The sequence below is a fragment of the Anolis carolinensis genome, chromosome 1 (genome assembly GCF_035594765.1).
Source record: "Anolis carolinensis isolate JA03-04 chromosome 1, rAnoCar3.1.pri, whole genome shotgun sequence".
In the NCBI taxonomy this organism is placed as follows: Eukaryota; Metazoa; Chordata; class Lepidosauria; order Squamata; family Dactyloidae; genus Anolis; species Anolis carolinensis.
The window spans coordinates 99,784,019-99,896,151 of record NC_085841.1 but is presented as its reverse complement, the minus strand read 5'-3'; the positions used below and the strand labels follow the sequence as shown (position 1 = coordinate 99,896,151).

General features: G+C 40.7%; 3 protein-coding genes and 1 long non-coding RNA gene across 8 annotated transcripts; 3 read left to right on the top strand and 1 right to left on the bottom strand.

Annotated features, from left to right (window-relative positions):
* Window positions 1–14,011: 14,011 nt before the first annotated feature.
* Window positions 14,012–37,002, top strand: amd1 (adenosylmethionine decarboxylase 1). Of its 2 annotated transcripts, XR_010002321.1 has the most exons (10): window positions 14,012–14,566; window positions 22,492–22,578; window positions 27,332–27,458; window positions 28,151–28,253; window positions 29,363–29,405; window positions 29,500–29,644; window positions 31,890–31,982; window positions 32,073–32,228; window positions 33,798–33,884; window positions 35,024–35,161. XR_010002321.1 is itself a non-coding variant. In XM_003215648.4 (9 exons), exons 1-9 carry the CDS (start codon window positions 14,430–14,432, stop codon window positions 35,156–35,158), a joined length of 1,026 nt encoding a protein of 341 aa, XP_003215696.2. In that variant the 5' UTR covers window positions 14,013–14,429; the 3' UTR covers window positions 35,159–37,002. The 2 variants fall into 2 exon arrangements, 1 of the variants encoding a protein (XP_003215696.2); XM_003215648.4 differs by lacking the exon at window positions 33,798–33,884 and having other exon boundaries at window positions 14,013–14,566; window positions 35,024–37,002.
* On the bottom strand, window positions 35,089–50,720 carry LOC134295691 (uncharacterized). Of its 2 annotated transcripts, none has more exons than XR_010002322.1 (3): window positions 48,779–50,720; window positions 45,221–45,366; window positions 35,089–39,074 (listed from the first exon to the last, which is right to left on the bottom strand). It is a non-coding gene; the product is annotated as an uncharacterized LOC134295691 (long non-coding RNA). The 2 variants fall into 2 exon arrangements; XR_010002323.1 differs by having other exon boundaries at window positions 35,089–39,063.
* Window positions 50,680–61,528, top strand: gtf3c6 (general transcription factor IIIC subunit 6). 2 transcript variants are annotated; one of them, XM_008121104.3, is made up of 6 exons: window positions 50,680–50,837; window positions 56,361–56,441; window positions 57,313–57,376; window positions 57,689–57,733; window positions 57,967–58,077; window positions 59,240–61,528. In XM_008121104.3, exons 1-6 carry the CDS (start codon window positions 50,784–50,786, stop codon window positions 59,539–59,541), a joined length of 657 nt encoding a protein of 218 aa, XP_008119311.1. In that variant the 5' UTR covers window positions 50,680–50,783; the 3' UTR covers window positions 59,542–61,528. The 2 variants fall into 2 exon arrangements, with proteins under 2 accessions (XP_008119311.1, XP_003215668.1); XM_003215620.4 differs by having other exon boundaries at window positions 57,964–58,077.
* Window positions 61,529–73,254: 11,726 nt separating this feature from the next.
* rpf2 (ribosome production factor 2 homolog) lies at window positions 73,255–97,289 on the top strand. Of its 2 annotated transcripts, XM_003215621.4 has the most exons (10): window positions 73,259–73,506; window positions 75,228–75,360; window positions 78,529–78,566; window positions 81,908–81,947; window positions 83,785–83,866; window positions 85,257–85,333; window positions 86,921–87,020; window positions 92,830–92,932; window positions 93,442–93,586; window positions 96,535–97,289. In XM_003215621.4, exons 1-10 carry the CDS (start codon window positions 73,484–73,486, stop codon window positions 96,721–96,723), a joined length of 930 nt encoding a protein of 309 aa, XP_003215669.1. In that variant the 5' UTR covers window positions 73,259–73,483; the 3' UTR covers window positions 96,724–97,289. The 2 variants fall into 2 exon arrangements, with proteins under 2 accessions (XP_008119321.1, XP_003215669.1); XM_008121114.3 differs by lacking the exon at window positions 75,228–75,360 and having other exon boundaries at window positions 73,255–73,506.
* The last annotated feature ends 14,844 nt before the right edge of the window (window positions 97,290–112,133 follow it).

The following is a 112,133-nucleotide window of genomic DNA, read 5'->3' as shown; positions in this document are numbered from 1 at the left end:
ATAAAAACAATTATTGCTCTCCCTCTAATTAGGACTTTATTTTTCTTTTCTTTTTGTTGTATCAACCTAGAGGCATGGATGATGGGTTGTGTTGTCAAATTTCGAGGTTGGGGGGCCTGTAGTTTTGTTGTTTTGTGGGTCGCCGTGATGCCATCGCTCATTTATATAGATAGATAGATAGATAGATAGATAGATAGATAGATAGTTATAAGTAACTAGCTGTGCCCGGCCACGCGTTGCTGTGGCTTAAGTGGAATAGCCGTGAATAGCCTTGTAGCCTCAAAGCCTGGCTGTTTCTTCCTAAGGGAATCCTAGTTTGTTGAGCTAGAATGAATAGTGGCAGGTATGCATGTTGTTATTAGACACTTTGATTAGCATGTAATGGCCTTGCAGGTTCTAAGCCTGGCTGCCTCCTCCCTTGGAGAATCCTTTGTTTGGAGGTCTTAGCTGGCCCTGATTGAAGCCCCTCCCTTCCTGTCCAGGAAGTTGAAGAAGGACCAGCAGAAGACAGGGCTCAGTGGAAGGCTTGTCTGCCAGGCTGCTGTAATCAATAACAATGATATTCAGTAATAATATGAAGGATGTGGGTAGACTACAATTCCTCAAAAATGTTGGGTCAATCCCCCTAAATCCCCCCCCCCCCAATATTCATAGTTGGCCATGTTTGGTCTGTGTTTCAACTTATAGGTGAACTGTAACTCCCAGTGTTAAAGGTCAAGGTCCACCTATGACCACCATTATTCCCAGTTGGCCATGTTAATTGTTTGTGGTAAGTTTGGTCCAAATGGGCTCAGTGTTCTCTGAATACAGGTGAACTATTACTCCTGGATGTCGAGGTCAATCACCCCCAAACGCCACCAGTATGTAAATTTGGCCATGTTGGGTCTTTGTTGCAAGTGAGTTCCATATCCACAATTGGTGCGGTTCAGAGTGCTCTTTGATTGCTGGTGAACTATAAATCTCAGTCCCTTAAACTCCTATAAATCATGGTGAATTGTCCCCAGACCTCTCTCTGTTAGTTAGGAGGAGGTAGGAGCGAGGAAGGGTGGAAGAGAGGGGTGTGTCAAAGCCACTCCACCATGATGACTGCCTAAATGCCTGAGGTGGTTTAAAGTCATGCCGCCATTACATGGACCATGTCTTTTATGGCCAAGTTTCGTGGGTTTGGGGTGTGTAGTTTCACTGTTTTGATTAAAGTAGAAATGGTCAGAACATTTTTATATATATAGATACTAATTTTATTCTTATATCCCGCCCCATCTCTCCGAAGGGACTCAGGGCGGCTTACATGAGGACCGAGCCCAGTAATGTACCAATAAAATAAATCAACTTAAAATACATGTCAATTATAATGAATTAATACATTAAAACATATAAAATATATTATACTAGCTGTGCCCGGCCACGCGTTGCTGTGGCGAAGAATGGTGGTATGGGAAATAAAGTATTGAGGAATTGGTGGTAGTTAAGGTAAAGGGTAAACGTTTTCCCCTGACGTTAAGCCCAGTCATGTCTGATTCTGGGGGTTGGTGCTCATCTCCATTTCTAAGCCGAAGAGCCGGCGTTGTTCGTAGACTCCTCCAAGGTCATGTGGGATGACTGCATGGAGCGGCGTTACCTTCCTAATTCAACATCAAATTAGGTAATCGTTATACAAATTAAGCACCAAAACATCATATTATACAACAAATTTGACAGAAAAAGTAGTTCCATGCACAGTAATGCTATGTAGTATTTACAGTAGAGTCTCACTTATCCAACACTCGCTTATCCAACGTTCTGGATTATCCAACGCATTTTTGTAGTCAATGCTTTCAATATATCGTGATATTTTGGTGCTAAATTCATAAATACAGTAATTACTATATAGCATTACTGTGTACTGAACTACTTTTTCTGACAAATTTGTTGTCTTAACATGATGTTTTGGTGCTTAATTTGTAAAATCATAACTTAATTTGATGTTTAATAGGGTTATCCTTAATTCCTCATTATCCAACATATTCGCTTATCCAACGTTCTGCCGGCCCGTTTATGTTGGATAAGTGAGACTCTACTGTACTGTATTTACAAATTATCACTAAAATATCACAATGAATTTAAAACACTGACTACAAAAACATTGATTATGAAAAGGCAGACTGCGTTGGATAATCCATAACATTGTATAAGCGAATGTTGGATAAGTGAGATTCTCCTTTAATATGAAATAATTACTGGGATAGAATAATGCAGAACAATATAATCTCTAAAACCAGGACAGTAAATAAACGGGAATTCCAGACAGGAAACAATCAGGGCCAGCTAACACCTCCCAACAAAGTATTCCCATCATCAAAGTCTGGCAAATCCTCTGTTTTCTCAGGGCCACAGACAGTAGAAGCACATAAAATATCGCAAACAATACCACTCTGAAAACAAGGGAATTCCAGACAGGAAACAATCAGGGCCAGCTAACACCTCCCAACAAAAAATTCACTCAGGGAGGAAACAGCCAGGCTTTAAAGCTGCAAGGCCATTACATCCTAATCATTTTTCCTAATTGCAGCATTCATACTTGCCTCCAACAAACAAAAAAAACCAATCAGAAATATTGTATATTCACAACCTTTAGGAAATAATATCCCCTGATGCCGCAGCGTGTTAAAGCGCTGAGCTGCTGAACTTCTGGACCAAAAGGCCACAGGTTTGAATTGGGGGAGCGGAGAGAGCCCCCACTGTTAGCCCCAGCTTCTGCCAACCCAGAAGTTCGAAAACATGCAAATGTGAGTGCATCAATAGGTACTGCTCTGGCGGGAAGGTAACGCCGCTCCATGCAGTCATCCCACATGACTTTGGAGGAGTCTACGGACAACGCCGGCTCTTCGGCTTAGAAATGGAGATGAGCACCAACCTCCAGAGTCAGACAAGACTGGACTTAATGTCTGGGGAAAACCTTTACCCTTGACCTTAACTACCACCAATTCCTCAATACTTTATTTCCCATACCACCAGACTTCGCCACAGCAACGCGTGGCCGGGCACAGCTAGTAATCTTATATTATCTGCTTTGAACTGGATTATCTTGACTCCACACTGCCTTATAATCCACTTCAGTGTGCATTTTATACAGCTGTGAAGAAGGGGCCTCATATAATACAGTTCTGAGCAGATAATATAAGATTAGAAATATACAGTAGAGTCTCACTTATCCAACATAAACAGGCCGGCAGGATAAGTGAATATGTTGGATAATAAGAAGGGATTCAGGAAAAGCCAATTAAACATCAAATTAGGTAATCGTTATACAAATTAAGCACCAAAACATCATATTATACAACAAATTTGACAGAAAAAGTAGTTCCATGCGCAGTAATGCTATGTAGTATTTACAGTAGAGTCTCACTTATCCAACACTCGCTTATCCAACGTTCTGGATTATCCAACGCATTTTTGTAGTCAATGCTTTCAATATATCGTGATATTTTGGTGCTAAATTCATAAATACAGTAATTACTATATAGCATTACTGTGTACTGAACTACTTTTTCTGACAAATTTGTTGGCTAACATGATGTTTTGGTGTTTAATTTGTAAAATCATAACTTAATTTGATGTTTAATAGGGTTATCCTTAATTCCTCATTATCCAACATATTCGCTTATCCAACGTTCTGCCGGCCCGTTTATGTTGGATAAGTGAGACTCTACTGTACTGTATTTACAAATTTACCACTAAAATATCACAATGAATTTAAAACACTGACTACAAAAGCATTTCTATATTTCTATATTTCTAATTTTATATTATCTGCTCAGAACTGGATTATCTGAGGCTCCTTCTTCACAGCTGTATAAAATGCATACTGAAGTGGATTATATGGTAGTGTGGAGTCAAGATAATCCAGTTCAAAGCAGATAATATAAGATTATAAATGGGTTATATAGCTGTGTGGAAGGGCCTTGAGTCTACACTGCCATATAATCCAGTGCAAATTAGATAATCTGTGGAAGAAGTCTAAGTGAGGCCTAAATCTGCCTGTCCCCTAACTGAAACCTGGCTGTCCCATGGTTGCTAGGCAACCAAGTGGGCAGAGATTAGCCCTCTAAACTGGCAGCAATTGGATAAAAAAAATTATTGCTCTCCCTCTAATTAGGACTTTATTTTTCTTTTCTTTTTGTTGTATCAACCTTGAGGCGTGGATGATGGGTTGTGTTGTCAAATTTTGAGGTTGGGGGGCCTGTACTTTTGTTGTTTTGTGAATTGCCGTGATGCCATCACTCTTTTATATATATAGACTAGCTGTGCCCGGCCACGCGTTGCTGTGGCTTAGTCTGGTGGTGCTGGTCAGTCTACATTAGGTTGTATTTATGCTGTGAGCTCCACCTTCTTTATACTCACATTAGTAGTAGTATTTGAAGTCTGTTACCTTCTTCAATTTTTGTGTTGATTGATAATTGCTTGAGATCCCTGTTGTCTTTTGTTTGTTGTTAGTTGTAATGTCTGATTCTGCTGAGTGCGGTTTATATTTTTATTGTGGTACAATAGTCTTTTTTTGTTTTGCCTGTGTAGGTGTTTATTATTATTGTTGTTGTAGTGGTCATGAAGGTTGGATAAGTTAGATGCTACTGTATTGTTTTTTGGAGGCCCAGTGTAGCACTGACTGGCCTCTCAGCCTCAGTGCCTGGCTGTTTCTTGCCTGTGATGGTGTTGATTCTTATTGTTGTTGTTGTTGTCATTGTTATTATTGTAATTGTTTTTTTGGAGGCCAAGTGTGAATGTAGGGATTGGGGAGGTGGATGAGTTGTGTTGTCAAATTTTGTATTTGTTATAGTCACAATGCGTTGTTGTGAGTTTTGTCGGTCCGGATTGTGGTTTTGTGGTGTGGTTGTGTTGTTACAACTGAGAGGCAAGGCTTTTGTGTTGTGTTGCCAAGTTTTGTATTTCTGGGGCGTTTAGTTGTGTTGATATAGTCACGATGCACTGTTGTGAGTTTTGTGGGTCCGGATTGTGGTTTTGTGGTGTGGTTGTGTTGTTACAATTGGGAGGGAATGCTTTTGTGTTGTGTTGCCAAGTTTCGTATTTCTGGGGCGTTTAGTTGTGTTGTTATAGTCATGATGCGTTGTTGTGAGTTTTGTGGGTCCAGTGTGGTTTTGTGGTGTGGTTGTGTTGTTACAACTGGGAGGCAAGGCTTTTGCATTGTTTTGCCAAGTTTTGTATTTCTCGGGCGTTTAGTTGTGTTGTTATAGTTATGATGCATTGTTGTGAGTTTTGTGGGTCCGGATTGTGGTTTTGTGGTGTGGTTGTGTTGTTACAAATGGGAGGCAAGGCTTTTGCATTGTTTTGCCAAGTTTTGTATTTCTGGGGCGTTTAGTTGTGTGCCAAGTTTCATATTTCTGGGGCGTTTAGTTGTGTTGTTATAGTCACGATGCGTTGTTGTGAGTTTTATGGGTCTGGATTGTGGTTTTGTGGTGTGGTTGTGTTGTTACAACTGGGAGGCAAGGCTTTTGCATTGTGTTGCCAAGTTTTGTATTTCTGGGGCGTTTAGTTGTGTTGTTATCGCATGATGCGTTGTTGTGAGTTTTGTGGGTCTGGATTGTGGTTTTGTGGTGTGGTTGTGTTGTTGTAACCTGGAGGCAAGCCTTTTGCATTGTGTTGCCAAATTTCGTATTTCTGGGATGTTTAGTTTTGTTGTTATAGTCACTGCGCAAACAACTTTATCATTTTATATATATAGATAGATGGGAATGTTTGGATTTCAGGAAAGTAAATTCACACTATCTTAGTCTAGTCTAGTCTATACATAGCTTCTATTTAAAAAATAAGGTACAAAATGAATGTGCTTGTGTATTGCTTCACAAAGTCAATATGTATTGCTATAGCAGAAATACTGTATTTTCAGTACTGGACCGTGAGGTTTTTTTGCTTTGTGAAATATGTTACTCTCAGATGGTGGATTAACTCCTGCTGTAACTTTTATGTGTGAAATAGTTTTTTAAAAGCAGTGGATTTTTTATGTAATTAGACACTAAAAGCTCAGTTGCTTCCCTTCATAGCAACCTGAGAACTTTCCTATTTTACTGTTAATTTAAGGGAAAAATAATTGGATGCTTCCTCACTGCATTTACTCATTTTACTTATACTGAATATCTGTTTGTTGTTGTCTAGTAATTTGTCTAGCATATACCTTACTTGGAATACTGTGTCCAGTTCTGGGCACCACAGTTTGTACAGATATTGAAAAGCTGGAAGGTGTCCAGAGGAGGGCAACTAAAATGATCAAAAGTCTGGAGACCATGCCCTATGAGGAGTGTCTTAAAGAGTTGGGTATGTTTAGCCTACAGAAGAGAAGGCTGAGAGGAGACATGATAGCCATGTAAATATGTGAAAGGGTGCCATAAGGAAGAGGGAGCAGGCTTGTTTTCTGCTGCCCTGGAAACTAGGACTTGGAGCAATGGGTTTAAATGACAGGAAAGGAGATTCCACCTGAACATTACAAAGAACTTCCTGACTGTAAGCGCTGTTCAGCAGTGGAATTCTCCAAATGTAGTGGAGACTCCTTCCTTTGACGCTCCTCCCTTAGAGGCTTTTAAACAGAGGCTGGATGACCATCTGTCAGGGTGCTTTGATTGTGCCTTTTCCGCATAGCAGGGGGTTGGACTAGATGGCCCATATGGTCTCTTCCAACTTTATGATTCTATATATGTATGCGTATTTTTACAAAACACACACACATATATACTATATGCTCCTGCTCTCTTGCCCAGAATTATTCTGACAGAATACATCTGTATCTATCGTGTTTCCCCGAAAATAAGACAGTGTCTTAGATTAATTTTTGCTCCCAAAGATGCTCTAGGTCTTATTTTCAGGGGATGTCTTATTTTTCCATGAAGAAGAATTCACATTTATTGAAAAAATGAACATTTATTATATACTGTACAGTAGTTGTCATCACAAACCAGCATGACCAGACAAACTGTGAATCCTATCAAGAATTTCTTGTTACTACCAATATTTCCATGTACAACACTCTATGGTACGTACATTTACCAATCCTGCATGCTCTGGTGTTCTGTTCAGCGGGCATGCTTCCAAACAAAAACTTAGCTAGGTCTTACTTTCAGGGGATGTCTTATTTTAGGGGAAACAGGATACATGGATTACTATAGTGAGGATGTCTGTTCTTCAACAATATTATCTTCCTCCAAGTGGCTCATGGATTTTTGTGTAGCGGTCACTGAACAATGCTTATACAAATATCAAAGAAGGACCACTCTCCTAAACACAGGGAGTAAACACTGAACACAGTGTGTTACACTTCTAAGGCTGAGTAGACACTGCCATATAATCCAGTTCATTGAGGTCAATCTGAATTCTCAAACTTGATTATATGGTAGTGTAGATCTAGCTGGATTGCAATAAATATCTTTAATGGAGTTGCATCATGCGGTGGTTGATATCTTTTGGTAAAATATTGTCGAAATAATATAATTCGACACCACTTTTAACTGCCAGAGGCTCAATGCTATACGGCTCGGGCTCTGCCTATCTCCATGATTACATTTCCCCTTATAAACCCGCATGGGCTGTAAGATCTTCCAGGAAGGCCCTTCTCTCGCTCCCACCACCGTTCCAAGTGCGGCTGGTGGGGACGAGAAAGTGGGCCTTCTCGATCATGGCCCCCTGGCTCTGGAACGCCCTCCCCAAAAAGATCAGGCAAACCCTTATACTGCCCTTTTTCCACAAGGAACTGAAAACCTGGTGGTTCTGAGAGGTCTTTGAGCAAGATTAGGTGGCTGTTCAACATGTTGACCTTGCTTTACACACTAACTACCCCGGGTCCTAGGATACACTGAAATACAAATCTTTACCTATCTTTTAATTGATTATGTCTACCTCACAGCCTTGATTACTGTACTGGACTCCTTCATGTTGATTGGTACTGTAACTGTGTTCATTTTAGATTGAACTGTTTTTACTGCTGTTTTTATTATGTTTGTTTGTTCATGCCGTTGTATGTTGTTTTGACAATTGACTGTTTTGTACATGCTGGAAACCTCCCTGAGTCCTCTTGAGAAGATGGAGCAGTATATAAATAACGGATTATTATTGACACAACGACGTTGTATGACACAGCAAACAAGATAGGTATGCTGGATTTCGTTTCACAAAATCACAAGTCGAACACTTCCCAAGTGTCTAGGACTGTGTGATGTATTTTCGGATGATGCGTGCAGATCCTTGTAAGGTGGCCTTTTGCAGTTGGCAGATCGTAATTTTGTCAATGTCTATTGTTTCCAAATGCCGGCTGAGATCTTTTGGCACGGCACCCAGTGTGCCCATCACCACCGGGACCACCTGCACTGGTTTCTGCCAGAGTCTTTGAAGTTCAATCTTGAGGTCCTGATAGCAGCTGATTTTTTCCTGTTGTTTTTCATCAATGCGACTGTCACCTGGGATGGCGACATCAATGATCCAAACCTTGTTCTTTTCCACAACTGTGATGTCTGGTGTGTTGTGTTCCAGAACTTTGTCAGTCTGGATTCGGAAGTCCCACAGTATCTTTGCGTGTTCATTTTCCAATACCTTTGCAGGTTTGTGATCCCACCAGTTCTTTACCGCTGGCAGGTGGTACGTGAGCCATAAGTTCCAATGAATCATTTGGGCCACAAAGTTGTGCCTCTGTTTGTAGTCTGTCTGTGCAATTTTCTTACAGCAGCTGAGGATATGATCAATGGTTTCATCGGTTTCCTTGCACAGTCGGCATTTTGGGTCATCAGCTGATTTTTCGATCTTGGCCTTGATTGCATTTGTTCTGATGGCTTGCTCCTGGGCTGCAAGGATCAGGCCTTCTGTCTCCTTCTTCAGGGTCCCATTCGTGAGCCAGAGCCAGGTCTTCTCCTTGTCAGCTTTTCCTTCAATTTTGTCAAGGAACTTTCCATGCAGTGTTTTGTTGTGCCAGCTGTCAGCTCTAGTTTGTAGTGCGGTTTTCTTGTACTGGTTTTTTGTCTGCTGCGCTGTGACGGCGCGAGTGGCGCCATCTATATGTCAAACTATAAGTTTCAAGGTTTGAATTGTTGTATCATGCCTGATTTTGCCCTTACCCTGTAAATGTAGTTGGATTGGTTATTTATATCTGTCAATCAATGTTGTTTGTACCTGTTATATTGCTCACTTAGCTAAACTATTTGGCTCCACCTCTTCCTGGAGTAGGACTGTGTTTCCTCCTTTTCATTCCACCAGCAAGCTCTCTTATCGGATGGACGTGAGAGAGAGACTTGGCTCAAAAAGCCCTTCAAAAGTTACCTCTCAGCACCAATTCTGAGGTTCTTACCCTTGGGACTTACACTTCATGTTCAGGGCCAACCTGAACAACGTTGAGGAGTCTCAAGCGCCTTCACATCAGTCCTTTGGCAACAGAGGAAGACTCTTGTCTTCAGATATAGGTCATTGGACTGAGGCTGAGTTTGCTCCGGCATTCACAGCCAGAGAAAGAGGGATCTGGACAAGCTTCATGGACTTAAACAATCAAAGACTGTAATGTTCTTCTTCTTTGACTGCTTGTTTTACTTGTAGGAGTCCTCTGCCCCCTGATCTTCTAGGCAGATATAGCCGGTCAACATCACTGCGAGGGTGCAGTGAGTGATGAATGGTCATGAGTTTTCTTGTTTTTCTGTCCAAATTGTCCAGTTCCGCCTGTGTCCAATTTATAATGCCAGCAGTATATTATTATTATTATTATTATTATTATTATTATTATTATTATTATTATTATTATTATTATACACAACAAGATGAGACACTCTGCTGGCTGTTGTATTGGATCACATGTCGGACACTTCCCAAGTGTCCAGGACTGTGTGATGTATTGGCGTATAATGCGAGCAGATCCCAGTAAGGTAGCCTTCTGCAGCTGGCAGATGGTAATTTTGTCAGCACCAATTGTGTTTACTAAGGACTGGGGGGAAATTATAAAATACATGATAGTTGCCGCTCAAGCAACAGTTGCCTTGGGTTGGAAAGAGCAAACAAAGTGGGATGTTAAAAAATGGTATGAATACCTAGCTGATTTTATGCTTCAGGATTATATCCTTGAAAGGAGAACTAAATATATATCAGGCCGAATAAAAAAGAATTGGGATCAGAAATGGGGAAGATTGATAGATAAAGTCAAAGGACAAAGAAAATATAAAGAATTGAATCATTCTCTACTTATGATTGATCAATTAAAATAATATCTGAATAAAAGAAAGTACTGTTTCCAGAGGGAGGGGGGAGGGGTGACTTGACATAAATGGGAGATAAAAGTGGAATTAGCAAGTGTAATGTTAACGAGAATATGTGATTGGATGTGTATGTTGATGGATTTTGTTGTTGTTCCGCTGGTATTTACAATAAAAACATATTTTAAAAAATTGTGTTTAAGTGCAGGCCAAGGTCTTTAGGCACTGCACCCAGTGTGCCGATCGCCTCTGGGACCACCTTGACTGACTTGTGCCAGTCTTTGTAATTCGATCTTTAAATCCTCATATCATGTCAGCTTTTCCAGTTGTTTCTCCTCAATCCTGCTATCACCTGGGATTGTAACATAGACAATCCATACTTTGTTTTTTAACACGATCGTGAAGTCAGGAGTATTGTACTCCAAAACCCTGTCTGTCTGAATTTGGAAGTCCCAGAATAGCTTGACATGTTCATTCTCTGTAATTTTTTCCGGCTTGTGATCCCACCAGTTCTTTGTTGCAGGCAGATGGTATTTGTGGAACAAGTTCCAATGAATCAGATGGAGCAATGGTGTTATGCCTCTGCTTGTAATCTGTCTCTACGATCTTCTTGCAGCAGCTGAGGATGTGATCTATGGTTTCCTCTGCTTCCTTGCAGAGTCTACATTTGGGATCTGTCGTCGACTTTTCAATTTTGGCTTTGATGGCATTGGTTCTAATGACTTGTTCTTGGGCTGCCAGAATCAGGCGCTCCGTCTCCTTTTTCAAAGTTCCATTTGTGAGCCACAGCCATGTTTTTTCTTTGTCTATTATTATTATTGTTATTATTATTATTATTATTATTATTATGCTATAGAAACCGGAAGTTTATAGTTTGGTGAGACGCTTTCACTCTTTGGCAGAGAAAGCAGAATACCTTGCAAAAGGATAAATCCCTGAATCCATAAACTTGAGCCAGGACAGTTAAAGGGTTGCCTATGAAGTTGATTGAATTGTATTGGTTTTTTGATATTATTACTGATGTATTAACTCTTGTTTTATTACCTTACTAGCTGTGCCCGGTCACACATTGCTGTGGCAAAGTGGTGGTGGTATTGGTTAAAAATTGTTGTGGAATTTTTATTTGACGTTATTTATATTTTTTAAATTAATTTTATTGTAACTTATATTTTTATTTATTATATTTTATTATTTTTAGTTATTTTCTGTTATTATAGTATTTTATTGTATTAATTTTTAGTGTTTTTAATTATTTTTAGTGTTTTTATTATTTTTATTGTATTATTTGTATGTATTATATTTTATTATATTATTTTTATTTATGTTTTTTAATTGTATTATTGTATTTTATTTTTTATGTATTTTTGTATTTATTTTATTGTTTTTGTTTCTCTTTGTATTGGGTTGCTCTGAGTTCTGTGGTCTGCCTGGTCATTTTCGAAATATATTCTCTCCTGATGTTTCGCCTATATGTTTGGCAGGCATCCTCAGAGGTTGTGAAATGTGTTGTAACAAAAGCAAGTGGGGTTTATATATCTGTGGAGTGACCAGGGTGAAAGAAAGAACAGTTGTCTGCTTTAGGCTAGTGTGAATGTTGGAATTGGCATTGAATAGCCTTGTACAGTAGTGTTTCACTTATCCAAGCTAAATGGGCCGGCAGAAGCTTGGATAAGCGAATATCTTGGATAATAAGGAGAGATTAAGGAAAAGCCTATTAAACATCAAATTGGGTTATGATTTTACAAATTAAGCACCAAAACATCATGTTATACAACAAATTGGACAGAAAAAATAGTTCAATACGCAGTAATGTTATGTTGTAATTACTGTATTTACAAATTTAGCACCAAAATATCACAGTATATTGAAAACATTGACTACAAAAATGGCTTGGATAATCCAGAAACTGGGATAAGCAAGGCTTGGATTAGTGAGACTCTACTGTAGCTTCAAAGCCTGGATGGTTCCTGCCTGCCTGGAATGAAGAAAATGTGGCTCCCAGTGTTAAAAAAAACCTGTGAAATCAGGACAGTTAACTAAGCAGTACTGAGCAATCAGGGAATTCCAGACATGATGTACTGAGGGCCAGCTAACATTTCCCAAGGAAGGATTCCCCCTCCGAAGCAGGAAGTAGGCAGGCCTTGAAGGTGGAAGGGCATTCAATGGTAATCAATGTGGGGAAGTGGACATTCACAGTCGCCTCAGACAGATAAGAGTTTTCCCATCCTGGATATCATTGCTGAGATAGAAATAAACATTCCACTTGTCTGTTTTCAAACAGATCTCATAATCTCTGAGGATGCCTGGCATAGACATGGATGGCAGTTTGGCAGCAGATAGGGTCGTGAGGGAATGTGATGTTTAACAGGCTTTTCCTGAATCCCTTCTTTTTATCCAACATATTCAGTTATCCAACGTTCTGCCGGGGTGTTTATGTTACAGTAGAGTGAGACTCTACTGTATATTTATAATCTTGTATTATATGCTTAGAACTGGATTATATGAGGCCCCTTCTACACAGCTGTATAAAATGCACACTGAAGTGGATTATATGGCAGTGTGGACTCAAGATAATCCAGTTCAAAGCAGATAATATAAGATTATAAATGGGTTATATAGCTGAGTGGAAGGGCCTTGAGTATACATTGCCATATAATCCAATGCAAATTAGATAATGTGCGGAAGAGGCCTAAGTGAGGCCTAACTCTGCCTGTCCCGTGGGCTGAGTGGGTTGCTGGGAGACAAAGTGGGCAGAGCTTAGCCTTCTAACTGGCAGCAATTGGATAAAAACAATTATTCTTCTCCCTCTAATTAGGACTTCATTTTTCTTTTCTGGCTGATATCCAAACAGGGGATGGGCCAGAAATGTCAATGCCTTGGTCCTTTCATTGTTGGCTGCTACTTCCCAGGCAGATGTCAGGTGGTGCAATGCCGGCTAAGCAGTATAATTTCTCCAGGGTGTAGGATGTAAACATCCTGTGATAATGTCTCATTAAGAGCCACATCCAGTTTTAATGAATGTATATACACATACACACACACACACACACACACACATAGATACACACATATATACATATACACATACACATGGTCCTGCAGCCTGGAAAACTCACAGCAACCCAGTGATTCCAGCCATGAAAATCTTCGACAACATATTATGTCCATGTTTCTTTTTCTTTGGGGCTCAGGTTCCCTCCTCTTCCAGAAAACCCTGCAACACGTCCCAGGTGTCCCTCTAGCAAGAGTGCTCCCCAAAGAGCTCATGAAGACGGATCTGAAAACATTTTGATAGCGACAAACGATTTTTTTCCGTGTCAGGAGCAACTTGCGAAACTGCAAGTCGCTTCTGGTGTGAGACAATTGGCCGTCTGCAAGGAGGTTACCCAGGGGACGCCCGGATGTTTGTTTGATGTTTTACCATCCTGTGGGAGGCGTCTCTCCTGTCCCCGCATGGGGGGCTAGAGGTGACAGACAGCGGATTCGAACCGACGAGCTTTCGGTCTGCAGTAGTCCTGCCACAAGGGTTTAATCCACTGCGCCACCGGGGTTCCATTCCCGAAATTGAGGCAGGCGGAGTGGCAGCTCCTATCGCCCCCTTTCTCCCCCCTCCTCCCCCTAAAGGCGAGTCGCGCGCTCCACACACCTCGCGAAGGGCCAGCGGCACGAAGGCGGCCCCGTGGTGCCTGCCGGGCAGCTTGGGGAGCCAATCAGGGAGGAGAAAGTGGGCGGGACCGCAGCGGCTTCCCACCAATCGCGCGGCCGGCTCTGCTACCTGTCGCTGGGTATAAAAAGCAGCTGCGTGGTGCCCGTCCCTTCGCTTGCACAGTATGGCCGGCGACATTAGCTAGCGCTCGCTCAACGCTTTTCTCTGTAACAGGGGAACACGCACGGAATACAAGGAACCGAACCGCCTCGCCTGCACGCTTGCCTCTTCTTCCGCACTTCTTCCCGCCCGAAAGGACCCTTCACACACAGACACACACACATCTATATAAATATAGACATATATATAGATATCTATATATATATAGATATATATATACTAATATAGTTTAATATAAGGTTGCCAGGCCTGCTTGGGAACGGGCTGAGGAGGAGAAAGAAGCAGCAGCCGCCCGGGAAGGCGCCGCGGCCTCGGTGAGGAGGAGGACGAGGAGGAGGAAGGCGGCAAAGGCAGTCGTGTTGTTAAAAAAATTTCTGTTTTGGCGGAGTTGTCTCACCATGATGGAGGAGAGCGGGGCACACTTCTTCGAAGGCACCGAGAAGCTCCTGGAGGTGTGGTTCGCCTGGCAACAGCAGCCTTCGCCGCAGGAGCCGCACCAGGACAAGGGCTCCGGCGACCTCCGCACCATTCCCAGGTTGGTTGTGTTGGTGGGAATGGGCAGTGCGCATGCGCCGTGGGAGGCGAAAAAGGGGCCGAGGAAGGAAGAGAGAGGGCGGCATGGCATGGCGGAGGGGGTAAAGGACGGCAGGCAGAAGAGCCGGCTCTTTTGAGAGCCTGCGGAGAGGAGGAAAGAGAGAACCCCCAACGTTCCCTCCACAACTGCACGCGGCGAACCCCTAATCTTAACGGACGCGCTCGCGCCTTGCCAACTGCGCGCGAGGCAGCGGCGGCGCCTGGGGCGCGAGCTCTTGACTCCCCTCCAGAGAGAGAGAGAACCTAAGAGGAGGGCAGAGGCCTTGCTGAGGCGGGAGGGAAGGAAGCCAGTTAGCCCAGGTATGGGGAAACTTGGGCCTTCCCTCAAAGTGCATTGCACTTCGACGCCCACCGTTCCTCACAGCCTCAGGCCCTTTCCTTTTCCCCCTCAGCCGCTTAAGAGCCTGAGGCTGTGAGGAGTGGTGGGAGTCCAAAGCACCTGGAGGGAAGGCCCAAGTTTCCCCATGGCTGAATTAGCCTGTCATGTCTTCATATTAGGGCAGTTTTACCAAGTCTAGGCCGTCCTCTGCCCTACTTCAACCCTTCCAGGATGTCATGGCCGTGAAAGCGCTCCCAAATGGCACCTACTCCATGAGTTCTCCTTTCTCTTCCCGGTACGCCGGGCTTTCCCTCCGCATTTCCACCGAGTCCACGTGCGGCGTGACTCCGCCTGGCTGCCTCTCCCCAACCTCCCTCCCTCTTTCCCTTGTCATGCCACGGCCTTCCCGCCTCTTGGCTGCGAGAGGGAGAGTGAGTGAGTGTGTAAGGGAGGCTTATGTTTAGCATTTAGGCCTGGCCTCGGTTGGGGAGCCCTTGTTTGCGGCGCTTGGCTTGGGAGCTGGGAGAGAGAGAGAGGCCCCTCCTCTCTTTTTAAAAAATGTGGCTGGAAGAGGGAGAAACACGTGAGGCCCGCAGATGGAGCGGCCTCTCCTTCCCTCTTTGCGGTGCCTGGGCCAATGGGGCGGCGACGTCGCTTCGGAAGGGCTGGGCCTGGGGCTGTCATCCAGCGGGCATCTCAGGAATGCGGCGGGAGGGCCAGTGCAGCCCAAACGCAGGCATTTAGGCAGGGAGGGAGGAAAGAGCCGGCTCTGCAGGCGGGAATGTGCGGGAGGGAGGCCCGGGATTCCTTGGCCTTGTGCTGCAGGGGCCCCGGAATAGGCGGCTTCGGCAGGCAGGCAGGGAACCGGCGGGAGTGATCGGAGCGTGGTCCCACTTGAGCTGCCATGGCTTAATGCTTGGGATTGTGGGTCCCATTTACATTGACCGTTTAATGCCATTTCAAAACGGTATTGAAAGTTCAGATTTTTATATAGGCTGGTTTGACAGTGCCAGACAAGGCCGTTTCAACTGCATTTGGGTGGTCAGTGTAGAACCATATCCAGGCAGTCCCAAAGTTACCAACAGGGTAGGTTCTGTGGGTTTGTTCTTAAGCAGAATTTGTTTGTAAGTCAGAACAGGTACATGGTCTAAATGTAAATCCAGCCAAAAATACGTATCTGTTCATTTTGGATAGCATAGAATCATAGATTTGGAAGAGACCTCGTGGGCCATTCAGTCCAAACCCATGCCTAGAAGCAAGAAAATCTCATTCAGAGCACCCCAACAGATGGCCATCCAGCCTCTGTTTAAAGGCCTCCAAAGAAGGAGCTTCCACCACACTCCAGGGCAGAGAATTCCGCTGTTATAGGTCTCACAGTTCTTCCTAATGTTCAGGTGGAATCTCCTTTCCTGCAGTTTGAAGCCCTTGTTCCACATCCTAGCCTCCAGGGCAGCAGAAAACAAGCTGGCTCCCTCCTCCCTATGACTTCCTCTCACATATTTATACATGAACATCATGTTTCCTCTCAATCTTTCTTTTGCAGGCCAAACAGCATAGGGGAGGGGTTATTACCCTTGGGGTATTTGTTTTGCTGTCTGTGCCCCTGTTCAGATGTTTTCACCTCTTCTGTCCCTGTGATCATTGGATTTTGAGGAAAAAAAGATTTGTGTAAACAAGGAATGGTGAGAAAGCTTCAGTAGAGACACCTTTTCCCCATGATAACTCTTTCAGGAGTGAATTTCCCTTCCCAGGGGTAGATTACTCTCACTTCCTCACCCCCTTCTTAACTTTAAGTTATTTGTAAATCTGATGTTTGTAACTTTCAGACTGCCTGTAATGCAGTTTGAACTGCATTGTGCGGTTCTGCACTGGCCATATAACTGCATTATATGGCAGTACAGAACCACCATAGGAAATCCTGAAATCTACACACATGTGCAAAGCAACTCTTTGTCTCAGACATGGCACTATTCAAAATAGTCTCAACCAATGGTGATGCATTTATCCTATCTTTGAAAACACTCATGGGCACTCCCTGGCATCTTCCACTTTGACTGCATCATCAAAACAGCATTACTGAGGACCTACTTCATTTGACTTTTTTATTGTGTCAGAAGCGACTTGAGAACATACCTCGTCGCTTCTGGAGGAATTGGCCATCTACAGAGACATTGCCCAAGGGACACCTGGATGTGTTACCATCCTGCTGGGAGGTTTTTCTCATGTCCCTGTAAGCTAGAACTGACAGTCGGGAGCTCACCCTGTCTCGTGGAATCAAACTGGCAACATTCTGGTCAGCAGTTCAACTGGCACAAGGGTTTAACCCATTGCATCATTTCACTGAAGAAGTGAAAGTCTGGGGGTGCCAGATCAAAGCTGTAAGGAAGATATGGCAGCACTAACCTATTTGTGCAAGAACCTGTGATATTGCAAATAACTGTATTATTGTAACATAACTAAATGGCATTGAACAGTTTCTGTGAGGTTTTTTTCCCCTCAGATCACTTATCAAAGTTCCCAGAGTGCCGTAGTGTAGCAGCTGTAGTGTTGTACGGTGTTCAAGAAAATCAAGCAAAATGATGTCATCCCAGAAGGCATTGATCGTGATCTTCTACATTGAGTGCTAACTTTTTAAATGTTTTTAGGGAAAGTATGCCCCTCCTCTCACCAGCCTCCTCAGTCTCTGGGTCTTACAGATATGCTCAGATCTCATCGCCAGTGCAAACATTCCTGGAAAAAGTGTACTCATGGGCTTCAAGAGCTGCTAAGAGTTCCAAAAACAAGTGTAGTCTTTTCTCTTTAGAATCAGCTGTTAAATGAAGAGGATTCCACTTGGCACAACCTCCCTGCATCCAAGATTGATAATAATGTGCTCAATTACACTGTGACCACAGACAAGTGTCTCAGACAGTCATATGCTGTTCTGCATGAATCATGACAACTGTATTTCACTTTCCATCAGTGATTGCTGTTGGTGGTCTTCCACTATATCAGGCATGGGTAAACTTCAGCCCTCAAAGTCAAACACTTGGAGGGCTAAAGTTTGCCCATGCCTACACTATAGGATTTGTCTTGATACTGATTTTGTCTTTAAATCTTTATATCCACCTTTGCACACTATCTTCATCATTTGTAACCATACCACATACACATTTCTGAACCTTCTTTGGTCAAGACCCTCATGGCTGCTCTTTATATACATAGTTAGGAAACACCTAAAAATTTAGAAGTTATGTCAGTAAGCATTACTCTATTTGATGATGTAATAGCATTACATGTGGATTAAGAGTTTTAGGGGAAATGACACACTTGTCTTTATTTTAGGATAACAGAAGTAGACAAGTGTCTCTAGTGTATCTACTGAAAAAGAGTGGGATTCTACTCTAGCAGATCCTACTCTATGTGCCTAATTACAAAGAATGGGTGCATCTCCACTACAAAATTAAGGTAGTTAGAAACCACATTAACTGCTCAATATTATGGAATCATGGGAATTGCAGTTTGACAAGGTTTTCAGTCATATCTGTCAAAGAGTGCCAGTATCTCACCAAACAACAACTCACAGTATATATTGCATGAAATAATAAATGATGTCACCTGCTATATAAACATGTTCTTCCTCCCATAGAATAGATTTTTTTTTAACTTTCAGGTCAGATCCTGGCTATAACCTGACTTTGCCTTACGATAAAATACCTCCTTAACTGTGCATTCATTCATTTTGACCTGTCAACATTAGGATGACCCTATCACGGGCTTTATTTTGAATTAAGGATTCAGCACTGGTTTTCAGTGTTAATCATTATTTTTGGATGGTGTATTGAAAAATATGTGTGTATTGTTGCTTATAGCTACCATTGAAAAGCCCATCCAACTACTATATTTAAAATTGAATTTTCAGTCTTTCTGACCATAATATTAATAGAGTTAGCATACTCTTACATGTTCATGTCAGATAACCTGCTTTAAACCCATGAACAAAACCAGTACCCACTGCTAAAACCTGTTCTAGAAATAAAACTCGCCTCATATCTCCTGTTTGCTGTAGACAAGCACTTCCTGTGGCTACAACGTTACTACAATGTTACTACTACCGCAGTGACTTTTTATGCGTGTACATGCATATTTTATTCGGCCAAGCACAGTATACCTGTCCATTAAGTCACCTTTACTCTGTATCCCAAGCTGCATTTTATTCACTGTATGTAAGTTGGGTGGTCCTCGGTTATATTTAAAGAAAAACATCGAACTCAAATTTCTTCGTTCCTTGCTTTACAAAACAGTTTTGTATAATCTTTTTGTAATCTCCTTGAACTTACAATAAAAGGAACAGTCATTGGCAGGATGGTTTCTTTGCTCCCTTAAAAAAATAAAAACCAAAGCCCGGAATAATTGTTTTTAAAATGTACTTGTTACATTAAAAAGAATTGGTGTTAGCATAAAACAGAAAAATGATAGGAAGTCTCTGTGACCCCTTAAACAAAGTTTTCATATTGTTGCCTTATTATATTTATAGGCTACATTAATGTTGAAATCTAAAAAGAGAGTCAGTGTGATCACATTACCTCAACCTTGGAAAGCAGTGCAGTACAAGTAAGGCTACTGCCTTTATAGATCCTAGTGTAATTTAGCAATAAATCCCATTTGATAGAGAGCTGACAAGCCATATATTGGAGAGCCTTCTTATTAAAGAATCTGAAAAGCATATATAACAGATACTAGAGTAATATATTATTATACTTCAGATACTCTATAGAAGAGTAAAGTAATGTAGCCTAGTGACTAAAAGCATGTTTCATCAGTCTCTTGGAATGCTGGAGAAGTAGCTTACCAAGTGGTTAAAAAAGAGTATGGCGTGCTAATATTGCTAATACTGTTTGCTCTAGTCATTCTACTGTAGAATATTAGTGTGGATAAGCCTTAGGATAAAGTCTTTATAGAACAAACGGTAATCCTGAGGCTTCTTGCTTGTTTTCCTACATGGATATCTGAAAGAAACAAAGTACGAGGCAGAACAGAATGGGTTTGACCAAGATCTACTGTTTCCATTTTTACATTGGCTTGGTGCTGTTATGGTCTGGAAGTGAAAGGAAACAGTGCATTTACTTTGGAGTTAAGAGGTAGAAACACAACCAGGAGTTGCCACTGAGAAAAAAAATCTTTGCTTTTGTACAGCTTGGAGATGGTTCAGCTATCCCTGACTTTGTGCTGTACTTCAGGGAGATTTGGAATATATCAGAACATTTTGTTGCTTTCAGAGTGCCTTATTCGTGAAACAGAACCAAGAATGAAATTCACTTGTTGCCTTGGAGTGTGAGGGCATTGCTCCTTTGTTTAAAGGCACATGGCTTGCTTTAGAGGTCATTATGATGCCACAGATAAAGTCTTTACTTTAGGCTAGAGAATGTTTGTTAGTGATCTCTTGCTCCCTGAGCATGACAATTGCTCTCTAGGAATGTTTAGATGTGAACATCTGACTTGACTTCCTCTTGGTTGGCCGTTATACAAAGGAGGATTGGGGTGAGCTTTTGTCATGAAGGAAATGAACCACCCTATGTATTGCATCTTTGTGGTCTCCACTAAAGAGTTGTCTTCCTTCTACTTTCTTAACTAGTAAGTATGTAGATGTCCTGTGTGTTTTGATAAGCTGCATGAGAAATGGTATGCTTTTCCTACTATCCTTGAATCTCCTTAAATGTTGTTTAAGGAGTATCTTTACTTTAAATGGTTTGATATAGAATGATAAAGTAGGGAAGCAAAATCATTTAAGATGTTCTATGCCTTGCTCAATAAATTCTAGGAAAATCAGTTTGTTTTTCAGAGCATGTGCCAGAAGCTTTTATGTCAGTAGATAATTTTAATTTCAAATAATAGTTGGGAAATAGGCAACTTATCCTGTTGAATCGTTTGTGCATCTTTTGAATGCAGTTTTAGTTAGGTGTACACTGATGTTATAAATAACTGATGACATCTTTTTTGCTCTTATATTAAATGGGAACCTGATCCATACTAAAGATATTGACACTTTCATGAAGGAGACATAATTCTAATCTAAAACAGTTAATGGCAAGGGACAGGACTGGATGGCCCTTGTGGTCTCTTCCCACTTTCTATGATTCTGAGATTCTACCAGTCTGAGGATAGCAAAATAACTTCTATATCTAAAAGTTGTTCCCCGTTTCTTGCTCCAGTGCAGAATATATGATACACCTTTTACTGAAAAATCCCATTGTCAAAATAACTTTCAAATTTATAAATCTGATCTAGATAAAAAGGCACAATATACATTCAGTTTATCAATCTGATTATAAACAGATGATGTTTCGCTAACTACACCTCTCATATGGTGTACCCAAAGGTCTTTATAATGCATAATACATGATTAAATAGAAAACATGAAGCCAGTTTTGTTCTGCCTATGATTTGGTATCTCATGATTTGTCTGTCTGTTGCCATATGCTGCTGTGCCACAAAATGCATAAGTGAGGTTCTTAGTTTGTTAAACATGTGAGAACAATATACTGTAGTTGTTTCTTGATTAGTACATCATAAACTATCTTCATTAATAACACTTCAGACTCATTTTCTAAAATTTGAGTATAATTTCAATTTGATTAATCATTTAGCAAAGACCTTGGTTATTTGACTGCAACCTTTGCAGTGCTGGCATCTTACATTATGGCTGAAATTTACTGTCGGGCAGGGAACAGGTTGCTATGTGAAATTCCTCATCCTTCATTCCCTTGTAGATTTTCCGTGTTCCAATTTGAAAAGCATGACATGGCATCTAAAAGTGATGATACTAGTTCATCCAATTAGTCAGAAGTAGAAAAATAAATGGCTACTTTATCCTATTTTGTAATACATTACATTACAGTCCTTTGTAACTTTATATTTAATTACTTGCGAAGGCAGTTTCAGTTATATCATGATGAAGTTGATAATTATGCTTTTAAGAATTTAAAATCAAGCTGTAGTCACTGGATAAGAGAGAAAGAAAGTAACTTACCATTATGTCTTCAGAAGTCGTAAAATAAGTAATGGCAGTACTGAATTTTATGTATGTATAGTGGAGACTCACTTATGCAACATAAACGGACCAGCAGAATGTTGGATAAGTGAAAATGTTGGATAATAAGGAGGGATTAAGGAAAAGCCTATTAAACGTCAAATTACGTTATGATTTTACAAATTAAGCACCAAAACATCGCATTTTACAAGTCTTGCCACTTGGTCTGCCACTTGTTTGGGAGCGTGGCTGCACTTGTGTTCACCGTGTTGGCACACTGCGCGTTGCTGTCTAGAGGAACAGGTGTGGATCTGGGCGAGAGGCAGACTGTTGGATGAGCGAAGGTTGGATAAGCGAGACTACTATATTTATTTATTTAAGATATTTCTACCCTGACTTTCTCCGCAAGCGGACCCAAGTCAATTTACAATGTGTAAACCATACAATACAAAATTAAAACATAATTACTAAAGTTAAAACAGGTAGAGTCATATGTTCAGTATTTACTTGAATTAAATGTTTTTACTTCCCTCAACAGGTTTGAATGGGACAAACTTTTGGAGAATGTGCATTGTTTGATCATAAGTGTGACAAAAACTGACAAGCAGGAAGCTTATGTACTCAGGTAAGCTTACTACAATTTTTAAAGAAGAGAATTAAAGCATAATTCCAGAGAAAACAATGATACATCTCAATCCTATTCAATGTAGACTGGGGTGTTCAGATTTCTGCCTACTTTCTGTTCACCATCTAGATCCCCTGTCTTAATTATCCAATAACAATGTTTGTGATTCAGCAGAAATCTTAGCTGAAGTATGATTTCAGTGTGCTGTTGCAGTGAGTTTATAATAGAAATATACATAGATTATTTCCAGATTTAATAGTTATTTGACTGGGAAAGAAACTCTATTGTACATATTTATTTTATTATTTTTGAATAAATCAAAATTTTCCTTAATTTATTGGAGTATTTTTAAATTGGAGGAAAGGGCACACAAACCCTCTTTTTTCCTGGACCTTCACATCAATGATACTGTTGCAGTCAATATGTAGTATACATTTCTTATTTGTGGTCTCTAACGCACACAGATGAGACATTTGCACAGTGTATCATTTGGAATCTTCTGTCACATGAACATTTTTGCTGGTAGACACGCTCACTCCATATCAGCACTCTCTGGACTTAAACTCTCAGTTCCTTTTTATCCACCAAAGCAGCAACATTTCAAGAATGCTTTATTCCTCTCAGGTTTTAAGGTTTCTAGTAAAATTAATTCAGATTATTCTATAGCATCCTGATTTTGCCTCAGCATTTTTGTTGCTGATTACGGTACTACTTAAATTTGATGAATATTATTCAACTTTGTCTCATGTTTTCTGACTTGGTTTTGAAAATATCTAAAAAATGCCATTTGAAGCATCTTTTGTTTATTGGAGAAACACAATATTAAGTCCTGAAGGAACAGTAAGACAAGGTTGAAGGCCACTCTCACCCTTCCCACCACACACGCACACACAAACTACACCTCTGGGCTTCTGTTTCAGTTTATATAGTCCATTTGGCTCTTAATGGTCTGTCAAGGAAACTACACCTGTTGAAGGGGCACCAAGCTGACACCATATCAGCTTCAGAATTAGCGGTGGGCCATCCTATTACTCACTTGAGCATTGGCACTATATTCCCATTCTATGCATAGAAGACAATAATATGAAGAAGGATCTTTGGTTCATTTGCTCAAGAATTGGTCCTCTTCCTACACATAAGTGGAGGGATTCATCTCGTGGTATCTCCCCAGGTCTTAGTTGCTTCTCTTTGATCAGCTGTGCAACAGTCAGCTACTACACCATCTCAGGAGTGTTTTCCATCCCCATATGTATCTGATGAAGGAGTGATTTTGAACAGGGATTTTAAACCGCCCTGCTACCACTTGTTACACCCCAAGGCAACGTTGACACCGCAAAGTGTCCACGGTGCAAAACACTTATGGAACCCAAATTGATCTCAAACAAGGGAAGCCAAACTCCCTAAAGGTTCTCAAGGGAAAACCTGCTATCCATTATCCCCTCGAGATGCCAAGCAGTTACTCCTGCGGAGTCCTTGTTTTTCAGATCTCTGGCGATGCAGAAACTCCCTTCTGTTGAAGGACACATTCTCTGGGGAACTAAGAACATCTGGTTCAGCCATGGGAGTAATATTTTCACTTTCTCTCCCAATTAAGGAATCACCCGAGCTATCAACAGCTGGCAGCTGTAATTGAAAAGAGCTCTGTGGACTAGGTAAAAAGTCAGAATAAGCTTCATCCTGGTCAAAGTTCATTTCTGGATCAGGTTCAGAAGCCAAAGGTGGCTGGGGTATGACACCACTTCATGCCCTGATGTACTGCTGGCACTGCTGATTTGTCAGGACTCCCTCCTACAAATGGCAGACTGAGGCTAAAAGTATTGGTTGCAAGGAGATAAAGGGAGCCCCCACAACTATTAGGCTAATTTTATAATAAATAAATGAAATTTAAAAATATTTTTAAAAAGAAAAATTTAAATTATTATTAAAATAGTAGTCTAAATTTAGTTGCATACAGTAATAACATTGGCATTTCTATTATATTTTCAGGCTACTAAAAGGTTATTAACATTTTTAATAGATTGTCTAGTGTTTAAGGGGCCCACTTGCCATAGGACAAGCTGACACTCTGTCCAGTCTGCCGCTGCCCTCCTATTCTGCTCATTTGGATCCATCATGGTGTAGATGCCGATCTTGATCACAGTCTTCTTCCAGGCATTGATTCCCCAACTTGTTCCATCTATGGCTCTTGGAGAACTCTGTTTCAAAGGCCTTGACACTGTCATGTTGTTCACTTTGGTACTACTGGAATTATTCTCGTAGATATGGAGAATGATCCCCCAAATACTGTCATTGACATTATTATTATAGTGATTAGAGAGCACTGGTGTAATCCAGAGATATTGCATTATACTACCCCCCGCCCGGCATGCCATTTTCACAGTTATGATTTTGTTTCTGATTGCCAGTTGGCACATTACAATTTCGACACAATTGTATGGGATCTGTATAGAGGCATAAATACCATCACACCACGCTGAACCCAGACAACCTGCTCAGGCAGTGATTCACCTTCGCCTGCTGGTTCTGCTCCATCAGCATGATGACTTCAGTATCACAGGAGGACTCTTATCTCATCCATGAGTTTCAAAACCTGTACTTATCTGTACTTGAAATAGGCCCACAGGTTCAGTGGTTCAGATGGAGCAAACTGATTTTTTTTGGTGGGATACCCTGTTTTTCAGAATATTGAGAAATAAGCTCTGGCTTCCATTCAATTTCTTCCATACCTAATTCCTCTTGGACCGCCCCATAATTGGTACCATCCACCTCAAAGGAATTGGAGAACTTGTATAATATCATGGATGCTGGAATTGATTAGTTAGTACAACAAGCAAAACCAAATTCACTTACTGTAAACTCTGCCCATTCCAAGACCTCTCAGAAGATTCACACTGCTTCAATTGAGTGTGAGTGTAAGAAGTTGGACACAATAGGAAGGAGGATATTGACATTTTATGCAGATTATACTTACTTGTTTTGTTAGTCCAAGAAGACCTTTCCTCTATTACTCATCTATGAAGAAGGGATTGCCTGCTTCTACATCAGGCATGGGCAAACCCAGGCCCACGGACCAGACACAGCCTTTTAGGCTCTTTTCTCCAGCCCTCATCTGCCTTGGCCCTCCTTCAAACATATGGATGAAGCGGCTCCCAGCCTGAGAAGAGTGTTGAGGCATAGAGCCACGTGTCTCAGCCTGGGGACAACTGGTCTTTGCCACCCTCCCTTGCACCAACTCCTCCCCCCCCCCCCCCAAGCAGCTGTCCTTGGCCTCTCCACCCGACTTGCCTGCCCCGCCGCAGCCCCCACAAAAAAGTTTGCCCATGCTTATTCTACAGTTCTCTTCAAGTAGTTTTAGTTCCTACTAATTTTGCTTATGAACAAGCAGATAAGTTGTTTTCTTTCCAAGTGAGAGGTGACTAAGGCAGAGCTGTCACAGCAATTTATTTCTGAAAGGGGTTTCTATATGTTTATAGTTCTGCTATCTGGTCCAGACCACTTAATTTCATATCTCATTATAGGCCAGACTCAAGCTCCTAGAGTGTCCAGGAGGGCTATCCTCTGTTCCATGGCATGACCCTCCCACTTCCTGTGGTCAGTAGCTTGCTAGTCTCCCATTTGTGTGAGTCACAGAGACCAAAAAGAAGAGGTTGCTTACCTATAATTGTTTCTTCACATAGTCATCTGTGGTCTCACGCTAACCACCTATCCCCCCTTTAGCATGCCCTACGTTTTTCTTCTTGGTTGCTGCTTTAGTGACCATAGAACTGGAGGTTTAGACAGAGAGAGTGCTGGTATGGTGTGTGGGTGGTGAATGAGGCTACTGGTCAAATATAATTGATATAGAAGGTTCTGAATGATACACTGCCCATTTGTGTGAGTTTGCAGATGAGCACTTGAAAACTACTATTACAGGTAAGCAACTTGTCCTTATTTTCTTAAATTTAATGAGACTCTTTTTTAGAAATAGAAAATACAGTAATAGAATTTTGATCCATCGTGAAAGAGAACAGCAGCAACAAAACATTAGTTTTCTCCTTCTCTGCACCTGAATATAGCCATATAGACTTCGGTTTTTACAACAATCAACACTCTCCATAAAATCATTTTTATAACATTTGCAAGTTATGCACAATTATCAAGTTCAGATCTAAGGACATGAAACTCTGAAGAGCCCAAAGAAATTCAGTATATATGAATATTCATGGGATTTTTTTTTCAAAGTTGATGCCCGAAACCTTTGATACTAACAAACCCTATATTTTGACTTGGGTCAGGAGCATACATAGAATTGCACTGGAGGACCTAGAGAGGCTCACAAAAACTTCCAGTGGGGAATATTTTTTGGAACATGGATACATGGAACTGTGGATGTGGGGGCAGTCATACTGTAATGACAGCTGGAAAGAGCAAATATTGTCATATTGCTGATAGAACTGTTTTCATTTGAACCTTCCCTTCTACAGCTTGCCATAAGCCTTCAAAGATTGTATAGAGGGCTGGAAAAATCTCACAGGTGGGGTTTTAAGTGGCATGAGGCAAGTAAGGAAAGAATGGCAGTTTGTGTGATGTTGGATTCAGGCTTTTGAAAGCAAGGTCTGTTCACAAAATGAAATCTTCTAGCTGTGTGATAAGATGTCAGAATCTTATAATAGCTTATAACAAAGGAGGAAATAAACAGGTTCTTGTCAGACACAGATTTTCAACGTTTCTCAAGTATAACATCTAATGCTGTTTAACCAATTATGTTTTTCAGTGAGAGTAGCATGTTTGTCTCCAAGAGACGTTTCATTTTGAAGACATGTGGTACCACCCTCTTACTGCAGGCACTGGTTCCCCTGTTAGAGCTTGCTAGAGTGTATTGTGGGTTTGACTCAATTCAGGTAAGATACCAAAAATCTTACAAAAGATTATGATTAACCTTTAACTTTCAGCACCCTTACCTTTACAGTTACAACAAGCAATCAGCTATGGAAAGCGTAGTGGTGTTACCTGTTTTTCTGTTAAGCATATGGGATAAATGTACACAAAAAGCTATAAAAATGTAAATAAAGTAATACTTTTAGAAAATGTATAGGTCTGCTTTAAAATGAAAAAACCTGAGAAATAATTGTGACTGGTACAGAGGGGAAGAATGCATATAACAATGATCTTTGTATTTGCAAACTGAGCCAGCATTTTCTGTTTGGTGGTAGAGCTTTGCTTGACAGAGTCATCTGCCAGAGCCACTTCTATATTATACTGTGTGCCTCAGTACATTTGTTGATCATAGTTCTCCTGTGTCACTGCAGTCAATAAAACCCTTAAAAGCTGCAGAATGTGTAGGAAAAGGGAGGTAAATAGACAAATTTGAAGAATCATGCTATATTTTAAAACATCACACCTCTATTTACAGAATTATTCTGCTGTGCCTTCATTTTCTAAGGGCCTTGATAGTGCATGTTTCGGTTGAGAACAGATACATGGCTTTTGATGCAATTATAAAGTTTTGAAGAGAAGATCATTTGTGAATAGCATCTAATTAAGCCATTTTTCTAAATTGTTTTATTTATTTCATCCCACTTTTACTCCTCAGAGCTTCTTTTATTCACGTAAGAATTTTATGAAGCCTTCCCATCAAGAGTACCCACACAGGAATTTCCAGGAAGAAGTAGAGTTTCTTAATGAAATATTTCCAAGTAAGTAAACACACCTCTTTCTACTTGATATGTTAAAGAGGTTTATGCACAGCAGGCTGTTCAAACTGCAGACCATTGTAACACCACTGCAGTGTTAAAAGTGCAACTTGATTTGACCATAAGAGCTACAAAATTTGAGGCTGAATGGAAGATTGCCCAAATGACAGCAGAGTGAACTGCAATTTGCTTATTAAATACTGTAATACAGCTTTTCAAAAACTACTGTCCAAAATAAATTCTTTACAAGCAACCATGACACACATGTTTTATATTAATGATCACAACTCAGTAGAAACTCAGGTACTTCTAGCATGGCATAATGCTGGTACAGTATCAGCATAATAGGCTTATTCAATGTGTGGCATTAATGTTGGCTGTTACCTGGGATTTATTTATTTATTACAATATTTATATCCCGCCCTTCTCACCCAATAGGGGACTCAGGGCAGCGTATAATAAAACACACATATAAAATTGTACAATATATTGTGAATCAATTAAAAAGTTATTAAATTACATCAGACATTCAGGATTGGGTTCAAGATCTGTCTCTGGCTAGTTAAAAGGCTCTGTTCATGGAAGACGCTTTAATCTGATATACCTCCACTCTTCAAGGATCTTCCCTCTGGCTTTCCTACATTGTGCCACAGCTAAGTCCATTCAGCAGGGTTTCCTGACATTAGCTGAATTACCGGTGTATAAATGTAGATCCAGCCTGTGTTATATTTAATGTGTCGTGCCTGGGATACAAGTATTGATATTCATGAAATGTGTAAATGATTTTATAAATACAGAAGCTATGTAATAGTTGGCAAATGTAAGAAATCCACTTCAATATCTATAAGTGAGATATATCTGTATTTCTGTAAGGATATATTTTTTAAAAGTAATGAGCCATCAATTACGTATGTGAAAGAGAAAGACTGGTGGGTATTCAAAACCAGATAACATAGTAGTAGTTTTCATTGCTACGAACAGATAATTTCGTTCATTGCCTGCTATTAGATAGGATATAGAGACTGAAGATGGATGTACTCAAAGCAATTGTAAATAGTAAATCTAAAACTATATCCCCTTCTCTAACTTCTAATCTCATTTGTCTTGCACAGATGGAGCAGCTTATTGCATGGGCCGTATGAATTCTGACTGCTGGTAGGTTTATTTCTAATTATCATTGTTAATGGCTTGCATCAAATTATTCTGTTCAATTTACTAAACTCTTTTACTAAAATGCGTTTTTAAACAGGTACTTGTACACTCTAGATTTTCCAGAGAGTCGGGTTATCAGTCAGCCAGATCAAACACTGGAAATTCTGATGAGCGAGCTTGATCCAGAAGTTATGGACCAGTTCTACATGAAAGATGGTGTTACTGCAAATGATGTCACTCGTGTAAGTTTGAAATTTCAGCTGTTAAAGCAGGAGTCCTGAGCTAGGATAATCTAGAGCAGTGGTTCCCAAACTTATTTGGTCTACAGCCCCCTTTCCAGAAAAAATACTACTCAGCACTCCCTGGAAAGGGGGCGTGGTTTAAAGGGATGGGCGTGGCTCCTGCTCAAGAGGGCGGGGCTGAGCCTCTCCCCTAGTCCAAGATGCAGGGCTGGGAGGGGGTGGTGTGCGGGGCCACAAATGGGCGGCCAGGACTGGGATGGGCGGAGTTACAAGCTGTGAGGCAGGGCTGAGCTTCTATCCCTGTCCTGCGGCGCCTGCCAGGACACGGGGCGGGGCCTCTTCCCAAGTGCCTGATCGCCCCCCTGGATCGCTGCAGCACCCACCAGGGGGCGGTAGCGCCCACTTTGGGAATCACTGATCTAGAGGGTAGCATGTAGAGTTTGTATAGTGGTTAGCCAACTGGCTAAGTGTAAAATTGGAGGAATCTCAAATTCTGTTTGAGTAAAGTTGTAAAGCTCCAAGAAGCAATCAGATATTTAAAATTAACTTGGAATTGTTGGGGAAAGCAACCTTCTCAGGCCTCCTCAATTTGATGTTCGTCTGTTTTATATTATGTCATTTTATATCCTGTAGTGTTCATCTTATTTGGTTTTGCAGTTTCCTTATGTCTTTGTACTAAAGCAGTGGGATGGGCTGTGAACCATGTGGCTGACTCAGTGACAGTTTAGAATGTCCAGTTTTTAAAGGGATGACAGAAGTCTTGAGTCAGTTGAGCCTTGAGTCAGCTTGATTGTAGAAATATTTTAGTGTGCAGAAGCTAATGTTAGAAGCTAGAAATGGTTGAGGCTTGTGTTTTCTTTGAAAGTAAACTCTTGTTAAAGAGAACTGTATAAAGCAGGGGTCCTCAAACTTTTGAAGCAGAGGGCCGGACCACAATCCTTCAGACTGTGGAGGGGCCAAATTATCATTTGAAAAAAAATACGAACAAATTCCTATGCACACTGCACATGTCTTATTTGTAGTGCCAAACAGCAGCAGCAGCAACAACAACAATGAAAGAACAATACAATATTTAAAAATGAAAACAATTTTAACCTACATAATCCTATCAGGATTTCAGTGGAAAGTGTGGCCCTGCTACTGGCCAATGAGATAGTCAAGTGAATTAGGTTTGTTGTTGTTGTGTGCCTTCAAGTCATTTCAGACTTTAACTGAGCTGAAGTTTAAAATTAATTATTTATTTACTGCACTTATTTACTACATTTATATCCCACCCTTCTCACCCCGAAGGGGACTCAGAGCAGCTGTATGTACATACAATATATTATATTATTAGCATAACACAATATTAGCATTATATATATATACCACTATACTGTAATATTCTATGTAATATATAACATATAATTAATATTATTATATGGTATTATTATTAGCATTATATTGTATAACATAATATTATCAATATTATATGTATATACAATATATTATATTATTAAAACTGGCGAGGGCCAGGTAAATGACCTTGGAGGGCCGCATCCGGCCCCCGGGCCTTAGTTTGGGGACCCCTGGTATAAAGCAACGTATTTTATGAAGAGACCATTTAGATTCTATAAGTTTTAAGATGCAAAATCTCTAAATGTTTTTATCCTGCCAAAATAAATGTGGCTGCATCATTAAATATATGTAGTTATTAGTAAACAAACACTGTTTTTCGTAAAGAAGTCTGCTTGAATCTTTGCTTTCCTAAAGCATCAAATAAACTCAAGGAACACTCCTCAAACTCTGCTACCCCTGATAGGTTGCGATCCTAACAGGTCATGATCCATTCATAACCCCAATAGGAATGTCTGCAGTAAAGTCCATTGTTAAAATGTTATTTTCTGCTAAAAAGGGAAACAGCAAAGTTTCTTAGGATATTTTGTAACAGATAGTTTATTCTAGACAGATAATCTTAAATGTATATTACCATCACTATTTGACCTTTTCCCATTAATGTATCTCTTTTCACATGACTTGGTCATTTGAAAAAAAAATCTGTAAAATGAATGCCACAAATAGCAGTTTGAAGTACTCTAGGTGAAGCCAGAAAGGTAAAAAGAATCAAGATTTCTAATAACGCCTGCTTTTCCTAACTTTTAGTATGATAAAAATGATAGGTTGGATGAAAAGTAACTGGTTCATTGTATTATAGGAAACTAAAAGTAGTATTTCATAGTATGTATGCTGTTTTTCTTTTTTTAAGGTGAGTGGAATTCGTGACCTGATACCAGGTTCTGTCATTGATGCTACAATGTTCAATCCTTGTGGGTATTCAATGAATGGGATGAAAACAGATGTGAGTTTACTTTTTTTTCTTGCTTTGCAATAAGTAGTCACATATAAACAGTCACACTGAAATTACTGACACAATCCTTTATTTTCCTAGGGAACTTATTGGACTATTCACATCACTCCAGAACCAGAATTCTCGTACGTTAGTTTTGAAACAAACATAAGCCAGACTTCCTATGATGACCTAATTAGGAAGGTCATTGATATTTTTAAACCAGGAAAATTCGTGACAACCCTCTTCGTCAATCAGGTAAACATTCTTATTCTCAGAGCTGAACAAAATTAATTTGAACTGTTTGAAACAACTTACCTGCCTATCATCGTATCAAAGATAGTAGATTATAAGTTTGGGAATTCAAAGTATTAAGTGATAATGCTGTCCAGAAATACTAGAGTGATAATGGTACTGGTAGAAAGATTCTGTAGTTCCTTGTAGCCAGAGCAGGTCTCTTTTATAGGGCAGTGTGAAATAACTAGAGTCGCTCATCAATTGAAGGCTTTGAACCGCAATTTTTGGAGTAGAAATGGGATATAAATAAATAAAATAGATTTCCATCTATATATATAAAAGAGTTATGGCATCAGGGCAGCGGACAAAACAACAAAACTACAGGCCCCCCAACCTCGAAATTTGACAACACAACCCATCATCCACGCCTCTAGGTTGATACAACAAAAAGAAAAGAAAAATAAAGTCCTAATTAGAGGGAGAGGAATAATTGTTTTCATCCAATTGCTGCCAGTTAGAAGGCTAAGCTCCGCTCACTTGGTCTCCTACCAACCCACTCAGCCCAGGGGACCCTTTACCTTAACTACCACCAATTCCTCAATACTTTATTTCCCATACCACCATACTTCGCCACAGCAACGCGTGGCCGGGCACAGCTAGTAACTTATAAGAGGGGATCTTATAATCCTAAGCACACCTCTGAAGCAAGGGTACTTATTATCAGGTACAGGTACAGACTGCAGCTAGAGGCACTTTGATGTCTTCAATGTGCGCCCACTTCAGTTTGTTTCTTCCCTCGCCCATTACAAACTCTGCCTTTGCCTTGTATAAATGATAAAAATGCTTTGCAGTGTTAGATCAACCATCTGGGGAAGCTGATGTTGGAAAATACTGATCCATTTTTCAACATCACCATTCTTCACCTGAAAAAACAAGCAGATTCTCTCTTGTTCAGTTCTTCACTGTGCAGTAAACATCACGGGTTGCCAATAGGCAGTTGTGACATTCCTCTTTGGTTTGAGAAATACTTGCTTGCATGGAACTGGAACTAAAAGAAACTGAGATTAGTTGATATGCTACTACTTCTGATTGATTCTTTCTAGCTCAGAGTACTTGCTAGCAGCTAAAAGGCATGTTTCCTTGAATGAAATAGTTTATTAACAGTTGTGGCTAGCCCAATAGCTCCATTACACAATTGATTCTAGCACAGTTGGTGCTTTTGAAGAAAGTCTTAGGCAATTGATGACATAATTGCTAACCTTTTTCTGAACTTGTCCCCTGATTTCCTACTTCAAAAATGTTTAGTATTCCAATTAATTGGGCAGCTTTCTACATAGGAACACAAATGCACTAACTGAAAAAGTATGACACAGTTTTCAGTACTATGGCCAGAAGAAAGAAAAGGTGTAATGTAGGGAAGGAATTGAGTTGAAGACTACAGCTGACAAAGATACAAAAATCAAGTGATACTTCTAGTTAAACAAGCATTTGCAATTTTTCAATGAAGAAGGCAACTGTAGAATTCTTGGTACAATAGAGTCTCACTTATCCATCATTCACTTATCCAACGTTCTGGATTATCCAACACAGTTTGCCTCCCACCCGGATGTGCAGCTGTTTCTCTAGGCAGCAAGGATTGAACTCTTTATGGATTTAATTTCCAACAACGTTGTTACTGTAAGTTCATTTTATGCAATTTTATCTATTTGTAGTCAATTTGTTAGTAGCCAATATTTTTAGTCAATGTTTTCAATACATTGTGATGTTTTAGTGCTAAATTTGTAAATACAGTAATTACTACATAACTTTACTGTGCATTGAACTGCTTTTTCTGTCGATTTGTAAAACATGTTGTTTTGGTGCTTCATTTGTAAAATCATAATGTAATTTTACGTTTAGTATGCTTTTCCTTAATCCCTCCTTATTACACATTTTTGCTTATCCAACGCTCTACTGACCCGTTCATGTTGGATAAATGAGACTCTACTGTATATACTGTAGACAGCTGTATTTGCCATGTACATGTTCATGTCTGTGCTGATGCCATTACTTGGCTCTTCCTTCTTGCAACATTGGCTGAGGAAACCAGGAAACTAGTTCTAGTCTTGTGCCCAAGTTTGGGATTCCTGACTTATTGCCGTCATCGTTTTAACAAGCCAGAACACGAAGCTAAGTTTTGTTCTTGCCTGTTTGTTCCTGGCTCAATCTAGGTTCAAATACAGAATTAAGCAAAACCAGCCCTTTTGTTCCCTGCTTGTTTAGCTTTGCCTTTATTGCCAGAGGAACAAAGCAGGGTGATAGGTGTCCCATTACATTTGAAGAAAGCAGTTGAATGCTAGAATCAGCCAGTCTGTTTACTGAATGTATATTGCACCTTTTCCCCAAAATGGGATTCAAGGCAGCTTAAAATAATTTAAAGAGGTCTTTAAAACATTAATTTACAAAAGGTAAAATGGAATTAAATATTTCTATTACTTAAAAATACTTCAAACGTATCTTAGACTTTTACTGAGCTACAGAAGAAAAATGGTTTAGACTAAGTACACTAATGTGGAAAGGAGGAAAATAATGTATTGTTGTATGAGAGAAAGGATTATGATGTATTATCAATTGAGTCTAAAAAGCCCAACAAGATAAGATTATGAAGGAAAATGATGCAGTTCACAATGCAAATGGACATATAAAACAGGACTTCATTAATATTGAGTTTGTCATCCCCATCCCAATTGGATCCAAGTCCGATTATCACTTAGATATTCCGACTCAAGAGTAGTTTTTCTGCTCCAAAATGTAATTATTTTCCTCCTTCCTTTTAGAGCTCAAAATGTCGCACAGTGTTTACTTCAGCCCAGAAGATTGAAGGTTTCAAGCGTCTAGATCGCCAGATTGCTCAGTTTAATGACTACAACTTCGTTTTCACCAGTTTTGCCAAGAATAAACAGCAGAGTTGATTAAGAAAAATGAAGAAAAAGCGCAAAAAGATACCCAGTAGAAGAGGTGGTGGTTGCTTTCTAGTTAATGATACAAGGGGCCATATTTTTCATATCCACCTCGTAGTTGCAAAAAGCCCTAGATGTAATCATAGTATAATTTTCAATTGTATGCATTATTATATCAAAAAATTAGATATATTGCATGAACGCTCTCTTCTGTGTTTAGGTATTCTATTTCACTCTTGCTGTGAAATTGAAATGCATGTAGAAAAATTTTACTGTATGAGACTCTACAACATTTGTAAAAACAATTCAAATAGGATTACATGCAGTATAGTTTTTCTCCAAGTATCACCAAAAATTCCCCACAGACAAGGATTTCGTCCTCATTAACATTTCCCTTGGACCTACTTCGCTAAAACAATTGTTGCCTAACTTTTTCATGTGTGCTGTAACTTAATTTTTAAATCAATTCTTGGATTTCATTTATTTCTAATTGACATTTATTCTTTCTCCTCTTGGCACGTTCAATTTGCAGTTGAAACTGGTAGAACAAGACTACTTAACAACATGGGGTACTTCAATTTTTAAAATGTGAGATTAGTCACATTAGGTTTTGTTTTGTTTTTTTACTTTAGATCTATATACATTTCCAGAACTAATGGAAGGACATTATGTTTGGGGGGTTAGTACACTAGATTTTCACCTCTAGGAACTTACTTGCTCATTTGTCACAGTTAATTTTTCAGGTCTGCTAAACTGGGGTGAAAACCTTTCTGTTTAATGTTGGTCTTTTGTTCAAAGGCGACCCATAGCAACTGTGGAAGCTGTTGAACTTCTGAATGCACTGACACAATTGTGGCAGTATGGACTAAGCTGGTTCTAGGCCTTTCACAAAATGTGACTCAAAACTACTGCACAAATTAGTTGCCGTTTTCTAAACTGTGAAATATGCTGGCTCAAGTGCTACTTCGTATTAATTCAAACACCACAGGCCCTTCCACGCTATGACATCATTATGCATGTAATATTTAAGCTGAATTAACAATGTAGTAATTTCATCTGTGTTTCCTCCTGATTAATGTGTGGTTCCTTTTTACATGATGTGGAAGGCTCTGAATGATTTGGCTCTCAACAAATCTAATATGGGTTGTCTAGACACAGTGAAGTACACCACTAAATGTAGGAATTGATAACAGTTTATGCTTGGAAATCACTTCATGGGTATTACAATACAAGCTTCTGAAAGACAAGTGTATTCAAGTGTCATTTGAAACACTCTGGGATTTCAACTGTTGAGACCAGCAAGTCTATTACAAATTTGATACACTAGTCCTTGCTATGTTTCGGTTCTCTGAATATAACTATTTTGTTCCTTCTGTATTTATAAATGGAACACTTTTTTAGTGTTCCTAGGCTACTGAATTGCTTGGTTGGGAATCAAGCAGTTGGAACATCTTCACTTTTTAAATTTTTAAATAGATTTTTCTACCAGAATTATCAGTTTTGCTTCTGAGTAGCATCTAACGTTTTGAGGTGCTTTAAACTTTAAAGGACCAATTTTTCAAATGCTTTTTGTTCTTAAAGAGTGCCAAAGAGAATGGCACTTCTTGTTGGCTTGAGGTCTGCTAGACTGAAGATCCCTCTGAATAATATAAAAATGCAGAGTTGGGTAAAAATAAGCCTTGAATAGAAAGGAAGCGGTTGAATGGGTATTTATCAACACAAGGGTGAACAAAAGAGGGGGGGTGATGTTTGGTGTTTAAAATTTCTCTCTGTGGTGTTAGACATGGGTCATTAAAATGTACAAAAATATACCTGTACCAGAAATTATAATGCTTCAATAAAAGTTTGCTTTGTAAGCTGTTGCAATGTATGATAATGTGGCTTATCATAAAATTTGTTTATATTATTATTATTATTGGTTTTATGTTTTATACATGCATTTAAACTAAGACTATTAAAATACAAATATTAAAAGACATAGAACAACAATTTAAAAAATAAAATGTAAATTAAAAATGCATAGTTTAAAATTGATTGGGTATGGGTAAGCCTGCCAGAAGAGATGGGTCTTTAATTTGTTTTTAATTGTGACAGCTTGTTTTGTTGTCAGATCTTTTCCTGGGGTTCTCCCCCCCCCCCCCCCCCCGGTCAGGAGCGACTTGAGAAACTGCAAGTCGCTTCTGGAGTGAGAGAATTGGCCGTCTGCAAGGACATTGCCCAGGGGACGCCCAGATGTGTTTGATGTTTTACCATCCTTGTGGGAGGCTTCTCTCATGTCCCCGCATGGAGCTGGAGCTGATAGAGGGAACTCATCCGCGCTCTCCCCGGGTGGGATTCGAACCTGGCAGCTTGCAGATCAATAGCCCAACCTTCAAGTCACAAGGCTTTAACCCACTACTCCACCGGGGGCTGCTTCTGGGAGGTCATTCCACAATAAAGAAGCAGCTAATTAAAAGGTCTTCTGGGAGATAATTTTCAATTATGTTCTGGCTGATTGGAGTAAGCATCTCCTAGAGGACCTGTGTCCAGGCCAGCTTTTATGGGAGAAGGTGATCCTGTAGGTAACCTGGACACAAACCATGTAGGGCTTTAAAAAGATCATAACCAACATTTTGTGCTTTCTCAGAAATGAATTGGCAAACAGTGGAGTGACTTCAATATGGGTGTAATCGCTCACTCCTGGATGTGCTTGTAATCGATATAGCTGCTATGTTTTGTACTAACTGGAGTTTCCAAACTTGATATAGAGGAAGTCTAATGTACAGCACATTGCAGAAGTCCAAGCTTGTGGTTACCAATGCATACACTGCCATCTTTGTCCCCTGATTCTAGGAAGGGGTGCATCTTGCGTATCAGCCAAAGCTGGTAGTAAGCATCTACCTGGACTGACATTTGCAGAGGTGGATCCAGGAGCACTCTCAAGCTGGGAGCAGTCTTTCAGGATGATTTCCAACCCTCCAGTCATTGCATGGTTTATGGCATCGAAAGCCACAGGGAGATCTGAAGTACCAACAGGGACACACTCTTCCTGTTGGGTGTTGAGATGAAGATCAGCCCCTAAGGCATCCATAGCAATCTTAAACACCAGCAGTCTCAACTTTTGACCCAAAGGCTATTTTTAAACTGATGGTCGCTTCAAGCCTTGATCAGTCTGGGAAGTTCTCAACTTGACCCGATTCCTTCCAGTAGACAGACAAATCAGATGCCAGAGTGACCCAGGAAGATTAGTATTTCCAAATTAAGTTAATCTTGCTAATCTACTATCAGCCTGTACTATTTTCAATCAATGCAAAAACTGTTAGGTTATTTTTAGAATGGAAGAACCTCTTCATTTTAACATTAATGAATAATACAGTAGAATAATCTTGGACTAACAATTTGGGAAAGCTGCTGGATGAACTTGGACAAGTCACACTATGAGACCCAGAAAACCCGATGATTGGTTCACCTTACGGTCACCGTAAGCTGGAAACAACTTGAAGACACAAGATATATGTATTTTAAAAATCTTTTATATCATTCCACATTGATAATTCTGTCTTAAAAATTAGATTTTTTTTAAATGTCTGCAGTTGACTTTGGAGATACTGCATCTAAAATGAGCTTTTTATGCCTACTATAACATTTACTCAGATCAACCTAAACTTTATTCAAAATCTATTACCCTACATGGAACATATATTCGGAATGTATTAATCATTCACACTCTTAAGGACAAAAGCCTTTTATCAATTTATTTCTTTACTATAACACTGATTCTTTAAAACCTGAGGAAATTTACCTGTTCCCCTAAAAGAGACCGTATTTCACTTGCTTGGAAGGAGGTCAGATACCTTGGCTTTTCTTCTTTCTCTGAATAGAAGTCAGTTCACGTTGTCTTGGTAGAGAAGGCGGCCTCTTAGGTGAGCTAGTTCATCCTAGAGAATGACTGCAAGTTAAGGTTTGTTATTTTTGGAATACACTATGTTAATTATTCTTCCTGGTTTTCTAAACCAATAATTTTGTGTAAGCAAGCAGCATGAAGCAAAAGAGGTGCTATGTACTGTACAAAAGGAAATGTATACTATGAAATTCACAATTACAGTGTTCCCTCACTTATCGCTGGGGTTAGGTTCCAGGACCACCCGCAATAAGTGAAAATCCGCGAAGTAGGAACACTATAATTATTTTAATACTTATACATTATTTTAGTAGTTATACACTATTTTAAGTCTTTATCAACCAATCGTGTGTTGATAAATCACCTCCTTCTCCCGTTGCTGCTTGGGCTCCTTTTCTCTCCCTTTGGCTTCTCCTTCCTCCCTTCCTTAGGCTGTAAATTGTAAATTTTTAATTTATAATATTCTTTTAGAGTTTATTGAAAAACCGCAAAACAGCGAATCCACGAAAAGTGAACCACAAAGTAGTGAGGGAACACTGTACAAGAGTTCTGAATACTAGCCTAAATACATACATAAATTGAATTCACATGGCCTGACCCACCTCAAATAGTTATGTTCATCTAACATGCAACATGAGAACATCTTTAGGATGCATTCGGCTCCATTGTCTAAGCTTTTTAGGGCAAACATTTCTCATCAAAATTAGTCTGCAGTTGAAAATGCAGTAACAAGTCAGTATGTGATAATAACTTTTATTTCTCCTTCGTGGTGTCTGTGGAATGCACACATAATGCTGGTTTGATGAACCTGTGCAGCATTTCAGGAACTTCACACAGCTGTTGAGGCTTGGCTATAGCCCCGCCCACCTTCCCCTGAAGGTATACAGACCCCCGCGGGCTATAGCCCGTTACTCTTTTTTTCCCACAGCCCTCCACGCCATTCCCTCCCGGCCTTTTCCTCGCCTCTGAGGTGCCACCAGGGGCCAGAGGCCTTCGCAGCATGGTAGGCTGCCCATCGGATCCAGGATGCCCCTTCTGAAGACTGGGTGCATAGATTCTCTATGGGCAGGGTGTATGTGTTGGGGCCGGCGCTGGTCCCAGAGGGCCAGCGGTCCAACCCCTGCTGCTGTCACCGCAGGGCCAGCTCAGGCCACTTGAGCCACCTGTGGGGGTTGAGGCGGTGGAGCCCAACCCATGGATTTGGAGTGGTGTTCGGGCTCAGGAGTCAAGAGTATCCTGGCCAGAGCGGGACCCAGTGGAGCAGCTGGAGCCATCCTTGCTGGCCGATGCCGCTGGCTTCATGGCATTGCTCTCTCGATTGGCTCAAGAACTAAAGGTCCCTATGCCAACTCCACAGAAGCTGGTGGAGGATTTTTTGTTTCCTTCTGATCATCAGCAGCAGGCACCGGTGCCGCCTGCTGTGTTACTGGCAATCCCCTACCTTCTGCAACTAACGAAGACCACTGATGTGGCGCCGCCCATGGTGGCTCTGGTGTTGAGGAGGAATGACTTCCTTTATAGAATTGACCTGTCATCGGCACCGTGGGTGGCTAAGCCAAGTGCAACACCAAGTGTCGACTGTAATGCACCAGGGGGGCACAGCCATCTCCGACGGGGAGCCTGAGGGACGCCTTTCTCTTCAGCTGGGCCGGACCGTTCCTCTACGCGTTCCTGCCCATACCGCTTCTCCCCAGGGTGGTCTCCAAGATGTACTATGATGGCGCCGACGCCATCATCATAGCACCGTGGTGGCCCCGTCAGCCATGGTTCCTCCTGCTGGTGGCACTGGCAAGGAGGGACTACCACAGGCTCCCTTGCCGTCCAGATCTGTTGTCGGCCAATCAGGGCATGCTCCGCCACCCCGACATCCAGTGGCTCTAGCTCGCCATGTAGAGGGTTGGGCCCCGCTGTTCTCCGTGGCTGTAGTAGACATTCTGGCAGCGGCTCATAGATCGTCAACGAAATGGTCATATGACAAGTGGGGCAGGTTTGCAGCCTTTGCCCAGCGGCATGGCGTGGACCCACTGATAGCACCTACGGCACTCCTCTTGGACTTCCTTTCATCACTTGCACAAGGGGGTCTGACGCTGTCGTCAGTTAATTTCTATCTAGCGGTGATAATGGCTTTCCATATGACACAGGGCCTTCCATCCTGCTTTTGGAACCCTATGGTCCAGGTCTTCCTGCAGGGGTACAATAACATGTACCCGCCTTGCTTCTCTCTGCGCCCGGCTTGGCATTTGAGGCTGGTACTCTCGGCCCTCACTGCTGTCATCGGCAGACCTGTCCCACTTGTCTTGGAAAACAGCGTTCCTTCTTGCTTTGACAACTGCGCAAGGGTTAACGAGCTTTGTGCCCTGCAGGTGGATGATCCGTACATGCGCTTTCACAGTGATAAGGTCATGATGTGGACAGACATTGCGTTCCTGCTGAAGGTTGCCTCTCTCTTTCACGCTACCCAGGACATTGTGCTTCCAGCGTTCTTCCAAAACCCCTCCACCCCGCTGGAGCAATCTCTACACATGCTGGAAGTGTGGAGAGCGCTGGCCTATTATGTGGATCCGACCAGGGAATGTAGGAAGTCCCTGCGGCTCTTCCTCCAGTAGCGCCCGGATACCAGGGGGCTCCCCGTGACCCTGCAAAGGCTCTCTGTGTGGGTTGATGCGACCATAAGACTGGCTTACCAGATCGCGGGGGAGGAAGCTCTGCCAGGCCTCAGGGGCCATTCCACGCAGGCGGTGGCTACCTCCACAGCCTTCTGCCGTGGCATCCCGCTAGAAGACATTTGCAGGCCAGTGTGACGCCCCTGGCTGCGAGAGCACTGGAAACCAATACACCGAGGCCAATAAACAATCTAATATCTTTATTAAGGAATTAAGAAATTAAAACGAAAACAAGCAGAAGGTATAGGTCAGGAAAGGTCAAATATAGTCCAGTAATTTATTGTCCAATATATAATATTAGAGTTTAAAGTTTGTAATCCAAAAACCGAAACGCACTCAAACTTCCGAGCAGTTTGAGTGGGGAAATATCCAAGTCTTTTCCTAAAGTTCAAAGGCAAGTCCAAGACAAGGAATTGAAGACAAGGCTGGATCCACGGCACGACAAGGCAAGGCTGGAATCACGGCAAAACAAGACAAGTTACACGGCTAGGCAAGGCACGGCAAGGCTGGAAGGTAGTGAACTCAAACGCGGTCCACACTTGGCTGGAAGAGAAGTTATCCCTTCAACTGACACGTTGACTCCGCGCTGGCTAGTCAGTGCACAGAACTTTTAAAGAACTTTGAATCTTCCCTCAGAACAGGTGTCTCAAATGCTCTTTTCCCAAGGGAAAAGAGCTAGAACAACATCTTGACCAGATGCAATCCTCCCTTAGAATTCTCAGGGGGAAATAGGTTAATCAGTAGATTCCCTTGCTGCTAATCTCGCGCTTCGTCTCCTGCCAGCTTTCTCCTGCCTGTTAGTTTCCACAAACATCCTTCTATCAAAGGGAGGGGAACTGGGAGGAGATGACTCCGTTTCAAGGGCCTTTTTAATGAGCATTGAACTAGAATTGTCAATAGGGAACATCTGGAACGGGGCAGAGTCTTGCTGAAGTGGCACAAAACCTGTTTCCTCATCACTGTTGTCCACAATGGAGTCAGGTTCACGGCCCAAGGGTCCATGGGACATCACAGCCGGCTACATGGGCTATGCTGTTGACCTTTGTGACGCATTATAAGGTGGATCTCCTGTCAAAGTGTCAAGCGGCCTTCAGGAGAGCCATCCTGTTTTCTGTGGTGGCATGACACCCACCGGCCATGGTGAGTAGCTTGCGAGTCTACCATTATGTGTGCATTCCACAGACTCCACGAAGGAGAAAGTATGGTTGCTTACCTGTAACCATGTTTCTTCAAGTGGTGATCTGTGGAATCCACACATCCCCGCCCATCCTCCCCACTGTCGTCATGCCCTTTCCTCTGCCACTTCGGAGGAGGGGAACAGGGGCTATAGCCCGTGGGGGCCTATATACCTTCAGGGGAAGGGGGGCAGGGCTATAGCCAAGCCTCAACAGCTGTGTAAAGTTCCAGAAATGCTACACAGGTACATCAAACTACCATTATGTGTGGATTCCACAGATCACCACTCGAAGAAACACAGTTACAGGTAAGCAACGATAATATATAGAGGGTATGGCATGTTTATCCACATGACCATAAGGATAGAGTCATGTTAGTCTGGAATATCTATGCATTTGAAGTAGATTTACAACTTCATCACACTCATCTAAATCGGCATCCTACAATGCTTCCACCCAGTCTTAGGGATGGAGCCTCACACCGGCCATCACATGACATTGTGCGACTTCCAGCAGAAGCCCCGCCCCCAACTGTGGTGGAAGTGTCATTGGACGTTTTCCCCACAACACGGGAGGTTTTCTCTGCACTGATTCTCTGGAGAATGGCAACACTTCCCACATGTGATGGGGAAAGCATCACCAGCACTCTTTGGCAGAGAAGCCTAAAGACATTGTAAAGCTACAACCCCCGTTCTTCCATAGTATTGAGCCATGGCAGTTTAAGTGATACCAAACTAAATGAATTCCACTGTGTCTATGAATGTTTAAGCTAACAACTTTGTTTTCTCAATCTTTAAGGTGCTAAAAAGATCCTTTGCATACTTAAGTGCATGAAGGAAAGAATTATCATTCAGTTGTCTGTATTGCCACTTTGAATAACTGTATTACTGATTAAAACTTAATTAAAGTTACATGGATATTAAGAGCTAATGAAGGATGATTCAATTATTTCCCTTTTATTTGGGGGAAAGCGGGATATCCAAATATTTAATCAAATACATGTACAGTGGACTATTTGATATTGATTTTGAATTCTCAGTATTTCATCTTGGATTTATAAAACTAAATTCTGTTGTCACTTTACTCCTAGAGAATCTATATCTATCTATATATCTTCTGTATACACATAATAAAAGTGAAAATGTGTATGTGACACAGGTGTCCGCTCACACAGATAGCCTCCAGCCTCCACAAACCGGCTATAGTTCCCAGTGCTGAGGAGCCACCAAGTCACTCCCTCACAGGACATTGCAAGTTACAGCGAGCACATTGCAGTGTTCCTTTCTCTCTCCATTTGCATGACCCCGCCCACTGCCTCTCCCTTAACTCTTTCCTACCCCTTTCTACGGAGGAATTGAACATACCAAAGAGAGGTTTGGGGAGAATTCATCATGATTTCTAGAAGTTGTAGGGACTGGGATGTATAGTTCACCTGCAATCTAAGAGCACTCTGAACTCCATCAATGATGGACCTGGAACTAACTTGACACACAGACTCAACATGGCCAACTTTGCATACTGGCAGGGTTTGGGGGTGATTTACCTTGACATCCAGGAGTTATAGTTCACATGTATTCAGAGAACACTGAACCCATCTGATAACAGATTTGGACCAAACTTGGCACACAAATTCAACATGGCCAACTAGGAATACTGGTGGAATTTGGGGGTGATTTACCTTTAACTCTGGGAATTATAGTTCCTCTGAACCCCACCAATGATGGATCTGGACCAAACTTGGCACACAGACCCAACGCAGCCAACTTGGGGTGATTGACCTTGGCATCAGAGAGCTATAGTTCACCCGTATTCAGAGAGCACTAAACCCATCAGATGATGGATCTGGACCAAATTTGGCACACAGACACAACGCAGCCAACTGTGAATACTGTGGGAGTTTTGGGAAGGTTGACCCAAGATTTATGGGGACTGTAGTTCACCCACATCCTTATGCATTTTCCAATGGGAGCATTCAAAAAAAGGAAAGGCTGAGTTTTTCTTCCTAAGAAATAGTGTAGCATATGACCAAACTGATATTACCTAACGTCCAAAAACAAACAATGCTTTTTTCAAAAAAAAAAACCCGGGCATTGCCCGAGTCCCCAAGCCAGTATAACATAAACTCCCCACCCGGTAGAATAATTCAGTGCATGCTAGACTAGGATCCAGTCAATTTTCTCCTTGTTGTGTCAGATGACAAAAAGGCCGGAGATGATGCTGCAGTCTTGTTCATTTATAATTCTTTGATACATTACATCCTATATACACCTTTAAGAAAGCAAGAAAAACAACAAATAGCAATTGCATATCAGCTAAAAAAATATTTTAAGCGCTGTGCTTGTATGAGATTACTTACCTTAATAGCAGATAGACTGTAACAGGGTGTGAGCTCATTTATAGCATTGCTATTATATGGTCCTGAATTGTTCTGTCACCAAATGTTATTGTTAATCTTGTCTCTTTTCAACAGTTTTTCTCAAATGGCAAACAGGGACCAACATTCTAGGTAGGTTGCCAAGGAGATAAAGACAATAAAGAATGTTTGAGTTAAACTAGAATCAGGTGTGTTTCCTGTCACAAAATCACACTTTTATTCATTTGTCTAAGTGACACAAATAGAATCCAGTAGTCTGTTGCTTAAAGGAAGATTCCAATCGCTAATACGTGTTCTGTCCACAATAATTTCAGATTTTCAAAACAGAATAATATTCAAATTCTTGACATGCAGGGTTGACAATCAAGGAGTAGATGCTAGTAAGTTTATGATCTATCTAAATACCAGCTAAAAGCATTTCTTTCAGTTAACTTAGTCACATGCTTGTAAAATTAATAAACTGTTCACATTAATTCATGCACACAGTTCTGTCTTCATGATGGGTCTGTACCTGAACATACAGGATTTCCTGGCATTTTGCTCAGGCTAATATAAAAGGGAAAATTTTGCAATTTAAAATAAAGGGCACCTAGCAACATTAGTCCACAATTATAGAATAGTATAATGTGTGAAGGGGTATATTTCTGGCCTCCATTAAATCCCAGTCTGAAAACCTGCACCAATTCAGAGCTTGTCTCCAAAGAACACGGTGTTTTCTCTGCTTGCCTTGAAGTCACTTTCCCTGTTTTTCCTCACAGAAGGGCATCCTGCTATTTTATCTGTCCTGAATATCTCATTAAAATTCTCCTCAGGAACACACCTTTGCTCCAGTAAGAACAGCCTATATTTAAAGAAGCTTTCTTCAGCTTGCTATTTTGGACTACCGCTCTCATCATCCTTGTAAGCGCCCCCTGTTTTTAGATGGTCAGTTTTTTAAATATCTGCTCTTTTGACCCTTTTCAATTATAACCAGAACCCAAACATTCAATGCAGTGTTGTAAGCCGCCCTGAGTCCCTTCGGGTGAGAAGGGCAGGATATAAATATTGTAAATAAATAAAATAAATAACTCTTTAGGCCTAGTTGGGGCCGGGCTGTGGCGCAGCTGGCTAGTAACCAGCTGCTATAAATCACTACTGACCGAGAGGTCATGAGTTCGAAGCCCGGGTCGGGTTAAGCCTCCGACCATTAATAGCCCCGGCTTGCTGTTGACCTATGCAGCCCCGAAAGACAGTTGCACCTGTCAATTAGGGAAATTTAGGGACGCTTTATGCAGGAGGCTAATTTACAACACCATAAAACTGCCAGCAAAACACGAGGAAAGGAATGAGGAAGTACAGCCACTTCTGGACGGTGAAGCAACAGCTCCCCCTGTGGCCGGAATCGTGAAGCTGGAAAAATGTTAAAAATGCCTCTGAGTCTGTCTAATGTATGTTGTTTGTCTGTTGGCATTGAATGTTTGCCATATATGTGTTCATTGTAATCCGCCCTGAGTCCCCTTCGGGGTGAGAAGGGCGGAATATAAATACTGTAAATAAATAAATAAATAAATAAATAATAGTTTGTTACATTTACAACGCTTCTGTGATTATACACTGCTTTTCTCTCAATTTATAATTATAAACAAAGCTGAATTAAAGTCTGGCTTCTGCTCTGGTTCCTAACCTGATGAATAAGCAGGGAATACTATGCCCATGACTGGGGGGAAACATGCTTAGCGTGTATCAACACTATAGATTTAGCACTACTTGCAAGAGAAGACTAAAGCCATGGTGGGTAAAGTGGTGTCAAACCGTATAAATTCTACAGTCCCAAAGGAATTATGTGTGGAACCAGTGGTTTAAATATATTTCTAGTTTAAATAAACCATTTAGAAATTCTAATTCATTGTATTCCAGTCTAACTTAACTTCATTTTAACCCACAAATCTTTTGTAGCAAGGATAGATCCAAATTATACACAGACAGCCCCCAAGTTACGAACAAGAAAGGTTTTGTAGGTCTGTTCTTAAGTTGAATTTTTATATAAGTCGGAACAGGTACATTTTAAAGTTAACACCAGCTCTGTGTGTGCGCGCGCATGTGTGTGTAAAGCTTTGGATAGCATAGGGAAGGGTTAACACCCCTGTGGTGTTTATTTTTACTGTCTGTGCCCCAGTTGAGATTTCACATCACTTTCTGTCCCTGCCAGATATGATGGATTTTGAAAAAAATGGCTTGCTGTGGAAACAAGGATTGGTGCTAAAGCTTCAGTGGATACACCTTTTCCACATAACTCTTCCAGGAGTGAATTTCCCTTCCGAGGAGTAGATTTCTTCCACTCCCTGCTGCCTCACCCCCATTCTTTGAGTTATTTGTAAGTCAGATGTTTGTAACTCAGGGATTACCTGCAATCATATTTCTTACAGATTTCAAGAAGCCAGGTACTTGACTACCTAAACATCTGAAAGTAATTTTGTTGATGCCTAAGAAATTATTTTTTCCGAGACATAAAAATTAATCTGGATCCTTGAAGACCTAATCATTCAAATAAAGGGTATTAATTTTCACCTAGCTCTATCCTGATCTAAAGTTGAGTTGGAGAACATTTTCCAGCTCAAGTGCCATATTTCCCTTTGCAGAAAATCTTCCAGGAGCCCCATGTGATAAGCTGGTTATCTTCCTTCAAAGGTGTACAAGGCCATCTCACACACTCTCATACTAAGGTGTGTGTGCGTGTACACACCCACCCCAATAAACAACATACCACCACACTATAAATGACACCCACATGGTACTACGACTGGAGACCTTAAAAACTCCTCACTGCAGCACTTTTGAGGGTCAATTGCAGCATTCAGGAAGGGGAGCATTAGGCTAGTCACAGTATAAATGGACAAAGCTTTTGAGTCTATAATGTGTCATTGATCATTTATCACTCTACTACAGAAAGCAGGTACAGTAGAGTCTTGCTTATCCAAACTTCGCTTATCTAACCTTCGCTTATTCAACGTTCTGTATTATCCTACGCTGTTTGCCTTTTAGTAGTCAATGTTTTTGTAGTCAACATTTTCAATACATTGTGATGTTTTGGTGCTAAATTCATAAATACAGTAATTACTACATTACATTATTGTGTATTGAATTACTTTTTCTATTGATTTGCTGTAAAACATGATGTTTTGGTGCATAATTTGTAAAATCATAACGTAATTTGACATTTAATAGGCTTTTTCTTAATCCCTCATTATCCAACATTTTCGCTTATCCAGCATTCTGCCAGCCTGTTTATGTTGGATAAGCAAGACTCTACTGTAGTTTGAAACTGCATTATATCGTCAATATACTGTCACACCCAAGCTGCTTTAAATGTTTTTTAGCGTTAACGTGTCCTAACTTTCTATCAGCTTGGGAGATGCTGGATTGCCTTCCTATTTGAGCAAGGAACCCCACAGAATCAATGTCTACGCTATTGCTTTCAAGCAATGACAATGATTTATTGATTGATCTTGCGTCTATCTCCACCCAGACACTAACTTGATTTCCCCACAACAAAGTCCATACTTAAAGTTTGAAGGTAACTGGTTGTTCTGGAGGTCACTGCTCATGGATGATTCTGTAGACGAAGGCCAGATGAAAGTTTCCCATGCTCACTTTCTCTGGTAAAGGGGCCTCTGGGGCGGTCCAATGTCCAAGGTGATCAGGCTGGAGGCTGAGAAAGCAGGTATCTCCTATTGAGGCCTGGTACCTTGCTGAAGGCGCTGGAAACTCCACAGGCTGCCACTGACCAGCAGTAGATCAGTATAGTCAAATGAGTTCCAGAATAGTTACAGTTATGGTAGTATTGGCTTGAAATTCCTTGTTCAATCCTGGATCTTGCTGAGACCAACTATAGATACATCTCACTTCCAAGACTTCCTAGTGGTAATTAGAGTTATTAACAATCTAAAATGGCTCCCTTTCCCTAGGAAAAAGGGCAGGCAAACTTACTGATACAAACCAGGAAGGATTTTCTTAAACTCCACCCTCATAAAACTAACAGAAAAGTGACTGCTATGAAACTGTGGGTGAGGCAACCTGACAAAAGGGACTGGGACTTATACAGTTCCAGCACAGTCAGTGTAGACTCATATAATGCAGTTAAACTGCATTATACGGCAGGGTAGATGGGCCTGAGAGAAGGTGAATCCAAGGTCCTTTAATAGAGCTGGCTATAATTTTAAAAAGTCTTTTGGCAGCATTACTGTACTGTACAAACAGATTAAAGATGTCAATTTGTTCTGCATCTGGACAAAGCTCACTTGTTAAAGTTCTCATTGCCAAGCAGCTTAGTGACAAAGGAACCAAAAAAAGTAAACAGAGCCATAAATGTGGGGGAATGAAACTGTTCTCAAATCTTTATCATCTAGATCAGGCCTGGGTAAACTTGGGCCCTCCAGGTGTTTTGTTGGACTTCAACTCCCACCATTCCTAACAGCCTCAGGCCCTTTCCCCTCAGCTGCTTGAGCGGAGCCTGAGGCTGTTAGGAATGGTGGGAGTTGGAAGTCCAACTAAACCGGGAGGGCCCAAGTTTGCCCAGGCCTGATCAATAGAGCTCATCACACTAGAGCTTGGATCCACTTTAGGGGAGGGGGCTTTAAACAGCTCAGCCAGACAGGTTCTGGGCCTCACCAAACTACAAACCCCAGAATTCTGCAGGAGGCAGAAACCAGATTTAAAGTGGATTCATGCTCTAGTGTGATGAGGCAGTATATCCAGTGATCACAGGGCAACAGCAGAAGACAACAACTAATGTGATTCAGGTTGCATCTACACAGTAGAATTAGTGCAGTTTGGGACCCCTTTAGCTGCCATGGCTCAATGCTATGGAATGATGGGAGCTGTAGTCTGGTGAGGCACTGGTACTCTTTGCCAGAGGGATAATAATAATAGAAATAATAACAATAAAACTTTATTTCTAGACCGCCCTCTCTCCCCAGAGGGACTTAGGGCGGTTAGCATACATATAAAGACCATGTCAAACTACAACTCTCATGATCCCACAGCACTGAACTATTGGCAGTGTCAATAGTGTCAAACTGCACCCATTCTGGGGTTGACGCACCCTGAGGCCCCATCTACCCTGCCATATAACCCAATTTCTGAATACAGATGACCTGCTTTAAACTGGACTATCTTGCAGTGGAGACTCAAATAATCCTGTTTAAAGAAGATAATAGGCATTCATAAACTGGGCCATATGGTGAATGTAGATGGAGCCTGGGTCTCCTTCCTCATTTAGGAAACCTCCTTTTCCCTCAAGTCTCATCAGTCCCATAACGGCCACCCCGATCTTCCAGGCCAAATCTTTGCTTTCTAGCGGGCCAGAGTCATCCTCTCACGAGGTCTCCTCCACCTCGCGCGAGCAAAGGCCCCCAACGACACCCAAAGTGAGCGCGAGACTGACGCCCCGCTGGCCAGGAAGAACGTTACACAGGCGCTGTCGTTGTGGGAGGGATACGCATGCGCGCGCAAGATGCCAACCGTTGCGGCGGTTGCCAAGGACCCACGTGACTGAGGCGCTGCTGCCATGGAGCCCGCGGAGGGACCCCGGGATGGCGAGGAGGAGGAAGAAGTGGAGGAGGTGGGTGTGAGGGAGGCCCTGCGCGCGAGAAAGGAGTGGAGCAAAGCGGAGTTTCCCTCCCCGTTCCTCCTTTGCCTCTTCGGAAGGCCAAGATCAAGGAGGAAACAGTTTAGGCCTTTTGGCCTTGTGACCCTCCAGTAGGAGTTTTTTTGCTGCCAGCCCTCCGTATCCACGGGCTCAACCATCCACGGCTTGAAAATACTGTATATGCTTTTCCCAAAAAGAAAATCCCCCAAAGCCGACCTTGATTTTGCCATGTTATATAAGGGGCGCCATTGTACCTCCATTGTACGCCATTGTAATGGGAATTCAGAATCCATGGATTTTGGATTCCCATATCCAAAACCAAATCCCTGTGGATACCAAAGCCCCACTGTGGTGAAGATAGCAGCCTTCGTAAGGCTCTATTTGATGTTTGTCTGTTTTATAATGTGTCGATTTCCAGAAGTGTATGTCTTCTTTGGTTTGCAGTGTCCTTAGTTCTATATACTGTATATAAAGCAGTGAGAGGGCCTACAGACCATGTGACTGGTTCAGTGACTGTTTAGAATGTTCAGTTTTAAAAAGAATGACAGAAGTCAGTTGAGCCTTGAGTCAGCTTGAGTACAAAAGTCTGTTTAAGTGCAAAAGCCAGTGTTAGGAGTTAGAAGACATTGAGGCTTGAGTCTGTGTAAGTATATACATGTATAACTATATACAGTAGAGTCTCACTTATCCAACATTTGCTTATCCAACGTTCTGGATTATCCAACGCAGTAGTAAATGTTTTTGCAGTCAATGTTTTCAATCTATTGTGATATTTTGGTGTTAAATTCGTAAATACAGTAATTATTACATAGCATTACTACATATTGAACTACCTTTTTTGTCAAATTTGTTGTATAATATGATGTTTTGGTGCTTAATTTGTAAAATCATAACCAAATTTGATGTTTAATAGGCTTTTTCTTAATCCCTCCTTATTATCCAACATATTCACTTATCCAACATTCTGCCGGCCCGTTTATGTTGGATAAGTGAGACTCTACTGTATGTATAAATATGTGAGGGAAAGTCATAGGGAGGAGGGAGAAAGCTTGTTATCTGTTGCCCTGGAGACTAGGACATAGAACAACAGCTTCAAACTACAGGAAACGAGATTCCACCGGAACATTAGGAAGATCTTCCTAACTGTGAGAGCTGTTCAGCAGTGGAACACTCTGCCCTGGAGTGTGGTGAAGGCTCGTTCTTTGGAGGCTTTTAAACAGAGGCTGGATGGCCATCTGTTAGGGGTGCTTTGAATGCGATTTTCCTGCTTGGCAGGGAGTTGGGCTAGATGGCCCACAAGGTCTCTTCCATCTCTATGATGATTTTAAATACAGAAGCTATTGTTAGAACCTAGAACTCAGTTGAGGCTTGAGTTTCTTTGGAAGTTGACTGCTATAAAAAGCTATACAGAACAATGTTGTTTTGAATAGACTTAAAGATTATAAGTTAAAGATACAAACTGAAAATTTTAAAGCTTAACTTGGCAAGAAATGTACCTGTATATTTAAATACATGAAGTTATGAATAAAACGAACATGTTATCTTAAAGATGTCTACTTGAATCTTTGCTGAAAGCATCAAGTAAAAACAAAATATCTGTGTGCCCAGTGATCATCCATTACCCAGTAAACTAAAGAAACACTCCTGAAACTCTATTATCCATTAGGTTATGATCCTAACAGGTCATAATCCATCATTCCAATACACTGCATATTATTATGTAACTCTACATAGACACACATACATACATATACAGAGGGGGGAGTATTTAGTCAGATACCAATTGTACAAGTTCTCCCACTTAAAAAGATGAGAGAGGCCTGTAATTGACATCATAGGTAGACCTCAACTATGAGAGACAACATTAGAAAACACATTCAGAAAATCACATCTGATTTTTCACGAATTTATTTGCAAATTATGGTGGAAAATAAGTATTTGGTCAATAACTAATGTTCATCTCAATACTTTGTTATATATCTTTTATTGGCAATGACAGAAGTCAAACATTTTCTATAAGTTCTCACAAGGTTGGCACACACTGTTCCTGGTATGTTGGCCCATTCCTCCATGCAGATGTCCTTGAGAGCAGTGATGTTTTTGGGGCTGTTGCTGGGCAACACGGACTTTCAACTCCCTCCAAAGGTTTTCTATAGGGTTGAGATCTGGAGACTGGCTAGGCCACTCCAGGACCTTGAAATGCTTCGTATGAAGCCACTCCGTTGCCTTGGCAGTGTGCTTGGGATCGTTGTCATGCTGAAAGACCCAGCCACGTTTCATCTTCAGTGCCCTTGCTGATAGAAGGAGGTCTGCACTCCAAATCTCACGATGCATGGCCTCATTCATTCTTTCATGCATACAGAACATTCACCCTGGTCCATTTGCAGAGAAACAGCCACAAAGCATGATGTTGCCACCCCCATGCTTCACAGTAGGTATGGTGTTCTTTGGATGCAACTCTGCATTCTTTCTCCTGCAAACATGACAAGTTGTGTTTCTGCCAAACAATATATTATTTGAGAACACAGAAATGCTGGACCACTCCAACAACTATCATGTCAGACTACACAGAGAAGCCATTGAAATCCACAAGCATGTGGACAACTTCAACAGAAAGGACGAAACCATGAAAATGAACAAAATCTGGCTACCAGTATTAAAAAACTCTAAAATCAAAACAGTAGATGGGAACCAACACTCTGAGGGCAGAGGAGCCCCAAGGATGGCTATTGATTGAACAAAGGATGCCCCCCAGGCAAGAGACAAAACCTTTCCAATGCTAATTAGGGTGATTAACTGAAACATTAATGCTGGCTTCCCAGTGACAAAGGACTCTTGCCACACCCTGGACTCTCCACAGATATATATTTTTTTCCTTTCCTTGCCTTAGTTTATCCATACCTCACAACCTCTGAGGATGCCTGCCATAGATGTGGGCGAAACATCAGGAGAGAATACTTCTGGAACATGGCCACACAGCCCGAAAGACATACAACAACCCTGTGATCCCGGCCATGAAAGCCTTCGACAACAAGTTCTACTTTGGCTTAATCTGACCATATGACATTCTCCCAATACTCTTCTGGATCATCCAAATGCTCTCTAGCAAACTTCACTCAGGCCCGGACATATACTGGCGTAAGCAGAGGGACACGCCTGGCACTGCAGGATCTGAGTCCCCGGCGGCGTAGTGTGTTACTGATGGTAGCCTTTGTGACGTTGGTCCCAGTTCTCTGCAAGTCGTTCACTAGGTTCCCCCGTGTGGTTCTGGGATTTTTGCTCACCGTTCTTGTGATCATTTTGACCCTACGGGGTGAGATGTTGCATGGAGCCCCAGATCGAGGGAGATTCTCAGTGGTCTTGTATCTCTTCCATTGTCTAATTATTGCTCCCACTGTTGATTTCTTCACACCAAACTGCTTGCCTATTGCAGAATCAGTCTTCCCAGTCTGGTACAGGGCTACAATTTTGTTTCTGGTGTCCTTGGATAGCTCTTTGGTCTTCACCATAGTGGAGTTTGGAGTGTGACTGCTTGAGGTTGTGGACAGATGTCTTTTTGACTGATAACAAGTTCAAATAGGTGCCATTACTACAGGTAATGAGTGGAGGATAGAGGAGCCTCTTTGAGAAGTTACAGGTCTGTGAGACCCAGAAATCTTGCTTGTTTGTTGGTGACCAAATAGTTATTTTCCACCATAATTTGCAAATAAATTGGTGAAAAATGAGACAATGTGATTTTCGGGATGTGTTTTCTCATGTTGTCTCTCATAGTTGAGGTCTACCTATGATGTGAATTACAGGCCTCTCTCATCTTTTTAAGTGGGAGAACTTGTACAATTGGTATCTGACTAAATATCCCCCCCCCCCCAACTGTATATAAAGCTTTTGATAGCATAAGGAAGGGTGAACGCCCCTGTGTTATTTCTTTTGCTCTCTGTGCCCCAGTTCAGGAGATTTCACCTCACTTTCTGCCCCTGTGATAATTGAATTTGAAAAATTTGGCTTATTATGAAAACAAGGAGTGGTGCTAAAGCTTCATGGAGACACTTTTCCACCTAATAGTATTAATATATCTTCCAGGAGTTAATTTCTCTTCCTCAAGGTAGATTTCTCTCACTTCATGTTGCCTCACGCCTGTTCTTAACTATGCGTCATTTGTAAGTCGGATGTTTGTAACTTGGGGACTGCCTGTGCATGTAATGGGGTGGGGGGAGGGAGGAATTTGCCCTTCACAATGATCTTCCCTAATACTATCTACTCTTATAGTGACGCCTTGATATCTGCCGGGGTTTAGTCCAGAACTTTCACGGATACCAACTTCTCTGAATTCTCAAGTCCCATTGTATATATTATGGCTTTAAAATATACAAACATTAAAATAGAATTAAATATTAATGGTATTAAAAATAAAAAGTTAAAATCCTTAAAAACTTATTAAAACATATCCAGTTGTTTAGATTCTATGCTCCTTGAGATACAGTGATAAAGAGTTGGATGGATGTGTTTTAGCAAATGAATAATAAATCCATAATGCTCAAATAGGGGACCTACAGGGAGTTCTGGGGACGTCTAGAAAAGAATCCTTCCTGAAATGCTGGTGAACTGCTGCCATGCAAGTTGAAAGTTGTGAGACAAATGACTCAATGTTGTAAGGCATTTTCCTGTGTTCTTTCAATAGGAGGCACTTTGAATGTGATTTTCCTGCTTCTTGGCAGGGGTTTGGACTTGATGGCCCATGAGGTCTCTTCCAACTCCATGATTCTATGATTCCAGGTCATGGAAATAGATTACTGCCCTGATGTCATCCGTTAGCAGGCACTAAACATAACGAAGCTGCTCTCTGTTATCAGTGTTATTTTTTTAGTTTTGGTCCATGTAATCTACTCCAGTCCTCTCTTGACACAACTGCCGGTGTTCACTGGGATCTCAGAACAGGGATCTGTGAAGAAAATCCATGATTAATTAAGTCAGAATTGATTTAATGGCACAGTACAAAGACAAGTCTAAAATGCGATGTGATTGCATCTTACAATTCTTTATCCACCAAATGCATATGTATAGAATCCATATATTAGTATGTATGTATTTACTTAAAGGAATTCTGCTGGTCAGTACTTGGATAAAGCCTTAAAAGTACAGAGATGACATTTCATTCCGACTTAAACAGTGTGTCAAATGAGCAGTGGAGGAAGATACATATCAGCTTCCATTGAATTCGAGCAACATTTCCTAGTGTTGGCTAACTACTTTCAAGGACTTGGAAGGGACAAAGTGGTCAGAAGGATATACAATCTTATCCTATTTTGTTACAAATGCAGAAAATATAAACGTTGTGCAATTGCAACAAAGAACAGAAGGGTGTAGAAAGTGTGTTACATGAACAAGGTGATTTTGACAATAATGGACTTGCCAGTAGGCACCATCTGCTGGGATTAAAAGGAACACCGAGTATCTACATATATTATTTTAAAGTATACTGTAAACTTTTTTCCCCAGGAACAATTAGTCATGGTTGAACTGTCAGGAATAATTGATTCAGATTTTCTGGAAAAATGTGACAACAAATGCAAGATCTTGGTGAGTTCCATAAATATTAATCTACACCATTTTTGAAAAAGAGAACAATGAACTTTGTTAAAAACTTGTAGAAATAAGGGGAAAAAATTCTGCTGATTATGGACTGTTTCAGTATTGTTGAGGGATAGTATTGCCTTATATCATGATTGTGCATATTTTTCTTTGGCCATGTGTGGCTGGCAGGAAGTTATGATGAACTGTGGGTTCCTGTTATGTACGTACATGCATTATCAAAATAGGCACACACTTTACAAACAATGGTCATGTATTTTGTAAAAAAAAGGAAAAGAAAAACATGAAGAGTCACTCCGAATTTTACAGCAAAAGCACATAGCAGGGATGGGAATTTTGTGGTCTCCAGGTGTTGTTGGGCTGCAACTCATAGCTGCACAGCAAATAGTAGGGAATGCTGGAGGTTGTCGAATAGCAACATCTGGAGCACTTCATGATTCCCAGCCATGGCTTATTGCAGATTTACCCTGAGATTTTTCTTGCTGCTGTAAGGCCACAATTTTGACACCTTTGCTGTAGAATTTTACAATGGAGAATGGGAAGTCAAGGGGTGCTCATTTCTTCTCTGGCCCTACAATAGGAGCCAGATTGTTTTTGCAGACAAAGCTGCATTTGGGTGCCATCTAGCTGCCATTGCACAGCCAAGGAGGTGCTGGTTATTCTTTTCTGCCACCCAAGAAAATGCTTACATTAGCCTAATCCCTCTTGTATGTCACTAAGAGTAAATTACACCTTTATAAAGCACCCAAAAGAGTCCAGCCTTACAAACATTGCCACCTTGAAGCGGTTTTCTGAGTATTGCTGGGATGTAATCTATGTTTCACTTTTGTTTCTGATAAAGAATCTATTGTCTTCTTAGGGCATAGACACAGAGAGGCCCATTTTGCAAGTAGACAGATATGTGTTTACTGGAGAATATGAAGGTAAGGAGATTGGATAAGACTGCTATATGTTTTCATAAACTGAAGGATCTCTGACTAGTTCTGAGAGATAAAAAAGCTTTTAAAATTATTTTTGTTCTTGGTATTTCTTAGGTGTTTTCTGTTTTCAAAAAGAATCCCAGTCCCATGAATCGTTCATGCATTAGCAAAATAAATAGCTATTGGCTTTTGGAAAAATATAAAACAATAAAAACACCTATTAACAGATATAGTATAATGAAAAAAGTTGGAGTATTTTTCTTTGAAAAAGAGGCCCTGGTTACAACTTAATGGAAAATTCCTTGTCATCTCCAGATACCCTTGGTACCTGTGTGGTGTTTGAAGAAGACAAAGATCATGGTAAGTAGGATTTTAGATGAGAGCTCTTAAAAAACCTGAAAATGTCTAGAAAGATAGCCCATTTGAAAGAGTAAAATTGGATGTTCAAAAGCAATTCAATACATGATAATGTAATGTAGTAATTACTGTATTTATGAATTTAGCACCAAAACATCACAATGTATTGAAAATGTTGACTAAAGAGTAAAATTGGATGTTCAATATGAATCCGTAATATCTTTTCTTCATAGTAGATGCAGACGGGAACCAAAAGGTACAGCTAAAATATAAGTGCCACACAATGAAGAAGCTAAATATGACACGGACGCTCCTCACAGAGAAAAAGGAAGGGGAAGAAAACACAGGTACTTAAATTGTAGAAAAGCACCCTCTTAATATACATTTGATTTTGCTATCCTTCTACTCTAGAAACCTCATTGGATATGTTCACCTAATCCTTACAGCATTGCATTGTTTGCTTCTCTTCCTGTGTTCCACAGGCTATGTCCACAGACTGCTCCCCTTCTCTTCATATTTTCTGGCTTATGAAGTTATTCTCTGTGTACTTGCTGTTTCCAGCCTGAAGGAACTAAGTTTACTCTCCTTTTCCAATGATTCTATTGGGCTCTTGACCCATGTTTTCTTATCCCCTGAGCCCTAATTTTTTATAGTCCTATTTCCCAATAAATATGCCTCTTAACTGATATCTCTAGAGCAGCCACCAACCCTGATCATCAGGTTGAGACACCCTGCTCTATTCTCTTGTTTGAAAACAGAATAATATTTTAGTTATTTCATTCAATAGAATATAAAAAGATATAAGAACAATGGTTTGTTAATCCCATTCTCAAGGTATGATACTTCATACCTGAAACAATATGAAGACCACTCATCAACCATTTTTGCAGATTAGCTGGCAGATTTATAATACATCTCAGAAAAAATGTATATTGGATTGATATAAAATAGTTATTTCATGTATTCATGGTAAGGCGATACCATGAACAAGTAATCTAAACTTGGCAGTAGATTTTCTCTCCATTATAAAGAAAAATAGTTAATGGTTAAGTATAACTGTTGTCTAGTAAACAGTGTTATTTAATTGTAAATTAATGTATTATTTAACCATTCCTATGTGGTTGACCATAAACCTTACTATAAGTTACGATTTGGAATGTATTGTTGATATACAGAGGACTTTGCAGGGTAAGTGTCACTGCCTCAACAATTCACCATTTAATATTTGACATTAAGAAAGTTGACAAAAAGTATGGAACAGATGGGAAGGGAGAGGGCAGGCTAATGAAGGATAAATGTGAAAACACACAACCACAAAAATCCTTGCAATATACAGGTTCATATACATTGCCTTGACAGCCATAACTGCAAATACATTTTCCATCTCAATTTAAAAAAAACACACCAAGTGCAGTCCAGCTATGAGAGACAAATGTGAATATAGAATAATCAGTTTTAATATTCTCTTTGTTCCCACTTCTGTTTTGATCACTGCTGTCTTTTTGACAGGTGGCGATGTGGAATGGCTGGAGCTTAAAGACAAAGATTTCTCATACAGCAGGCCAAACATGATTTGCAATTTTTTACATGAAAAAGAAGAAGAGACAACTGAATCCCAGGACAAACAGGCAGAGGACTCTGATGGGGAAGCCGGTGACCTAGAAGATAGAGTTCAAAACCTTGAATCTGAGACACACCAATGTGCTGAAATGGATGACTCTGTCTCTCTTCTAGATGTCACTGGCTCCAAGGCAAGAAACTCTCCTGTGAAGAGTCAGGAGGATATGGTTGTAGATGACCCTCCATCTTGAGGTCAAGCCTACAGTTGAAAGATAATGAATATAAAACTTTCTATGTGACATCTAGTTTGTATATATCGTGTATATTATGCATTGGAAAACTGGATCGAGCTGAATCTACATTCCCTATAAGGCTTTCAAGCTGTTCCTCCATCGTCATTACACTGCACCATATTAGCAAGTTCCAGCAAATCATATTGTGGAGATGACTGCTTTCCCAAGGAGTAAAGAAATTTTGGGAACAAATGCAAGACTTTGAGCTTGCCTACCAACCCTTTGTAGAGTGCAGCCTTTATGTAGTGTCTGTATTTTTAATGGTATTGCACTACCTCAGAATAGTGAAGTGCTGAAGTTGGTGCCTGGATGAAGACACGGTGTCAACAAACCATTCTTGATTCTTTTAAACCATACAGTTGTGTTTGTTTTTACATGTAGTTTTTTAACTATACATATTGTCTTACAAAATAAAATGGTTTTGTTTTTACCTTCATGGATAAAGATAGTGTACACTCCTTGGACTATTTTCTATTATTGATTGCTTCAATGCAAGAAATCATCCACTCCCCCTCCATGCATAGCTGCTGGGTTGCATCCAGTTGTTTCCTTCGCTCTTCATATAATGGAGGCTTCCATGGACAAAGCAGGAGGTGATTTTGGCAGCACTTGGAGCTACATAGGGAGAAGCAAGTGAGTGAAAATTTGCCTCCACTTCTTGTATCATGTTGAATGGAATTTCACTCTAAAAGTGTTACAACTATAAAAGAAAACACTCACTGTGCCTTTATGTTTTCTCTAGCCATACAATTTCTTAGTGGTTGGCACCTTAGTCATTGTTAAAGAAATGCTGCTTTGTCCAAATGACTTGTGTGAGTTTCCTACTATTCCTCTGTTTCTGGGCAAAGGCATGGTGGAACTCAACCTGCATGCAGTTTTTTAAATGGCTATCTTGGGGACTGGTCAGCTAATTGTTGCAGTTTTCAAGCATAAATGAGCCTTCCTGCCAGTGCAAAGGTTTGTATAGAGCACTATATTTTATTTTTGATTTAGCTTCTCATTACCATATTCTTTAATTGTTCACCTAATGTGAATCTGTTTTTGCATCATTTGTTTACATCATCATTAAGTTCATAACTGATATGCCTAATCATGAACATACTTGTCACAAGTCTGTCAATAGGACAGCAAAATGAAGCCAACCATAAAAGGGGCAGGACTTTCAGTAAGTTCGGGAGATTTGTATGGCATACATAAAGAAATTAGTATGTAAATAAAAGAAAGCTAGAAAAGAAGCAGCTGATTGAGCAAGTGCTGGTTATGCTCTGCCCTTCAGAAGATAAGTATTGAAGGGAATCAGTGGGGAATGAAAGGCAAGGCGGCAGTTACCGAGATACTGGTCGGAATTAAGTCCATAAAAGTTTATCATATTCTGAGAGTATATCCCTTTTTTTCTGTGTCAGGAGCAACTTGAGTTGCTTCTGGAGTGAGAGAATTGGCTGTCGATGTTGCCCAGGGGACGCCTGGATGTTTTTGATGTTTTTGCCATCCTTGTGGGAGGCTTCTCTCATGTCCTCGCATGAGTATATCCCTTGACACCTCCCCTTTGATCCTGAATCTCCCCCACCCATTTCCAGAATGCAGTGTGCTCTTAAAAGCCTCTGATCTTTTTGGAGACTAAATAATATGTAGAGAAAAAGCACTTCCAGATCAGTATGGTATCTTTCAACATGAAACAGGCAGATGTGTGAAGCATGAAGATAGGTAGAGTTAGCCAATCACACTTTATGAAAATGCTGGAATGCGAGAAAATATAGAATTCAGAGGCTTGTTTACTAAAAAAAATATGTGGGGCCTGTTAGGAAGAGAGGAATGAAAAGTTCTGAATACAGCTTTTGGGACCTTAGAAAGTGGACAAAGTTTAGAGAGATATTTTTAATTGATATGTTAATACACTCTGTGGGGTCAGCATAATTATCTGTTACAGTAAACTTTATATTTTCTACTCTGTCTGAATGTTTTCATTTAATATTGTTAAGGAGGATTCTGTCATGCATTACTACAGTGAACCCACTGTTCAAGACAAACACTAATCCAATATAGTGGTCACCCTGAGGCTCAACCACCACATCTACGGGGAGATCTTAAGGATAAGAGGAAAAGGCAAGCGATAAGTGCCCAAAGATTGGAATTCAGAGCGGATGAGTTTCATCTTTTTCTCACACACCCCGTTTGGACTTTATGTGAACCACAATAGTCCATGGGGGCTGAAAATTGGCCTTTGTACTTTTACTCTGTCCAGTTGTCATTTATTCTGAAATTAGATGAAACTAAGGTGTGGGGTTATGCAACTTGGAACATTGCCCTTTTCATCCATTCTTTTCCCCTTTTCAACACAATAGAAAAGGAAATACCACAATTGTACTTAAGGTCTAAGCTGTTGAGGTTCAGTCTTTTAGGTTGTTGCTCATCTAACCCTAGAGTTCAAGCAGTCAGGATTCTACTGGCTTCCATTAATTTCCAACTGTCCATTAATTTACACTCATTTGGTCCCTGTTTTTCTACCCTTCAGGTTAGCAAAAGAAGTATATATATTAAAAGCAAAATCTTATGGGACTGAAGGGTTTTGAGTTATCCCATGCTTATGCACATTCTTTGCTATACAGATAGGTGGCCAATACTGACTAGTCGGATAAGGCTGAAGTTTAGTGCAGGGCTGCAATTCATATGGCCCTCAAGAGGTTACAGACTGGAACTACCACGATTTTTCACCATTATCTATGTTGGCCAAGACAATTGGGACCTGTAGTTCAACAATATGTGAAAGGCCAGACATTTCTCACCCCTGCTGTAGTTACTAACCTGTTCAGGTGTTTGGAGGATTTCCTGAAGCCAATTGTTAGTGAGACAGATAACATTAGATGGCTTCTAAAAAGTGGGATCCTTAAACTTTTTGAGTACTGCTAGCATCATAGCTTCAGATTGCAACTGACACTACACAAGTTTAGCCACCCATTGTTACCACTGACTTAGTAGAGAAGGTGCTGGCTGCTGAAACTGATGAACAACTGCATTGCATCCTGTCAGAGTCCCAAAATCTGGAGAAAAGCAATAGTCATAGACATCTTGAAACCAGGGAAAGACCGCAATGATAAAAAAAAAACTTTAGACCAATCTCCTTGTTGTGCCATCTGTACAAAGTTCTGGAGAGACTTATTTTGCATAGAATTATGGAAAAAATAGACCCATGTATGATTCCACAGCAAGCTGGCTTCAGGAAATGCAAAAGCTGCACATCTCAAGTGTTGAACCTGACTCAGCACATAGATGGGTTTGAAAGGCAGCAGATTACAGGAGCTGTCTTCATAGACCTGTCAGCAGCCTATGACACTGTAAATTATCTCCTTCTCCTGAGAAAAAATTATAATATCACAAAGGACTACCACCTCACTGACTTCATAGGAAATCTGCTACAAAACAGCAGCTTTTTTTGTTGTTAAATTACAAGGCCAGAGAAGCAGATGGCGAAAGCAGAACAGCCTGCCTCAGGGGAGCATGCTTGCTCCGTCGGTGTTTAACATCTACACAAATGACCAGACATTGTCAGAAGGCACAGAGAGTTTCATTTATGCTGACAATCGTGTCATCACCGCCCAAGCAGGGAGCTTTGAAATGGTTGAACAGAAGCTCTCTGAAGCTTTAGGTGCTCTTACTGCCTATTACAGGGGAAACCAGCTGCCCTCTGCAAATGTGTGCTTTTCACCTTAAGAACAGACAAGCATCTCGAGCTTTGAGGATTACCTGGGAAGGAATCCCACTGGATCATCGCATCACATCAAAATACTCGGGAGTTACCCTGGACCATGCCCTGACTTACAAGAAGCACTGCTCAACAATCAAGAAAAAGGTGGGTGTTAGAAATAACACTGTATGAAAGATGACTGGCACAACCTGGGGATCACAACCAGACACACTGAAGACATCTGCTCTTGCGCTTTGCTACTCTGCTGCTGAATATGCATTCCCAGTGTGGAATACATCTCACCATGTTAAAACAGTGGATGTGACCCTTAATGAGACGTGCAGCATCATCACAGGATGTCTACGCCCTACACAACTGGAGAAATTATACTGTTTAGCCGGCATTGCATCACCTGACATCCACCAGGAAGTAGCAGCCAGCAGTGAAAGGACCGAGGCATTGACATCTCCGTCCCATCCCCTGTTTGGGTATTGAAATCAACCACTGTCTTAAATCAAGAAATAGTTTTCTAAGATCTACAGAGATATTAGCAGGAACACCTCAGCAAGAGAGAGTCCAAAAGTGGCAGGCTAAATCCGGAACCTCATTCAGTGGCTGACGCCGGATGAGAGACTCCCTCCTGGGCACACAGAAGACTGCAATTTCCTGCTTCTTGGCCAGGGATTGGACTGGATGGCCCATGAGGTCTCTTCCAACTCTATGATTCTATGATTCTATTATTCTATGGGCAACTTGGAAAGCGCTGAATACATTGCGCTCTGGCACCACAAGATGCAGAGCCAACCTTAAGAAATGGGGCTACAAAGTGGAGTCCATGACGTGCAAGTGTGGAGAAGAGCAAACCACAGAACACCTACTACAATGCAGTCTGAGCCCTGCCACATGCACTATGGAGGACCTTCTCACTGCGACACCAGAGGCACTCCAACTGGCCAGCTACTAGTAAAAGGACATTTAGTATAATGCCAAGTTTTTGTTGTTGTTGTTGTTTAAAAGTTTGTTTGTGTTTTCAAATATATTACAACTTGTATCCTTGGTTTGCTTTTGACACGATAAATAAGTAGAGAATTTTAAAAAAATGTTTGTACTATTCAAAACATCAAGTTTTAACGGTTGCTTTCTTCAACAGTTTGGTGAAGTAGAACAGTAATTTTCACCAAAACATGAAATAAACATTTGTGTTTATAAATTCATTTAAAAAAGAGCCCACAGCCACAACAAAGGTAAGCCCATCACAGGTTTTTCTTGGTAAGATGGATTCAGAGGGTTTTTGTGTCTCGGCTAGGATTCGGGCCCTGGTCTCGAGTTGTAGTCCAAAGGTCAAACCATCATACCATTATGGCTTACATGGATGTAAAAATCAATAAAAACTAAAATTAAAAAGTGTGCTCCTTTACTTTTAGAAGGGAGGATGCATCATAAGCAGGGAACCACATTCAGAACTTTGTGTACCTTTTGACCTCTAAAACACTCTCCCCCAAGATAAGTAACACAATCAAAAATCCTGAAGCGTCTGCATTTAAATACTTGCGTGCATTTAAGTTCTGGGTTTTGGTTTGTTACATAAATGCAGTTAACAATGTTCCCACAGTTACCTATTTTTAGGTGTTGTTTTGTCTTTATAGTATGCCCAAGACAAAATAGTTTCAGAATTTTCTGAAACACGCTGGATGAGTTAATGAATAAATATAGTCACTCCACCAATTGTGTTTCTCTCCTGTGTTTTGTTTCTAGTGTCTCTCCACCTCTTTCCTCTGTCCTTGAACCAATACTTCAAAGACAGGCTCCAACATGAAGCTACTGAACAAAAATGAATAAGGAGATTCACATTACCATTCAGTTACTGTTTGAAAAGCCTGTTTGTTTGTGCTTCTTCCTTTTCTGTTTTGACTGAATACCCAACCACAGAAGTATATCATAATAAGCCCACTGAAACTACCATCAGTGCCTCTGATTAATTGGGCCATGGTCCATCAAAGGTCATATCTTAAGAAAGACCTTTAAGGTGCCACACTGAAAACTGGGGTGGCTCCTACACCTCCAAGATTTGTAAAGAAGAGGTAATTTCAGCAGGCATTACTTCAGCGCTTTCTAAACATTTCATGTTGGTGACACATCATTTTTAAACATGCAACACTCTCTAGCCCAGACATGGGCAAACTTAGGCCCACCAGGTGTTTTGGATTTTAACTTCACAATTCCTAACAGCCTGCTAGAGGGCCCAAGTTTGCCCATGCCTGCTCTAGCCTTTAAGACAGTGACACTACCTGCCACAAGACTGCTTTTGTTGCTTCTGAGGTCCCAAGTGATCTAAAACACTTGTGAATGGATATCATCCCTAATTTAAGAGCACCCAAACTCTCTGCTCTTCTCAGGCTGGATCTACATTGCCATATAATCAAGATTATCTGAACTGGATTATATGCGGCTGAATCTACACTGCCCTATATTGCAATATCTGATCCCAGATTATCTGCTTTGAACTGGATTATATGAGTCACTGCCAGATAGTATGGGATAAGAAGATAATCTGGGATCAGATCCTGAGATACAGGGCAGAGTAGATCCAGCCTGAGTCTATTTTCCCTTATACCATTCAATTCAAAGCACATAATCTGGATGTATATGGCACTGTAGATGGGGCCTCATTGGCTTTTCTCTTGTTTTCTGTCACATTCTTTACCAATCGATTTCATACATGTCCACTTAAGAAACAAGTCCCACGGAATTTAACAGGACTTGCTTCCGGGTAATTATGCTCTTTCTATCTGATGGAAGGCTTACTCTTAAAAGGGAACATAATTCATGTAATCCCTTCCCCCTGGTGGCTGTTTCATGGCAAACATCTGTGGTCATGACCTGATCTCAAAATCATATCCGACACTTAAGAACCAAAACCAAAACTCCTGATCTTGCACACTTGTGCTGGGGATGCAATACCCCAGTGCCATCTTTGTAGTATTCAATCTATGTTTCTCCACTTGCCTGAATTAGCGCTATACAACTTTCGCAACAGTACAGAGATACCACTCCCCAACTCAGAGCTACAAATATAGGGAACATACTCCCACTGACTGGACAGGTACTTCTTTGGGGTCCTACCACATGGCAGTGTTATAGCACTACTGCTCTACTTTAACTTCCTGGGCAATTCTAGGATTTGTAGTTGCAGGAGGCATAAGGGTTCTCTTGCTGAGAATTATAAAAGCCCTTCTCAACTGCAGATCCCATGAGTCCATAAGATGATGTTATGAGAGTTGAAATGCAACTGTAGCGCTACAACAACGTAGTGTAATAAGTCTCTAGGTTTACATGAAGAAGTCATTTTTAAGAAAACTACCATTGCTAGATGTCCTAGTCATCTGCAAACCCAATCAACAATTGGGCCACACAGAAAACCTACACACGCAGATAGATAACTACATAAGAAGTCCAACTGTCACCCAAGTCAAAAAAAGAAGCACAATTAAAGCCCTAGCAGACCATGCATAAAGAATATGCAAATGCCACCTCCTCCAAGGGAATTGAACCACCAGAACTGGGCTCTACAGGCTAATGGATACTCCACCACAGATATCAGAAGAGCTGCAAGGCCAAGAACAAGCCAAGAGAGTTAAGACAAAGACCCATCCAGAGGAAAAGTGTTCTTACCATACATCAAGGGAACCACTGACCGCATAGGCAAGCTGATGAAGAAACACAACCTACAAGCTATCTACAGACCCACTAACAACAACAACAACAACAACAACAACAACAACAACAACAACAACAACAACAGATATACTGCTGGCATTATAAATTGGACGCAGGTGGAACTGGACAATTTGGACAGAAAAACAAGAAAACTCATGACCATTCATCATTCACTGCATCCTCGCAGTGATGTTGACCGGCTATATCTGCCTAGAAGATCAGGTAGCAGAGGACTCTTACAAGTACAACAAGCAGTCAAAGAAGAAGAACATGCACTGGCAGAATATGTAAAGGAAAGTGAAGAACCTGCTTTGATTGAAGGCAAAAATCAGAAACTCCTCAAAGCACAGCAGACAAATAATCAGTACAAGAAAACTGCACTATGAACTAGAGCTGACAACTGGAACAACAAAACATTACATGGACAGTTCCTTGACAAAATTGAAAGAAAAGTTGGTAAGGAGAAGACCTGGCTCTGGCTCACGAATGGGATCCTGAAGAAGGAGACCGAAGGCCTGAATCTTGCAGCCCAGGAGCAAGCCATCAGAACAAATGCAATTAAGGCCAAGATCGAAAAATCAGCTAATGACCCAAAATGCAGACTGTGCAAGGAAGCTGATGAAACTAGTGATCATATCCTCAGCTGCTGTAAGAAAATCGCACAGACTGACTACAAACAGAGGCACAACTATGTGGCCCAAATGATTTATTGGAATTTATGTCACAAGTACCATCTGCCATTAGTAAAGAACTGGTGGGATCACAAACCTGCAAAGGTATTGGAAAATGGGCACACAAAAATACTGTAGGACTTTCGAATCCAGACTGACAAAGTTCTGGAACACAACACACCAGACCTCAAGGTTGTGGAAAAGAAAAAGGTTTGGATTTTTGATGTCGCCACACCAGGTGACAGTCGAATTGATGAAAAACAACAGGAAAAATTCAGCCATTATCAAAGTGCAAAGGTTCTGGCATAAACAAGTACAGGTGATCCGGTGGTGATCGGCACACTGGGTGCCGTGCCAAAAGATCTCTGCTGGCATTTGAAAACAATAAACATTGACAAAATTACGATCTGTCAGCTGCAAAAGGCTACCTTACTGGGATCTATATGCATCATCCTAAAATACATCACACAGTCCTAAACACTTGGGAAGTATTCGACTTGTGATACAAAATCCAGCATATATATCTCGTTTGTTGTGTTATGCTGTGTCTTTGTGTCAACAATAATCACTTTTTTCTTATATCCTGCCCCATCTCCCTGGGGACCAAGCCCAGCAAAACACAATAAAATAAAATCACATAAATAATAATAATAATAATAATAATAATAATAAAACTTTATTTATATCCCGCCACCATCTCCTCACGGGGACTCGGGGCAGCTACATCTAAAACATATAAACATAAAATCATAAAACGTATAATACATTAAATCATACTCAAGCAATACCTACTAAGAAAATCTAATAAATGCTATGTTCAGCAAAGGACAAGAGGGATCCTCTCACCTCTGCAGGAGTCTATTGTATATCATGTAGCTGTGGACAAGGCTACAGAGGGACCACCAGACACAGCATTGCCCAAACATGAGGCACTGCAGACTAGCTCAGCCAGAGAAGTCAGCCATAAGAGAGCACTTAAGGAACCTGGACACAGCATACTATCTGAGAACACAGAAATGCTGCACCACTCTAACAACCACCATGTCAGACTACACAGAGAAGCCATGGAAATCCACAAGCATGTGGACAATTTCAACAGAAACAACAAAACCATGAAAATGAACAAAATCTGGCTACCAGCATTAAAAAAACTCTAAAATCAGGACAGTAAATAAAGAACAACAGGGGAATTCCAGAAATGAATCACTCAGGGCCAGCTAACACCTCCCAACAAAGGATTCACCCAGGCAAGAATCAGCCAGGTCTTGAAGCTGCAAGGCTTTTTGATGCTAATCAAGGTGACCAATTGCAACATTCACACCTGCCTCCAACATGTTATTTCTCCTATCCTGGACCTTCCACAAATGTATAAAACCCACTTGACTAGTTTCCAGCAGATGTCACAACTTCTGAGGATGTCTGCCATAGATGTGGATGAAATGTTAGGAGAGAATGCTTCTGGAACATGGCCATACAGCCCAGAAAACTCACAGCAACCCAGTGATTCTGGCCATGAAAGCCTTCAACAACACAGTCATTTTTAAGTTTAAGAAAGAACCACCCCCATAGAAATCGAAAGGCAATTTAACGCAGTTGCACCAAGCTTCTGCATATCCCTCTCCAAACAAATTATGCTAGGCAGCAAATAAAGTGAGCTCCTGATCTTTCTGAACTCTGGCCCTTCATTTTATGCAAACATATTGGGATTTATTTATGGACCTCAAGCTGAGAGAGCTTGGAAATTATGGGTCTCTATCACATGAGTTCCCAACCTGTGGTCCTCCATGCTTGGCACTTCATAGAATCATAGAATCATAGAATCCTAAAAATAGGATAAGATGCTGTATTTTAAAAAAATACTTGCTTGCCCTCCAGTGCCATGTGCATATTAGTAACTAATTGAGAAAATCCAAATCAAAGATTTTTGCAGGAAGATACATTATGTATCTTTTTAGTGACATTACATTACCTGCAGGAAATCCCATTACACTGAATATGCGATCAAGTTGATCATGATGAAAAGGATTGCTTGTTTTAATGTCTTCCTGACGACAGTGAAAGATCGGTTCTGAAGTCAATAGTTCAGCAAATATACAGCCAATGGCCCATATATCTAGGAAATATGATCAGAAGAAATGTTAAATGCCTTCATTTTGTCACCAATAAAGTATGACATTTAATGGTTACCATAAAACAATACAGTAAAATATACAGAATATTGTAAAAATTGGATAGTTCTGCTATGCTATAAAACAAACTGGCTCGTAAATTTTACTTGAAGGCACTATTTTGTAGTTAGATGTTTTAAAGAATTGTTTAAAAGCAGAACATCCTCAATCACTGTTGACGATATAAAGTTTAACTGATCAAAGAATCATAGAATCATAGAATAATAGAGTTGGAAGAGACCTCATGGGCCATCCAGTCCAACCCCCTGCCAAGAAGCAGGAAATCGCATTCAAAGCACCCCCGACAGATGGCCATCCAGCCTCTGGTTAAATGCCTCCAAAGAAGGAGCCTCCACCACAGTCCGGGGGAGAGAGTTCCACTGCCGAACAGCCCTCACATTGAGGAAGTTCTTCCTGATGTTCAGGTGGAATCTCCTTTTCTGTAGTTTGAAGCCATTGTTCTGCGTCCTAGTTTCCAGGGCAGCAGAAAACAAGCTTGCTCCCTCCTCCCTATGACTTCCCCTCACACATTTGTACATGGCTATCATGTCTCCTCTCAGCCTTCTCTTCTGCAGGCTAAACATGCCCAGTTCTTTAAGCCTCTCCTCATAGGGCTTGTTCTTCAGACCTTTGATCATTTTAGTTGCCCTCCTCTGGACGCTTTCCAGCTTGTCAACATCTCCCTTCAATTGCGGTGCCCAGAATTGGACGCAGTATTCCAGGTGTGGTCTGACCAAGGCAGAATAGAGGGGTAGCAGGACTTTCCTGGATCTAGACGTTACTCCCCTATTGATGCAGGCCAAAATCCCATTGGCTTTCTTAGCAGCCGCATCCCATTGCTGGCTCATATTTAACTTGTTGTCCACAAGGACTCCAAGATCTTTTTCACATGTACTGCTGTCAAGCCAGGCGTCCCCCATTCTGTATATTTGCATTCCATTTTTTCTGCCGAAATGAAGTATCTTGCATTTGTCCCTGTTGAACTTCATTTTGTTAGTTTCGGCCCATCTCTCTAGTCTGTCAAGATCGTTTTGAATTCTGCTCCTTTCTTGAGTGTTAGCTATCCCTGGAGTGTTAACTATCCCTCCCAGTTTGGTGTCATCTGCAAACTTGATGATCGTGCTTTCTAACCCTTTGTCTAAGTCGTTAATAAAGATGTTAAACAGAACCGGGCCCAGGACGGAACCATGCGGCACTCCACTTGTGACTTCTTTCCAAGATGAAGACTCCCAATAATCTTTGCCAGCTTATCCAATGGTCTGGAATTCTGGGAGCCGAAGTTGAAAACATCTGCCGGAGCAAAATTAAGGAATGACTGGATTGCTGTGAGTTTTCCGGGCTGTATGGCCATGTTCCAGAAGCATCTTCTCTTGACGTTTCACCCACATCTATGGCAGGCATCCTCAGAGGTGTGAGGTCTGTTGGAAATTAGGCAAGGGATGTTTATATAACTGTGGAAGGTCCAGGGTGGGAGAAAGAACTCTGTCTGTTTGAGGAAAGTGTGAATATTGCAATTGACTACCTTCATTACCATTGAATAGCCTTCCAGCTTCAAGGTCTGGCTGCTAATTGCTTGGGGGAATCCTTTGTTGGGAGGTGTTAGCTAGCCCTGATTGATTCATGTCTGGAATTCCCCTGTTTTCAGAGTGTTGTTCTTTATTTACTATCCTGATTTTAGTACTTGTAGCCAGATTTTGTTCATTTTCATAGTTTCCTCCTTTCTGTTGAAAGCATCCTGTGACTATGAACCTGCAATGTGATGCAGCGGTGAAAAAAGACAATGGGATTTTGGCCTGCATCAATAGGAGTCTAGTGTCTAGATCCAGGGAAGTCATGCTACCCCTCTATTCTGCCTTGGTCAGGCCACACCTGGAATCACACTGTGTCCAATTCTGGGCACCGCAGTTGAAGGGAGATGTTGACAAGCTGGAAAGTGTCCAGAGGAGGGGGACTTAAATGATTAAGGGTCTGGAGAACAAGCCCTATGAGGAGCGGCTTAAAGAGCTGGGCATGTTTAGCCTGCATAAGAAAAGGCTGAGGGGAGACATGATAGTCATGCATCAATATATGAGGTGAAGTTATAGGGAGGAGAAAGCAAGCTTGTGCGCTAGCTGCGACCATACCTCGTGAAGTCTGATCTGACCATGGTGGTCCATGCCTTAGTTACCTCTAGACTGGACTATTGCAATGCACTCTACGTGGGGCTGCCTTTGAAGACGGCCCGGAAATTACAACTAGTTCAGCGTTCGGCAGCCAGGCTTCTAACCGGAGCGAATTACAGGGCGCGTTCAACACCTCTGTTTAAGGAGCTTCACTGGCTGCCATTTACTTTCCGGGCCCAATTCAAGGTGCAGGTTATCACCTACAAAGCCCTAAACGGTCTGGGACCCACCTACCTTAGAGACCGCATCTCCCTCTATGAACCCACACGTTCTCTTCGCTCATCGGGGGAGGCCCTTCTCTCGCTCCCACTACCCTCGCAGTCGCGGTTGGTGGGGACGAGAGAGAGGGCCTTCTCTGTCATGGCCCCCCGGCTTTGGAACTCTCTACCTAGAGAGATCAGGCAGGCCCCTACCCTCCTCTCCTTCCGGAAGAGCTTAAAAACCTGGCTCTTCAAAAGGCCTTCGATGTTTAGTTGTTGCTGGATTGATCTATCTGTCCATTCCATGATAGTCCCATTGTTGTTGTCTTGCCATTTTATACCGCACTTTATTGTCCATTCAACTTGAGATTTCCTTTTCCCATTTCGTAACACTCTGCATTTCGCCTGGGATCTACGAATTAGTCTCCTGTTTTTAACACTGTATCCTGCTTGTTGATTTTAATGATTGTTTTTATTGATGTTGATGTTTTTTACTGGGATAATTGTTTTATTGCTTTGTTACTGTTATTTGTTTGTTTTATCGGGCCTGGCCCCATGTAAGCCGCCCCGAGTCCCTTCGGAGAGATGGGGCGGGGTATAAAAATAAAGTTATTATTATTATTATTATTATTATTTATTTATTTATTTATTCTGCTGCCCTGGAGACTAGAACAATAGTTTCAAACTACAGGGAAGGAGATTCCATCTGAACATCAGGAAAAACTTCCTCACTGTGAGAGCTGTTCGGCAGTGGAACTCTCTGCCCCGGACTGTGGGTGGCCGTCTGTCAAGGGTGATTTGAATGCCATTTTCCTGCTTCTTGGCAAGGGGTTGGACTGGACGGCCCGTGAGGTCTCTTCCAACTCTATGATTCTAATGTAAATTCAATACCGGAAGTGTCGGTAGAGTCCACTTCTATCTCCTATCTCTATGAAGTGTTCGTCTCCATAGCCCCGCATTCTCCTAGAGACAGAAAGTGAAAATGTTCGACCAATATTTCAGGTTCCCTTTCGGATGTCGCCTTGTTTGAAAACGAGGAGAGCCATTCAAGTGCTGAAGAGAAGTGGGCTGCTATCTTAACAGGGACATTTTTTTTTAGACTCTCGGATTTGGGTACAGTTTACGATGTAGAGGCAGGAATGTAATCGTGTTTCAAATTTTTAAAAAATCTAAGTTCTGAGGGACCTGCTTTTTTTCTGTCTCTACGTTCAAGTTCTGGACGTGACGACACAAAAATAGCTACATTTCCGGAGCACGTGTTTCATGGTCCCACGTGGAAGCGGCCGGAGAGGTTCCAGGCATGGAGGCGTTGGATCGAGTGGAGTGAGTCTCGTAGTTTCTTGTGTCATCTTGAACTTCGGGTTGTGCGTTTAATTTAATTTAGTTATGTCATTTATTTATGTCCTGATTTAGGGTGGGACTCGAGGCTGCTTCGAGAGATATATGTACAGTAGAGTCTCACTTATCCAACGTTCTGGATTATCCAACGCATTTTTGTAGTCAATGTTTTCAATACAACGTGATATTTTGGTGCTAAATTCGTAAATACAGTAATTACTACATAGCATTACTGCGTATTGAACTACTTTTTCTGTCAAATTTGTTGTATAACATGATGTTTTGGTGCTTAATTTGTAAAATCATAACCTAATTTGACGTTTAATAGGCTTTTCCTTAATCTCTCCTTATTATCCAACATATTCGCTTATCCAACATTCTGCCGGCCCGTTTACGTTGGATAAGCGAGACTCTACTGTATGTCTATATACATTAGGCCTGGGTCAACTTAGGCCCTCCCTCCAGGTGTTTTGGACTTCAACTCCCACCATTCCTAACAGCCTCAGGACCCTTCTTTTTCCCTCTCAGCCGTTTACTGGCAACTGGAAGGAACAAACACATCTACAAGGAAAGTTAGTCAAAACGTCAGTCATATCGCAAACTGCCTTTGATTTCAATCAGGAGAAAAGCTGGTAAATAAATAAGTAAATAAAAACAGGCAGTCCCCAGGTTATGAACAAGACAGGTTCTATAGGTTTGTTCTTCAGGGCCCTTCCACACAGTCAAATAACCCAGACTATCAAGGCAGAACATCCCACAGTATCTGCTTTGAACGGGGATATCAGAGTCTACACTGCCATATATATACCAGTTCAAAGCAGATAATGTGGGATTTTATTTAGCTGTGTGGAAGGGGCCTAAGTTGAGTTTGTGGCCCCTTCCACACAACCCTATATCTCAGAATATCAGAGCAGAAAATCCCACAGTATCTTCTTTGAAGCGGGTTATCTGAAGCCCCTTCCGCACAGCTGAATAAAATTCACATTATCTGCTTTGAACTGGAATATATGGCAGTGTGGACTCGTATAACCCAGTTCAAAGCAGATATTATGGGATTTTCCACCTTGATATTCTGGGATATAGGACTGTATGGAAGGGCCCTAAATCCACAGTGCCATATATTCCAATTTAAAACAGATAATGTGGGATTTTATTCAACTGTGTGGAATGGGCCTGTGTGTAAATCAGGACAGGTTATTTTAAAGTGTAATTCCAGGCATTTAAAAAAAGTTTTGGAAAGCACAGGGAAGAATTAATATCCCTGTGGTGTTTGTTTTGCTATCTTGCTACAGTTGTAAAGTTTTCATCTCTTTTTTTTGTCCCTGTGATAATTGGATTATGAAAAATGTGGTTCGTGGTGGAAACAAGCTGAATAAAATCCCATATTTTCTGCTTTGAACTGGAATATATGACAGTGTGGACCCAGATATCCCAGTTCAAAGCAGATATTGTGGGATTTTCTGCCTTGATATTCTGGGTTATATGGCTGTGTGGAAGGACCCTTGCATTGGTGAGAAAGCTTCAGTGGAGACACCTTTTCCCCATGATAACTCTTTCAGGAGTGAATTTACCTTCCAAGGGAGAGATTTCTCCCACTTCCTGTTGTCTCACCCCTGTCCTGGATGTTTGTAACTCAGAGACTGACTGTAAGTACATTCAAATACTTGGTGAAAGTTAACATTGTGGCATAAATATTACCATGACAGAAAACCCAAAACCAAGAGGGCTAAAAGGTTTCTTGAGAAAAGGGAGCCAAAGCTGACAGAAAATACCAAGAATGCTATGCTCATAAAAGGCGGAAATGCAAATACAACAGTCACCGAAGTACTAAAAGACATTGTAAGTATGTTTGGGAATATCTGCGGATCTGGGGCTGTGTTCTGCTATGTTACATAGAAAGGTGATTTAAACCAATGGTTCTCAGATTTTAGTCCCCTAGAGCACTGCTTCTTAAACAGTGAGCCCCGCCCCTAAATCGGGTTCCCTTAGCTCAATGTTACGGTCCCAAATTTTTTTTTGAAACAGTGAAAGGTTTCTGAACACCACTTATTTAAACAAATCTGTTAGCAACAACATGCACTGTTTGTAACAGATTCTGCAGAAAATGCTTTGGCTGTACTCCACAAAAAGGAAAATCGGCCTGTTTAGCAAGCCTTGTAAATACTGGTCTGTTTTCAGGAAATGTTTGATTTTCATACCTATTTAATACACTTATCTATCTGGGGTCATGTAAAAATGTAACATGCAGAAAGGGGTTGTGAGCGGAAGAGGTTTAGGAAGCCCTGGTCTAGATGATCTTGAACTCTATTTCCACACATGTCAGACAGTATTGTCTATAGTAGTTCAATATCTGAAGGACCACAGAATCCCTGTTCCTGTATCAGGCTACAGGATGGTTAGTTGTATTCTGTTTGATGATGAGATAGCATGCTGATGTGGGATAATCTAAACCAAAATGGACAATGGGCTGAACCTGGCTTTCATCTACCCATTTTATATAGGGTGCTTCTGAACCGTAATATTTCAGTAAAGCAGATATAGAAACCCGCTCTTACAATTTTCTTGTAAGAGGCATGTGCAGAACAGAGACATTATCTTAATTGGATACAAGGTGAGTGTTAATTGTTCACTTTGTACCTAAAATAAAATTGTAGTATTTTAGTGCCCACTCTACCACTGAAATTTGCTGGCAGAGCAGGGTGAAAGTCCAGTTCACCTTGCCTCAAGGAAATTGAGAAAATTAATGAAGATACTTACAAATGAGGAGTCCCCAGCGGGTTTGTGGAAAAACTGCTTGAAGTACTTTCTAAATGATTACTTGAATAGTTGTAGCATACAACAGCCACGCTTCACACGTGTATTTTATATGCCTGCTTCTGTTTTGTTATTTCCTTAGAAAATCTTTTTGGACTAAATTCTGTTAGGCATTTTCCTGAGATGGTGGATCTGTAACTTCCTTCATGCAAAGTGTATTGGGCTTTCACCCTGCTCTGTCAGCAAATTTCAGTGGTAGAATGGGCACTAAAAGACTACAGTGTTCAAAAGAATACAAGGCAAACAATTAACACACACCTTGCATTCAATTAAGATAATGTCTCTGCCCTCCACCATAGTCCCCCCCCCCCAATAAAATGGTAAGAGGGGATTTCTGTAACTGATTTGCTGAGATATGATAACTTGGGAGTACTTAATACTAATATGTAAGTCAGAGCCAGGTTCAGTTCATGACATTTTTCCATTTTTTGTGACCCCAGCATTGAGCCCATTTGGGGCCAGGACCCACAGTTGAAGAAGAAGTGTTCTAGGGGGCCAAAGTTTGAGAATCAGTACATTAAAGGATACATTATTTGGAATAATAATTCTGGGTTGAAGCCATCTAGGCCAGTGGTTCTCAACCTGTGGGTCCCCAGGTGTTTTGCTCTACAACTCCCAGAAATCCCAGCCAGTTCACCAGCTGTTAGGATTTCTGGGAGTTGAAGGCCAAACACCTGAGGACCCACAGGTTGAGAACCACTGATCTAGGCAGTGTATTCCGAGAAGACTATGTGCCTTACTTTCCACTACCCTGTTTCCCTGAAAATAAGACATCCCCAAAAAATAAGACCTAGTAGAAGTTTTGCTGAATTGCTAAATATAAGGCCTCCCCCAAAAGTAAGACCTAGCAAAGTTTTTGTTTTGAAGCATGTCCGGCGCCTGCCAAACAAAACACCATAGCATGTAGGATTGGTAAATGTACATTATTATTATTATTATTATTATTATTATTATTATTATTATTATATTTTTATACCCCACCTCCATCTCCCCAGAGGGACTTGGGACGGCTTACATACCAATTGTATATGGAAATAATGGTAGTAACAAGAAATTCTTGACAGGAGTCACAGTTTGTTTGGTTTAATTATGTTGGTTTGTAATGACAACTACTGTACAGTATAGAATCAATGTTCTTTTTTTTTGTTCAACAATGAATATGAATTCTTCTTCATGGAAAAACAAGACATCCCCTGAAAATAAGACCTAGCGCATCTTTGGGAGTAAAAAATAATATAAGACACTGTCTTATTTTCGGGGAAACACGGTATTAAGCAAAGTGATATAAATGATCCCTGCTCACTAGCAGTTGCATTCTGTCAGTGGTGGTATGGAACATCTTGGGATGTATGCTTTTATTAATTCATCTTGCCATGTTATTGATTGCATTTTATTGCAACTATTTTTGATGGTTGGAGTCAAGGACCAGCTTTGTTGGATGCAGAAACATGAGTAGTGCTTTTATAAAACTTTATGAGATGTGCTTATAGATAGATAGCATTTGCATTTTAACAGAAAAAAACATAAATGAAAACAACCGTGCCTATGCATGCATAAACATTCATCAACAACATTTTCTAACATTTACCAAACTAACTACACAATTTCTCTTACTAACCTATGTCTTGTTTCTAAACATAAATCTATAGATGCATACAACTTTTTCTTTCCTTTCTGGAATCTGTTGCAAATTAGCAGCCAATGGTTTATGAACTAGCAGTAGTCCACAGACCACCACTTTGAATACTCTTTGACTGTGACTCTTATGTCTCCCAGTAAAAAGAGTACATATAGTTGAAAAGAGGAAATTAGCATGTAAGACAAAAGGAGATCACCCTTTTAAAATATTGAGCAAACATACAGTCTACATCGGTGGGAATTGTGCTGGATCAAAGAGGAGGGGTTCTGATTGAGGGGAATAATTCAGAAAATCTGGGAGAAGCTGTAATGTTCATATTCATTGGCCCCTGTGGTGAACGTGAACTGGTTTAACTAAGAAAATTCAACTTCTGAGGCAGATTGGATGTTTTATACCTTGCCTCTTTGGGGCAGAAATTGCAAATGCTGTCTGTTTTGAGGGAGCAAAACAGGATGAGCAGAGTTTGCTGGCAGGCAAACCTATTCCCTGGTATTTAAAGTGAATGGATGTAGAGTGCTTCGTCATTAAAATTCTGTCTTTAACTTTTTTCACAGTATTCTTTGAAAAAGCCTTTTGCTGTGCTATATAAGAGGTAAGTGCTGTTTTCTTCAGATAAAATAAGATCTTGCTTTCCTTGGATGTCATATTAACTTATGAGATGTACTAAATATAATATATTATCAGGAAATAGTTTTCTGTTAATATAAAGAGTGTAATGTGATGTTGATGATATGATAAATTTGATAAGCCTGCATTTTAGAAAAATAAGTAGCGTTACATTCTTGTAGTGATGATATCCGCAGGAATCATATTGATATTTTACACATATGTACATTCAACTGTGGAGTTGGTTCACCATTTCTGTCCAGTGTAGAATATTCACATTCAACTGAATATTGTGTAAGTTGTGTTTTCAAATGCACATGTGCACTTGGTTGAATTTCTAGATGTGTTTTCAGTTGTGCAACAAGGCCATTCAGCACAAGGGTTATATTTGTCATGATCTCCAATCCTTGACATCTCTGGTTGGCTGACAAGGAACAGATGCCAGCCATAAAGCAGGCCGGCCATAAAACATCAATTACCCTCTGGTATGTGGGAGCCCCTATATATGTGGGACAAAAGGAGGTTCTGGCATTTGGTACAATAAAAAACTTGTTGGAATCTACCCGCGTGTGTCTTGGTGCTTTTCTTTGGAAGACGGACCACAGCACAACTGGGAGAAGAGAACCTAACAATTCGTACCGAATCACCTACTTTCTCTAGCTCCTACCTACAGTAACATGGGGGGAGGAGAGAGAGAGAACCAATTCGAATATTACCGGGGAGAAGAAGCAAGCGCCGACGGAGAAATGAGGGAAGAACCCCACAGTCTCTCGGAGGAAACAAGCTCCGATGGAGGGGAGAGGGAAGGATCCCACACCCCCGTGGACGCAGCCACTTCCCCCCTAACCATGGCCACTCAATGGAGGGTCACACCAGCGGGGCCGGAGAGGCCGCACAGAGCCGAGCCAGCCACCGCCTGGGAGCTTGGCAACCCCCACCCGACGGAGAGTCAAGGAATGCAGGAGATGAGGCAAGAAATAGCACAACTGAGGGAGATGGTCCATTCCCTGATCCTGGCACAACAGGGAAGCTCCGGGGGCAGAACGCCAGCTCCGGCCTCCCAGTGGCCACTCCTTCTCCTCAGGTAACCTCCCCCGGCCTTTCCGCGGCAGCCCCTTCCCCCTATAGACAAAGGACTGGGGGAGGGGGGGCAGCGGGGCCGGCACTACAGAGAGGAGAGGAAGATGCAAGTCACCTTCGATGGGAACCCAGAGAAACTGCCTTTCTTTTTGATGAGAGTGGCTGCCTTCATGAGCAAGTGGGAAGGCTCTTTCCCAAACGAAATGGACAAGGTCCAACATGTGGCCGACCACCTCGAAGGAGCAGCCTCTGAATGGCTCCTGGCGCTGTACGACGTGGGGGCACCGGAGCTCAACAACTTGGATGCCTTCATGGGGGCACTGAGATCCCGCTTTGAGGACCGCCTGCGCAAGCAAAACGCCAGGGCGAAACTCAGGAGCCTGAAGCAAGGCGCCCGCTCCGTCCAGGACTTTGCTTTGGAATTCAGAAGGCTGGCCTTCCTGCTCCCTGAGTGGAACGAAGCTTATAGGATTGACGTGTTCAAGGAGGGCTTGAGACCAGACCTGGTGGAATGGGTGCTGGCCAGGGAAAACCCAGACACCCTGGACAGATGGGTGGACGCAGCTGGCGAGGGGGAGGTGCTGAAGGAGGAAATCAAAAACTTCCGCCAAAAGCAACCCCCCCCCCCCCAAGCCGGAAGCACCACGGGTAGAAGCCATGCCCCTTCGAAGAACAGGGACAGGCTTGATCCGGCTGAGAAGGATCGGAGGTGGAAGCTGGGCCTGTGCCTACGATGTGGAGGTGAGGGCCACTTGGCCACCTCCATCCCATGCAGGAGCATGCCCAATGCAGAGCAATTGGCACAATTGTTCATTGAACACTGCTATAAGCACCATGGGGCTCCCTCGAAGGTCATATCAGACCGGGGCTCCGTATTCGTGTCCAGATTTTGGAAATCGTTTCTACGCCAATTAGGGGCCAAGCAAGCCCTCAGCACGGCATACCACCCCCAAACTGATGGGCAAACAGAGAGGGTCAACCAGGTGCTGGAACAATACCTGAGATGTTACACCAACTACCAACAGGATAATTGTTCAAAGTTTTTGGCCTATGCCCAGATGGCATACAATAATTCGGAACATTCCAGCACAGGGCACTCCCCATTCGAGATAGTTTACGGCTGTAACCTCCGCACGCTACCAACCCCAGAGGTCATCCAGTCTGACCCAGTCCCCTTTGCAGAATGGATGGTGAGAATTACGGATGCATGGCCTGTCATCACACAAGCTCTTGAAGAGGCCAAGGCAGCTTACAAAAACCAAGCAGACAAACACAGGAGACCAGATTGGGACATCAAGCCAGGGCAACAGGTATACCTCTCCACCAAATACCTCAAGGGAAGGCAGCCAACCAAGAAGTTGGCAGCCAAATACATTGGCCCCTTCACAGTCAAAAGACTAGTGAATGAAGTCACCGCAGAACTAGAACTCCCCCAGTCCTACAGAATGATTCACCCCGTTTTCCACTTCAGTCTCCTCAAACCAGCTCCCGAGAACTCCCAATGGCACCCAGTCAAGCCCCCACCCCCACCCATCTTGATAGGGGGCAACCAACACTATGAGGTGGCGGAAATATTAGACTCCAGAGTCAGGAAATACACTCTCCAATATTTCGTCAGGTGGAAGCATTTTCCTCTCAGTGAATCAGAATGGGTCAGAGATTCCAATATAAATGCACCCACACTCATCAAGAGGTTTCACGCTCAAACCCACACAAACCTCCACACAAGGGGGGAGGACAGGTTTGGGAGGGGGCGTGATGTCAGGATCTCCAATCCTTGACATCTCTGGTTGGCTGACAAGGAACAGATGCCAGCCATAAAGCAGGCCGGCCATAAAACATCAATTAACCTCTGGTATGTGGGAGCCCCTATATATGTGGGCCAAAAGAAGGTTCTGGCATTCGGTACAATAAAACTTGTTGGAATCTACCCACGTGTGTCTTGGTGCTTTTCTTTGGAAGACGGACCACAGCACAACTGGGAGAAGAGAACCTAACAATATTGCACAATGGACCCATAAATGTGCATACTGAGATCTATAGGGTCCTCTAGGTCTTGCTGAACTTTGAGTCCTCGCAGCCATAGCCAGCATAGCCAGCAGTGGGGATTGCTGGGAACTGAAGTTTAACAACACCCGATTGTCAGGGTTACTGTATAATGTGATTAAAATGTAAAAGTAGAGCTCATATATTTATCATATAAGATATCTAAGTTTCAATAAAATTAAAACTTTCTCTTCTCTTTAGAAAAAATATTACAAGACCCTTTGAAGATCAAACTTCACTGGTGAGTAAAAAACACTTGGAAAAAATGAACTGTCTTATATCTGTAACCAAATATAGAGAGAGGGAAGGGAGAGGGAGAGCACACTTTGGGTAGCATAGGGAAGGGTAAATAATACCCCTGTGGGTTTTTTTTTTTGCTGTCTGTACCCCTGTTCTGAAGATTTCACCTTACTTTTTGTCCCAGTAATGATTTGGACTTGTTGTAGAAACAAGGATTAGTGCTAAAACTTCAGCGGAGACACCTTTTCCCCATGATAATTCTTTGAGGAGTGAATTTCCCTTCTGAGGGGGAGATTTCTCTTTTCCTGTTGTCTCACCCCCATTCTTAACTATGTGTCATTTATAAGTTGAATGCTTGTAACCCAGGGACTGCCTGTAATAGAAAATTTAGGTGTTATAGAATCCATTTCTGTATTAGCTGCTTCTGAAATCTTGCTTGACCAGCCTACCCCAATTTGATGTCTTCCAGATGTTTCAGCAAGCATGGCCAAGGGTCTGGGATGGTGACACTTGTTGCCTAAAATATCTGGAAAGCACTGTGTTGGGAGAGCTAGGGAAATAATAGTTAAAATAACAAGAACAATCCTTTAGATAAACCATACATTTATGTCCACCGCCCCATCTGTTCTTCCACTTAAGAGTTCAAAATTCTATGTTAAGGGCATTTTGCCATGTAACAGGCTAGCATCATAACACATAGTTTGAATTTGGCTTGCTTATTGGGTTTTGAACAAGTTACCTAAGCTAAATTTCTTCAGAGGTCGAGAGCACTCACTCCTGGGGCTTGCTATAGCTCATTCTCATCTTGCCAAACTGTGGTTTAGTACGATATCTGAACTTGGACATAATGTTTTGGTAAAATGGGGATTGTGGTTTTTCTGTGCCAGAGTACTCCCCACCACCAGTCTTTATTTCCTTTGCTTTTAGGCAGAACTGTTGAGGCAGAGGATATTTCAGATTCATTTCCTCAATACTGGAGGCTGATTACATGTTATTGCAAGGGACACAATTAAGATCAGCTTCCATGTTGGATGGTAATATACTATTAATGTTAAATGAAGTATTTTGATGAGAACCTTGCTAAATGAAACAGTTTTCATAATACTGTTCTGATTGAGGCCTGCATTGTGGTCATGCTACACTTATAGTTACAAAGGAATTATTCCTCTTTTTTTATTTCTAGCTTAACTCATTAACTCATGCCCAGAATTGAAGAGTATAAAAAAACCCAAAATAACCTATATTAGGCAGCAAAGCAAACTACATTTGCTTTGTTGCCTACATTAGATATTTTTGATCTGATATTTTTTATCTAAGAGAGGCCTTAAGTGAGTGTATTCAAACAAACAAACCTACCTGACCTGGCAGGCACATCCTCATAGTAGAGTACAACTGAAGCATTTTCTGAAAAGTCCTCTGTAAACTCTACAGGTTGTTGCTAACAGATTTGTGTAAATGTGTGGTATTCAGAAACCTTATACTGTTTCCAAAGATTTTGGGACCCCAACATTGAGCTAAGGGGATTCCATTTGGGGTCGAGACCCAGAGCTTAAGAAGCAGTGGTCTAGATCAATGCTTCTTAAACTAAGGGAAGATGGGAATTTGAAAAGGACATTTGAAAAGGAAGTAAGGAAGTTATGTCCCAAAAGGGAAAGTTAGGCTATTAACTAAACAAACAAAAGATCAGAATAATTATGAGAAGTTGATGGGGAACCCTGCTTTGGCTATTTTAAAATCTGTTGATTAGGAGGGCACTGAACATTGAAACAAGCTTTCTGTGTTATTTACTCTTTGCAAGGCATCCACAATAATTTAAATCCAAATTCTTTTTTTTAAAGGAATTTTTTTCCAAGAAGTCTGATTGCTCTTTGTTCATGTTTGGATCACATAACAAGAAGAGGCCTAACAACCTGATAATAGGTAAAGTGTTTAATCATGTGTTGGAAGAAATCTATCTGAAATGAAATCATAGACTCAGAGTTGGAAGAGACCATGTTTAAATATTTGAAAGGATGTCACAGTGGGAAGGGAACAATACTGTTTTCTGCTGCTCTGGAGACTAGGACACAATGGAGCAATGGATTCAATCTGCAGGAAAAAATATTCTATCTAAATATTAGGAAGAACAGCAAGAGCTGTTTGGCAGTGCAATATACTGCCTCAGAGGGTGGTGAGGTTTTTAAGCAGAGACTGGGTGGCCCTCAATCAGGGATGCCTTGATTCTGTGTTCCTGCATGGCAGGGGGTTGGACTGGATGGTCCTTGTGATCTTTTCCAACTCTGATTCTATACTCAAAGCGCTATATTGCACCAGCTCTTAGATCTCACTCCTGTATCATAAGTAGGATGTTTGTCTTATTCTAACCTATTCCTACCCACACCACCCCCAGAAAAGGGAAAATACAATTAAAGAGGTTGTGCTTTGTAGCATTTTTGACATTGAGAAAAAGAACATACTATTTGTACAGAATATGTACTCAGAAAATATGTATCCATATATATCCAGAAAGCTCCCCAGCCTTTGGTCCTTTAAGTTTTTTGAATGTCATTTTCTGAAATGTCTCCCAGAAGTTGGGGCTTCTGGAAGACAATGCTCAAAACATCTGGAGAACCAAAGACTGAGAATCGTTGCTTTACCTTTACGTGTCCATTGAAAACGAAATTATATTGAGACTGAGAACAAGTGAGTGAAGTGCCCACCAGAGGGCAGAGGTAAACTTCATAATTATTGTCCTTCCCTTCACACAAAGGCAGGAGATGTACAAAGTGGTGGGTTAGCTGTAAATTGAGGACAACTTGTATAACTATAAAATCCAGTGAACAAGATAAAACAGTGGTGGGATAAAAAGCTTGGTTTTATGGAGTTTTGATAATCTATTGTGCTTTCTGGTTTCTTTAGTCTTTCTCATTTGTACAATGCTTTTCCATTTGGTTGTGTTCAAATTTTGTTTGTTTGGAACTGAGCCATAACCTTGGAGGAAATCTAGATTACGTACAAAGAGATTCTGCCAGGTGGATAAAGGTCTGCTTGTATTTAATATACCTGGCATGCCAGGATTTCTTTCTCATGAAAATAAATGTGAAGTTCAAGGTAATTCACGCATGGTTGATGTAGATGAGTGAGCTTTTACTTACAAAAGATGAGTGGTTGGGTAGCAGCACCTGCACCTGTTCAAATTGTACCTTTGAAATATGCTGTAAATCCCGTGACCTCACTTCCCATCTGTTTCTAAAATGTCATACTGTTCTAATTACACCTGCTCAATAGCAAAATCTGACTTTTACTCATTTTCTTTACTTTTCTTCTTTAGGTCGCATGTATGATTATCATGTTCTTGATATGATTGAACTGGGCATTGAGAAGTTTGTAGCTCTGAAGGATATCAAGGTAAGGTGCTAACATTTCTATCAGAACAACAGATTGACTGGATGCTGTATTCAGAAGTGAGGTTAGGAAAGATAGGAGTAAATTCAAAAAAAATAAATCTTACTGGACATTGTTCATTTAGAATATTCTATAGAATCTTTCAGATGAAAATTCAGGGTGGTTTACAGAAATTGAAAACACTCAGTTAAAAAACAGTAAAGGTAGCATTAACAATGACCACGTTTGGGGGCAGAAATCAAATTGGAAATCAAAAGCCAGGGAAAGTGGAAATATATTTGCATGGTGCCTGAATGTGCAAACTTCACCTCTATCCTCTAGCGCAGTGTTTCTCAGCCTATGGGTCCCCAGGTGATTTGGCCTAAAACTTCCAGGAATCCCAGCCAGTTTACCAACTGTTAGGATTTTGGGGAGTTAAAAGCCAAACATCTGGGGACTCACAGGTTGAGAACCTGGGCTGTATTCTGGATGTATTCTGGACTATTTTGAAACATCATAATTACTTTAGAGCTGCTGGTTTGTTTATATATTTAATTTGTAACCTGCCCTTTTCCCACAAAAAGGGTATTTCCTTGTAATTAAAATTAAATATCTGTTTAAAAGTGGAAAACTCTTGTGTGCTTACTTCAAAATTCTTTTAAACATAAAAATGTCTACTGTTTCTAAGGACTGTAGCAAAGCTTAACTCATTTCCTCTTTAATGATAATGCTTTAATGATAAGTTTTCTTCTCAATGAGAAGGTAGATCTGCTGCATCGTGGCAGATGTCAACTGAAAACTCACCTGACCGACTGCATCAAAAGCAGCAGAGGCTTGTGATGTCTTTAAAACAAGTGTAGGAGGACTATGTCTTGTAGCCTACCATTAATCAAATCTTCCAAAGCCTCCATATATATTCAAACTCTTGTCCAATATTGCAAAGTACCACCCCAGTATGTTGGATAGGTAAAACAACAACAAAAGACCCCTAATACCTGGAAATAGAAATTGTAAATTGTTTTTGTTTGTGGAATTGGCTGATTTTGGGGTCAAAATATGCCTTGCCACCAATTCTTGAACTAACATTTATTAAAGTGTAAGCCTTTGGGCACTGTACCCCATATGATCGACTGCATGACATATTACCTATTGAGTGAAAGACGGACATGTAGCCACGGTTGCAGCAGTAAGTAAGCAGTGTGGTCCGAGGAAATTGAAATCTGGACAGTACAGAATGTCATGATTGTTTTATTAACAATGTCCACTCACAAACTAGATGTTAGTGAAAAAAATGAAACATTCTTGCATTACTTTTGAGGAACACAGGTGATGTGATAAATCCTTTTGTCCCTATTCTGGGCAGCCCCCAGACTTTGGGAGCCATTTTCTAGGGAGGCTGTACTGGCACCGTCCTTGCTGTACTTCCAAAGGCAGTTGTAAATTTTCCGCTTAGGCATTCCTTTCTAAACTGATTGATTATAGGGAAGGGCCCTTGATATACAGCAAATTTTCTGTTGCATGATTCATTTGGCATATTTTTCAGGTTAATCCATGCTTCTCTCACCTTTTACCATCAATTTCCTTGTTTTAATTATGTAAAATATAAAACAGAACAGCAAGTGCCCTGAAGGGACAAAACCCATGTTGATATTTGCGGGTGACGCATTTGACATCAGTGAAGAACACAGGCGATTAAGAAGCCTTCTTATTGGTAAGTCTTTTAAAGTTTCCATTTCTTGGTAGCAGAACATGAGAGGAGCAGTTGCACATAATAATAATAATAAACTTTATGTATATCACATCATCACCTCATTGAAGGGACTCAGGGCGGCTTACAAAGGCATACCAGGGTGCAACATATAACATAAAACAGCACATAAGTATAAAAACAATAATACATAAAATTATAACAACCACTACCAACAAATCTATATCCATAATAAAAGTGTAAACACATATGTGTGTATGTGGCACGTGTCCGCTCACACAGACAGCCTCCACCCTCCACAAACAGGCTATAGTTCCCAGTCCTGAGGAGCCACCAAGTCACTCCCTTCCACTGACATTGCAGTTACAGCGAGCTCCATGAACATGTATCCCAACCCCTGCCAATGTCCTCCCCAAACACTACAGCTCACCACCCAAGGAATGCTTTCATTTGGGGACCATTACATCCTAGATTTTGCATGTTCCTCCACTACAGACAGGCATCCCAGGGTTCTCCATTTGTGTGGAATTTACATGACCCCGCCTACTGCCCTTCCCTTTCAATTCTGTACATTTCCTGGAGGAGTTTGTGGATTGACTCCACATGGTGAAAGTTGTCATGCACCCTGCATCAAGTCAGTGCACTGTGACTCCTACTGGGGAATTTAGAGGAGTTGTAGTTCACCTACACCCAGAACGCTACGAACCCAAATAATGATGGCTCTGGACCAAACTTGCCATGTATACCTGATATGCCCAGATTTGAATACTGGTGGGTTTTGAGGGGAATTGGCCTGGACATTTTGGAGTAGTAGGTACTGGGATTTATAGTTCACCTGCAATTGAACCCCACCAATGATGCACCAGGACCAAACTTGGCATACAGAGCCCCCATAAACAATAGAACATATTGGACAAGTTTAGGGAAAAGGGAGTTATAGTTCACCTGCATCCTGAGAAACAGTGACCCCCATGGGCAATGGATGGGACCAAATTTCGCACAGAGAGGCCTCATGACCAACTGAACATACTACAGGGGTTTGTGGGAGTGGGCCTTGATTTTGGGAGTTGTAGTTCACCTGCATCCAAAGAGCACTGTACCCAACCAACGACGGTTCTGGACCACACTAGGCACACAGATCCAAAATGGCCAACTTTGAATACTGGCAGGATTTGGGGAGGATTGACCCACGATTCTAGGAATTGTAGTTCACCCACTCCAATTCTCTGTAGTTAACCCACTCCAAACTGAGAATACTTAACATTCCTATACAAATAATGCCTTTTTCAAATAACCCGGGCATCGCTGGGTTCCCAAGCTAGTATAATATAAAATAAAACTGCTCAATTTTAAAAACGCACCTGTAGATAAAAACTAGCTGCCATCAATTCACAAACTAAAGTGCCAGAGTGTCAATCTCATATGGGCCCATTACAGCCTACTTGAGGTCAAAGGCATGTTTAAAAATCCATGTTTTTAGGCTGTATCGGAAGTATTGGAGGGTGGGGGCTAACCTAATCTCTTGGGAGGGTATTCCAGAGCCGGGGAGCCACCATCAAGAAGGCCCTCTCTCTCGTCCCCACCAACCGTGTTTGAGATGGTGGCGGGACCAAGAGAAAGGCCTCCCCTGCAGATCTCAAAGCCGGCGCCGGTTCATAGAAAGAGATGCAATCTCAAAGACAGTTGGACCCGAAGCGTATAGGGCTTTATAGATAATAACCTGTACCTTGAATTGAGCCCAGAAATTTGTTGGAAGGCAGTGAAGCTGCTTTAGTAGGAGTGTAGTATGTTTCCTGGAGCCCCTGGTGGCACAGCCGATTAAACCATTGAGCTGTTGAACCTGCTGACTGAAAGGTCGGCGGTTCAAATCCAGGGAGCGGGGTGAGTTAGCACTGTTAGCCCCAGCTTCTGCCAACCTAGCAGTTTGAAAACATGCAAATGTGAGTAGATCAATAGGTACTACTCTGGCGGGAAGGTAACTGCATTCTATGCAGTCATGCCGGCCACATGACCTTGGAGGTGTCTACAGACAACGCTGGCTCTTTGGCTTAGAAATGGAGATGAGCACCAACACCCAGAGTCAGATACAACTAGACTTAATGTCAGGGAAATACCTTTACCTTTAATATGTTCCCTGTAGCTAGCCCCAGTTAGTAATCTGTACATAATTTAAATGTGCAGAACTTCTAAATTTTGTGCTATTGGTTACTCCCTTTCCTGGGAGTAAAAAAATGTGAAAATGTCACTCAAGAAAAGTTGTGTCAAGAGCTTTCCCCTGTTAAAAATGCTTATTTTCTTATATGCTGTCTTATTCCAGAGACTGCTGTTGTGGTTGGAAGAAGTGGGTTGATGGGGGCAAACTGTCCCAAGGTGAAGGAGTAGGCAAAAATGTGGCTCAAGATAAAAACCAGGGCCTGGTACATTGTCTGAGAATAGCTCACTGTTACAGTATGGTGCGGATTTGGTCATTGATTTTAATGGGAGGCCACTGTTTTGAGTGTGGTTCATGTTGCTATGAAGTGCAGCCAGAACAAGTCTTACTCTACAATGTATGGCACTGTTGGGAAAATGTAGGCTGAATCTGCAATAATTCAGTTATGCTAACATATGTAAGATATTAATATTTGGGTGTCTACTTTGAAGGTTGTGTCACACTTCTAATTTCTAATTATTTATAATTATAATCCTATCCAGCATATCAACCTTCTCATTACAATTCACCTCCCCTCAATATCATGTCCTTCCAACAGCCAGTCACATTTAAACACCTTCCAGCCCATCAATCTCAATTGCCTGTCCTTCCAACAGTGCTGACCAAATTTTAACTTATTGACCTCTTTACCCCACTTCTCTTCCTCCTCGTTTTCCTCCCTTAGTTTCCTGTCTTTCTAACAGCAGCAGCCAGATTTTATACTCTTTCCGGACTATCAGTCTAAATCTGTTGTCGTTCCAATAATGGCAGTTAGAAGATTGAGATAGATGGACTGTAAATAGGTTTAAAAGCTGGCTGGCACTATTAGAAGGACAGGAACTGGAGATCGAAGGGTTGGAAAGGAATTTAAAATCTGGATGGCCCTGTTGGAAGGACAGGGGATTGATGGGAAGTAGATTAGAAGGAAGGGGATTAGGGCAAGGAGGTCAACGGGCTGGAAAGGGAATTGAAGTTTGGATGACGGTCAGAAGCTTTTTTTTAGGGATTAAGTGGTTTGGTAGAGTGTATTTGTACAAGACCTAGGCCCCACCTACACTGCCATATAAAATCCAGATTGTCTGCTTTGAACTGGATTATATGAACTGTACACTCACTTGCACTCCTTAGAAGAAGAGTTTCTTCTGAGTGCATCCAGCATTTCTGTGTCTAGACACTATGGTTTGTTTCATGCAAAGTAACTTTCCCAACTATGGATTGGCTACATTCATAGAACTAACAGTGAAAGGATAAGGAAGATGTTAGGGTACTATGTAATATAAAAATGAATTGGAGGTAAAGGTAAAGGTTTCCCCTGACATCAAGTCTAGTCGTGTCCGACTCTGGGGGTTGGTGCTCATCTCCATTTCTAAGCCGAAGAGCCAGCGTTGTCCATAGACATCTCCAAGGTCATGTGGCTGGCATGACTGCATATGGAGCGCCGCTTTGATATGATGGTATGATGTAGAAAATCTGTCCAACAAATTTTTATGGGCTCCCAGGTGGTGTGTAACATTTTGTGGAAAAGTATTTTTCTTCAGTGAGCATCAGATGTGTTATCGAGTTGGTTATTGAATGTCCCTTTCAGTGAACTGTAAGCACAGCAAATGTTGAATCAAACATTTGAAATAGTGAGCTAATTTCATCTTGATTTCTTATCTTTTGAATACTGTAAATTATACTTGGTTAGAAAAAGTTTTCTTATTATTTTGTGCTTTTTCTTAAAAAATCAAGCCAGCTCTTATATGCTGCTCTGCATTAGCCTGGGAGAACATCAAGGGTCACATGTACCCCTGTTTCCCAAGCTATGTGACAGCCTCAGGTCTCTTAGTAAACAGCTGGGATTTATTGACTTGGGAGCTTCCAGCCGTGTTTGAAGTTTGCCCATTTGCTGGAATCATGTGACTTTATTGTTGACAAGGTATGGGGCTGGGAAATGAATTCATAGGTCTGTGCTATCTATGCAAGAATGAATCTGGCTCCTTTACATCTAAATTTTAAAGGCCTGTATGTATACTGTTCTACATTTCAGAAAGCTGCATACTTGTCTCCTAAGAATACATTTCTACACTAAATACAAAGAGCACTGAGGGATTCAAAGTACTTCTCTAGTTTTAGTATTGATTCTTTTTTTTTATTAACATGCCTTGTACTTTGATTCAAGGCCACATTCCTCCTGTGTTCTTGGCCGACAGTATTGTTCAGAGCCTTGTGTGCGTATTTTCCATGCAACGTGTATTACAAATCTGGCCAGACGTTGTCAGAACACATCCCAGCTCATTGGCTCATTCTTTTTTTCTTTTTTCTTTTGCCTCCTATGTAGGTGGCATGGATGTGACATTATCTATTCTTAATAATAATAAGTCAGATTTTCTGGTTTATTTGGTGAGAAGAATTACATACATAAAAGAAGTTATAACAGCTTACTGATAATTCTATAGCAGCATTGTTTTTTCTATATCCTGAAGAATATTGAATTTACCTTGTAAAACCTGGCTCTGCTGAACCACTGTTTTTTTTAATCCTGAACTGTGCAAACTTGTTGACAGGATGGCACTTTTGCTTGACTCATGCTCCCTATCTTATATTTTATGGCACCTGAGTTTGAAGGCCACTCTGCACGCTGCATGTCATTTCTGTAGAATCATAAAACCAAGGACATGTTAAGCAAGCTCAAAGAGAATATTTTTAGAACTTTTTAGAAGGACTATTTTCGGGGATTAATTTATCAAAGCACTAGACACTGCTATGCAATTTTGCTTCTGCTGAATATATATATGTGCACTTTCTTCAATCTTTGGCTTAACTAATATCAAATCCATCCGCTTCTTTTTCTCCTGAGCAAGAAACCTCTGTGCTTTGCTCAAGATTGGAGACAGATCCAGGTCATCTTTGGATTTTATAGTTTTAGAACATGGGGAACAGCCCACTGTACGTTTCTTGTCCTAGCAAACCTAGGCATAAATTGTAAGCTGCTTAAGATTTAATGGGACCAAGCTCTACCCTCTCCTTTTGTACTTCATCTTAAGTCTAAGTCACTTGCTACTGAATGCAGACTTTGTGCCTTCAGCATCTGATCAGCCTCCTCTACCTCTCTAATTTGTTTAATAAAGCATTCTGGAGAAATTCAAAGCTCTTCTCACTGTTCTGTGACATTTTGACTGGTTCCAATAAAAATATTGCCTAGCTGTATTTCAAGATTATTCTTCATGAGCTCTGGGTTCAGGTTTATTAGTCGTGGTAAATTTTGATGCACAGGCCCAAGTCTAGAGCAGTGATTCCCAACCTTCTTTTGACCAGGGCCCACTTTGACCGGGGGCCACTTTGACCAGGGACCACTCTCCAACATTAGTACCAAAAGGGTTACAAACCAGTTTTTGGTCAACTTTAAATTCGGTTTGGTTATTTGAGGTGCTGATTCAGAAAGGGGAAACTAAATAAATAAATAAAGAGGAAGGAGGCTCGCAGACCAGATTTTCATTTTCACAGCCCACTGCTGGGCCACGGCCCATGGTTTGGGAACCACTGGACTAGAGGATAGAGAGAGAACCTGCAAATTTGGAGGGCCAACTATATTACATTTCTACTTGCCACAATAATGGCATAGATTTTTCTGTCTTTCAGATTTCTTCAGAGGCCCAGTGGTGCCCAGTGTGCGCCTGGCAGGCTTAGAGCACGTTCTTCACTTCACTGCAGTGGACCAAAAAATCTTCCTGAGGAGTTACAAGTAAGTCTGTGTAATGGTTGGTTTTGTGTCTCTGTATGTAGCAGTTATTTGTTCACTAAGGATTTAAATGTGGGACGTGTTCTTCTCAGATTAGATTACAATGTGTTATGGGAGAGATAACCCTGAAAGCAAAACTCCATCCATCTGTGGTTAGACAAGCTACCAAAATCTCATAACTTTGTTTAAACAGAGAATTATAAATATTTTAATTATGTTTGTTTTTCCATTGAGCAATATAAATAAAATAGGGGATGGAAAAGGTGTAAGATCAGAGTTGGCACATTATGATAATCATGTATAAACTTTGATTAATATCAGCTAAGTATATTCTGGCACCTTACCAAAGAATAAACTTTATTTTGAATTGTGTTACATGGACTTCAGCGGATATGTGGAGTGTTGGCTCAGTGGTTAGGATATATATGTGTGGGTGGATGGGTGAGTGGTTGGGAATATAATCAATAAGAGGAAATTGTCATGTAAAAAAATGCAGCCTTTTTGTCATTTAGAGTATTGTTGAAAAAATCGGGCTGCAAAATACCAAGGATTGAACTTGAAGATATGGGGCCCTCAATAGACTGGGTGATGAGGAGGACGCACTTGGCATCAGATGATCTTTATAAATTAGCTTTAAAGCAGCCAAAAGCTTTTAAGGTATGTAGACAGATATTTGTGGTGTAGTTGCTTATCTTTGCCCTAAATGTATAGACCAGGCCGACCATGTTGCATTAACAGTCCACTCAGTTCTTCACTACTTTAATTCAGGCAGACCTTATTCCTCCTCTTGTCTCTTCACATTAGTATTTTTTTCAGAAACTTCTTGATTTGGGCTATATTTCAAGCTGCTTAGCATTGTTGGGTTCCCATCTTAAGTTTAAAGATCATTAAAGGTAGGGGACATTAATTGCTAATGTGTTCTATTGAGATGTAGAAGTATTTAGCTCTATCCGTACAGACGCCTGTTCCAGTAATCCCTAAATTACTGTTTTAGGAATCTTCTCTCTATGTTAAAACTTACCACTGACTGCAGACTAAAAAATATAATGTTTATTGACAAGACATAGGAAATAGAGAGGGGAATAAATATAGAGTATGGACTTTTTAAAAATGTCTTATATTATCGGCTTCTTCCATCATAATCTATATATATAAAAGAGTGATGGCATCACGGCAATTCACAAAACAACAAAAGTACAGGCCCCCCAACCTCAAAATTTGACAACACAACCCATCATCCACGCCTCAAGGTTGATACAACAAAAAGAAAAGAAAAATAAAGTCCTAATTAGAGGGAGAGCAATAATTTTTTTTATCCAATTGCTGCCAGTTTAGAGGGCTAATCTCTGCCCACTTGGTTGCCTAGCAACCAAGGGACAGCCAGGTTTCAGTTAGGGGACAGGCAGATTTAGGCCTCACTTAGGCTTCTTCCAAAGATTATCTAATTTGCACTGGATTATATGGCAGTGTAGATTCAAGGCCCTTCAACACAGCTATATAACCCATTTAGAATCTTATATTATCTGCTTTGCACTGGATTATCTTGACTCCACACTACCATATAATCCACTTCAGTGTGCATTTTATACAGCTGTGAAGAAGGAGCCTCATATAATCCAGTTCTGAGCAGAGAATATAAGATTATCAATATACAGTAGAGTCTCACTTATCCAACGTAAACAGGCCGGCAGGATAAGTGAATATGTTGAATAATAAGAAGGGATTCAGGAAAAGCCAATTAAACATCAAATTAGGTAATTGTTATACAAATTAAGCACCAAAACATCATATTATACAACAAATTTGACAGAAAAAGTAGTTCCATGCGCAGTAATGCTATGTAGTATTTACAGTAGAGTCTCACTTATCCAACACTCGCTTATCCAACGTTCTGGATTATCCAACGCATTTTTGTAGTCAATGCTTTCAATATATCATGATATTTTGGTGCTAAATTCATAAATACAGTAATTACTATATAGCATTACTGTGTACTGAACTACTTTTTCTGACAAATTTGTTGTCTAACATGATGTTTTGGTGCTTAATTTGTAAAATCATAACTTAATTTGAGGTTTAATAGGGTTATCCTTAATTCCTCATTATCCAACATATTCGCTTATCCAATGTTCTGCCGGCCCGTTTATGTTGGATAAGTGAGACTCTACTGTACTGTATTTACAAATTTACCACTAAAATATCACAATGAATTTAAAACACTGAATACAAAAACATTGATTATGAAAAGGCAGACTGCGTTGGATAATCCAGAACATTGTATAAGCGAATGTTGGATAAGTGAGATTCTTCTTTAATATGAAATAATTACTGGGATAGAATAATGCAGAACAATATAATCTCTAAAACCAGGACAGTAAATAAACAGGGGAATTCCACACAGGAAACAATCAGGGCCAGCTAACACCTCCCAACAAAGTATTCCCATCATCAAAGTCTGGCAAATCCTGTTTTCTCAGGGCCACAGACAGTAGAAGCACATAAAATATCGCAAACAACACCACTCTGAAAACAAGGGAATTCCAGACAGGAAACAATCAGGGCCAGCTAACACCTCCCAACAAAAAATTCACTCAGGGAGGAAACAGCCAGGCTTTAAAGCTGCAAGGCCATTACATCCTAATCATTTTTCCTAATTGCAGCATTCATACTTGCCTCCAACAAACAAAAAAACCCAATCAGAAATATTGTATATTCACAACCTTTAGGAAATAATATCCCCTGATGGCGCAGCGTGTTAAAGCGCTGAGCTGCTGAACTTCTGGACCGAAAGGCCACAGGTTTGAATTGGGGGAGCGGAGAGAGCCCCCACTGTTAGCCCCAGCTTCTGTCGACCCAGAAGTTCAAAAACATGCAAATGTGAGTGCATCAATAGGTACTGCTCCGGCGGGAAGGTAACGCCGCTCCATGCAGTCATCCCACATGACTTTGGAGGAGTCTACGGACAACGCCGGCTCTTCGACTTAGAAATGGAGATGAGCACCAACCTCCAGAGTAAGACACGACTGGACTTAATGTCTGGGGAAAACCTTTACCCTTTACCTTAACTACCACCAATTCCTCAATACTTTATTTCCCATACCACCAGACTTCGCCACAGCAACGCGTGGCCGGGCACTGCTAGTCTAATACAAAAAAGGTTACTATGATGTTTCAAAAAGAAGAAAAAGAAATCATTTCTTATCTTGTCTAAAACAAAGGAATGAAAAAGCAGATATAGAGCAGGCATGGGCAATCTTCGGTGCTCCGGGGATTTTGGACTTCAAGCCGCTTAAGTGGCTGAGGGGGAAAAGGAAAAGGCCTGAGGCTGTTAGGAATTGTGGGAGTTAAAGTCCAAAACACTCAGAGGGCCAAGGTTTGCCTGTGCCTGGCATAGAGTATGTAGAATCATAGAAGAAAGGAAAGTTAAGAAATAGAAAACAGAAAGCCCTCTCTCACACTTCCTGAATGGAGACGGTGCATTTCTCTAGTGCTGTCTTCATTTTCCTCACTTAACAAGGTTTTGTGTTTAATTTTTGGATTTTTGAGGCAGCTACTTTGTCCACCTCCGTTCCAGAAAACTGAATGGTTCCTTCTTATATTTCTAGCCAAAGAAGAAGAAAAATATCTCCCATGATGTTTTTGGTACAAAATATGGGCGGATCCACATGCAGAAACAAGATCTCAATAAACTACAGACTCGAAAAATGAAAGGTTTGAGGAAAAGACCAAATGAAAAGAAGACTGAAAGTGAAGAAAATTCAAAGAAACCAAAATTGACTGGACTGGACAATTGAGTTGCCAAATGCTTGATTTTAACTCATGAGCCTGTAATACTTTGTAATTACAAAAAGGTTGGATTTTTTAAAAGAAGGAAATGCCTATATGAATTGGTTAATATTTTCGGATTATTTTTTTTTTGGAACACGTGCAAATCACTTCTGTAATGGTTTCCAGTAGATGACCTCCTCTCTTCATTCTTTTCTCAGTCCTTTTTGTTAACTACAAAATGTGATGTCTGTTTTAAAAGCTATTGTATGGCTATTGATATAAGACATTTGTGTTCTAGAATTATTATTTTAAAAATTATCAGATACTTAACTCTGCGTATGGGACAATAGTTACCTATTTTCTTAGGAAAAACAGTTACATTTATTCAGACTGCTTAATAAAAGAATCAGGAAATTGGCTCATGTTTAGCTGATGACGATGGTTTCATAGATGAAAAAACTCACTAAGAACAAGCTGTTTTGTGTTTCTTTGGCCTTTTTCAGTCAGATTTGGTGACAGTGTTTTTTTTACAGAAAAAAACTCTTAAGGTAAATTGATGTAGCTATAAAAATAAAAAGGGCTATGTGATCCATTCTTTTTCTGTTCCCTACTTTGTGATCTCTAACTTCCAATGGTATGTTGTATAGCAGTGATTCCCAAAGTGGGTGCTACTGCCCCCTGGTGGGCATTGCAGTGATCCAGGGGGGCAGTGATGGACACAGGGGCGGGGCCAGAGGAGGGGCATGGCTTCTTCCCAAGAGCCCGAGACAGGGCTGAGAATCTATTCCTCTCCTGAGGCATTTGTTGGGACACAGGGGGCGGAGCTAGGGAAGGGGGTGAGGCCTCCTTCCAAGAGCCCGAGACAGGGCTGAGCCTCTGTATACCTCACCTGAGGTGCTTGTTAGAACACAGAGCGGGGTATAGAGGTTGAGCCTCATCAGGCACTTGGGAAGAGACCCCGCCCCCTCTAGCCCCGCCTCCTGTGTCCTGGCAGGCACCGCAGAACAGGGATAGAAGCTCAGCCCTGCCTCAGAGCTCGTAACTCCGCCCATCCCAATCCTGGCCACCCATTTGTGGCCCTGGCCACCCATTTGTGGCCCCGCCCACCTCCCCCCTCCCAGCCCTGCATCTTGGACTAGGGGAGAGGCTCAGCCCCGCCCTATTGAGCAGGAGCCACACCCACCCCCTCTAAGCCACACCCATTCCAGGGGGCACTGAGTAATATTTTTTCTGGAAAGGGAGCGGTAGGCCAAATAAGTTTGGGAACCACTGTTGTATAGTTTCTTAACTGGACTCAGTCTGCTCATTTTACTTTAAAATAAATCACCAGTTTAACTTCAGACATTACAGAGAAGAGCGACTACTTCTAAATGTCATTTTCTCCACACTGGGACACCAGTAGATTTTTTGTGTGTTTCTTGTCTTTTGCTAAGATTAATATACAGATCGAGTATCCTTTATCCAAAATACTTGTTTTGGATTTTGGATTTCATTGGATTTGCATATATGTACATACTGAGATATCTTGGAGATGGGTCTAAACACAAAAATTATGTCTTATACATCTTATTTACATAGTCTGAAAGTAATTTTATACAACGGCTTTAATAATTTTGTGCATAAAACAATATCTGTATGTGTTGAACCGTCAGAAAGCAAAGGTATCACTATCTCAGCCACCCATGTGGACTGCATCTAATTTGGGGGAATTTCAGAGTTCCAAACAAAAATGCTCAACTTGAACTACAACATATGTTTTAATGGATGTCTCGGGTCCATTTTGTCATATCTATCTTGGTCATCTGAATGGCCAAAAAATGTTCACTATCAATGCTAATGACATTCTCATACATGCCAAGCAAAGAACGAAGTTGCCATTACTTTACAGCACACAGTTAATATTAGATTAGGCCAGATGTGTGCAACTGAACAGGGGTCAGAACAGACATAGTGAGTCAATACTTTGAAATGTTAGGGTAATTGCGTTCTGTAGGGAAACAACACTTCTATTTTTAAGATTTTAATTATATCAAATGGAATATAATTTGTTATCTTCATAAGTTAGTCTTTTGAAATTTTTCACAGTTGAAAAAGTTTTTAGAACTTAATAAAGGAAGTAATTCATTGTCCAGAACATTCTGTGACAAAACACAAAGTACCCAGACTTCAGCGAAGCTGTTTTGAAAGGAGTTTCTAGAGCAAAGATGCAGAGTTTAAACTTATTGGCAGAAGTGATCGTTTGAAACGTGGATCCAATCAAAATTTGGAAGAGACTATCTCACTACAAGACTTGTCTGTCTCTCTAAAGTGATCTGTCATGTCATTTTGTTGAGGAGCAGTTTGACTTGAACTGCAAGTGCTTAATATTCACATATCCAATAAAGATTTCCCCAAAAGACATATTAATACAACTCATAGAAACAATAACCTTTTTTTCTTTCTTTGATTACTTGAACTCAAGTCTCTTCAAACCATTTTATATAGATCATAATTCAAGACAATGGAGGATTATGTGGCAGAATATTAAATAGATTTACAGAAAAGTAAACTTTGGTTAACAAAATTCATATCAAGACCTTTATCTAACTCACTGGTTCTCAACCTGTGGGTCCCCAGATGTTTTGGCCTTCAACTCCCAGAAATCCTAACAGCTGGCAAACTGGCTGGGATTTCTGGGAGTTGTGGCCAAAACACCTGGGGACCCACAGGTTGAGAACCACTGATCTAAATGAAAAATGTGATTCATTTTCAAGTTTTTATGTTCTAAACATATTGGAAATTCTTGTTACAGAGTAATGGATACCAGGTTGCTGACTTTTTTTTAGGCCTTTAAATAATGGCTACTCAACTGGTTCCTTGTCTATAAATTATAGTGTGCAATTCTTCTATTTATTTAAAACTTTGTTTTGAATAAGGGAAATCTTAGATTGATGAGGATAACAGAGCTCATTTTAAACCTTTCCTCCAATTGTGAGTGTCATGCCATGATAAATCTGGCTATTTTAAAAACTCATTGGCAGTATTTAAACTATGGGATGGTTGTATCAACTTTTATAGTAACGGATTTGTCTAAAAGTAGAAATAGCACTTCAGATGACTCTTGGTTCAGCTTCTGCTTCTGTTAGCTTTCATGAAAGTGCTGAAAAGGAGTCGCAGTACAAAATCTGAATGCCTTGCAAGATATGGTTTAAGGTAGAAATATTGATATGATTATAATTTTCTGTTAGTCTTTAAGGCATGTTATTGTGACAGCAATTTGTTTATGGTGTTGGGCTGGGATATAGTGAATATGGCACAATAGTCTGAAATGCTTCTATTTTGGCAGCGTGCTCTTGAACAAGCTGACCCTTATGGTGTATATTGTAGCCGGAATTATTTTTCTCCATTATTAAGCATGGTGAATAGCATGCTTTTACTGCTCAGATAAAGTCACAAAGGGGCCACATGCAGAAATTATGAGAACAGTTTTGTGAGCAGCATTGAATGTACTTGTTTAATGAGATGGAAGGAAATGCGTAGATGTGCTTGCGATGGACTGGATGAGTTCAAACAAACTGATTGCGCTCAGATTTTCCTGGAGACAGTTATATGTTTAGCTTGGATAATGGGCACTTTAGGCGGAGAAAGGAAAATATTTCTGATGAAAGATGTGCTTTGTCTACAACATCACATCTATTTTTTTTAACAGATAATATATTTGACATAAATGCATCATTTTCAAGGATGTTGTTTACAGTTGTTGCTTTTTTAGGAAAGTTAAGCAGCTGTCGTGTGTGCTTTTTTGTGAGTATGGTATACATTAATCACCATTTGGACATTGAGTGTGGCTCTGTACACACCAAGATGTAATGGAGCAATTGGGAAACCGTTCATGCTTGAAAAGAGCTGTTTCATTTGCTAATTTTCCTGCTGAGCGAAGCTCTAACATAATTGATTCAGAACTAGTTTTGCAGGCAGCGTCACCAAAATCTGCAGGAAGGTTTTGTTTCAAGATGAGGAGGAATAAAAGAAATATGAAGAGGGTGAACTTTTAACCTTAAGCACCAAAAATAATTGTAATGCTAATATGGTTCAATGTGATATGTCTTGAAAAAGATCCAAATGGATAATGACATGAAATGAGCCACAAATTAGTGCAGAACTAAGCTTCAAGTCTTTCTTGGATTCTGACCAGGAAATTAGCTGTCAGTTTTAAAGGGGATAAAAAAGCTGGAACTAACTGATTGGGAACAAGGTTTTATTCTTTTGTATGCATTCCTTAAAAAAATAATGTCCAAGGCTTTTAAATAGTTTGAGGTAGTTCAAAAAAGCATGGTGTTAAAGGGAAAAAGAAAAGAAAGAAAGAGACCAGTGTTATGAAGAACCTATTTTTAAAAATCTTATACTGCTAGTTCCCACACACCATCCATATATCTATATTGTACTCTATTTTGTGAGTCATGGGATGTAAGAAGCAACCATTCTGAATCAAGCTAGAGATCTCTGTAATCCGGGGCAGAGTTTGAGGAATTTAATTTTGTGAATGACTCCCTGAACGCACATAATGGGACTATGGAGGGTGCACTTAAACCTTCCTTTGCCCTGCGGTGCTGAAATCAGTCCCAACAGGATGTTGCTGTTTTGTGTTGAATGGTAACTGTTGTTTCTACCAATTTAAGTGCAATCACATGCTTGACTCCAAGCAAATGGTCACTGCCATATCTCATGGCTGCACATTCCATATATCATGTAATTATGTGGAAGTATTTTCTTTTGTTGTTATCTTCTGTCTGAAATTTTCTACCATGTGCCAAAATTGTAATATTATGACTACAAAATTAATTTTCTCACTTTCTTGCCATTATGCATAATTTTATAAATTTGCATTATTACAACCCTTAGATTTTTTTCCCCTAAAATTAGAAGCCTCAACCACTTTCACCTCACAAAGGAAGGGTGGATAATGTATTATTTTCTGCCCTTTTCCCTAGCTTTAAAATAATATGTTTCAAATGGGATTACCAGAATTGCACATTGTGTTCTAAACATGGATGTACCATTCTTTGGTTTAAAATATAACAATATAGGAAGTCCCCGAGTTACAAGCATCCGACTTACAAACGATTAGTTAAGAATGAGAGTGAAACAACAGGAAGTGAGATAAATTACCCCTTGGAAGGGAAATTCACTCCTGAAAGAGTTATTATCATGGGGAAAAGGTGTCTCCACTGGAGCTTTCTCACCAATCCTTGTTTCCACAACAAATACTTTTTTTTCAAAATCAAATTATCACAGAGACAGAAAGGAAGTGACATCTTCTGAACCAGGGTACTAATAGCATCACAGGGTGTTCACTCTTCCCTATGCTATCCAAAGTGTGTGTGTGTGTATGGTGTTACACTTAAAAAATGTACCAGTTCTGACATACAAATTCATCTTAAGAACAAACCAACAGAACCTATCTGGTTTGTAACTTGGGCACTCTGATGGTTTTATTTTTAGTCCCATTTCTAATTCTTCACATGCAACTATGTCTGCATTGAAATGAATGCCCAGACAGGGCTGCGTTGCCTTCATTTCCCCCATTTCCCAGAGCCCAGGCAATTTAAAAGGACTGATATCAGCACCTGCAGCCCTCGCTAACAACTACCTATAGAGAGGCTGCTTTACAGAAGATAACAGCTTGGTATTTCTAGCAGCATCATGATCTAGTTGTCAGGGGATTCTCCCAAAATAGCAGAGCATCCAAAATACAAACAGGATATATCATTGAGCAGCAAGCAGAAAGGTGAAGTGTTGTGGGGCCCCAAAATAATTTTGAATTTAGCAGGCAAAGTTGCAGAGTTCAATCTTTAAAGTCACCAAAAAGGTTTATTTACAAAATATAAGAACTGCATTCCTTGATAGAAAATAATTGGGTCTAAACTTCTCTCTTAACTCCATTTCTTCTAAGGTTCAAAAGAGGAAAAGCCCTCCAAACACTACATTTCTTTTAACACAGAGAGTAGAAAGGTCTGCATGCAGAGACAGAAAGAGCAGCAGTCTTAAGCAAGGCATGCAACCTGAAGAGTATCCATTCTACACCACCAATCAGGATGAGGAGAGAGAGGGAGAGCAAATATGGTAGATACATTCCAGCTGACATTCAGGAGTCAGGAGGGAAGGGATTCCTGCAGCCTATTCTAAAGCTAACTGCTCCTCGTTAAGGACTGTAGACTTGGGCAGTGTGGGGGTGAATTCCAACACTAGTTGCCAACTTAATTTCCCAGCATAGTGTCATGAAATGGCATTGTGGGAATGCAGTTGTCCTCAGACATTGAGTAACTGCTGCTGTCCTGGCACTGGGACCAGGCACACACTCTCAGCCCAATAACTAAGGAGGGGCCCTATTACTTTGATGGGAGCTACCTGCTTATACTAATTGCTGGAGCACTTGACAAGATGAAATTAGTCATCTGCTTTGCTGATATTGAAACATTCCAACGTTCTGTTCCTTTGTTTGCTAGATGCATTATGATGCCTATCATCCCTAGCCAGCTAGGTCATCGACTAGGGATAATGGCATGGTGCAGGACATAAGAAGGTCTTCCAAGGTCAGGTTACTCTTAATAAGTAATAGTTCTACCAAGAATGCAGAAAAACTCTGATGATGCTGACTCTTTGAAACCAACTGTGCTGACTCACCTTCTTGTGATCTCTGAGTTGACTTATACAAAATTTAGACTTACAAAGAAAAGAGACATTGTGCATGGTGTGAGTGTGTCTGCCCTTCCTGTGGTCATTTTTCTAAACCACAAAACTGGAGTCTCATTCATATACTGTATATGATTTTTGCTATGCATTGGCTTTTGGTTTGCATTAGTATTGGGGTTTTATCACTGTTAAGATTTAGGAATGCTGTATGTAGAGCATGAGCAGTGGACAAAGATCCCAAAATATATTTTGTAACCGCATCTCTTGGCTTGGAATAAATATTTACATTTTTCATATTGTATTTTTAGAATTCAAGATGGAGCTACTAGAAAGAATTACTGTAATAACATGGAGTGTTGTTGCCATTGTGTCAAAACAGTGTTACGGATAAATCTCCTTCAACAAAAACATTATGTTCCTATTCATTATTTTGTTTCAAGGATCTTTATCCCAAGCCACATCATGGTGCCATTAAGAAGTGCTGCTTTCGGCCCCTTTTGTTACTAAGGTCTTCCCTCTGCCTGCTCCTGCAGCTTAAAAGCGTGAAGGTTTCAGCTGGTAAAGCAGATTGTTCCTGTAGGTCTATGGTTTATATGTGAGCAATTCCGGATTCAGATCTAAGATAATCTTACTAAGGCAGAGAGCTTAGTGGGATTTTTAAGAAGGATTAGTCATTTATATGAATAATATAAATAGTAGCAGCTCGGACTCAAATGATGTGCGAATGGAAATCAACATTATTGCTTTCCTTCAAAAGATCCAGACTCTTGTACTGAAATCCTTCTGTGTGATCCTCGCTTAAGTGACCTACTTGGTACTCCATGGAAAGCAGATCAGTGATCTAAATTGAGAGGTAGGGATCAGACTTTAGCTCCCACGATACTTCATGGTTTGACCTGCTAACATTTACAGCAGTTACCCTCTAATAATATCTGAATGGTCATTCACTTTCTCATCATTATAAAAAATTACTTCTTCTTTTGTTACATTCAGACATAAATAACAATATAACCACCAAGTGGATGGGACTTCAATTATTTACATATTTTCAGGCGTCTTGGTGTCAATTAAGGACAGGTCAGGAAGCAGAGTTTGTGTGAAGGCTCCATATGTAAAATATTTAGGCAATTCTGAGATATAGCATTCCAGCCTGTAGACTTGAGTTCTGCAGTTTGACCAAAAAAGAGTTAAGTCCAAGAACATTTTTTCACAACAACTGCACAGCTGTGGAAATGATCCAGAAATGTAAGATATGTAAGTCAGGAGAGAAGGAATGCATAGATAACAATTTGTCTCTCAAACCAGCAACAGTGCTGGTTTCAGAGTTGTTTATGGTCATGATGGAATCTGAAGACATTTGAGGGAACATCAAGGAAGGAAGATTTGTTTTCTTCATCTTTTTGCACAGTTGTGAATTCCTTGTAATATATTGCAAGTAAATGAACTGAGGATGGAAAGCTTTGCTGACATCATTGTAACTAAAGTATTGTTTGGAGACGTTACTTTTTTGACTACAGTTTTTATAATTGGGTGAGGAATTGTCAGGGCTGTGGTTATGTGCCTTCAAGTCATATCTATCATGGGGTTTTCTCGGCAAAATTTGTTTAGAGTGGGGCTGAGAGAATGTGACTTGTCCAAGATCACCCAGTAAATTTATGTAGCCAAGTGGGGATTCAAATCCTGGTATTGAGTCATATGGCAGAAAGAATATTCAAAGACTAGAACAATTAAATCAGTAGGTTATTGACCTCTCAAAGATACCATGTGATTAAAAAAAATAGGAAGAAGCAGTCATTGCATTCTTGGATTAATCCAAGAATTTAACTGTAAGAATGTAAGCCACTTGAGGCAAAGCAGTTCAGCAACTCCCTTGCCTACCTTGTTTTTTGTGATGTTTTAATATTTTCTTTTAATTAATGCTATCTAGAATTACAATTGGCCTGGGACACATGAAGGAATAATATGGTTGGCACTCTCTTTGCAAAATAGGGAGTGCTAACCATATTATTTCCTCATGTGTCCCAAGCCAAATGTGATTCTATACAGCACAAATTAAAAGAAAACACTGTTATAAAATATCACAAAATAAAACAAGTCAGGTAAAGAAGCTATTGCTGAACTGCTATGCCTCAGGCTTTGCAAAATAGATGTGCAAAATATATCCACAACTCTGTGAATTCCACAGAAAAACTCAAATCCTCAAACCTGGATCATCAGAAATCTGCAGCTGATAACAGATTGATTGATCTAATACAGGGGTTCCTAAACCTTTTCAAGCACTGAGCCCTTTTTGAAGTAAATGTTTCTTGTGGAGCCCCAAGAAATGTTTAGTGTTTAGTTCTATCTGTCTATGTTCTCTGAGGTATATTGCACACAATGTGTATATGGAAGTATTAATAATAAAGTATACATATTAATAAAAGAAACAATAGTAAAAAAGAACTGGAGACAATATTTTTCATTCTTTAAACAAGTCAAAAGCCAAAACAAATGAAACGGCGTCCTATTCCTCTTCTAAGAGGACACCTCTGCACAGTCATCAAAGTTAAGGGGCTTAGAGGAAACCTTGGATTGTCATAGGAGTTCAAGATTGGGTCCCCCAGTTTGGCAGGATTTTCACCAGAGATGAAAACCTCAAGGGCGAGACTGCGAGGCTGGGAAAAGGGCAGGAGGGCTTGCTTCTCTTTTAAGGGAAGGGGCTGAGAGACTCCTCATCTGCGAGGCGTTTACCTTGGTGAAACCCCATCCCTCTCCACAAAGAGAAGTGCAGAAGAAGACAGGGGCCGGGGGGGGGGGGGAGAGAGACTGGAGGAAGGTTGTGCCTGAGTTGCACATCGAGTTGCCTTAGGAAACAGCGCTTCGGGTGCCTGGTGTCCCTTATGCCTATTGAGAGAATCATGACAACATATGCCTCCCTGTCCCTCTCAATAATTGCTCATCCAAGAAAATAAAAACCTGTCCAGCAAGGTCCTTGCAAGGTCAACCCGGTCAATCCCCAAGTTAGGAACAAGATAGGTTCTGTAGGTTTGTTCTTAAGTTGCTTTGGTATCCAACAAAACTGGTGATGATTTTAGTTGGCAACTACCCCACACTGAAGTGTTCTGGTTCATAGACTTTGGTGAAGGGTGGTTGGTGACTGAAATCACTGCTACTCCATTCTCCACAGCTTCATGGAAGGTACCCTCCACCTGGCAGCTATACAAGGAAAGCTTGCCTCATCCCAAGATGTATTCATGGTTTTTCCACATTCACAAGGGTTCTCCACTCTAATCTTTCAAATGTTGAGGACTGACTTATCTTGTTCATCCAAAACATTTCGTGCTGATGAGTTTCAGTAGCAGCCCAAAACAGTGCAAATAGTTTTGTCAATTATATAGAATTATTTGCCAGAGAGCACTAGCAAAAGTAGCACTAGAGAATGCTAGGTACCTCATCAAAGCCTCAGACACCAGAATTTCATAAGATGAAACTTTACCCTGCTATTACTTTGGAATGTGGACAGGCCATGGAACCACTTTACTATTTCAAGCTAAAACTCAATACAGCTTCAATAGTCTATCCAAATGTTAGCAGGGCAGCTCGCTAAAGTTAATGTGACCCACAATGTTTCCCTTTGAAGGAGGGATTGACTCTTAGATTGAGGGTCCTGTCCCAGAATAAGACATTGATATTGCCTTTGATAGACCCAAATGAGACTGTGTCTAGCTGATATGACTCGGTAGCAAATACTGATCAAACACATTTTGATTATTTTAATGCTTTCTGAAAATGCTGAATAGAACTCAAAATAGAAAAAAAGGAAGAGAAAACAAGAGAATCATCTAGAACAACTCCTTTTGGGAATTTGTCATCTGGTTGCTCTGAGATGAAAGGAATGTCTTTGGCAAGAACTGATGGCTGCCTTTATCATTTGGCCTTGTTCGGTTAAAACATAGCTCTGGGTTTAATCTGAAGTCTGAAGTAGCTGGGTTTTTTTTAAAAAAAAGGCTAGTTACATTAATTTCATTCTGTTAGGTTCCGATCATGTTCTTTGGCAACAATATCCTGATATGCCAACATTTAAAAGGTTTAAATTTTAGGACAGATTGATTTTTTCAGTCCTTTTCCAAAACTATTATAAAAAATTGTGCATTTCAGAGCTATTAACTTGCTTATCCTAGGTTAGGCAAACACAATAAAACCAGTGTTTAGCTAGAGCTAGAGCCCAAATCCCATCTAATCTTGGAAGCTAAGCAGGGTCAGGCTTGATTCATACTTGCAAGGGAGACTGCCAGGGAATACTAGCTGCAGTAAGCTGTACTTGGGGGAAGACAATGGCAAACAATTTCTGAGTATTGTTGACTAAACAAAAACTTGATGAAATGTATGGGACAATATATGTCACAGCTGACTTGTAGACACATGCTTTACAAAAGAATAATAAAGTGTGTGGTGTAGTGGTCTGAGTGCTGGACTAATACAATTGGAGACCAGAATTCAAATCCCTGCTTAGCCATGAAAACTCACTGGATGATTTCGGGAAAGCTGCATATCCCCACCCTCAGAGAAAAGCAAAGGCAGACCCCCTGTGATCAAATCTTGCCAAGACCAAAGAGCTGATGTAAGGCTAAAACAACCTGAAGGCACACAACAACAGCAAAACAGTAATAGGGAAATTCCATTGCTTAGCTTTGTCAGCAGTGTTCTTTGAATTGCAACACACAGCCAGAAAGTATCTCAGAGTGGACTTAGTTAATCACTCCTCCCCACCCCAACTAGGTAAAAATAATCTTGTCTGGAAGCCACTACCAAGCAGTTAAAGGGTTGTTTACTCCATAAGAAGTATTTGTTGACGCAGATTGCTAGCCTGACTCAGCAAGCTCTGGCTACAGTATTTCATGATGGCCCAGCCAGAATCCTTTGTGTCATGAGGTTGGCGTATTCCCATGTAACTTGGACGTGCAGAGAACTCTGCATTACTGACAATGGTGTCATTGTTGATATCTTCTAGTATGAAACGACAAAATAATTTTTTTCAATTCCTTATAAGCTTGTTTCTTAGATTTTGATTCTTCCTCGTTTATCTTTAAATGTAGGATGCATCAACATTGTAGAGTTAATGCAGTTTGACACCAGTTTAATTGCCATGGCTTAATGCTGTGGAATGCTGGGAGTTGTAGATTGGTGAGACAGCAGCATCTTTGGCAGAGAGGCCTAAAGACCTTGTAAAACTACAGTTCCCATGATTCCATAGTACTGAATCATGACAGTCAAATGGTGTTTACATTAATTTAACAGCGTAGATGTACCCCCTCCCCTCCAAAGGTACATCTATGGCTCAGTACAGATTTTATTTCTCATGTCCTACTCCAATATTGTTAACCACTAAGTCACAATGGCTCTTCTAAATTAGCTAGATATCATACATGGTTATCATTACTATCCCAGAACAGCTCTTATAAGAAATCTCAGATGTACGAGGGTTGAATGAAAAGTAATGCCTCCACCTTCGTTACTTGGGTTTGGGTGGGAATATTTTAATAAATCAAATGCAGAAATAATCCTTAGAATGTGCTCTTTAACTACCACTATTCACTTTTTCACATAATTACCAGACAATTGGATACATTTCTGCCAACGAGGAACAAGTTTCCTGAAGCCATCACGGAAGAAGTCGACACTCTGTTTCCGCAATCAGCATCTCACAGTACCTATCATGCACAGATCTTCCAATAGCCAAGCAAAGCAATAATGTGACCCACACGTTCTTGTGAAATGCCGATTATGCTTGAAATTTCTCTCTGAGTGATATGACGATTGTCCTGAATCGATCCGTCAACCTTTTGCTTGTGAAACTCGGTGGTTGCTGTCACAGGATGTCCAACTCTTTGTTTGTCATGCAAGTCAGATGTTCCCACCTCAACATCTTTAATTTTACTGCCCAATGACACACAGTCCTCACATCAACACAATCACCATAAACAGCTTGCATTCTCTGATGAATCTCCTTTGGGGTGACATCTTCGGCTGTCAAGAATTCAATGACTGCACATTGCTTAAGTCGCATTGACCGACCGTCTGCACAGGGTTCCATACTTCGCACTTTAACAACACAATCATTCAATGCTAAGGTTTGCCGCCAAATGGAACTGTAGAGGAGAGTCTACTGAACAAGCTAGTACTTGCCACATACCAGTACTGCAATCTGTTGAGGAGTTACGAAGGTGGAGGTATTACTTTTCATTCAACCCTCGTACATATACCTTTCAAGTGATGTACAAAAACCATTTGCAGGAGACATGTTAAATTCTTAACAGAAATTGTTAAGTCCTGAAGATTAAGTAGAGTAAAACATGCAACACATGTGCTTTTTCCAGTGTGTTTCTCCACAACTGGGCACACTCCAGATTTTAGACTAATTCTCATCATTCCCATCCAATAGATGATGTCTAAAAGTCATGGAAGTCACATTCAAGATCCAAAAAGCATAATGTGGGGGGAAACCTGGCATTTATTTTATTTCTGTAGTTTAATGTATGATTAAAACACACACACTGACAGTTCCCCAGTTTCCAAAGCCAACCAAAAATTGTGGTTTTACTTACTTTGTTTTAATACTGGGGAATCAACAAAGCAAATTGAATCAGTTAACAATTCTAAATCTCCTAGCAATTTTATTGCTCTTTCCCCTGCTCTGCAATGCTTCCTACATGGTTAGCTAGCTTGGGCAATAAATAGGGCAAGAGTAAAGCATATATGATCCGTAAAAGTGGCTTTATTTGAGAATGTGCTGCATACCTCCTTCTGTGTTATTACATGCTTTGGAAGAATGTAAAATTGTTTTAAAGTTGTCAGTACTCTGATCATGTTTCTTCTCTGTCCCAAGTTCACCCTGTTATGCTGCGGTTCTTGGTGCTGCGGAGTACGTATAATCTTGATCCTGCCTGAACGATGTTGTAACCTCTCTGTTTGTTTGCTAGCATGGCTGTGTCAAAGTAGGTACTGGGAAGGGAACTGCCATCATTTTCCCTTAAAGCGCCCTGCTAAAGTTTAAAATAAAATCTCTTTTAAATATACAAAGTACTTTTTTATTACAAACATGCCCTTCTTCTCTCCAAAGTGTATATGACTGCTTCCCATTTAGACTCTTAGTACATGCTGTCTAACCACACAGCTTGTGCCTAAAAATAAACAGATCACACAAATAAGTTCATATTATGCAATGGTCAGTAAGTTTATGGTACAAATTGCTGATGTCAGCAGCAGCTAAACAGAATGGCTTGGAGATGTGGCAAAAGAGAAAATAGGGAAGAGGTTAATGCACAGAAAAATAAACTCAACTGCTCCTGGTTAGCTTTAAAAGACTGCCGGTAAAACTTAAAAAATCACCACAAACCCATTGCATATATTATTAAATTAATTAGGAGGCAAGAGTGTATAATGTGAGGGTGCAAGAAATCTTGATTATTGCCATGCAAATTATAAAACATGTAACCAAATTTTGGTTTCAGTGAGGAGGTTGTTGGCATTTTAATTCATCCATGAAATCAGCAAGATCTTAAATGTTTAAATTAGTTGGCTGAATCATGCACTCTATTTGATGGTTCAAAATGCAGCATAGAATAAGATTATACCTCCCACACTCAGTGGGCTAAACTATTTTTTTAAATTATTTCCTCTTTTTTTTCAGAACATAAACCAAAGTAACTGACTGTCATGACACTTTGCTCCTAGGTCTTTCTGGTGTCTGGACTTTGGAGTAAAAAAAAAAAACTACTAATAGTATGAAAACTGCATAATCCTTAAAAAATGAAAAACACTTCTTGTTCCTTAACTTTCCTATCAAACTATAGGATGGACAGACCAAATGAAAGATAATATTGATTTCCATAATTTTATGTCATTGTGGTTGGGCTTAAAACATTGCAGCCATGGCCAAAACTGTTTAAAAAGAACTGGCATCATGTGGAGGTCCAGGCTCTGCAATTTAGTAAAAGCTGAAAAGTCATTGGTGAAATGAAGTCAGGAGTTTAGCCTTATCTCTTAACTTCATAGCAACTTGCCAAAGTGCAGTAATGGAAGTGCTTTCAACCAGTTGCTTTTGCAGACTCAGCTTGGAAACTGAAAGCTTAGATGTATTTTTCTGATTCATGCATCAATAACGATTTTGCAATCTCTACTCAGTCAACAATTCTTTTAATCATTAACAAATCCAAATAAACTGAAAACGTGACAAAAAAGGATCTTTTAAAAATATTGTGTGCAATAGTGCAAGCAGAGGGTGGAGATGTCAGATAGTCAGGTACAGGTATTGTAATATATGCATTGCTTTGCTATATAAAGGGACAATATAGTCTGATGGGAATACACAATCTACTAATGAACAAATTTCTTAGTGAATACTTTTGGAAAATGGCATTCATAATTTTTTTGAAAAACACCTTTTGGAGATTATAACTATTTAAGAAAAGCATGACCTTTCAGAGCAGAGCCAAAAACCCTTTAGAGTATAATCTTCTCTTGTGGTATACAATGAGATATAATTATGCAAGGCAATGATTTCAGTTGTTAGACTGAATAACCTGTTATCTCTGATCTGTTAGGAAACCAGAGATTTCCCAGTGCATAAAAACAGCCCAGCTTTATAAGTGTTTTTCAGTCCACAAAAATACTCTCCCATAAAACAACTTCTTTTATATCATGCACTCAAGAGACAAAAATTAAGTAGATTTTGATAAAAATTACATATTTGGTTTACTCACAACCTTCATGTGTTCATCATACA

Coding starts and splice junctions, on each gene's coding strand:
- amd1 (XM_003215648.4), top strand. CDS start 14,430: ATGATGGAGGAGAGCGGGGCACACTTCTTCGAAGGCACCGAGAAGCTC. Junction 31,983..32,072: donor TGAATGGGATGAAAACAGAT/GTGAGTTTACTT, acceptor TTATTTTCCTAG/GGAACTTATTGGACTATTCA. Junction 32,229..35,023: donor CAACCCTCTTCGTCAATCAG/GTAAACATTCTT, acceptor CCTTCCTTTTAG/AGCTCAAAATGTCGCACAGT.
- gtf3c6 (XM_003215620.4), top strand. CDS start 50,784: ATGGAGCCCGCGGAGGGACCCCGGGATGGCGAGGAGGAGGAAGAAGTG. Junction 57,377..57,688: donor GTTTACTGGAGAATATGAAG/GTAAGGAGATTG, acceptor TGTCATCTCCAG/ATACCCTTGGTACCTGTGTG. Junction 57,734..57,963: donor TGAAGAAGACAAAGATCATG/GTAAGTAGGATT, acceptor TTTTCTTCATAG/TAGATGCAGACGGGAACCAA.
- rpf2 (XM_003215621.4), top strand. CDS start 73,484: ATGGAGGCGTTGGATCGAGTGGA. Junction 78,567..81,907: donor TTTGCTGTGCTATATAAGAG/GTAAGTGCTGTT, acceptor TCTTCTCTTTAG/AAAAAATATTACAAGACCCT. Junction 87,021..92,829: donor ATTAAGAAGCCTTCTTATTG/GTAAGTCTTTTA, acceptor TCTGTCTTTCAG/ATTTCTTCAGAGGCCCAGTG.